At 32.0% G+C, this 140633-nt stretch overlaps 16 protein-coding genes and 2 pseudogenes across 48 annotated transcripts; 10 read left to right on the top strand and 8 right to left on the bottom strand.

Moving 5' to 3' along the window:
• The first annotated feature begins 4650 nt into the window (after positions 1 to 4650).
• On the top strand, positions 4651 to 13251 carry LOC100803627 (probable E3 ubiquitin-protein ligase RHG1A). 12 transcript variants are annotated; one of them, XM_014771797.3, is made up of 9 exons: positions 4651 to 4832; positions 6145 to 6202; positions 8966 to 9022; positions 10673 to 10843; positions 10972 to 11721; positions 11812 to 12224; positions 12516 to 12614; positions 12712 to 12849; positions 12945 to 13251. In XM_014771797.3, the coding sequence occupies exons 4-9, from the start codon at positions 10744 to 10746 to the stop codon at positions 13092 to 13094; spliced, it is 1650 nt and encodes a 549-aa protein (XP_014627283.1). In that variant the 5' UTR covers positions 4651 to 4832; positions 6145 to 6202; positions 8966 to 9022; positions 10673 to 10743; the 3' UTR covers positions 13095 to 13251. The 12 variants fall into 12 exon arrangements, with proteins under 12 accessions (XP_014627283.1, XP_014627282.1, XP_025982953.1 ...); XM_014771796.3 differs by having other exon boundaries at positions 8966 to 9113; XM_026127168.2 differs by having other exon boundaries at positions 6542 to 9113.
• Positions 13252 to 14412: 1161 nt separating this feature from the next.
• On the bottom strand, positions 14413 to 16535 carry LOC100787729 (protein EXORDIUM-like 5; annotated as a pseudogene).
• Positions 16536 to 20906: 4371 nt separating this feature from the next.
• On the top strand, positions 20907 to 27581 carry LOC100787201 (MLO-like protein 3). Its single transcript, XM_003553496.5, has 15 exons — positions 20907 to 21032; positions 21140 to 21197; positions 21312 to 21469; positions 21625 to 21744; positions 23240 to 23300; positions 24939 to 25027; positions 25243 to 25317; positions 25443 to 25534; positions 25666 to 25715; positions 25808 to 25848; positions 25946 to 26119; positions 26225 to 26260; positions 26380 to 26447; positions 26551 to 26611; positions 26994 to 27581. The coding sequence occupies exons 1-15, from the start codon at positions 20907 to 20909 to the stop codon at positions 27273 to 27275; spliced, it is 1491 nt and encodes a 496-aa protein (XP_003553544.1). The 3' UTR covers positions 27276 to 27581.
• An 842-nt stretch (positions 27582 to 28423) lies between these two features.
• Positions 28424 to 29822, top strand: LOC100786645 (uncharacterized). The gene is made up of 2 exons (XM_003553495.5): positions 28424 to 28963; positions 29088 to 29822. Exons 1-2 carry the CDS (start codon positions 28697 to 28699, stop codon positions 29598 to 29600), a joined length of 780 nt encoding a protein of 259 aa, XP_003553543.1. The 5' UTR covers positions 28424 to 28696; the 3' UTR covers positions 29601 to 29822.
• Positions 29823 to 34526: 4704 nt separating this feature from the next.
• On the top strand, positions 34527 to 36250 carry LOC100305877 (DNA-binding protein S1FA). Its single transcript, XM_003554319.5, has 2 exons — positions 34527 to 34766; positions 35806 to 36250. The coding sequence occupies exons 1-2, from the start codon at positions 34713 to 34715 to the stop codon at positions 36019 to 36021; spliced, it is 270 nt and encodes an 89-aa protein (XP_003554367.1). The 5' UTR covers positions 34527 to 34712; the 3' UTR covers positions 36022 to 36250.
• A 906-nt stretch (positions 36251 to 37156) lies between these two features.
• Positions 37157 to 38978, bottom strand: LOC100802043 (DNA-directed RNA polymerase I subunit RPA12-like; annotated as a pseudogene).
• Positions 38979 to 41198: 2220 nt separating this feature from the next.
• On the bottom strand, positions 41199 to 44172 carry LOC100801509 (cell number regulator 8). Its single transcript, XM_003554317.5, has 3 exons — positions 43693 to 44172; positions 42832 to 43034; positions 41199 to 41657 (listed from the first exon to the last, which is right to left on the bottom strand). Exons 1-3 carry the CDS (start codon positions 43934 to 43936, stop codon positions 41418 to 41420), a joined length of 687 nt encoding a protein of 228 aa, XP_003554365.1. The 5' UTR covers positions 43937 to 44172; the 3' UTR covers positions 41199 to 41417.
• A 4769-nt stretch (positions 44173 to 48941) lies between these two features.
• On the bottom strand, positions 48942 to 51219 carry LOC102668573 (uncharacterized). Its single transcript, XM_006605172.1, has 2 exons — positions 50431 to 51219; positions 48942 to 48980 (listed from the first exon to the last, which is right to left on the bottom strand). Exons 1-2 carry the CDS (start codon positions 51217 to 51219, stop codon positions 48942 to 48944), a joined length of 828 nt encoding a protein of 275 aa, XP_006605235.1.
• Positions 51220 to 57781: 6562 nt separating this feature from the next.
• Positions 57782 to 62853, top strand: LOC100800969 (DEAD-box ATP-dependent RNA helicase 57). Its single transcript, XM_003554316.5, has 12 exons — positions 57782 to 57987; positions 58089 to 58224; positions 58321 to 58454; positions 58539 to 58630; positions 58757 to 58853; positions 59011 to 59091; positions 59172 to 59404; positions 60742 to 60936; positions 61047 to 61137; positions 61570 to 61692; positions 61991 to 62141; positions 62293 to 62853. The coding sequence occupies exons 1-12, from the start codon at positions 57907 to 57909 to the stop codon at positions 62490 to 62492; spliced, it is 1614 nt and encodes a 537-aa protein (XP_003554364.3). The 5' UTR covers positions 57782 to 57906; the 3' UTR covers positions 62493 to 62853.
• A 1382-nt stretch (positions 62854 to 64235) lies between these two features.
• On the bottom strand, positions 64236 to 67288 carry LOC100786133 (pentatricopeptide repeat-containing protein At3g53360, mitochondrial). Of its 2 annotated transcripts, XM_014771961.3 has the most exons (2): positions 64774 to 67288; positions 64236 to 64698 (listed from the first exon to the last, which is right to left on the bottom strand). In XM_014771961.3, the coding sequence occupies exons 1-2, from the start codon at positions 66671 to 66673 to the stop codon at positions 64385 to 64387; spliced, it is 2214 nt and encodes a 737-aa protein (XP_014627447.1). In that variant the 5' UTR covers positions 66674 to 67288; the 3' UTR covers positions 64236 to 64384. The 2 variants fall into 2 exon arrangements, with proteins under 2 accessions (XP_014627447.1, XP_006604564.1); XM_006604501.4 differs by having other exon boundaries at positions 64236 to 67288.
• Positions 67289 to 69944: 2656 nt separating this feature from the next.
• LOC100785607 (beta-1,4-xylosyltransferase IRX9) lies at positions 69945 to 72640 on the top strand. Its single transcript, XM_003553493.5, has 3 exons — positions 69945 to 70814; positions 71132 to 71363; positions 72306 to 72640. Exons 1-3 carry the CDS (start codon positions 70144 to 70146, stop codon positions 72435 to 72437), a joined length of 1035 nt encoding a protein of 344 aa, XP_003553541.1. The 5' UTR covers positions 69945 to 70143; the 3' UTR covers positions 72438 to 72640.
• Positions 72641 to 78226: 5586 nt separating this feature from the next.
• IQD63 (protein IQ-DOMAIN 63) lies at positions 78227 to 82587 on the top strand. 4 transcript variants are annotated; one of them, XM_003554315.4, is made up of 6 exons: positions 78227 to 78507; positions 79151 to 79250; positions 79352 to 79675; positions 80728 to 80949; positions 81054 to 81173; positions 81713 to 82587. In XM_003554315.4, exons 2-6 carry the CDS (start codon positions 79176 to 79178, stop codon positions 82403 to 82405), a joined length of 1434 nt encoding a protein of 477 aa, XP_003554363.1. In that variant the 5' UTR covers positions 78227 to 78507; positions 79151 to 79175; the 3' UTR covers positions 82406 to 82587. The 4 variants fall into 4 exon arrangements, with proteins under 4 accessions (XP_003554363.1, XP_006604563.1, XP_014627456.1 ...); XM_006604500.4 differs by having other exon boundaries at positions 78295 to 78507; positions 79114 to 79250; XM_014771970.3 differs by having other exon boundaries at positions 78295 to 78507; positions 79060 to 79250.
• A 7827-nt stretch (positions 82588 to 90414) lies between these two features.
• Positions 90415 to 95203, top strand: LOC100799542 (interactor of constitutive active ROPs 2, chloroplastic). Of its 10 annotated transcripts, none has more exons than XM_014772002.3 (7): positions 90425 to 90607; positions 91022 to 91075; positions 91163 to 91282; positions 91851 to 91947; positions 92771 to 92951; positions 93129 to 94814; positions 94909 to 95203. In XM_014772002.3, exons 4-6 carry the CDS (start codon positions 91928 to 91930, stop codon positions 94797 to 94799), a joined length of 1872 nt encoding a protein of 623 aa, XP_014627488.1. In that variant the 5' UTR covers positions 90425 to 90607; positions 91022 to 91075; positions 91163 to 91282; positions 91851 to 91927; the 3' UTR covers positions 94800 to 94814; positions 94909 to 95203. The 10 variants fall into 10 exon arrangements, with proteins under 10 accessions (XP_006604555.1, XP_040868555.1, XP_040868554.1 ...); XM_014772000.3 differs by having other exon boundaries at positions 90425 to 90660; XM_014772001.3 differs by lacking the exon at positions 91163 to 91282.
• A 1977-nt stretch (positions 95204 to 97180) lies between these two features.
• Positions 97181 to 98979, top strand: LOC100306064 (40S ribosomal protein S23). The gene is made up of 4 exons (NM_001250046.2): positions 97181 to 97295; positions 98050 to 98205; positions 98304 to 98430; positions 98575 to 98979. The coding sequence occupies exons 1-4, from the start codon at positions 97291 to 97293 to the stop codon at positions 98713 to 98715; spliced, it is 429 nt and encodes a 142-aa protein (NP_001236975.2). The 5' UTR covers positions 97181 to 97290; the 3' UTR covers positions 98716 to 98979.
• A 2365-nt stretch (positions 98980 to 101344) lies between these two features.
• Positions 101345 to 105545, bottom strand: LOC100785074 (flocculation protein FLO11). Of its 6 annotated transcripts, none has more exons than XM_041012609.1 (9): positions 105157 to 105532; positions 104849 to 105040; positions 104487 to 104765; positions 104088 to 104122; positions 103469 to 103567; positions 103165 to 103315; positions 102928 to 103065; positions 102425 to 102846; positions 101345 to 102184 (listed from the first exon to the last, which is right to left on the bottom strand). In XM_041012609.1, exons 1-9 carry the CDS (start codon positions 105281 to 105283, stop codon positions 101441 to 101443), a joined length of 2187 nt encoding a protein of 728 aa, XP_040868543.1. In that variant the 5' UTR covers positions 105284 to 105532; the 3' UTR covers positions 101345 to 101440. The 6 variants fall into 6 exon arrangements, with proteins under 6 accessions (XP_040868543.1, XP_003553540.1, XP_040868544.1 ...); XM_003553492.4 differs by having other exon boundaries at positions 103165 to 103318; positions 105157 to 105531; XM_041012610.1 differs by lacking the exon at positions 103469 to 103567 and having other exon boundaries at positions 103165 to 103318; positions 105157 to 105545.
• A 3771-nt stretch (positions 105546 to 109316) lies between these two features.
• On the top strand, positions 109317 to 118803 carry LOC100784549 (probable DNA helicase MCM8). Of its 2 annotated transcripts, XM_006604488.4 has the most exons (17): positions 109317 to 109592; positions 110267 to 110407; positions 110504 to 110621; positions 110759 to 110981; positions 111076 to 111239; positions 112126 to 112389; positions 112819 to 112914; positions 113103 to 113255; positions 113713 to 113783; positions 113881 to 113999; positions 114758 to 114887; positions 116136 to 116187; positions 116285 to 116465; positions 116564 to 116738; positions 117759 to 117929; positions 118013 to 118126; positions 118559 to 118803. In XM_006604488.4, the coding sequence occupies exons 1-17, from the start codon at positions 109452 to 109454 to the stop codon at positions 118607 to 118609; spliced, it is 2364 nt and encodes a 787-aa protein (XP_006604551.1). In that variant the 5' UTR covers positions 109317 to 109451; the 3' UTR covers positions 118610 to 118803. The 2 variants fall into 2 exon arrangements, with proteins under 2 accessions (XP_006604551.1, XP_006604552.1); XM_006604489.4 differs by lacking the exon at positions 109317 to 109592 and having other exon boundaries at positions 110272 to 110407; positions 110504 to 110551.
• An 851-nt stretch (positions 118804 to 119654) lies between these two features.
• Positions 119655 to 124659, bottom strand: LOC100798667 (nuclear transcription factor Y subunit B-10). 2 transcript variants are annotated; one of them, XR_420016.3, is made up of 8 exons: positions 124405 to 124659; positions 124089 to 124316; positions 123856 to 123985; positions 123657 to 123662; positions 123469 to 123543; positions 123310 to 123360; positions 121358 to 121426; positions 119969 to 120038 (listed from the first exon to the last, which is right to left on the bottom strand). XR_420016.3 is itself a non-coding variant. In XM_003554313.5 (7 exons), the coding sequence occupies exons 2-7, from the start codon at positions 124301 to 124303 to the stop codon at positions 120000 to 120002; spliced, it is 516 nt and encodes a 171-aa protein (XP_003554361.1). In that variant the 5' UTR covers positions 124304 to 124316; positions 124405 to 124659; the 3' UTR covers positions 119655 to 119999. The 2 variants fall into 2 exon arrangements, 1 of the variants encoding a protein (XP_003554361.1); XM_003554313.5 differs by lacking the exon at positions 121358 to 121426 and having other exon boundaries at positions 119655 to 120038.
• Positions 124660 to 126447: 1788 nt separating this feature from the next.
• Positions 126448 to 133814, bottom strand: LOC100784017 (probable LRR receptor-like serine/threonine-protein kinase At1g67720). Of its 2 annotated transcripts, XM_006604486.3 has the most exons (16): positions 133724 to 133814; positions 133514 to 133631; positions 132301 to 132832; positions 131542 to 132047; positions 131277 to 131409; positions 131042 to 131113; positions 130880 to 130948; positions 130729 to 130800; positions 130450 to 130518; positions 129626 to 129780; positions 129305 to 129543; positions 128055 to 128181; positions 127917 to 127985; positions 127602 to 127788; positions 127325 to 127460; positions 126448 to 127047 (listed from the first exon to the last, which is right to left on the bottom strand). In XM_006604486.3, the coding sequence occupies exons 2-16, from the start codon at positions 133605 to 133607 to the stop codon at positions 126712 to 126714; spliced, it is 2796 nt and encodes a 931-aa protein (XP_006604549.1). In that variant the 5' UTR covers positions 133608 to 133631; positions 133724 to 133814; the 3' UTR covers positions 126448 to 126711. The 2 variants fall into 2 exon arrangements, with proteins under 2 accessions (XP_006604549.1, XP_006604550.1); XM_006604487.3 differs by lacking the exon at positions 133724 to 133814 and having other exon boundaries at positions 133514 to 133712.
• Between the last annotated feature and the right edge of the window lie 6819 nt (positions 133815 to 140633).

Raw genomic sequence — 140633 nt, 5'->3', positions numbered from 1 at the left:
TGCAAAACAACGAATTAAAAATTATAAAAAATCAAAATTACAATTTAACCTAAAACTCGTATAAAATTTAATAGTTTAAATATGTTTTAAGTTTCTTGATGTTAAGCCTACATTCAAATATGATTTTGTCTCATTTTCACAATATCACACATTCACCGTCATATTTTTCATAATATTGTATATTTTATCCCCTAATGTCATGTAATCTCGTCAATGCCACATTATTATCATGATATCAATCCATGCTAATACCACATATAGTCAATGCTACCACATCAATTATTCACTAACAAAAGTGGAAGTGATTGATGAAATGACAAAATTTACTACATTTAAACCTTTGGAGGCAAGAATTCAAAAAAATAAATTATGTAGAAGCACAATCTGCAACACAATGAAACTCTATGAAGGTAAAAATTACAATTAAATTATTTTTATACAATTTAAATTTATACATCATTGTTTGCACTTGCCCGTCAAGTAAGTGCACTGAACAATACAAAAGGATTAAAATGCCTAGGAACAAGAGGCTTATTTAATTCATTTGCAGGCATAAATACTAGGGTCCAACCAAATATGAAGTAGAATTCAAGTTTGCAAGTTCTTGCTAGCAATCACTTCCTCTCAAGTCTCAACTGTCACCTTAAAACTAAAGTCTAAAAACACCAAAGTCATTTGAAGACCGGAAACAGGTAGCGTAACCATCCATTGGCATTGGATTCCGTAACAAAAGGCACAACAATTGTTTTTCCTACAAGAAAGGCATCCACCAGTTGAATCACAAGTCATATAGCAACTAGCAACCAACCACTCCCTCTCCCTTAGAATAATAATCAAGATTAAGAGATTTATCTAACTCATAATAATATTCACCTATATAACACTACCAAGTCCAATGGTGGAGGGACCCTGCTTCCATTGATCGTGCAGCAATTTCTCATGATCTTGTTTTTACTTGCCTCTCTTTATGGTCATGATCTTGTACCAATCTGTTATTGTCGTGTAACCAAACCACGTCAACTCTAAGGTCCAACAAATAGTATTCACGAAAGGGGTTGGAAATTGAAGTGCGTAGCACTCCAAATTAAACGAGTCCCGAACAGATATCTAGCCCGATTTGATTTAATTGTTGAGAAAATAAACTCGTGAACGTCCCCAGGAAAACGTGTACGAGTCATTCATGATTATCACTGCACCGCACAGTGCAAGCTGTGGTCTTAATTACGCTGCTTTATGGGTTAGTCATTAGTGTGTGTGACTTCATTGACTTAGAAGATACTTATAAGATAAAAAGGGCTGTCACTTTTTTTTTTCAATCTCGTTCAGAAATGGTGTCACAATCGTTTTTTTTTTTTTTACAAATTATCATTTTAGACAATTTATTTGTACGATCTATGCTAAAATAATACCATCGAACCTTATTTTATTTGTTTATTTAACTTTTGAGTTATAAATTTAGAATAAACAGGGTATATACTAATAATTAATAATGCAAAAGATTTTTGTAACATCATCTAATCATATAATCGTATGATGGTTGGTATAATAAATTTATTAATTTTTATCATAATTATCTTGAAAATTATAATAACAATAACTTTAATTGGTTGATGGTGTGGAAAAAATTATATTTATAGTGAATAAAAAGTAAATTCACAAGTTTATTGAATACAATATTATAATTAAGCAATAATTCTAACATTACACTTTTATTAAATAATATGATTAATTCATTCGATTTATCTTGCAGTATGGAAAAGTAAGAATCAAACTTTTCTGAATTATAGGAGGAAAGTTTATATGATATAAAAGGACAACAATATCCTTATTAACTTAGCAAATACTTCTATGCAAAGTCAAGAGATTCAAAATTTCACAACTAATTTTGGAGAGTATGTCATTCATCTTTGTGTATAGTCGATGAACTTTAATTACTTGACGAGAACATTACAAGATTTACTCATTATCTCAAACGATTCACAATCAATGTTAAATCTTAATTATAACAGATTTTTCATTTCAAATGGGCTCTAATTATAAACAAATAAACATAAAACATACATTACATGGAAGATAAAATTTTCAATTGTTTTGTGAATTGACCATCAATATCATTTCAATAATATTTTCGCAAGTGGATACATTTTTTAAACTTTACAACGAGACAATATATAAAACACACAATGGACATTAAAGAACACAAACTTGCACAATTAATCAACTTCTCACATTAATTTAATCCTTAGTGTATAGGCTTAACCTATGCTATGATCCAACACGAATATACACACGAGTTTCCAACACGAGAAAAAAAAAATACAAAAATATAGAAGAGTGCATTAAGAAAAAATATGGTGTAAAAGAAGTTATTATCACTACTAAAACTGAGTGACTTAATCATCATGAGCCACTCATAAAGCAAAGTCCATACAATTTTCATCAATTTGGTATTATAAAAATCTCTAATAACTAATTTATGCTAATTCATTTAATTAACTAATCTAACATTTGCTCTCCTGATGTATAAATTAAAGCACAGTTTCCATACTTTAGTTAATGTTGAAATACGCCAACCACCGATAAATACAAAGTAAATAGTGGTCGTAGGGCTAACATAAAAAGCATGCATTTGTTTTTCAAAGAAATGAGAATGCATCTTTTGTTGTTTTTAAGATGCTTCTTTGAAATTATATGGTGAAATACTCACATGTGTCCCCCCCTCTTTGTTTGATCGGCTAAATTCGTGTACCACTAAGCAGTGAGCACATTTCAAATTCGCAAATGAAAAAGCTAGTGGGGACCTGGTGAACTAATGCTGCCTATAAATAAATATTGTCGATCGAAGCATTACCCAAGCCAGACCCATTGCATATGCTCTCATTGTTGGATTGTTCTTTGTGAATTAGGTCCTTTTCCTTGCAGTGCAATAGTGCATCATATATTATTCATTTACCACATGCTACCTTTTTTGTCCCTAGAGTTGATTTTTATCAATGTTAAAGTCAAAATTTGCGTTTCTTCTTTTTTTTTTCCTTTATATTGTTAACATTATGCTCAAAAGAAGGATGGGATTCAAGGGAAAGAAAAGAAGAAGGGGATTTTACTTTATTGAGTTAAATGCTTTAAATTTATTTTTTAATAAGTAATAAAGCATTGTGTCCACATGCCATGGCCGGAATATTGCAACCAAAGAACGTGTCGATCATTGTGAAGGAAGGTAGGCACAGTAATTAAATTAAAACCCACAAGAATAACTTCCACCCGTCAATTGTACGAACAGGGCCATGAACTTTTCTTTTGTTGAAGTCAACCAGACATAATTCGGAAGATACATATATATTCAACATGAGGACCATGTGCTGAATGTATCTTCATCTCAACGTTTTTTTACTGCTCAAAATCATAATTAAACAAAATGTTAGCGTAAATTATTTCCTTTTTTCACTAAAACTTTTCTTAGTTAAGACATTCTGAGTAACTAAAATTACATTCATAGCAAAACAAAAAAGAAATTTATTGATGTAATTACTTTTTCATATAACTAGTGTGCAAGCAAGTTTTCATGTGACACCTTATTAAAACTATTAATATATGATTTTTAAGTAGAATATATTGTATCATCCAAGTATAATTTTTTATATAATTAAAATTTGTTGAATTTTGTTATAATAACTTAAAAAATATACTTAACTTTATTTTAATTGTCATAATATAAATATGTTTATACTAACAAATATCAAAATTAAAACTCTAAAGTTATAATCTATTTCTGGGGTTAAAAAATATTTTTTTTCCCGCTCCGAACATGATATTTCACACATTATAATGAGTATTCAATTAATTCAAGTCAAATTAAATTAGATTATGTGGATGAGAAAAATCTCCTCATAAATTTATATAGCATAATTCTATATATAATATAGTATGGTAGAATTGATAATCATACCTTTTAAACATGTTTAAGCATCAATTATATGCTTATTACTTTATGTTTCAAGCCGAATTCAGTTGTATTATGTATGAACTAAAAGTACACTTCACATGTTTCATGAAGTGCAAACTATATATATATATATATATATATGGACTTATTTTTTCTTTTATCAACATATTTAGTTAATTACACACATTTAATTTCTGTTAGTTTGCATCTTTTTAATCTCATAATTAATTTTGATTCGGTTATAATTCAATTTTGTCAATGATTTATTAATCTTGATTTCTGTATTTTTTTATTTTCATATTCAACATAAGTTAACATATAATATAAGAAAAATTGTCATAAAAAATAACCAAGTTATAAAAAAATTCAGTTAAACTCAAAAGTTTTATTTTATTTTTCTTAAACAAGTTAAACTCAAATTTTTAATTGAACTCGTTTGAATAAATAAGCTAAACTTAAATAGTTTATTATTGTTTTTAATTGCCAAATCTAAACTACAAATATTCTACTTAACTCAGACTCATTTAGTCAGTCAGTGGAGTTAATTATGATCAAAATGGAAGCATTAATTATGATCATTGTAGTTTAATAAAGAGGAACTGAAAATTATGAAAGGAGTTAACAGCATACGAGTTGCATCGGTAACCGGTAAGAACGTGGGAAGGGAATTTCTCCTCCTCTTGTTTTTTTCATTTTCCTTTTCATTTCTTATTGCTGCTACCAGCCGCTTTATTTCATTGTCTCCTTCTCACAACAAACAAACCCATTTCCCTACACCTTTCTTCTTCTTCTTCTTCTTCCTCTGCAACTCTCTCTCTCATCTTGCGTGTTTAAGATCGTCACTCAAACGGCGCCGTCTCCTCTCCGATTCCTCAGCCACGTTTATCAGGTTGGTTCTCCTTTATCAATTCCGTATTCTGACGTTTATTCGTTTCCCTGCTTCTGTGAGAATTTTGCTGACGATCATACGCTTTCTCTTTCTTTGGCTTTCGGTATGCACTCGCTTCATCAGTTTCAGCCTGTTTGTTTCTGATGCATCCTCAAGCCGATTTTGCAGTTTTTCAAGTTTTATTCTCTCGCGTGTTCGTTGTTGTTTGTTTTTGCCACGTGTTTGTTCTTTATGATGCTACTGATCCTCAGATTGTTCGTTTGCTCGAGAGTTTTGGATTTCCCTTGGGAAATTCTATGGTTTATCAGATTTTTTTTTATAAGAGTTTGATTAATTTTTTTTTTCTGGTTTTGTTTGTGTTTCGCGTTCCTTTGTGAGAATGGTAGAAAACATCGTGAGTCCACTTATGTTTCATCTTAACATTGATGTATCAACTTCTTATATTATATATAAAAGTAAAAATAAAGAAAAAAATTGTATATGTGGTGGCATAACAGAACTCTTGTTTTATCCACGCATGCTCTCTTGTTTTAGGAAGTTATGTGATTCTGAACCCCTCCTACAGGAATCTTATCGTTGTAGTAGATTCTTTCATTGTTGATGTTTTTGTGTGCTGTTGCATTTAGTTTTGTTGAGCCTATTTGAAGTGCCCCTAAAACCCTGTTTGGATCAACTTATGTACTTAACTTTTATAAAAGTTCTCTCATCTAACTTCTCCAAAAGTTGAGGTGCATGAATTGATTTTAACTTATGGGAGAAGTTTAATTCATTTTACTTTCTTATTTTCTTCTCTTACAAGTGCTTATGAAGAAGGTAGTCTAAACCGGGCGTAAATCACCATTTTTGCCTGATACGCTTGATGATGGATAGACATCGCAGAAAGCTTTCTTACAAAATATCTCTTTGTAGCAGAAGGGAAAAACAATGAATGTTGATATTTGCTTGTATTACACGACGTACATAATTTTTCTTTGCATGTGTTCATATCCTGATTTTTAGTTAGGATTTCCTCCCCTGCCTTGTGTAAGAAAGGGAAAATCTTATCCCAATGTGTTTGTCTCATGTTTGGTTGTCTGTATATCTGCATCACAGGGGGTGCAGTTCATGCCTTCCAGTATATTGGTTTTATCTTGTACTTTTTTTATTTATATTTTGATATTTGTCTTTGCAACTTAAGCTAACTTGCTGAATACTAATTTCCTGTCAAGAATTATAGTTTTTTATATTGGATGCTTTAGAAGATATTGTTGTTGGTCTGATTTTTATCCGATTTCTTTAGAATCAATTGGGTTTTGATGGTTTTTAATTGCAGGTTTCTTGGTGCTGTTTGAGTGTTTGTGCATTGTACATTATTATCTCTACATGTTCTGGTGAGATGCGCTTCCATTGGAAATTCTCCTTCATTCCCTCTCTTTCCTACTTTGTTTAAATAATAATTTACACTTCATAGATCTTTTAAAAAAACGTTTATTTATATACGTACTTATACCTGTGGGTTTAAAATTTAAATTTGTTATTATCGGCAAAAATTGGGTTCGCTTTCGCATTTGCATTATGCAGGTTATGGAAGTTGGTGATTTCTTCTTCATTTGGTCTATTCCATTACATTGTCTGAATTGCAGATGATGTTGTAGGTGCTTTCCAATCTTGGATTAATGGAGAGAAAATAGAACTGATGAGTGTCAACTTTGCATGTTCTGTTTTCTCAGGACTTATTAGCATGATATGCCACAATTATGGAGTGTTTTGTTAGCCAACTTTCATATAGGAAGAAGGTATATTGTGCCGAAGAATCTCTGTTAATTGGAAGAGTTGTATAGGCCTTGTTCAGTTGCATTGTGTCCTTTAGATCATGGTCATCCTTCTTTTGGAATTGGATGGTTGTTTGGCGTGAGATGGCTTAGCAATTGTTCTGAGGATACTTTGGCAATAGACTGGTCACATCCAATGTTTAGTGATGCAAGATGTCATTGTGAGCTGTTACAGGAAATTTAGGGAGGGTCATGGAACTTCTCATATACCATTGTTATAGTTCTAATTGGTGCTCTGAGGTGCTAAAATATGGATGTTGGTAAACCTCAGTACTATCTTCCTGTAACTTCTAAATTTTCTTGTTGAATGCTTGTTCTCTTAAATATGGAATCTGCCATGGAAGTGGTGCTGTTTAGTAGGGGCTGGTATAATGAGTGTAGGAGTACAATTTCCATAGAGCATTCACAACACATTAACATGCACTATGCAAACTGCCATTTTGAACCATTAGGGCATATGATAGATGGAGGAGGCTGCTGTAGTGATATGCATCCTCTCTTAAATGACATAGGCTGCTCTCTATGTCAGTTCATCTTCTGGTTCAGCAAACAGTTGGTTTCTCCAATAATGCAACAATTCATGGCTGGGATTGGTGTAACGCTGATGATTCTTTCTTTTGACGTGAGCCTATGAGTTCGTTGACATGGAAGCTGTTTGATAGGCATGAGTTGGTTATATCATCTTCCTTCATGGTTCTAAATGAGGAATGAAATGAAACTTATGTCAAGGTGTTGATAGCCTAACCAAATTGCAGGCATTCTTCCTTTTACTTTACCTATTTATGGGGGATGGAAAATATTTTACTTCCATGTTCGAGCCTGTACATCCTATTTTTTAATTGTCATGCCTTACTGGGGGCAATGGATGGTCTTAACAAGACAAACAATTATGTTTGATTGTGAACAAAATTGATTAGAATTGGATATGGCAACATGTTTCAATTGTTTGTATTCTGGTAAATGGAAAATTTTCTATTTGGAGATAGCCATAAAGCTTTTATACTTATTTGAAATTTTCCATTATTTTTAATGTAAAGCCAATATACCCCATGATTATAGCTTTGAAGAACAACATAAATAAGAATGTGTTTGGTAGAAATAAAATATCATGTAAAATATCATTTAACAGTGAAATCTTTATACTTTGAAAGCTTAATGACTGATTGTCTTTTTTGATGTCTTGGATATCATTTAGTATTTGGATTTTAGCAAAATCTGAAACCAAAGTTTAATATTAAGTGAGGCCTGTCTAAATATATTGTTTTCTGATGTTTAATTTCTTCAATAATTAATAGTTTAATTTACTTCTCCATTGAGTTTGGATTTATCTCACTTTGTGTTAACAAAATTTTATAATAAAAAATTTTCAAGACAGAGCTTTTCACTGAAAAACTATTTTTTTCATAAAAAATAAGCATAACGAATCATGTCAGAACAATGGCATATAATTATAATTATAAATATGCGTGGTGATACTCAGCTGCCCAAGCTCTTTTTAAAACAACTTTATTTGATTTATCATGATTTATTTAAGGTAACAAAATTTCTGAAGCCTTCTCTGCTTTCCACGTGGAAGCCGGAAGCTAGGTTTTTATTCTTTTAAATTCCTGCTTATAAAATAATTTTATATTTTCTATTTAATATAATATAAATTAATGCTAGAGTACAGTTGTGCCAATATAATATTCTCTTCTATGATATTTCTTGTTGTAAAAATACTGTCTAGCAGTAAACAGTTTTTTTCAGACTGTCTTATATGCTCTCATGAATGCTTTCCTCTACTTTTTCTGCTAAGGTATTAGACATACACCTTTCTCTATGTCTCTCTCTCCACCATCTCTAATAGAAACAATATCTAATTTTGTTCTTCAAGCAAATTTCATTATAAATTGCTTTGTATTTTTCCCTATCAAAAAGCTGTGGAGTGGAATATCCTGTATTTTTTAGTGGTTCCTAGGATTTACTTAATTTTTTTTGTTTCTTTGGTCTTGTCTTGATTATTGATTAGAGGGCAGATAGGAGTATTCCCCCCCCCCCCCCCCACCATGTGCTCAATGTGCATAGTTGATTATTATTTTCAAGTGCAGGAAAAGATTAGAAAATGCTAACACCTTCTAATACTTGCTAAACCTTACCAGGTAATATCTGATACGTTAGTCATCCTATTCTCCAATCCTTCCTGTTTTTATTAAGTTAATCGTAACTCTTGCTGCCATTCATGAGAAGCTAGAGTGTGGATTCATCATCTAATTTATATCTCAGCAATGCCATTCTTTTTCTTGTGTTTATTTTTTTTCCATCCTCTTTGTTTTCTTGCCTCAGACTAGAAGGTGCTCTTTCTGTATCAGTGGATAGAGGCATATGGGTAAATGGCATCAAGTGAGTGGACTTATTTGGGGAAGTTGGTAATTTATTACTGTTAAGGAGACCATGAGTGCCAAGTATTTAGTGTTTACAGGATATTTTTTAGGTTGATTTCCTTCCCTCCTGAAATAATTGTTCATGGTGTTTCTCCTCTTTGGTCAAATTTGAATGGTCGTTATCTATGATTCAGTTTTCATGCATGCCTTTTGATGGCATTTCAACTCACCAAGCTTATAACCTTCATCTTTCATGCATTTTTGGGCAGTGTCAATGGATTGGTATTGTAGATATCAAATAAGCATATGTAAACTAGTTATTTGTTTCCTCAAGAAAATTAAATTGTCCAGATGGGGATCATTTTGTGGGCCTAGAAAGTATTGAATGGAAAATGGTGAAACCTGATGAATAATATATGAGAAATTGATGGATTTTTTTTTAATGATGTGGAAGTGGCAATGGTGGTTGTATTAATGTATATTCTGGAAGTAAAAAAAGAAAGTCTGGCTAGATGTAATAGTGTAGTACACTTTTTCTTTTTGGAAGGTCGAGGGGAAGACGTATTCTGATCACACACATCTTACATCAACTCTAGGTTTTGGTCTCCTGCTGTGCCTGTCAATAGCTACTCTTCCCAGTCAAGTCGTCCTTGACATGCTACTTGCAGTTTATGATAATGAGAACTACTATTAACTTTAACTTAAAAAAAGAAAAGAACCTGACAGAGTTGTGACTTCTGAGTTCTGACCCTACTCTCTTTCACATATTTGTATGCATATGTATCTCTAATGTCTTCTCTCCCTTCCCCGTGCAAATATCTCCAAATGATTAAAAGCATGTTTGGTTTCATGTAGAAACCACCCTAAACCTTGCTTGTGTATGAAAAGAAACCTCAAACACGGTGGAATCCTGTTTGGCACAGTTTAAGGCAAAATTAAGTTTGTTCTCAAATGTAGTTTTGACTCCTTAAATGCTGAAGCAACATTTTTGTTACTTTTGCATTAGGGGAAAAATGTTCATTTATGATTTTGACAAAAATACCTTTACAATTTAGTATTATATCACCCCAATAATATTTTATTATAATATTTATATCTTTTTTTGTAATTACAAATTCCAAAGTGAATTTGATTTATATCATCCTAACAACATTCATTTTGTAAAAAAAAAAAAAACATTTTGAGACAAAAGTATCTAATATAAATCATGTTACTCCAAACACAATTCTGACCAAAATAAAATTCACAAACTTTATCCAAGTGTATACTGATAAATTAGGTTCATTTTCAACTGTGCTTGATTCAACGTATCTGCTATTTGTTATGGTTTTATAATATATGGGTTGTCATTGAAAGTGTCTGAGTTGAATTTGGCATCTAGTCAAGTCTTGAGATTTTCCTTTACATAATTATTTTGAATAGGTTTGTATAAGTGATATGTATGGTACATATTAATATGACAATGCAAGGCTGACAGGCTCAATTGAGCATTTTTAACCAGTATTTAATAACAATTATATTTTGTTTTAATGTTATTGCATACACTGCAGTCATGATAAAGCTTTAGTCTTGCTAGTTGTGGATTGGAAGCAGCTTTGCTTGATTGTTAATTTTTATTTTTAATTTTGATATTAAGTTTCTTCAGTTTCAGATGTTATTTTCCTTGCAGGTTGTGAATTATTTGCAAATCTGATTCAACTACAGTGTCTATTTTGACTCCCAAGATTGCAAGTGGCAGTTATGGGTCATAGGCACTTACATAACACATCTTCATTGTTCGATGGTGAGCCTGACCAGAACTGGAATCATTTGCATACTGATCAACAATATGTGCACCTTGGTAATGTTAAATATATATGCCTCACTTCTTGTATTTTGGTTCATTAGTCCTTTTATTTTTTAAGTATAACCGACTTAGTTGATTGCAAAAGCACCATATTACTTATATTAGACGGCCCTCTATTGCAGGTAGGACTAACACTTCAGAGAATAGTTCATTTATTTATCCTGCTGAAAATATGTCCATAGATAGCATATCTTTCCCCTCTCATTGGAATTCTTCCTCAAGGTCAAATGGATATGCATCCTCTAGTCACAACATTGTTGTACCTCCTCACCAGTCAGATGCATCAGGCACTTCTAATGATCATTTTGTGCATTCGTCTAGTGCTGGACCATTCTTTACAGTGTCGGAAAATTATTTACACCAACCTTCTTCCTCCAATTATGACAGACAAACATTTCATGTTGATGCTGGTTTTATTGATCTTACAATGGGAAGTGGACAAGGGCATCACAAGCGTAAGAGCCCTGGAATTCCTTCAGTCTACGAGGGAGGCAGTACTAGTAGATACTTTAATGCTGGGAGTTCAACTGATCTTCCTATATCTTCAGAATTGTGGCAGGAGAAGCCAAATATTGATTCTCAATATATGCCCTGGGATCATTTTACTATGACACCCACATTCAGAGGTACTGGCCTTTCAATTAAGGGTGAGGGTTCTTTGCGGAATGTGAGGAGCCGTTCTACACTTGATTTGGATTCCAATCTGTCTAGGACCCATTTATCAAGTAATCATTCACACAATTCCTACCCTACTGTCCCACCAGTTGACCATTCTAGCATGGCGGATCTTTCTGGTCAGACTTCTGGTACATTAACAAGGGATTGGAGCCAAATGAACATGTCTCCAGCTAATGGAAGGGTGTTATTATCAGGTTAGTTTGCTGCTCATAAATGTTAGTATCAATACATACACATTCCATTCTCTTTGCCTTTATATCTAAAAAATCTGACTTAAAATGCAGATACAAGTTCTTTTGGTCTTGAAACAAGTCACTTCCTTGTTGGAAGTGGTGCTACTGCTAGCAATGCTTCTGTAGATGTTGGGGGCTTCCATCATGAATTTGGTGCAAGCAGAAATCCTACTGCTCCTCAAAGTTTTCATAATACTCATACTCAGACCGCTAGGGGAATTCGAAGCAACTATTCTCAGAGATCCACACCAACTTTTAGGGCTTCTTCAAGCTTGCGCTTGGGACATGTGACATCTGATGATGGATTGCCTATGGTAGCTGAAAGTTACTCTTCTAGACATCCAAGGCCATTGAGCACCATTGGCTGGAGGAATGGTGATAGAAATGGGAGGTCAAGAATTTCTAGTGAAAGATATCGATCATTGACTGAGGAGAGTGGTCTCCATGATCGATTTTCCTCTGAGGTATCTTTTGCCAGTATCTCAAGGAACTCTATTTTTGTGTCAGTCTTAATGGAAGGATATATCTGTGTAACATCTGGAATTTGGAACACCTTTTTTCCTTTTTTTGATTGTAAACCATAGTTAACCTTAAATAGGGATGCTTTGTTTATTTGCAAAATCTAAGCAAATTACTTCCAATATTCTTTTGAACCAGTTGCATTGTTCATTGAGAACAGCAAAATTGTTCTTTCTGGTATTACTACCACTGGCTGACTCATTTAATTTTTTCTTGCATTTTTTGTTGGCTTTCAGGGTTTCATGGTTGTTGAGCGTGCATCAGTGTATGGTTCCAGGAATATGCTTGATCAGCACCGAGACATGAGGATGGATGTAGATAACATGAGTTATGAGGTGATTATTAATTTACCACTGTTTCTAGTGTTGCAATTAATATTATCATTATTATGTACTAAGATTTTTTAATTATTTTGATGACTGGTTTGACCAGGAACTACTTGCACTTGGTGAGAGGATTGGCTATGTGAACACAGGAGTCTCTGAGGATTTGCTTTCCAAATGTTTGACGGAAACAATATATTGTTCATCTGAGCAAAGTGAAGACGAAGGAAACTGCGTAATATGTCTGGTATGTTTTTATTCTTCCATTCGTAATAAATATTTTAGATAGATGTCTTTGGATAGCATTAATCGGGTGCTTACGAGTTTTTATTGAGATTACAGGAAGAGTACAAGAATATGGACGATGTTGGAACACTTCAAACTTGTGGACATGACTACCATGTGAGCTGCATTAAAAAGTGGCTATCTATGAAGAAATTATGTCCTATCTGCAAAGTATCTGCTTTGCCTGAGGATACGAAGGATAAATAACTTCTGTAATATAAATTAATCCCATTTTGTGTATATATTTGGACATCCCTAAAAAATGAGGAAACGAACCTGTTTTTGGAAATGTTATAACAGGAATGCTACTCTATATCAATGTATTTGTTTTCGGCTTCGATCTCAATTACTCGAAGCCTTGAAATTATGTGGTTTTTTTATAATGGATTTGATTTACTCTAGCTTGATACGAGAAAACGTTTAGTTATTTTTTTTATAAACAATTATAAAAATGTTAAACTTTTTTTTGGTCCTTTCCCTTTAAAAATGTTATTTTTTGAATTTTCTATAGAAATCTTTAAAAGTAGACAAGATAAAAACAATGTGATAGTTTTATAATTATTTGTGAAAATGATTTTTTTTTCTTCTTATTAAGCAATTAAATAACAGAGAAGCAATGTGAGAAAAGATATAAATAGATTTAAATATATTAGTGGGAACTTGTATTATTCTTGATATTTTAAGAGTATTTTTCTTCCACTCCATTTACATCCATCTTTTTTCTTCTTTGAATCATGTCTTGTGATAACATTAAAATACAGTTCATTTACATGGATGTAAAATGGGGTGTAAATCTAAATCCTAAATAAAGTGTGTGAAAAACTCATCTCGTACCATTAGTTGAATTTTTGTTCCAGAGAAGTTGTTCTACATTTTTCATGCGAGTTCTGTATCGTACATTGGGTTGACTTAGTCAAATATGAAAGACTCAGGAGGTGATGTTCAACTTTAAATGTTGATGCTAAAGGTTATGTTTAACAAAATTTGTTCAAAAGTTAATTAAAAATTAGAATTAAAAAATTAATTTATTAAATTATAAGTATTTGATATTAAAGTAATTAAAAAGTGTAAATGACAATAAAAATAAAATTATAATTTATTTAAAAATAATAACTAGAAAAATGAATAAATATATTGAGAATAAAAAAAAATATAAAAAATTAAAAATTAATATTTTAAAAAATTCTATATAAAATTTTTTAGTCATTTTTCAATAGCTTCCAATATTTTTTGAAGTACTACTAGAAGTAATAATTTTTAAAACCTTATCTTTTAACTTCTAACTTTATATATATATATATATATATATATATATATATATATATATATATATATATATATTTAATTTTCTAATTATCTTTTTTAAATAAATCATGAATTTTTTTTTTATCATTTTATAATTTTTAGCTATTTTAATAACTTATTTTTACTTAATACTTATAATTTAATAAGTTAGTTTTTAATTTTCAACTTTTCAACTATTAACTAGCTTTTTCATTAATTTTGTCTAACATAGACTATAATCTATAAAACTAGTTATCTTAATTAATATCTATAAATAATACAGTTTGTGAATTCGTATATTTTGATTTTTTTTAATACAAACTTTTTTTTTTCTCTGGCACGAAAAATGACCGAATTCCACCGTAAATCCGTAAAAAACGTACACCACCGTATATTAGTAAAAATGCATAGTGCTGCTGGCAGTTCCTTCACTGCACCAGAAACTTCCGTCCATTCCTACCGTTAAGATCCAATATAACCGCCACCACCACCCGTTCCGTACAACCCCTAGCATAAATCTCCGACTCGGTGGGCGTACCACGCATTCACGAGCAGGTTTGCGAGAGCTCCGCCATCTGGTTCCCGATCACACTTACCATGTCGTCCACTCCGACGTCACCGTTCGACGGCGTGAGGTGGTCGGGCCGCCGCCGCTCATGTGGCCGGGGACGGCGAAGGGATAAGCGCAAACCTCGGGTCACTGTTTTCCGGAGTTTCCCATCCACGAGTAAGGGAGCGTGTAGCCCGCCTTCGAGGGGAAGGTGAAGTAGTGGAAGCCGGAGACGGCGCGGCAAAGTCTTCCATGGTGACGTCCTCGGCGGTGAGGATTAGGTAGATCTCGTTGCGGTGGTCGACGGGGAAGGGCTTAGCCTGGACGGCGGTGGCCATGACCTCCTGCATGGAGAGGCGCGTGAAGTGGGTGCCGTGGGAGTAGCGGAGGTAGGAGTACTCGCCGACGATGGAGACGGAGCGGGAGATGTGGCTGATGGGGAGGGATTAGATGGTCTTTTAATAAAACATTAAACTAAAATCAAAATATAAAATAAAAATATAAAATTTATCATAAATTGCTCAGGTTTGAATTAAAAAAAAGTCAAATTTGATTATCTAATGATTTTGTAATTCACATTACTTTTTATGATAGGACTATATGTAATATAGATATGTGTGACTTATTTTAAAATTAGTAATTAAGATGAGTTAAATAATACATGCGGAGAGATTAAAATAAGTAATTTTAATTTAAGTATAAAGACTATACTGACATAAGCGGTTTGATATTTAAATTCCTTAATTAAGATATGAGGTGTCATATAAAAAATTCAAATAAACTAATGATGCGAATTTTAGAAATATAATTAATATTTTTTATTTTCTTTATTATTTATAAACTTCTTTTTATACCCTTTATTTATTTAGACAGTCTCTTCTTGAAAGTGGAGTAATAACTTGTTACTGTGGTTCCTGAAAATCATTGCATAGGTTAAGAGTGAATCTGTCAGGTCTACTTAACTACATGGATGGCTTGTGGTCAAGTTGTGGAGAGGAACGGATTATAATCTGAAGTTCTTAACTAAGAACCACAGAGAAAGAATTGACCCAGCGTTGCTGCGTCCTAGTCATATGGACATGTCCATCCTCAAAGACAAGGCTTTCCGATTATTTGGACATCGAAGGAGATCATCCACTCTTTGAACAAATTGATGGGCTATTGGAGAAATTAGAAGTCACCCCTGTTGTAGTAGCAGAGCAACTAATGAGAATTGAGGATCCTGAACTTGCTTTGGAAGCACTTTTAGATTTATGAATGAGAGTGCAGACTAGGCATGTTTTGGAGTCTTCTCATCTCTACTGCCTCCGGTATAAGATGCAGAATAAGAATGAATGCCCTCTGCTATTTATTTACCCATCTTGAATAGGATGTTACAGGTGTGACTCTGCTCTTATATTCTAGGACATTCCTTTTTTTTTTTTTTTGGTTCTCTAATAGAAAGAACGTTGTGTCCTGATACTTGATAATCCATTGTTTTGTTGTCTGATAGAGCAAAGTGCTCTCATACTTCGTATTTTATTGTTTGATAGAGCAACGTGCTCTTATACTTGATATTCTCTGACATTGTATAAAACGTTTTGTTGTTCAAAAAATAGTGTTAGGTTACCTTTTGGAGTTATTCTTGATTAATGATTGATGGATAAGTTTATAAAGTATTGTTATACCATACTTGATCGTTTGATCTCTAAATACAAGGCTTTGAATGTGATAGAAAAGTTCCAGATGTTGTAAGGAGAATATCCAAGGAATTTTCTGATCCTGTGTTTCTCGTTCTCAATCATCTGCTGAATCCATCTTGTTGTCTCATTCATGTGCAAAAGAGAGTAAGTCCAAGTGATCAAAGATTATTAATGTTAGTTTTCTGTATTAAATATAATTTTGATTTCTTTATTTTATTCTATTTATAATTTTGGTCTATTTATTTTAAAATAAAGATATTTGTTCATTTTTTTAAAAATATTCATTATTTCAATTCAATCCTCAATTTTGTCTAAATTTTATTTTGATCAAATTGAACTCTAGATCTAACATATTTATTGAAGGTACCATCAAAAAATAATTTAATTAACTAAAATAAAAGAAATAAATTTAAATAAAATTGAGGATTGAACCAAAATGTTGTATTTTTTAAAATATGAAACAAATATCTCTATTTTAAAATAGAATGATTCAAAATCAAGGATTTGATAAAATAAAAATATCAAAATTGTATTTAAACCTTTTTTATACCTAGTGTTCAATGCTTGTTTTCTCTCTTTTTTTTTTTTTGTTTAGATAATTATTAATATTTTGGTCTTATTTGTTTTGCGTTTTATTTTTTGTTTTAGAAATTGGAATTGCATTTTGATCCCAGAAATTTTTCATAGTCCAAATCGTCTTATCATGTCTTATAAGCTCATAGGTTAGAATTGTTCATGGATTATGTGAATGCATTACTTTTTTGTTTATTGTCCTTTACATTGTCGTACTTGGTTTTAGCTTCTCCATTTTAGATAAATTATTTATTTAGTTTATTTTAAAGTTAATTTCTAATACTATTGTGGACTTTACCGCATTTGTTTTGTGTGTGAAAGATCTTAAAAGTTTTTTTTATCTTTGTTGTTAGGTTCTCAATTTCAGACTTGATCGTGTTTTTTATTTGAATGCATCACATTTTTCTTGTAGGCCTCTATCCTTCATCTGCTACTGCTATTTCAAATGGTTTTCTTCTTCAGCATCAACACCGATCTCCTTTTTCAGCTAGATCCTTTATTATATTTTGCCTTTTAATAGCTCTATCTCTCATTCCATTTTAAGAGTAGGAACATGACATTAGAGACTATTTTCATGTCTTATGACCTGAAATATAGTTTTCTTTTTGTGATTAAGAGACCTGTAATCAAGTTACGGGCCAATGGCATACAAAGTGTCTTTCGGAATTTGTGATATCCACGGACTAAAATCATATATTTGTAATATCTGAGATCTTAATTGATAAAATTGGAATCCAAGATATTAAAATCGCATAATTATAAAATATTTAAGAGACCAAAAGGATAATTAAACCAAACCAAAATGTTAATATAATTTGTATTTAATAAGAGATTTGGAGGATCAATAAGAAAATAAGTTTAATTGAAATACACTCAGTGTAAAAAAGAATCGACCCAGTGGGGGGAATGGGAGGAAGAGTAGTTTGCATGCCTAAAATTCAAACATCAGTATCGTCCTTATACACTAAAAATATTAATCTTGAATTGTTATATTATTAAAAATAATTAATTTTTATAATAATTATTTTAAAAAGTATACTTAAAATAACATTTAATTAATTGATAGTTTAAAATTATTTACACTAATGTGGTATAAAAAATAATGTCTTAAGCAAATGTTTAAGAGAATTTAAGATTATTCAAAATAGACCCTAAATTCAGGAAGGGTGACTAAAAATGTGTTTACCATCAATAAAGTCTAACATAGTTTATAGATAAATAGATAAATGAGGTCTTTAAACATGTCAGATATTTGATTGATACTTTATTGGCAGCTACAAAATCTATTTTAACGATATCTATGTCTAAAAAAATTGATTCAGATAATTGAGAGATATTATTGTTACACACAAAAAATAAAAACGCGTATAGCATCTAAGCATGACAGGCCATCTCTCAATATGAGGTTTCCACAAGGGAGGTTGATTTAGGAATGCATGACCAATCACCATGAGAGCACGACAGATCAAAAAGTCTGCAACCATGCTTTCCTCTTGAATATGTGTGTTGTCACTTCAGAATATCTATTTTCACTCCTATTTTACTAGTTTTATTTAAAACATTCCTTTTCTTTTGTATTAATGAAATTAGTAATGATGATATTTAAATAAAAGTTTATTATATAAGAGTAGCAGACACATGAGAGTGACAATAAACGCCCCCTTCCTAATCTAAAAGGATCTTTGCAACAAAGTAGCCAAGGGAATAAAATATTTTTAGAACATAGAGCTATTAATTAAAGTACACCTTCAAATTTATCGAGGTAACTAAGAAATTATAAATGTTAGTCATATTTAGATGCATTAATTTTAAGGATTACCACGGCTGATATTTATGATTCCTTAGAGATCAATGCAGAATTTTTACCTTCTCAAATCTCAATAATTAAATGTGTTGGCCACCGAGTTTGATCGAAACGGATGCAATGGGCTGAGCCTTAATGCCGTTTATGACTGTGTCTCTCACGATTCCTTTCGGAATGGGAATTCATTATGATTGATATTGTAGTCAATCTACTCCTCCTGATTTGCCTGTCTTGATGCTCAGTTGTATATTGTAGTTAGATGTTATGTTCATGCTCATTTATTTCCTATTGCCTAGAACAAAGACTGGTAAAATCTTCGATCAGTTTTGCAAGATTGAATATTGTAGGTAGATGTGATTATCAGCACAATTGGATTATATGTTAGTGTTTGTCCTCCATTTTTATAAAAGCACATAACTTTTTTGTTTTTTCAATTTTTGGTCTTCTGTTACAAAGTGTTGATCAAGTAACTTTCTTTTATTTTTTAATTTCTGCGCCAGGATTATGGGAAATGGGAAATTAAATACTTGAAAGGCAGAAGCTGAATAAAGATTTTTCTACTTGATTTAGCACATCTATCATCTATGTATTATTATTATAGAAATCAGAATGCTAACGCTAAGTATTAGATGGATATACCAGTTTGAGCATTCTAATTTCTTATAACAGAACTGTTTGTAGCACTCGGAGTTTACGTGAGGAGTTATAAGTGCACACATGTAATGATGTACAATGTATCTTTCATATTACTAAGAAACGATTGTTCTAGTTTCTAGAGGAGGTTTAAATCCCACCTCTGCCACTTTGTAAATTTCTTTTTATTTTTTATTAGACTACTATGTCAATATATTAATACCTCATCATCATATGCTTTAACAAAACACATAAGTCAGCATGATATCGTGTTGATGTCGGCAAGGTTTAGTGGTTCAATTAATGAAAAGAATTTGAGTGTCTGGGTGGTGGTTTGAATCCCGCCTTCACCACTTTGTGAATGTCTTCTTTATTTTTGCTCATTACTTCAACATGCTCAATCGACCATGTCAGCATGTGCCAACCAAACACAAGTGATGTCTTCATGGTAAAATCTGATAAATATTTAACAAGTCATTACCAAAAGAATTTGATTATGAATCTAAAACACTATCTTCATTTAAAATCTAATAAATATTCAACAAGTCATTACAAAAAAGATTTAATTATAAATCTAAAATATTATCTTTTTAAATTTTATTTGTCACATCAACAAATCCAACCAATGATTCAGTATAATATCATTATATAATTTTATAGCGAAATACATATAAGTAATCATATCAACATAACCTTAAATTAATTAAGGTCATATGTGAGTAACTTATAGTAAAATTTATTAAATATAAATTATTGATGAAATAATTTGATGTAATTAGGAGGATAGTTGGGAGATTCAATTTTCCTAATTGAAACTAGGAAACCAAAATTGTACTATTGCTATAGCTGGAGAGCGAAAGTGCAATTAAATTTAGTTGTTTTATAAGGAAAAATCTTCTTTCAATAAAAGAGGGATTTTTGAGATTTTTTTTTGAGATTTGTATGGATGAAAAAATAAGGAAAATGAAAACAAATGTCTACTATATAAATATAAGTGCAGTATCAACAATATGGTATTTAAATAATAGAACTAGTTTTAAAATACTGGTTTTGCCTTTGGGTTGCTCTTGGTAATTATTATAGCTTTCGCGTCGAATTGGACTTGAAAGATTTATTCTTGACAATTTGTGTCTTTTACAAGCAGAAAGTTCCTTTCAATTAGTTTCCTCAGTTGGCAGGAGTCTGGAACTGAACCGTGTTAAGGTGTTTCCATGGGCGAATTCTCATGAATGACAAAACTGACAGGAATTGAAGAAAAAAAAAGAGGCAAAAAGTCACGTATACACATCACTTAATGATTTTAGATAGACAATATTATTCATGAAAAGACTTGAGTGGCGCATATTAAGTAGCATGTGGGTAGATGGAAAATTTGTCCAGCTTTGAAAACAAAGGAGAGTGATATATATGAGAGAGACAGAATCATGGTACCTTGAATAATTTTATATATAGTTTCAACTGTACGAAACAAAAAAAACTAGAACTAGGTGGACATGGCAGCAGGGTACGCATCCGGTTATTCTCTACAACACACTCCAACATGGGCAATTGCCCTTGTTTCTTTCATTCTTATTTCCATCTCAATCATCTTGGAGCATCTCATTCATCTTATAATCCAAGTCAGAACCTTATATATAATGTTCCTTATACTAATTACCTTTGCTTTGTTACTTATATGTATACATAATCTGATTATATAGTTATGTCTATCTATGTATGGATGTAGTGGTTGAGGAAAAATCGGAGGAGCGATTTGGTTGAAGCAATAGAGAGGCTTAAATCAGGTTAATATAGGGGGGTTATTTAATAATGATTTATCATTTATTTGTCTTAATAGGTATAACTATATAATGTTTTGATATTTGGATAAGGTTTCCCTTTGTCGTTGTTTGCTGCAGAGTTGATGATCTTAGGATTCATGTCGCTTTTGTTGACAGTAACTCAAGACGCTATAATAGAAATCTGCATACCAGTGAGGGCTGCAGATACGATGCTTCCATGTCGTAAACTAACTTCCAATGATACTGCAATTTTGGATTCTTGCAGTGCCAAAAATGTATGTATATATATATATAATTACATCTCTACGTGATCAATTAATTAATCATTTAAATCCTAAAGTAAGAAATGCATATAGAGGTAATATATACTGTGAGTCGAACCGAGTTTTTAATTTGTCTCTTGATCAAAGTGAACTTGATTTGCATGCAGGCTAGTAAAGTTGCTTTAGTATCAAAGCATGGAATCCATCAACTTCATATGTTCATTTTTGTTCTAGCTCTCATGCAAATTGTGTACAGTTTTCTCACCGTGTCTCTGGCAAGGGCAAAGGTAAGAATCACGGACACGTAGTGCCTGAGTTCTGAGTTCTTAGTTTCTTGTGTGCTTTCTGGAGGTTTTTACTTCTTAAGTCTTAACATATAGTAACTAATATTTGCCGAGATTAGGGGTGACTGGAATGGGTTAGAATGAGTTTATTTTTGTCTCAATCTAACTAAGAATTTTGTTAAAGTCATTAATTTGAATTATTTGAACTCGTATTCAATTCGATTAACACTCGAAATATTTAGAATAAAACTAGGTTAATATGTTGTAAATATCATCTACATATATTAACATTTGTCTAGTTAAATCATATATGTGTGTGTGTGAAACATGGTGGATGCTTCAGCAAAAGGAGTTTCGGTGAGAAGCAAGCCCTGCAATCACAAAGTCAGAGTGTGTAAAAGATGCATACTTGGAGATATCTGTAGGCATAAAATGTCTTACGTAATAGTATTTGGCAGGTGAAATAATTAGATAATTGTTCTAAGTCATGGGTACATATGAAAACTCAAAAAAAATCAAACACTTGTCTCCAAGTTGATATTATTTTAATTAAACAACATCGATTTAAGTTAAATATATCCTCCAGATTAATATACGTAATTAATTAAGATATTTTATAATATATATTTCAAGTTAAATTCATATCTTTAACAATAATAAACGGGATATATATATCCCTACTTCATCTTCACTTCTTTTAAGACTTCTTAATCCTTTAACTGCTATTGAAAATTGGTCCACTATTTTATTTCAACCTCAAACATTAGTTAAATTGATATAAAAAGAATTTAAAAAAAAAAAAAAAACTACACCAATTACCTGTACACTATGCAGCAAATCCAATTCCAAAAAATAAAAAATGTAATGAATAGGCACGCACGATATCAATAATGTATGTTTTCCGCTTGTCAAGTTAAATTTAATAACATGGTATATAAAATATTATTTATTAAGGAAAAAAATTGTATTGTTAATATATAATTATTTTAAAAAAATATACTTTTTTAAAAGAATGTTAAATTTTGGACTGTGTTCGGACTTGGGATGACTAAAAACTAACCCAAAATTATTCTAAAAAATGCATTGAATCTAATTTTTAAACTCGAACTCGTCAAAACTACCTGAGTTGAGTCGTGAGCATCTCTAAACTACACTTTCTGGTCATTTATATAAATATAATAAATAGTTTTTGCATGTATATTTAAATTAAATGTTGTGTTGGACATTTATTAATAAGATATAAATTATGTATGTTGTTTTCACTCAACGATAATGTAATTTAGAGATTGATTATTGTTTATCCGTTCTTTTAAATAAAACTTAATGCGTGTTAGTTATAAAATTATTTGTGTTCTTACTTAAACTTAAGCTTATGGGATAGTTTGTTGATAAAAATATTCACATAAAATCAAACTGTAATTCATAAATATCCATATTTTTTGTATCTGCCAATTAATTCATCTATGACTTTCCAATATCATTTGAATCGCTCGTGCAGATGAGGCACTGGAAAGCATGGGATGAAGAGACCCAAACAGTTGAATATGAAATTGCCAACGGTAAAGTTGCTTTTGAATAAATAACCTAATTAAATATTTATTTCATAAGATCATATTACATGAGAGTTTATGACTTATTTTGATAAGCTTTATTATGAAAATCATTAATATAAGTTTTAAAATAATTATATTCATAGACTTAAACCAAGTACTTGTTTTACTAAAGAGATTTACCTCAATTAATTGATGAAATAAGTTTTTATAAATTTTTTAATATTTGTCTCCTTCTTACAAATAAGAAGAACTAAATACTTATTTTTGTGTGCATATATGAACTTAAAAAATCCATAGAAGCTAACGCCCCCAACTTTTAGTATTCTATATTTGGTATCAGCAGCCTTGATCTAGCTCCTTAGTTAATTTTTTTTATGATCATACTAGTTCTGAATTTCGAAAGATACTTAACATTTTACTTTGGGGGTGCTATGCCTGATCATGAGCCAATCAAATTAATTAGTTTTTCAACGTGATTTTGAATAACCCAACCTAAAATAAAACACGCACTTGCCAGTATTGATTGGAAAGATAAAGAATTATTGATTTTTATAAAAACAGAAAAAAAAAACATTTTTTTGCTTGAGCGGTGCATTCTTTGGAAACGGTTTAATTCTCATGAACATCAAAATACTATATTATTGCCTGAAAAAATTATTATTGACATACAAATTATTATTAATTTTTTAGCTATTTAATTTTTAGTATAAAGTTATAATATTAAAGATTCTGTCAAAAGATGAGTATATACATATTCACTTAAAATTGTAGTAATGCGGTAATAACTTAATCAAAATTTAATTAAAATGATATATTAAAATTATATATCTAATATATAAATATAAAAATATATTTATTTATTAATTAAGAAATTTATAATTAATCAAATATATAAAGGGGTCCCCATTTTAATAATTATGAATGAAAGGCTCTAACTTCGCTCACTTTGTCTTTACTACGTACAATTCCATATTTTGATTTTCATTGCTTACAAACAACAAATGTATGCTGTTGAATGTATTCTTTTTTCTTTTTCTTTTATGTTGTGTTTTTTGGTTAAATTCTTTTATAATTTTGTCTCCAAGTGTAATAAAAACAAAAACAAAAAAAACTCCAAATGCCGTAATAGATGCGCTAAAACTACTTCTGAAATTGTCCACCTATGGACCAAAGATTTGAATGGCTCTGACTCATTAAGACGCTCTTTTTCCAGAATTCCCACAACTTGACGTTGAATTAGTGATGATAGCGATGCTGATTGCTCTGCATCTGGATAATCATCCCAACAGAATAATTGAATATTAACTAGTCATAAAAATTCTTATCAACGCTTATTTTTAATACCTTTTTTCTCATTGATTTCACTAATAAAGAATAAACTTTGTTTTAAAAAGTTGACTTGAGATTTCACCCATTAATCAAAGAATTATTAAGTTCTGCTAGCATTCTTAAAATCAACTTTCAGTTACGTCTACCATATTGTAATTTGTTTCTATTATTTTGTTCATATTGTGAATGTATGTCCATGATTCCATTTCCTTTCGGATGATGCCAACTATTTCATTTGCATAATAGAATAGACAATGTGCTATGACGCTTTTTGTTGGCAAATTGACCCTTTTAACGTTCATGGTTGACAATCAGACCCTAATAGATTCAGATATACAAGGCAAACAACATTTGGAAGACGGCACATATCTACTCGTACGCCATCACCATTATATGTTTGGATTGTAAGCCTTTTTCCTAACTTCTGATTTGATACATTTGCAACATTTCTATATTTCTCCTATTAATTATATCAGCGATACTTAAAATGTAATTAACGAGGAAATGACTAACTTGATTGATTTGGTTTAAAATGAATAATTGATAAAATCAGGGATACGGAGTAGAGTTTTTTTTTTTTATGGCTAACGTATTTCATGAATTTGTGAAATTTGGACAGAAATGTTTTTTCAGACAGTTCTACCATTCAGTAGAAAAAGTTGATTATCTCACCTTGAGGCATGGTTTCATATCAGTTGAGTACACATAACACACATCATCCTATTTCATTAGCCAACAAATCTCAAACTCTATGATTATTATTGTTATTATTATTATCATAGTTAAACCTTTCATTAAGATGTTCCATGCACCACTCAGGCTCACTTTTCAGCTAGGAACAACGACTTCGATTTCCAAAATTACATTGAACAGTCACTTGAGGAAGATTTCAGAATCATAGTGAGCATTAGGTTGTCACTTGCCTACTCAATTATGTGTTTTATCAATTAAGATACTTCAGTCAATTCGCCCAATCATAGTGATCAATGATCTTAGTTGTGTTGTGTTCATCTAATCGCATGTTATGTGTGTTCTGTGGCAGCCCTGTGATGTGGTTCACTGTTGTTATTTTTTTGCTGGTGGACGTACATGGTTAGAATGTTTCCCTCTTTCATTTCTATTCTTTAAAAATTTTTATCTATGTCTAAGTCACTAGTTATTTTTCTCTGTGTGAACTACATTAGGCTGGCATGTGTATCTCTGGTTATCCTATGTTCCCCTCTTGGTGAGTAATAAGCACGTTGCAGTTTCTTTTGTTTGTCTAAATAAAAATGAATATCTGCATGGCTTCTAATTCAGCTTTCCCTGCATTTTATTTACAGCTGGTTCTGGTTGTGGGAGCTAAACTTGAAGTCATTGTCGACCAAATGGCTCTTAAAATGAAAGATGTCAATAATGTGACCAAGGGGACCCCACTTGTTTGTCCAAGTGACAAATTCTTCTGGTTTGGCCATCCAGGATTTGTGTTAACACTCCTACATTACACTTTATTCGTGGTAAACCTTCTTCTATGTATGTTCATGAATATTTGACACGAAGCATGTTTGTGATATCCATGATGACATAATTAATCACTTATTAAACTAATTTGATCCTGACAGAATGCATTCGAGCTTGCCTTCTTTATATGGGTATCAGTAAGTTGCCTTTCTACTTGCTTCTTTAAAAAAGAAAAATAACATCAGAAATATTGATCCAATCTATTATTACCTTAACACCGTTCTCTTTATTTCTATATTGTTTTCTTAATTGCCAGACACAGTTTGGAATAAATTCTTGCTACCACGAACACAGAACATTTACAATCATAAGGGTGGTGATAGCGTAATGACAGCCTACAATTTATTATAATTTTTTTTGGCATGTTGATTTTCCTGGGGTGAATTTTCTTAATCCTCGGTGACATTCTGATTTACTATTTCATCAGGGTAGCCGTTCAAGTCCTATGCAGCTATGTTACTCTCCCCCTCTATGCACTAGTGGCACAGGTAAACTCTATTTAGACATTGATGTATTAGTGTGTGACTGTGTTCGGGTGAGTATTTATAAAATTGATCTTGGATGAAATTAATTTTATAAAATAAATTATGATTAAAATTGATTTATATACCTTTATCCTAAAAGCAAGTTTATGGTAAAACTTAGTGTAGATTTTTCAATTTAATGCAAAAGTCACTTTTTATTACTTCTACACATACCACGATTTGGAGACAACTAATTTTACCTAACAATAACTATACATTTGTATCCTTACTGAAATCATGTTCGATAGAAAGCAAAATCAATTTTGATACTTTGCATTGAGAAATCAAACAGACACTTAGCACTTTCTATCTCATGTGGGAGTGTCTTTACATTGGATTGTTACAGATGGGTTCAGAAGTGAAGAGCAAAGCATTGGCTAAAATGCTGAAGCAGTGGCATCTTGAGGTTAGGGAGAGAAGGAGGAACCGAGAACAACTCAAGTCTTTTAGTTTTAGGCACACAAATATGTCCTCAGAATGGAGCCAAGAAAATAAGAGTGCCCCTGATTTTTCTTCCACACTTTGTGAAAGCATTCGTTCCTCTGATGAAGGAGAAATTGTAGAAGAATTGGAGCATATGGAGAAAACAAAGGCGAGCTCATCAAGTGATCCACCATGTGTTGTTTAATTAGTATTGCCAAATCTGAGGGGTACATAATGAATTAGAACTTTAAATAGTATTGATTCTATTGGACGTCATATTCATTTTGGGTACATATTAATAACTTCCGATTTTAGTAGTGTAAATTGCGTTAATGTTTGAATCTCTTGCATCCATGCATTAGTTTGTACTTCTAATATAATATAGTAAAATCTGATGTGAATACAACAATATTATTTCTTTGTAGTACTATAATTAGGTTTTTTTTTTCTACTCAATTGAATTTTAAGATATTTTTATAAATTTTGATTTTTTTAGACTAATTGTGAGATTATTTTTTTATGAAACTTAATCACACTTAAATTTATTACATTTCTTTAAAGATATACAAAAATTGAACTTAAATCCTTCTTTATAAACTCAAATGTATATTATCAACTATGTGACACTTACAAGATAGAAAACTTGGTATATTATTTCAGTTCAAAACCATAACTCTAATTAAAAATTAAGGAATAACCACACCTTATTCCCTTAAACGTTTTTCTTTTGTTTATTTATTTATTTTGTTGAAGGGGATTTTAAAAGCATATAAACAAGAAAATCCTCTTGTAAAGTTCATTTACTTGTCGTATTTGGTGAGGACAGGGAGTCATCATATGCAAGGATGAATTTTCTTAATAGCTTCCAAAGATCAATAAGCAGTCACCTGAGCACATCCAGAATGAGAAGACTGCAAGTGGTAATAAAAACAATTTTCTTTCTTGTCACTATTACTTGACTAAGGTCTTAACCCCATAAGTGGTGTCTCTGGGGTGAAGCCAATCATGCAAAATTAGTAGTACTTTTTCCATGTCGGTATACCCCATCCTGATTCTATTGAACTTAACCAGCTTGCAAATCGGATTTTGTTGGTGTGACAACTGTAATGTTAAGATGCCCGAATCCATATTTGGATCAATTACCTTCATGTATTTGCTCTTTTTTTTACAAATTTTAAGAAACTTTTGGATTTACTGACAAGAAACAATTTATTTGGGGTCCTTTGGCTTTGAGTTGGTCTCTTATTGCTTGCTAGTGATGATGAATCATGAACCCACTCAACTTGGTTAGATCTAACTTGTTCTAGCATATGATTTGACATGCATGTATAGAGCATCGTATTCTCCTTTTGAAGCATGGACAGAAGAGTCATTTTATGAGCATTGAAGATGTGGAGTTTAGAATCCATGTCCCATGTCCATGGTGTGACCACATATCCTTAGTTGTCTAAGGTTGTCCCGCACACTTCTCCACGTTCATTTGCCTTCACTCGCTTCTCTAGCTACTTCTCTTTCTTTTCACCACCACCACACCTGCCGACAGGCCACTACTACTCCCTTCTGCCACCAAGTGTTACGAAAATCTCTCTCTCTCTCTCTCACACACACACACAAAGTACGCAAGCAATGGCAAACAAAAACTTTCTATGCATTATAGAAGAAATGGATAGGCTTTGGTTTCACCAAGCTATTCTTTTCTCAGAACCAACAGCATCAGTTATTTCATTACCATCTCCACCAGATGAAAAAAAACCTGTTCCTACATCAGAATCCGTGTCTTGCTCATCATCCATTCTTTCTTCACCACCTCCACCAGATGAAGAAACTTCAACGGATGAATCACCCTCTTCAGAGCAACAACTCTCATCAGAATCAATGTCAGTGCCTCTTCAGGTATAATTCAAAAGCAGTTATTTTTATTCCTCCCATCAACATTCTATCTATTCTATTATGTGTTAAATTTTATGTCATGGCCATTCTTTCTTCTTTTTTGTTTGTTATTTTTACTGCCACAAAGGATGGTTCAATCAACAATGAAGAGGAAAGGAAGGACGGGTTGACTAGAATGAACCTTTTGGATAACAGAACTCGTTCACATTCATCCTCACCATCAACTCAAAACCGTCACAGAAAATTGAGGAAACCAGCTACTACTTGTGCAAGGAAACTACAGAAGTCCATAAGTTGCAGAACACTTGGGGAGCTAGAACTTGACGAAGTGAAGGGTTTTATGGATCTTGGTTTCACGTTCAAGAAAGAATGTCTTAGTCCAAGAATGATGAGCGTTATACCAGGCTTGCAAAGACTTGGTGTGATGGACGCCACAGAAACGGTTGAAGGAAATCATATCGAAGCAGAGGAACAAAAGAGAGGCATCATGAGACCATATTTATCGGAGGCATGGCCTATAAAGAGACCCGATTCACCGCTACTGAATTTGAAAATTCCCAAACGTTGTTCATCTGCCAACATGAAGAAACATCTTCGGTTCTGGGCTAAAACAGTGGCCTCAGAAATCCACCAAGAATGAGTTATGGTCAATACTAAAAAATAGTCACAATTCACAAACTTAAGCAAAAAGCTATAGTAATAGTAATAGTTCATAATGTTTTTTTGATTCCATAAAGTTTTGGTGAATTGGATTCTGAGGGTTCACCAGAGTCATGGCAGTCCCCAGTCCCCAAGGCTTAATGAACACTTCCAGATGTACTTATAGATTATCTACCAATAAAGTTTTCACATCCTTTTCATATATGAATTCGTTTCTTATCAACCAGACCAAACTTTGTTGACAATAGTTCATAAAATGTGACCAGCCCGCCACGAGATATAGTATATGTCATGGCTTAATGACTGTATGTTAATAAAAGCAAGCATAATGAGAGAGGTAGCAAGGTGGTGCAATGCAAATGTGATTTCTGAATTCTGCCGTTTCCTTTTTGTCTCGTAGGCAATAAAAGGGAAGAGTTAGGAAGGTTCTTATTAGAACCAAATGTGGAGTTAATGAGTTTTGTTGTCGTGAGGAATACAAAGTTAGGTAGATAAGGCAGCAAGAAGATGAATACACAACTTAAAGGAGGGGACCCTACTGTGATGTCTGTTGCCTCACAAGTGGGGTTTCAGCAATGCACAAGCAATCGACAGCCCTATCAGACTGTTCCATTGTTTTTTGTTCGCACATATGACCGGGGAAATCGTTATTCGTGTCATGTCTGGCTTCTTTGTTCTTATAACATGAATGGAACAATGCCTATCCTGTCCTATCTATATTAGCTTGTCCACACACTGCGTTTGGAAAGAAGAGTAGAAACAAATTATGAATAAGAAAATTAACACTTGATATTTCTTACACATCAATAATAATAAAGAATAAATTACATCAAATTTGTCGAGGTTTGATGAAATTATAAAAATTCTTTTTATTTTTTACATTTATTCTAGTTTTTATATATTTTTCAAAAATTAAGACGAGTAAGCGTTGAAGTAAACAAAAGCAAAAAAAGTTTGTGCAATTTCATAAAGGAAAATGCTGAAAGTTACGAAGTTGTCTTTGTCAAAAGCATAAGAATGTGTATTCTGTTAAATTCCATTTTTTATTTTTCATTTTTCAATTAATATTTGTTTTTTTAAAAAGGATCAGTCGTTCAATTTAGGTTTTTTGTTATTCGTGCAGAGGCTCTTCGTACAAAATTGTAACACTCTCTCACAAAATATAAGAAATAATTATAATTTACTCAATGATAAATCATCAACCACTCGGTATGTAAAACTAGACGTACTCTCATGGGTTATTCTAGTCTAAATAATTATCACGAATTTTTTAGTCACCCAAATGGATAAAATTTGGATAGAGTATTATAGTTCCTATTTTCACGATTTAAAAAAATACACACAAAAACACAATACTTGTGTTGATAATAACTTTAATCAATATGTTTGTATCTTTATTATATAATACACTCATACAGTCATACTTGCATTGAAAAACCATTCTTAACATTAATAATTATATAATAACATTAAAAACACAATCATTTAGTATAATGATTATTAAATAATGAATTTGATGTGAGATGATTCACATCTTGTCTTTAACTGGATCACAGTATTAAAAAATTATTCTTTAACTTTTGGTCAAGAATTAGATTTAAAAAAAAATAGCAATTATTAAATATAACATTGTAATTCTTAAAGTCGATTAAGAAAAATAGATCACCCAAAATATAACTTGTTAACTAATTTCTTTTTAAAAAAATAAATGATTGTATATTATCAAACATGTATGGAGTTTATTAACTTATAACCTCTTATTTGCCATCCCTATCCCCAAGGTGCTTCTCACGGAAAGAGGGATGAGAATTAAGAAATTTATTTAAGGTCGTTTAAAATAAGAAAAAGTGCACCTATAGTCAAACCTAAATTTAAGGTATCTCATCTGCACCTTTAAATTTGTGACACTTGTTTCTCAGAAGCACTAACATTAGAACAAAATTGTCAAGCTGTGAACATTATCCACCGTTAACTAAGCTTTTGCATATTCATAATGCATCTTTTAACAGAGGGTACTCCATTTTAAGAATTAATGACTTGAACTTGATCAACATTAGTAAATGATTCTAAATTAGGCCAAGACGAAGAGTTCCCATATGCTGGGCCATAGTTACAGACTCACAGCACAGTCCATGACCTTTTTTGAATTCAGCGAATGGTAATGGTCTTGATTGAGTGACTCTACACCAACATCTCAGCCTAAAAACCGGAAGAGATAACGAAGCAACTGGTCACCCCAGCTATATTATCACCATCACCATTTTACCCAGCTATATTATAAGTACTGCAACACTGTCGTTTTCTGGGCTAGAAATATCTTCCATGATCGCATACCCAAAATAGATATCAATATCATTTTTTGTCTGTTCCAAGGTGAGGAATATTTAAAAATCAAATCAAGTTAATTTCTCCCAAAAAAATTGATCAACACCCAAAAACTTATTCAACAAGAAAAAAAAAATAAAAAATATAAATATAATAAGATTTATGATGTGACATGAAAAGAGATAAAAATAAATAAAAATATTAATGAAATATTTAAAATAAATGATGACATATATATCATTAATCTAATTTCTCAGTTTTTAAAAATTTATAATTTTAGTTTAATTATCAATTTATTTATATATTTTAATCAATAAATCAATTTTTTTGATGAAATCGTAAATGAATAGGTTACAATTAGAATTTTAATTAAACGTAGAAAATAAATAAATAAAATGTATGAAAAATTAAATATTAAACTAAAATTATTATTTTCTTAAAATTAGGAGATTAAATATTTCTATTTTAAAATAGAAGAATCAAAATTGTGGATTATAGAAAATTGGAGCATCATATATTATATTTTAGACTTATTTATATGTTTGTAAAAATTGAAATTTGAAACACATTATATAATGAGTTTCAATTCCATGGCATGAAAATATAAGAGGGTGTGATAATATATAAAATACTCAATTTCAATTTCTAGAAACACGTCTTCACACATAAATTGGTCTATTCCAACTTTAAAATTTATTTATTATGAATCCTCGATTTTATTTGGATATTCGTCACGTGCAATTCGTGTTTAGATTTTTGTGTCTATGGTTGTATCAAAAAATAATGAGAGACTCATTTATCATCAAATGTCAATGAGTGAATCACATAATTTTATAATTTTTAATAAATTTTAATTAATAAAAAAAATTGTAGTCAGTAGTATTGTAAAAAAAGTGTGCCATTAACATTTTTCTTAAGCCAAAAACCACGCTATAAAATTGTATCCAAAAAATAATGTTAATTATACAAAATTACCATGCTATAAATTTGAACTGCCTCTGTTACTAACATTTTGGCGTTATCAAAAGGTAATATTTACTGTCAGTAACTATCTGGTAAATTGAGAGGAAAAAAAATTAAAAAAATGGATTTAATTGCACTTATTTATTTCTAATTTTTATTTTTTAATAAATTTTACCTTTCAACAAATTAATTTAATGTATCTTATTTTTAAATTTTTAAAAAACATAAATTTTATCTTTGGGGGTTATGCTAATGTGTCAAGTTAATATAATTGCATTTTTTTCAACTTTTTTATTTTTAGCAAATTTTACTTTTAAATTTTTTCATTTTTTAAGCAAATTTTATCCTAAATTTTTTATTATTGACCAATTTTATCCTTAATTTTTATACTTATATTAACATGTTATGTCAGCGAAACAAAGGAAGGAAAATAAAGTTTGCATGTTTTTAGAAAAAAATTATAAGGAAATTGTGTGAAATTAATTTTTTTATCAAACTTCCAAAAAAAAAGAATAAAAATTAAGGTTAAACATAAAAATAATAATTATATCCTACTTTAGAAATATATTTTTTTTATAAAAATATAAGTATCCATATGCTTTTTACTCTTAACCCTTACTTTTATCCTTAAAGGTGTAATGCGCTAACAAATGAGTTCTAGAAAATTTAGTTCCCGAAAGTATAAGAAGTGCGACAAATATATTCGAATGTTAACTTTTGTCCGTATATTTTTTCATGATTGTTAATATAACTATCTCTAATTATCAACATAGGGGCATATTTTTTATATAATATTTTTTTATTTTTCGTTTTCTCACTCTGCTAATAAATGTGTCCCTTAAAGATAAAAATACAAAATTTAGTTTCCGAAAGTGTAAAAAGTGTGACAAATGTATCAAGACGTTAAAAATAAATTGTGACTAATTATTATAATTTGAAAAAATTTATAATGATTGCAAAAAAATTTTAGGAAAATTATATCTCACTAATAAATGTCTATTTCTGTTATATAATTTTTAAGCTATCAACACAGAAAAAAAAGAAACTTTACTATAAAACGATAAGAAAATCATTATTTCTCTGTAATCAAACACTATTTATTTAATTAATTTTTTTATAAATTTTTTATAATAAAATATGAATGTCTATTAGTATATACAATGACATCAAATTACAAATTTTAATAAAAGTTTGTTGATTTTTAAATTAATTTTTTTAAAATTATACACAATTATTTTTTATTGGCTGATCATTTAAAAAATCATAACCTTAAAAAAATTATTTCAAAGGAGGTGAGTGTTTTTTACAAATTAAAAATATTATTGCAATTGTAATTTTTTTCTAAAAATTATTCGTGAATCTAATTTAATTATAATAATTTACAATAAACATTTTTTTACTTGAATTTTTATTTATTGGAGTACAAAAAAGTTATTTACGAATTTATAAAATACTTTTTTTTGTTTTAGACTCAATTTAATTTATTAGTTTTTATTATTAATTTAAAGTTAATAAAGTAAATATAAAATTAATTATTTATTATATTTTTTCTTATTTAATTTTTTTTTACTTTCACTTCTTTAACCTTAATTATCTTTTAAGACGCATTTGTCATTTTGGGAAAAGTGATTATTTACCCAACTTGCACCAGTAATATTATTACTTTTTCAACTAAAAAAAAAGCACCGCATATTGATTTGGTTGGACTTGGTTAGATAAATCCGTTGCTGGTTTCTAGAACGCTCTTCTTCAAGGCGTGCCGCAAACTTTTGCATCCGAATCCCCGTTTGTTTTGGCAGAAGCCATGGCCGATGACTTCGACTTCGCAGATAAAGTTCCTCCTTCGTTCGATCGCGTGGTACACTTACAAATTCAAATGCAAGCATTTGATGTTACCATCGTTTTTTACTTAGATCTGATCTTAATCGATTCCTGCACGATGTTCCTCCTTCCACGTTTTTGACGAATTAATTGGGTCTTGAAGTTGTAGATCGAACCTTGCACGTGGTCTTGCCGTGTTTTATTCTCAGATCCTTGGAATCATTAGCAATTTTGCTTAGTTTTTCTATCTTCATGATGAAAATCCATCCGAGTTTTTCAATGTTACGATTCTAATGTTATGAATTCAGTGAAAATCAAATTAGGAATCCTCTTTTATTTTTTAATTTATTGTTCAGCTCTTCAGCTAGGATTTTGATCTGGTAAATGTTCATGTTCAGATTTAACGATTTAATTATGATTATTGAATTGTTTATTTTTATGAATTATGGCTATTATATTAGGCAATTTAATGGTTGGTTGCATTACTATTGTGAATTTGTGATGTGATGGAGCAATGATTCGTTGAGCCTTGTTGTGTAGGTTAAAATTTATTATTTTTATTCAATGCATATGTTGATGCCAATCCATGTTTTGGATTTTAGATGATCGTGATATTACTGAACAAATGGTTTGTGGTTAGGTTCAACTTCAAACAACACATGTGGTTTAAAGAAGTCGAAATGGTTTTAATGATTTACACACCCTCATAAGTTCATTTTAGATATTTTGTTTTGGTCTCAGATCTCAATCAAATGAGATTTGCACACCCACTGTTAAGCCCAATCATTTGATTGTTCTTTGAGCAATAATTGTATTAAGATCAGAAGAAGTTGCGCATTGTAGTCATTCATCAATTGTTCACATGAATGGATTGAAGACTCACCCTTGAAGAGAACTATAATTGATGTTATTGTGCAGGATGACCGACTCTGAATAACAGTTGTTATTGGTGATAAATTGCATTTGTTTTTTCATCTTAAAATAAGTGCATTTTTATTGTTTTTTCCGATTCCATTTTTGCCAAGTTCCCCTTGATATGGCCATTATTAAGTGCCTTTTTTTGTTGTTATACTCAGGGAAATGTGATCAAGGATTCTGGATCCAAAGCGTTCAATCCGGGTTTAATTGTCCTCCTGGTTGTTGGTGGGTTGCTTTTGACATTCCTCATTGGAAATTATGTGCTCTACACATATGCACAGAAGACCCTCCCTCCTAGAAAAAAGAAGCCCGTTTCAAAGAAGAAGATGAAAAAGGAGAGACTAAAGCAAGGTGTCTCTGCACCTGGAGAGTAGAGTTTGTACTCAGTTTTTGTTCTATGGTTTAAATTGTACTATTTAGATGAACTTTCTCGTTCTGTGGTGTTTTGCATTACGTTGATTTTCATCGTTCTATATACTGTGTATTACTGATAGAAAGCTTAGCCACATAAGTGCTTTTTTTTTTTTCGGTGAAGGCCACTAAGTGCTTTGGTAATGTAGGGGACTGGCTATTTAATGGTTAAATCATCATTTTGCTTCCCCACTGATTATGCTTACATGATGTTTGGATGACGAGCAATTGAGGAATGGAAAGGGAAACACATTTCCTTATTTGGAACTTGGAGGTTCAAAAATAGTAAAATGTTAGCAATATACTCTCTCGAGCTAACTGAAATTTATTAAAAATTATAATTTTTTTTGGACTCTAACTCATTTAATGAGTCTTTCATTATTTTGTAATTTAAAATTTTAACTAATAATAGGATGTTGGAAGTTGAATATTAGAGTGTGTTAATAAAGAAGAGCAATAGAGATTGTATTGCCAATACTTCTATTAAATATATAGAGACCAAGTACAAAGGAAGATTACTTTCCTTTAAATTAAGATAGAATTGTGGTCTCTTATCTATATTTTAATTTTTAATTTGATCTTTTAAGTTTAAAATTTTGATTCAATAAAGTTTCTTGGTTATTTTTATAAGTTGATAAAAAAAAACACATTTTTTTATAAGTTAACATTTGTTTATGAATACTTTTTTTATTCAGTGTATTGGTATTAAATTCTTTAATTTGTTGAGATAAAATTTGTTCTTCTTCATCTACTGAGAAACTTTATTTAATGTTATATTTCTCCTTGAAATGAAAAATATATTTCAATTTTTTTTACAAAAAATGGACATTTATCACCATTTATTTATAATTTTTTCTGCTTTTATTTTTATTTTATTTTGTTAGAAATTTGAGAATAAGAATTCAATATTAATATATCGTGATAAATAATAAAAATAATTAGTAAAATAAATATATTAAAAAAATAATTCTATACAAAAAAAATCTTCTAAATATATTTTTTTTATAAAAAGATTAATTGCTACATTTGATTCCAAGTTTTAAGTATTTATTACATTTCACGTACATGCTTTTTTTTTTTCCTTTCTACACAATCAAATAAGAAGAAAAAAAAATTAACTTTCTTTTCATTTTCTCTCCTACCAAAAAATCATCTTAGTTTTCAATCTTTCTCTTTCTTTTTCCTTTCACTTTTCTCTCCCAAACTAAGCATAACCTTAAATTAAACCACTAATTCTCCTGAGATTGATGACCACAGCCGGTACATGTATAGAAAGTAGTTTGCCCTTCGTCTGCTGATCTCATCTGAAATTGGAATGATTAAAATAAATAAATTTAGACGGTTAAATAAGAGCTTCAAATTGAATTGGCAAATCTACATTAAAGATACCTGTCTAGTATAATAGGTAGCTTCCCCATGGCCACATTTTCCACATTTCTTGCAAACCTGTCAAAAAACAATAACATTTAAACATACAAAAATCTGCTAAAAAAACTACTAAGTATTGCAGGATGCATCACCTAAGAATATTCCATCACCGTATGTTCCTCAATTATTTCCATTCCAAGCTCTTTTCTGATATCCTGCCAAGCACAGGATAACATAAGGAACAATTGTCAATACTCAACATAAAATGAAATATGTTCATGGTTACGATGAAATCACAAATTTGGCTTATTAAAGTACTCTAACTAGTTCATATGATAGCAACTAGAATCTGTCAATAGACTCAAGCCGGTCACCTAAGCTGTTACAACTAGTAAGTATAAATGTATTTGGTATCCTATTTGCACGATATTAATTAACTTATCAGAAATATTCAGAAACAAAACACACTCAAATTTTAAGTTCTCCCGCTTGACTTTTTGTCACATTTTCTCATTCCGCTCTGCTTTCTACCATTGCTACATTGATATTAAAATTCTAAACCGAGGTCCAAATTTCAAAATGGCTAAACTACTCAAACTCCCATAAGGGGGGTCTTTTCACCAATTCCCACCTGGACAGAGAGTAAGTGCGTGTTTGGATTGGCTTTGATTATGCACATTCAACTATGAATTGGCGTCAACTCTTCAAAGAGGACACAGAAGCTACTTGAAAATACATCAAAGTACCGCATATCTTCTCCTTTCGATGCATAACCAAACAGGCATTAAATCAAGGTAGGTATAAGAGCATGTACGAAAACAATTGTTTCTAAGGAAACAATCTCTTATATTCCAAAAACTCTCTCAGGAAGTTGGCAAGTGATTCTATATTCAAAATGAACCAAACTAAACACACACTTAAAAGCTATCAGTTTATCATGGATTTGTGATTCATGTGTCAAAGTCATAGTTGAAGTAGGCATATTCATTTTTTCTTTGAAAAAACATGAAAAATTGAACATATACCCCTACCCAATTATCAACTCACCAGACCATACATAAGCACATGAAACAGAACAGTGTTATATAAACCATACTAATAATGCATCATCATAAATATTAGGTGACAGAAATAAAGCATACCTCATCATGAATTGTGAAACTTATTTCCTTATCACAAACATCTGAAGACAAAGATATTCCGTTAAGACATAAAACATCAATAGAAGAAACTTATATTTATGTACCCATACATAATATTAAAGTAAATAACAGTAAATATGAAAGCCCGTTCTCTAATAAAAAGAAAATAAATGCGAATTAATTTGAGAATAAGAAGAGGGTTTGACCTTGCATGTCTCGGTGAGTTTTGCACAGTGGGCATTGTGCGTACTCAGTGGAAGGGACAGTGAGCAATGTCCCACACAAATGACAGAACAAGAAATCAAGCCGAGAAGAAGCCATCGATTTTCTGGTTAAAACGCACAATTTAGTGTGTACTGTGTAGTGCAGGAGAAGAAACACCAAAAACCCTAACACTAGCGTGAAGAAGGAAGAAGCATCTTTTCTTTTCACTAATGGGCCTAATAACCAACAGCTTGTAAATGGGCTAGTCCGGTCCTACCCCATGGGAGTTGCTAGGTGCACCCTGATACATTGCTAATACACTCAGCAATTATATGAATGGGTAAAATTGTCCTTGTTTAAAAAATGTGAGTACCTTCATACGGAGGAACCTTCTTCCGTATGAACTTATGGAAGAAGGTTCTTCTGTAGGTTCATAAGGAAGAACCTTCTTCCGTAAGGTTTTTTTTAAAATTATTTGTGACAAATTAATTTAATGCATTAAATATTTTTTATTTAATTCGGATTACTATTACAAAATTTAATGCATATTTAATTTGGGTTACTATTACAAAATAAAAAATATTTATTTAATATGTATTAAATTTTGTAAGTAAAAAAAATTGGTGATAGTAAATATTATTTATTTTTTAAAAATATACGAATTAAATAATTCGTATGATTTATATCAAAATTAATTGTCACAAAATTTATTATTTAAATTTACATGCGCATTAAATATGCATTAGAAATTTTAGTGTTATGTATAGTAATATTATTTATTTTATAACATAATTGACTGATTATCTTAGTTGGTTAGAGCGTTGTGCTAATAACCTGTATATTTTTTTAATCCGTATATTTTTTTTAAAATAAAAAATATTTACTATCACAAATTTTTTTTACTATTACAAAATTTAATATATATTAAATAAATATTTTTTATTTTGTAATAATAACCCGAATTAAATATGCACTAAATTTTATAATAGTAATCCGAATTAAATAAAAAATATTTAATGCATATTTAATTCGGGTTACTATTACAAAAATATTTAATGCATTAAATTTTGTAATAGTAACCCAAATTAAATATGCATTAAATTTTGTAATAATAACCCGAATAAAATAAAAGATATTTAATTCATTAAATTAATTTGTTACAAATAATTTGCAAAAAAAAAAAAAAACCTTACAGAAGAATGTTCTTTCGTATGAAGATTTTCTTCATACGGAAGAACTTTCTTCCATATGAAGAAAATCTTCCTACGAAAGAACTTTCTTTTGTAGAAACTTACAAAAGAACTTTTTTTGTAAATTTTTACAAAAGAACCTTTTTCCGTATGAAGAAAATCTTCACACAGAAGAAGTTCTTCCGTATAAACCTACGAAAGAATCTTCTTCCATAAGTTCATACGGAAGAAGGTTCTTCCGCATGAAGGTACTCGCTTTTTAAAACAAGAACAATTTTATCTATTCACATAATTGTTGGGTGCACCAGCAATGTTGTTGGATGCATCTAACAACTCCCCTACCCCATATAGGTGAGGGCTAAAAAGTCACTCTAATATTTTTGCTGAACTAACTTGACCTCAGAATAAAAATAACTAACTTTACCTAAACAAATTAAAGTCTAGCCAAATTTGCTTTTAGTTTCAAAGGTAATCAATCAGTAAAACTCACAAGATTCCACCTCAATGTGATAATGACAAAAAAAAACACATTTTTTTTCTGTTATCTTCTATTTCTTTTAGTCTCATTTTTTTTATCAATCTAAACAACACATTTTTGCCACAATCTTCTATTTTTATACTTTTTTTCTTTATTTGGCTTTTAATCTGAAAAAAGCATTAGTAATTAAAGTGTTGTCGATCCATTCATAATTTCCATATGATATATATATATATATATATATATATATATATATATATATATATATATATATATATATATATATTCATGAAACAAGTTATACTCAATTTTTTGGTGAGATTCTTAATAGTTAAACTCATTTTAGAAGACGATTGATCAAATATTCAAAATTGAGTCGATATATACCTACTTAGAGTAATAAAAAGTTTCTAACACTTATTATTCATGATATTCAAACACGAGATATTACAACGAAAATCAAGCTAAATCATGATTGTTCTCAATAATTAGTGATAAAATGTCATAGCCACCAATAGAGTTCGCTAATGTTTCGTTAAGAACAAAAGCAGGAAAGGAGTTAGGAGAAAACATAAGAGACCATCAAGTAATGACTGTTACTTTTTAGCTGCCTAATTTTACAAGAAAATTCCATTTCTATTTATCTATTAATTTAAAAATTCAAGATAGTATTAATTACAAAATTTCCATAAATGAAAGATAAATAACAATGTAAGTTATATAAGGAATGTAATTACGCATAGACACTAGGAAAAAAATTTCTCCCAAATCATTCCAATCTATATATGATACAAAACAGTAGGGAAGCAAACAGAAATTACGATGATGTTTCATGTTCTCATAATAAAAATAAAATAAAAAATACAGGACCCTCTTTTGATAAAGTCATAACACGGTTCAACAACATCAAATTATATAGAGACAAGGCAACAGTAATATACGCATGAATAGCACTTCCAAGATGAAGGATGAAATTTTCAAGCCTCACGTCCCATGGTCTGCTCTCCTGGGGGAATCATAACCAGTACTGGTTGAGCATTAAAGCCAGGATGAGGTAACCTGCGACGGAGCTCACGACCTTCTTGACAAAGAGCACATACATGACAGAAGACATGAGTTGCCAAGTCACATGTTGACTCACACTGTTCACGCTGCACCTCATCTTCCAAAATGCTTCCGCAGCATCCGCATGATCTATTAAGTGCTTCGCAACTTCCCTGAATCCCAAGGACAATAAATAATTTATACAAAGATTTGTTTTTTTTTTCATAACATAGGAATGTGATTTTTGTGTTTGAGGTAGTGACAGATTATAAGCAAAGGCAAATCTCACTTACACTTACGCAGGCTTTTCATTTACGAAGCATGGCATCATATATGAAATACTAGAAGACACCAAGTAATTTTAAGCAATACAAAGTCTACATACAAAACTTCAAACATACCATTTGGTGAGTAACTGACTATCAACTCCCTACAAAATCTACATACAAAATACCGAGGTTGTTCAATTAATCCAACTTACCTACAAATAATAGGACTATTTTCTTGACATACACCTCATTGTACCAAAACTATTTGGACAAGGTGTACAACATGTGACCAAACATATGAAAAAATGATCAACATAACCAAAATTCTCAAATCTACATAAGAATTAGTAGTTTGGTACATTTCTTAAACAGTGATACTGAGTTATATGGATTGATCATCTTATTATACATTAGACGGATGGGAGCCCAAATGTTCCAGCTTGACAGAGTGGACAACCTAATTTGCATGTTGAATCTAGCCTACTTGGGTTGTACTGCATCTGCATGTCTCAAGCTAGTGTTAATTATTTATTGCCAATATATAAAAGAGGTTTAAAGTGCACAGGTTGATCAATTAATAACCATGTCCACCTAACAACATTCTTGGGACCAGGAGAGTCACATTATCCAATATAAAATACTTGTGATATAAACAGGATGAGATCACACAGAAAAAAGTATATAATCGCTGGTGTCAGTGTGATATTAGCAGCAATATAGATGGATTTACAATGGATTACAATACTGAACAGAAGGAAAAAAGATACAGTAGCATAGGGTGTTTGAGATACACCCTCATCTCTCCCATGCACTCCTTGGTCGCTACTTCCTTACCTCCCCCCCTCTCTACTCTTCTCTCATTTTATTTTACTATAGCTTGCTACAAAATTTCCCTCCGATCTCCTCCAATGGCCATGCTGGCAGCTAACTACCCCCAGTCATGCCAATTCCTTTGCTCCATTAGGGCTGTAATTGCCTACAAATCTGCCTTGAATACACCCTCACAAATAGGAGATTTCGTAACACATTATCACTAGAATCTAGATTATAAGGAGCAAAGAATAAAAAAGTAACATACCTCTAAATTGAACCTGCGACGAATAGCAGTACGGCTAGGATAGGAAAACCACGGTGCAAGGCAATTCCAACCAAAGCAGGAATTTCCAATTATATACATTCCAGAATATGGCAAGCAGTGATTGGCAAATGTCCCAGGAGCAGATTCAAGTCTCTCAACATTGCTTCCATACAGCACGCAAGGAGCCACACTCCCAAGAAGACCTAGCCCATGACATCAGTTCAAGTATAAGCAAAGTGAATAAACGTTATATGGATCCAAATTGAAAACACATCAAAGGGAACGGGAGGCTTAAAATCCAGAAGCATTTTTTTTTTAAAATAATAGCACTTTTTTTGTTTTGTTTTTTGTTTCTTCCTGATTAAAATTTAAAAACAACCCGATATATAATAATAACACATGATTTCACCGGTCATATCATAATGGTTTAGGATTAAGGGAAAATTACCATCCAGAATCAACTAAACAAACCACTCATAGTGGGTGCTGATCTTTTCGCAGCTGAATTCATTGAAAGACACAGCATTCATTTTCAAAAAAAAATTATATATAAAAGCTTATACGGAAACAAGTTTCGCCCGGTCAAATGGAAACCTAACACGTGCGATTGAAACATTCATCGGAATCATTCCTAAATTCAAATTTTACGGGATACCATATAGACTCTAATTGATTAGGTTTTTTTTTTTTCGCTCGCGATTCGATTGTACGAGATGAAGAAAACATCGTTCGTTTGACCGCGGAATGAAAAGAGGAAAAAGAATAGAGAATGGAAAAAATAGAGCAGAAGTTAGGTCAAAAGTGATAAAATGCAGAAAAATGTTGAAACGAAATTGGCATGTGAGGGATGGAAGGACTCACAAACTTCGAGATCGCTGCTGCAGAAGTGATCGGTTTGGCCGAGACAGGCGCAGATGGAGGAGTTCCAAGGGGCGCGGCCCATGGGCTGGCCCACGACGCTGCCGTGGCCCAGCGGGAGCCCATCAGCGGTCCATCCGAGAAGAAACTCGGGAGTCTCAGGTGGCGTTGGTGGTTCGGATTTGGGTTGGGACTGGTGGAGAAGAGGACTTGCCTCCTCGTGATTGGGTTGCTTATTATCGGCCATTGAGATTGAAGTGAACGGAACGAAATGGGATCACGGGATTGTGAAGAGAATACAAGAGATGTCGGTGGAGACCGGAGATTCCCCGCGTCGTCGTCTCCTCCTTATAATATTATATCTAACTTTTATTACCACACGTAAATTGTTTATTCTTCTTTTCTCGTTTCCACTCTTTCTACCACGTCAACGCCACGCAAGACGCTACTATTCTTCTCTTCCTTCTTTAATAAGATACCTACACACAACCCTTGGATTCATTCATGCTCATAATTAATGTAGAGTTCTTCCAAGAAAAATATAGAGTTCTTTCTCGTAACTAATGTAAAAAGATTATAAATATTATCACTAAAACTTTTTAAATAGTTATTATAAAACAAATTTAATGATAATATAAAATTGTTTTATATTATATATTATTTTTCTGTTTATTATTCCCATTTTAAAAATATTTTTGATAATTTAGTAAAAGCTAAGATATTACTTCTAAAATTAATTATGAAAATGAATAAAAAAAAAGTTGAAATACATATGATATGACGGGTAGAATTAAAGAACAACAATTTTATTGTTAGTTTTTGACGAAGATGAAGTCATAAAAATGTAACGTAACAAAGTTACGACTCTAAAATGGTAGGGTTAAGCAATAGTCGAGTTTAATTATATTTGAGTTTGCAATGTCCAATTTGAATTAGAGTTATGATCATATTCATATATCTCATTTTGGGTGGATTAGAAAGAAATAAATAGAGATTACAAGGTAAGGAAGAAAAAGAAGGTAGAGAGAAAAAAAAATCGATGGGATATATGAGGGAAAAAAAGGTAGAGAAGATGTGATAAAAAAAAAAGAAATAGATAAATGAAAAAAAAAAAGGTAAAAGTTGGATGAAAGAGAAAATGGAAATATGAGAAGTATTTTCCTTCAAAATAAACCAACATCCAACGAAGGAGTGCGTTTTTCCATTGTCTACTGGTTTATTTGGAAAGCGAGATATGTGGAAGTGTTCAGCATCAATGCTTGGACGACTTGATTCTCTTTAAATCAGAATCAAAGCTTGCATGAAGTGCTTCTCAATACATCTTTGGTTCGGATTTATCATCAGCGTCAAATCCTAGTGCTTCGGATTCCTCTGAGTTCTAATAGTTTCATACTTCCATTGGCAATCCAAGCCTTTCGGCATTTGGTGGGATAATTCGTTATAGTCTTGGTAGATGGTTCAGTGGATAATTTGGTTCATGTTGTTTCACAGCTCCGCTCCATGCAAAAATGTTTGGCATTTACAATGGTTTGCAAATTGCTTGGCAGCAAGGAATCAAAATATATACGTGAATCTGATTCTCAGTTAGCAATTGATCTCATTCTTGGAACTGCTAATCATTTCCATCTTTATAGTTCTTTGATCATGAAGATTAAACAATTCCAGCGTGTGTTCAGGGAAGGTAACAAGATTGTTGATTGGCTTGCAAAAGAGGATTCTACTTCTCAGGATAATTTAACTATTTTGAATCAGTGCCCTAGTTCCTTTTATGTTATTTACCTTGCGGATATAATGAGACACTCCTCCTTGAGGTCCTAGCTTTGTTTTGTTGTTTATTTTCTTGTCTGTATTTTTCCTAGCATAAAAAAACCATCATCTTACTCTCTTTTTTTATATTAAAAATAAGGCCTAAGCCCAAAGAGATTATATAGGAAGAATAAGTGGGAGATGGACTCCATTCTTGTCTTCTACTCTGCACTAGAGTCCGTCGACGGTGGTGTTGGATGGAGGGACAGCACTCGCGATGCTCATAAAAAAAACATAATCTAAAGAACTATCATGCAGTACCAACATCTTAATTTAAGCCTATTTCCGGTTTGATTACCCTTCAGTTTGGGTGAGTCACAGGTTCGGAGGGCCATGCACTGGGCTGATTAGTTCAATGGGTCTATTGGCATCCCCAACTTACTCTTTTAACCCATAACTTTCAGTTTTTTTTTTAATATGAAAATACCTCTTATGGAAACAAGTTTATGTTGTGTTAATTCTTATAAAAAAAATTAACATAACAGAAACTTGTTTTTTTTTGTGTTAGTATGTAAATTCAAAATACACAATCGAAATAATTTTAGTCATGTTAATTCTTTTGAAAGAAAAAAGTTGTTAATTTTTTTATAAAAAAAATTAACACAATAAATACATGCTTTCTGTTATTTTATATTTCATAAACGAAAACATGTTCCCGTCAATCTAATTAACAAAAGAATATTTTTATCTTTTCACACTGGTTAGGAGATTTGGATGGTAACTTTGTAGTGTAGCATAGCACTTTTAACAATTTTAAATTTTAAAATATTCAAAGTAGGTCATGGTTATAGAATTGGGACATTAAAAGTTTTAGGGAAATGCCTTGAGTATCCAAAGTTTTGGTACATCCAGCCGTTTCCCAAAATGTCAAAACTGCCCTTATAGGCACTTTAGGTTATAAATAGCATCTTGTTTTTTTTTTTTTGCTTTGTTAAGGATACACAATAAAGTTGGTGGTTGTTTAGTATATTTTAAATAATATTACCAAATCAATATTTATAAAATTATTAAAATTATTGCTAACATATAAAAAAAATTAATTTCTATAACATGTTAAAAAGTAAACAAAATTTTAAAATTATTTTTTTTAAAAAAAAGTTCATACGAATTTAATGATTGGTATGAGTCATATAAATTGTCAATCCATATGACTCATAGATCAACAATCCGTATGAGTTTTTTTTATAAAAAAAATATTTTTAAATTTTTAATTATTTTTTTAAAAAAATAAATAAATAATTTAAAATTAAATGAGTTATACAGATTGTCAACCATATTTAACAAAAAAGTAAAGATATTTTAGTTTGGCAAAAACACAAAAGGGAACACTTTTATAAATTATTTACCAAAAAAAGACTCTTTTGCAAGACATGGCACGAGGGAGCAGCAGGGTAGTGTCCTTGACGCGGGCGCGTATGGTAGTGCCCTGCCACTAGGCGCCACTGACGCCCCTGCTGCAAGCGCGACCCCAAGCGCGTCCCTCCCCCACCCCCTCCAGCCCAAGGGCGGTCCCCCCACCCCCTCCTGGTCCCCCCACCCCACTGCATGTCAAACACTGGGTGTCCAAAACCAACTCCCAAAGTTTTAATTCCAATGCTCCAAAAGCCTAATTATATCTATATTTTAATGAACTATAAATTTAGAATCTCATGCTCTGGTTGCTTGTTAGTGGCGATATTTTATTTTATTGTTCAGTTCACAGGTTGAAAATTAATTGGTACTCAAGATCATCACTGAAGTCATTCTATAGGGTGAATAAGGCTTTTTCTTAATGATACAATTTGAATTTGTCTGGAAAAACATTTCTAGAAGTATTTTTAGGGGAAAAAAACAAAAAAAAAAAAAACCGAAATATTGTCTCTGTAAGCTAAAAATGAAAAAGTTTCACCACACATAAAATAGAAATTGAATCAAGACATTTTGTTCTGAAATGAAATTTCCATTATCCACAGTAACTCACATTGGCAGTTTCTTTGTATTTTTTTCCTTGGCGTTTTGATCAGCTGATCGCAGGTGCTGGAAGGTTTTGGATATTATTAAGTGGTCCCAAAACCGATATTGGTACAGACCCTTCTGGGACCAATCTCCTTGATCATGACATATCTTTTTGACAATATATGCAAATACAATCTTCCAATACCTTTCCAAAAATCTGTGAAGTTGCAATTCACTGTGCCCATTACACTTATAACCATAGTACAACCTTGCTGAACATTTGAGAGTTGTACAACAATTGCTTTCAGGAAGAATTTAAACTCAAATGCTAAGAATGAAATAAAAGGGTCAACATGAATTAAATAAAAGTTGCACTTTAAAGCAAATAGTTATAGCTTCTGAAAAACAATCCTCGTATACTCTAAATATCTTAAATCAGGTGAAGGCCGTTCCTAGCTAGATGGGGTCGTGGCATCGTGGGGTATGGCCGTATGGGGATAAGGTATTCAAATGTAATTACTCAGCGATTCTCTAGATTTTTTTTATTTTCTTTATTTATCACTTATCTTAATTCCCTTTTTTTTCTTTTTATCTCATAATAATTTTTGTAAGAATTTGTTATATAAGTAGCATTTCTCAAGTTATTACCCTTTATTTTAGTTCCTTAACCCTTATATGCTCGTGCGTAATCAATAAACGGTTGCTTATTTTCCATTTTACCTTTGAAATTTCGGCCTACGCGTTAAAGAAAAGAATATATGTTGATTTTTGCACATTATATTTCTTGACGTCCAAAAGAAAAACTATCCTAATTTCATAATTTTATCGGAGAAAATAACATCTTATATGCATATCTCTCACTCAGTGTAAGATAACAATACGTGAGGGGAAAAAATTTAATTTGAATGTCCACATCTTTGAAGGGAACATGAATGATGACATATTTCATATCTAGCCATTCATTTTTATTTTTATTTTAAGAAATGCAACATCATGAATACGGATCAAGGCCACAAAACACATCATAGACAAGCTTCAACGAAAATAAATGATCAAGGTTAGAATGTACATCGACTGTTGGGGTTAGATTTATATAAGAAAATTTAAACTTATAAAATTTTAAAATACTCGAATTTATATTTTAAATTTATTCGGATGTGATAAGGTACAATTGTATGATTATTGTTTTGTAAATCATTATATTTTAGTTATTAGAATGAATTTTGCAATTGTAATATTCTTATCAGGGATGTTAATGGCTTTGAAAAATTAAAGGTTTTCAACAATAAAGAAGGGGAAAATATGCTTTTCATTTTTTATTTCTTTAAAAAGTGCCATGTGAACTTTAGAGCGGTCGTTAACAAGACTTGATTAATAATCAAATCCACAAATTTTAGCCCAATAAATAGTTTTGCTAACAATAAAAATTAAATCAGTAAATTTAGTTTTGAATCTATGGCTTGCTTCATCAAATTCGTTGCCCAACTTTTCCAGTTTTCCTTTTTTTGTTTTCAAAGATTCAACTTTCCCGTGAGGTGCAGTGCCTGAATCTAAGGGGAAAAGTAATTAAAACAAGAGAGCGAATTACAACAAGGCTTCGTTAGGTTCAATATTCCGTTAACTATGCCATCATAATACTAGAAATTAACGAGATTTAATGCAGTAACAACAGAAGCAGGGACAAAGATGGACCACTCGTTCTCAACTAATAATTATCAAGTTTGCTGTCACTTCATCTTATTATAAATGCTATTCCGAAGTGTCACATGCCATTAACAAACGGAAAAATTCAACAATTCAAGCAGAGCAGAGACCATGTGTGAATTTTTTTATGGCCAAAAAACATAAATAAAATTGATATTTTTTTCAGAATTAAAATAAGGAAACACAACTATCGGTACTAGAGTTGAAGTGGTTGCGTTTTTTTTTTATATTTATAATCACCATAATTAAGTTTTGATTAAGTGGTCATTTTATTAGTATTATTTCTAGCACTTTTTAATAAATACTACAGGTGTTTATAAATATTTTTAACCAAAATAATCGTAACGCACATCTCAAATATGTAATAATTTAAAGTTGATTCTATCTAAATCAAATTTATCCAATTTATAACAAATCAGCAATCGTTAGAGATAGGCAGAGTGCGCTCCGATTGCACATTTCAGTATTTCACGACCATATTTTGAGGAAGAATTCTGGTACTGCTAGTTACCATCTATCCAATAAAATTATGTTCTCTGTGCTTATTAAAAATAAAATAAGTATTAGAAACAAGATGGGATAAAGACTGAGTCCTAAAAATACATACTTTCAATCCAAATTAACTTTTCACCCAATTGGGAAGTTAGTCAGAGCATCCAAAGATACTTAAATAGTTAATTGAACAACTTCAAAATCTTACTCCAAACTAGATGGCAGCTTAAAAAAAATAACTTCAAAATCTTACTCCAAATAATATATGTGCATTCATGCATTCATTAGAATAAATTATCTTAGAAACAAAAGCAAAATTATTAAGCAGAAAATTACGCTTAAATCCCATTTCAACCCGTTATTTTAGAGATTAATTAATGAACTTCGCCAAGTTCGATAATAAGTGAAAGAAACAAAAAACAGCACGTGAAAGCAAATTGCAGAAAGCAGCAAGTTCAGGTTCTTAACATCGTTGGCAGAGAAAAAAGAAATTCAGGCTTCAGGCTTGTGTAGTGTAATGACAAGAAATGCATTAACTACGAGGACAGAAAATAAGTACCTGAAATCACTTCTATACGTTCCCCTCTCTTTCTACTTTCTATTTTCTACACGCTCATACCTTTTTATGTTACCAACGACTAGGTGTCAAAGACTCAAACACATTCAATTCAATTACATATAAAAAAGACTATATTTAAATGAAGAGTAGTAGGAAGGAAGCAAAATATGGAGATAGGTACGAATTAAAAATAATGGGATTAATTAATCAAATTCCAACCTTCTTTTTTTCAACAAATTATTTACCAGAGGGTCAAGTCTGTGTCCGGTTCTCGCCGGTTCCGATTTGCACCTAGTGAGTACAGTAGGACGTAACACAGACTCTGTTTCTGTTTCAACTTCCTCAACCTTTTCTGGTTCGGTGAGTGAAGCAATTTTTTCTGTTAGAAACCCTAATTCGGGTTCCGTTTGGGGTCCCTCGGAAGTGTGTTGTAGTTCCGTTTCTTGGTCCTTGACGGGGGAACTCCAGAACCTACTAGCCAAAGAGGAGGATCTGTACGGAGCGGATCTACAGCGAGTTAAAAGCAGAGCGTTTCTCGGGGGAGTGCTGGAATTGGAAGCAAAATCACTATCCTTATCCACATTGACTCTCTCTTGGAACGGTAATTCCGATTCTTCGTGGGCGTAGAAATTGGGCTCGGACTGGGAGTCTTGTTTGAGCTTGGTGGGCTTTCGACGGAAGAAGGGCCAGTTGGGCCAGAGGGGATTGCAGCGGCAGGGGTTGTTGGGCCTTCGGATCCAGAAGCAGCAGCAGCGGCGGCGGCGGCGGCGGCACCGAGTGGGAGCTAAGTCGGGTTGGGTGGTGGGTTGTTTGGAAGCGCGTTTGACTCGGACCTGGCCCATGCACGTGACCTTGGGGGAAGAGGGTTCCTGGGTGTGGGTTTCGAAGGTGGTGTTTTTCTTTCGTACGAACATAGGGCTTGACCTGGACCTTCTGCTTCTGCTGCCCGCATTGCTTCTGAGAAACCTCATGAGTGGGGGAGGGAACTTGTCTGTGCGACCTGGACTCGAAATGGGTTTCGCAGATAGCTTCATGTTTGTGGACAAGAGAGGAATTTGAGGGAATGTGTTTTTTTTTGTGTGCTGCTAGTGACTTCTTGTGAAACGCAATTGAGATGGGTCTGTCTGGGGAAGCTTGCTTGCTCGCTTTCTGTAAAATGCTTTTCCCATTTTTGTTTTCTTGCGGTGGACTTTTTTAAATTATATTGCATCTTCGCACGGATGGGTGAATCTGCTTTACTGTCAAGATCTTTTTCTTTTTTTTTTCGAGGTCCTCAGCTTCTCTTTGTCCTTCCTCTCGAGGTCGCTTATATTTTTATTTTTTATGATATTCTTATTGCTTTGATTAATAATATTAGATTAAAATATATTTTTATTCTCATAAACTTTATAATATTTAGAATTTGTCCTGAAAAATGTTTAGTATATTTTTTCTCATAAGATTAAAATATGTCTTTTTTTTTACTTGAGACAAGATTTGAACATTTTGAACATAAGTACATTATTTTTTTTACATTAATTATATGTATAATTAGTATAAAAAATATTAGTATAAAAAATATCATATTTATCTTGCATAATTTTTCCATTAGTTATATGTACGATTTTTAGTTACATTTTCCATCGTTATATTTATAATTAGTATAAAAAATATAATATTTACCTATATGATTAATGTAAAAAATTATTATTGTAGGTTTGAATTTACTTGAATTCATGTTAATTCCAAAAAATGATCTAGATGAAAAACATATTAAAAATTTGAGAAAGACGAATTTTAAATATTTTTATTTTTATAAAGATGAAAAACATATTTTAATTTCAATATTAATATATATGATTATATTTTGATTTTTTTAGCTAAAGGCATCTAAAGCTTCTTAACTGATACTCAACTAATCTTCTTCTATCAAATTGGGATAAAATGATATCTTTAATTGTAACTTTAACTTCAAGTACATGACCAAATCTTAAATTTTGGTTAAGAAACTTAAATATTGAATCACTTATATCAGCAACTTTAGTTATATTTTAATTATTTATATTTCCTCTTTAAAAACACAATAATATTATTGAAACGTTACTTTATAAATAACATTTTGTATTATTAGGCAAAATTACATTAATCATATGGCTATAAAAAGTAAAAAACCAATCTTGATTAAAGGCCTCCTCCTTAGCAAGCCATTTTAACCAATGGTTGTCGTTTTGATCTCCCTCAGAGCGTACTTGTTACATTCGTGGTCTGAAAAAAGAATTAAATTAAATATTAAATATATAACATATTCGTGCTATTTTGCAATACAATCATTTTACAGAACTTCCATAACCATGCTCTGTTGCATAAGAACAAAACTGATGTTGGGGTGTTAACTGAGGAAAGTATATGCAAACTTACTATTGTCACTTTTAAAGCATATGTTTGGATTAATTTCTTTTTCTACTTGCGTGTGAGGGGTGTTTGTTCCATGGATTTTTTATTTTATTTTTTAAGTAAAATGATGTTTTAGAAACATAATCTTGGAAATTTAATGTATTATATCCTTCCTTCCGTGAACTGAACTTATCAATACACACAAATATAATTTCTTGTTGAGAGCAGTCCAATAGACCATAGAGTTGAGATTGGACCAAGCTTCAAAGTTGAGTTTACAAGAAAATAGTGACCTTTCATAGTTGCTCACAAGATACGTCATGCAACTACAATCACTTATCTCCATATTTTGTATATAGTTACAATTTTATTGATTTGCCTATTTCTTGTAATTGAGGAATAGGCATAGTGAATATACAATAGAAAGGTCACTATAATCCCACACCAGTTGTTTGGGGTTATCCCCTTTCCATATAATTTTCTTTTAATTATATATATATATATAGTGAGAGTGTGCAATCTTAGGTAGTTTCCATATAATTTCCTTTTAATTTTTTTTCTTTTAAAAAATATATATAACTTTTTTTTTTCTTTTGTCATGTTACGAGGCAATTATTCTGGACTTGAGACACACGGTTTGCTTTGATAGATGTAGATTGATGGATGAATTATCTTGTAAAGGAAGGATACATACATGGGAGAGTCGGGATCCAGGAAAAAACTAGAAAGTTAGAAGAAAGTAGTAAAAACAGAAGTAACATGGCAAGTGTTTTCAGACAATCCAGTCCACTCAGTCAATGAAAACAAATTTATGATTTGATTGTTTCTTCTGCTTTTTATTTTTTAAGTTGTTTAATTTTGGAGAGGTGTTAGTATTATTGACGGACGAGAAAGCTCTCACAGACTCACACTAATCAGATTCATCATTCATAAAATTATTTAGACATGATCTTTCGTGCTCCCACCTCCTTGGTCAATCTCCCTGTATTATTATGGACGAATAGTAGGGCCAGTTTCCCAAATTTTGTAGTAGGCAGCACAGGATGGGGAAAATTCCTATGCTCAATATGGCCAAAATATCCACAAAATTTAAACTTAAAATTTTATTTAAAAGATTCAAACTAAATCTTTACAAGAAAATATTTTAAATTTTTATTTAAGAAAAGTTTAATTTTTGTGTATTAATAATGTAAAGAATTTTTATACTGTCAATTAATTAAAATTTAGGATAAATATAATGTTTAAATATTTTTTTTATAAAAATCAATAAACTTATCATTTATAATATTTTTATTCAATAATTATATAAAAATTCTTATACATTGTTAATATACAGACTATTTTCTCAAGGAAATATATATTTCTTATTCCCCTCACAAACCTTCAATAATATGAAATAAGGTGGAATGATATTGATAGAAAATCAATACTATCAAATAAGGCGGAATACATTTTCCCATGAAAATGATAAATATTCTTATAAGCTATAATTTCTTCAAATTAAATTGATTTTGGTATTGACTCTTGGATGCATGAGTGATTGACCTCACTTTAGTTTATTTAATAATCCTTCTTAAATTTTAAAAATTCCTCAATAAACTATTTTTCTAAATGTGTGAGATTTTTTTTCACGATGATTATTTTGTTTGCTATAGGTTGTACCATGTACGCCAAAAGAAAACAATGCCATTGTGTTATGGACTCATGGGTTGTTTGTTTAAGTTTTTTTTTTTAAAGTAGTTTTGCTTTTTTTAATGTTTTTGTCTAAATAATTAAAAAAACATTTTTTTTAAGAAAACAACTCTTATCTACTTCTTATAAAATTACTTTTTCAATTTTTCTTCTTCTTAAAATTACCTTTTTTAAAAAAAATAAATAAACTGGCCTTGTTCTCCCAAAAATAGTGCTTCTAGAAGTTAGAAGTTGGCAAGTTGTTTTCTTAATAATCAGCCAAAGCCAAAGCCTTCTCAAACGCTATTTCCAACATCGTGGAACCATAGTTTGTCGTGATTTTTCTTATGTTCAATACATGTCCTTTTCATGGAAGACGTCTTAAGAAAAATACATATTCCGTATTTTAGTCCTGCTTCTATTCGGGCATTGCCTCTTTAGATTAAAATACATTCATGGGAATATGAATCTCAAATGTTTTGCAAGCCCTGAGGAGACAACGAATAGCCATCTGCAGCATTTTCTAATCAAAATCATTATCATTTAAGGAAAGGGGACAAAAGGGGTGGTGAAAAGTGCTTGCGAAAATTTGAACAAACATCAGTGATTGTTTATGGGTTGCCATGAATTATTTTTTCTTGTAAGAGAAAAAAACGCAATCCTCTAATGCATGCTGGCCCCAATACCATGGTCTCACGCCTTTCCGTACTGTCTCACAACATAGTGAGTCAACCCAGACTATGTTCAAGATTCCGTTAATAATATTTCTTTACAATCCTATCCTTATGTGGATGCAAGTTAGTTCATAGAACCACGCAAAATGTGGATGCAATTTAGTGATTTCAGTGTTACAAGAGAGCATAGAAAGCCGAAAAGTATTTCAGTTTCAGCAGCCTCAGTTCCTTGTGGGACTCGGGAAGATAGCTTGTGAATCAAAAAGCAATGGCATTATTATGTTATGGCCCCCGAGACAAGAGCAAATCTGAGATCAGTCTAACCCCAGAAAATAGACGTTGAAATATGAAATCCTCAAGATCAATTACTATATTCGCATGTCCATACTTCAAAGTACAGCACTATATGGGTTGCAACTTGCATGCATATATTCAAAATTGAAAATATGAATATGGGTCATCTTGAGATCTGCTACTTGAAGAATTATAAATTATCAACATCATATCCGAGTACGAGTTGCTAAATTTTATAATTATATATTGACCAAAAAACTGTTTATATATATGGAAATACTGTTTAGTATGAAAAATGTTAGACAAAATTGAATACGAACGCGTTACCATGATTTGTGTCATACGCCCAAATCTATCTTTTCCTTTTTTAGTTGCCAAATAACCAATTAAACATGTCCACATATATTTGTGTGAGTTTCGTGTAATTTCTTTTAGTAAGAAATAGCAACACTCATCACATAAGGCCAAATGATCAAATTAAAATCTGATAGAAGATCTGTCTATAAATAAAGTTACCGTTTTAGATGTATGCTCATATACATCAACAGTAGGTTCAGAATTAATAGGTGTTTTCACATCACCAATTTATAGCATTAACTCCGAGTCCAGAGTGTTACAGTCCCAATCGATGGTTCCATTGTGAGCCTCAGTTTCATGATCTGAGATTTGAGAACAATAGCGATATTAGAGATACAGCTTTTGCTAATAAAGCATAGTAATGCAAAATGAATGAAATGAAGATGCAGCTTCAAGGAAACAAAGCAGCATTGGCTTTAAAGAGAAGGGATCATGAATAGAAACATTTAATCATGCCTGAAACTGTGGATAGAGGGAGTTCGGAAAGGAGTGCAACACAGTTCTTTAGTGCCTGGAGTTCAGCTTCCTTTTCTTGGAGTTTAGATTAAGCCAGGTTTAGTTAGGATTCCAATTCCACAATCTGGTTTTTCTGCTGTTCTATCAGCAATTGACATAGTTTCTGATTCAGTTCTGATGGTGATACTCCATGGTATTGAGAAGAGTTGAAATTCAAGTCATCTATTCTATCATGGCCTTCATTTGGAACTTACCTGCAAAGGAGTTCCTTGGTCATACCCAAATTGAGATCATAAGTAAAATAAGATATATGTGGCCAAAAAGGGGACTATCAATAGTAAGCTTGATCACAAGATTTAGGCAGTAAGCAGATTTATAAATTTGATCAGAGAAGACAAACACAGAATTCTGCTTCAAGTGTAAGAGCACTACTTTCACATTCACCATTATCAATTACTGGGAGACTCCAAAATTTGGCATCAGTGTCTCTAAGTTCATTCTCCGTCTTCTTGAGCATTATTTCATATTTCCTGCCGCTCATTTTGCCACACTCCATACCAATATTGCCAACATAATCCAAAACTTGATGAGCACGTGGTGATTTTCTTATGATGAGCTCAGATTTTTTCCTTGGTTTTAGTTAGTTCATTGATCTCAGCTTTTCCAGCCATCATACACATTATGCCAAATCTAACTCCCGAATCAAACAATGCGCTAGCTGACGGTTGGATCATGTTCCTCGTCACTGCATTGCGCGAGGAAGCGCTTTGTGGCGAAACACGTGAACCCTGCTGCTACAACAGCTGCTAAGAGAAACTGCCACATTGAGAATAAGACAAAGCAATGATGATGCAAACAGAACTACCAAATCAAAATGTGCTTCCAGACAGGAAGATGCTAAACAGAGTCTGTTGTGTCAATGTGATCTTTTGTATTGCGTGGTTCCCGCTTCTATCCGTTTCGACTAAACAGAGAGTTATATTTCTTGCCTCAAACTTGTGTATTCTTTTAACTGTTTAACATATCGTTATTATTATTATTATGCATTTTGTTATTATTTTTTCAGAATATTAATTTCATGAATATGAATTGATTATAAAGTTTACTTGGGATTCATTTTGAATATAAATGGAAAGGAAACATGTCACAATATCATTTACTGATTCCCAAAATATATATGGCAAAATATTGCATTATTTATTTCTACATTATTATTTATATGATTTCATGGTAAATGTGATGAGACTACTTCCTGCTGATTCTATCTTGAAGAGGAAGGTATAGTAATTTTAAAACTGTCCAACCACCAAATTGCTTACACACATATTGACTGCTGGTGCAGTAGGGTCACTTTTTTCTCACAAACACATGCTCTCTTTCATTACACGGGATTGCTCTCTAGTTTTTCACAAATCATACGAAAACTAATTTTGTAATCTAAAATTTAGATTATAGGAACTAATTTCCATAATATATTTAGTTGCATTTATTTGTACTAGCCTACTAGGGTACACTTTTGTAAAATTATATTTAAAAAACTAGTTGATGGAAAGAGTATTTTTATCAAAAGAGTTAAAAAGAAAAAGAAAAACTAGCGCAAGTATGAAAAGGAAAAGGAAAATGTGATAACAAGTTAACAACTCCTTGGAGGAAGGTAAGCGAGGCCCAAAAAAAACTGAAAAGGGTTGGATAGTCCAATATGCACTTCTTTTTTATAAAAGGTATGGGCCGAAAAAAAAGAGAGAATTAAAAAAAGCAAAATTGTCTAGTTGGTTTTGGTTGCCTTCCTTGAAAAGTTGCATAACACAGTAGAAGTGGCCGGCCGCAGCGAACAAAAGAAGTGTCTGCAAAGCCGTTACTCTTACTCATCACCTAAACCCCTAATTCCAATCCCCAATGGCGAACGACTCGTCGTTTTTGTTCGCCGGCATTCGTTTCGATAGAAAGAAGTTCGGCGCCGATATTGCCAGGTTCCAGGTACCAATCTCTCTTCCTCTTTGTCTCATATACTCATTCACCTTTTCACTCTTATTATGCCACATGTTAATAACTGTTATTTTTCCATTAAATTTGAAAAGAAAAAAGACAGTGATACTGATTCGGCGAAGATTTCGAGCGCCGCCGAAGACGAAGGCGAGAAAACAATAGAACCAGTGGAAGAGAAAGTCGCAGCGTCAACGACGAAGAAGAGGAAGCGCAAGGGAACCTCTTCCGGTATTCACATTCTCGTGCTTTATTTATACTATGCTACCTCTTGCATTCAACTTTATGTATCTCACTTTTGCTTCGTTTTTCGTAAACGCACAAAAGAAACGGTTGAAGGATTCAATGTGTTCAGAAGTTCGACGTCTGTGGCGCAGTCGAATGATGAAGTCCGAGTCAATGAGGAGTCCGTTGAGCTGAATAAGAAGACAAAGAAGAAGGAACAAAATAAGCAACTCGAGGTTTCTTTTCTGTTTTGTGAAATACGCATAATTCTCGGTGTTTTTAAGTTTATGCAATGGTTTCATATTTTGATCTGTTTTCAGCGGGACGCAAAATTCAGAAAGCAGCACAACATTCATGTCTCTGGTTACAACGTGCCGACTCCGCTTCAAAGCTTTGATGAGTTGAAATCAAGGTATCTTTCATAAGAATATTATGTTATGTCATTTCTGAGAACCACCTTGTATTCCGTTTGCCTTTCATTCTGCTCCTTTTGTTTACAAGTAAGGGACGATTCTGAGTCTTAATAAATTGTTTGCAGATATAACTGTCCTTCGTATTTGTTGCGCAATCTGAAGGAACTTGGATTTAGAGAACCAACACCTATCCAAAGGCAGGCTATTCCAGTACTTCTACAAGTACGGATTTTCTGTCTGGGCTATAATTGTTTTGCATTTACAGATATAACTGAAGTTTGATCATGATTTTGTATGCATATTATGTTGTCCTTCAGTTAGGCTTAGGCATTAACATAATGTTGTTTTCGCTGCTGTATTCCTTCAATTGTTTGGGTAGGGTCGTGAATGCTTTGCTTGTGCACCGACTGGCTCTGGGAAAACCCTTGCGTTTGTGTGTCCAATGCTTATGAAGCTTAAGGTATTGCTTATTTTCTCCAACTGTGTTTGCAGTTCCCAACTTCCGTGTCCTTGGTTCAAATAATCAACTGTGTTTTACAGGATCCGGAAAAAGGTGGCATTCGAGCTGTTATCCTTTGTCATACTCGTGAATTATCTGTCCAAACATATCGAGAGTGCAAAAAGCTTGCTAAGAGAAAAAAATTTCGTATCAAGTTGATGACTAAGAATCTTTTAAGAAATGCTGATTTTTCAAAATTTCCATGTGATGTACTAATATCCACGCCACTTCGATTACGCTTGGCTATCAAGAGGAAGAAGATTGATCTCAGCAGGTGTGTGATGATGAATTTAGTCTCATTTTAAATTTGAAACCTTTAAATTACTAATCATGTAATCATTATAGTGCATGCATTTTTCATCCACGGGGAATACCTTGATTGCAGTTTTCTCATCATAAATAATTCATTGAACTATACTTTGTTCATTATCAATCAATTGCATACTTGATATGAAATTGTTTCCTGGGACGGCATGTATGATAAACTTGATGGACACTTTTCCTTTTAGTATTTATTCCCCTTGCTGTTTTGATACAAGTTTATACTTTGATATGATTCGTATGAAGTGGTTTTATGTGCTGTATGTGGTAATGTCAATACATTTTCATTTATTTGGTGATGAAATTCAACTTGGAAACATTATGATTAAAATGAAGGTTGTTTCTGAAGATCGATAAGCTATAAGCTATATACCTACTTTTTGGTTTATTAATTTTAAATGTAAACTATGAAATCCCACTACTAGTTAAAGTTAAACTGTCCTGACTAGTAGGCACTACTAGTAACTAGAAGCATTTCTACCTTTTGTTTCTATCTGAGCCTATGCAATAAATGCCGTAGACACAAATAACCAGTTGATCATTCAGTCTGCAAACAATAAGGCCCGAAGAACAAGATTGAAGTTTAGGATCTGGCCAGTTGTATTGTGTGAAGTCCACTTAATAGTCAATTTAAGTGTTATTTTAGTGGTGTAAAAGCATTTCTGAAAATAATACTTTCATACAAGTTGGGAAAACTAAATATTACACAAAACTAGAGCATCTATAATGGATGGTTGCTTAATTGAGTTGTTTATCTTAAATTTGTGGGTCCTACAATGCTGCATAGATTTGAGAACTTTGCACAAAAGTTCACTCCTATGATAAGGTTGCTAAATTGAATGCTAAATGTAATTTCCCTTATTTTTCTGCTTATTCTTGGCTTGAAAAGTCCCTTTTTCATTGATAAAAAATAGTTAAGCAACGTTGCTTATATAAGAAATGATGCTTGTATATGAAACACCATGTCAAATGCTCCAACGACAATTTTTGTTAAGCAACGTGTCTTATTTTTAAGCAACTTGTATAAACTCTTTTATTTGGTGTTGGTTTTGCCCCTCAATCAGGTATTATATGTAAGTAATGTAATGTCAACTGCAGTAGGTGTAGCTTCACTTTATAGCTCAACTACTTATAATGCTTTGCACATTACAACACACTTTTGCTGGATGCTTTTAGATTTATGATATATCTTACAAATGTGTCTACAAAGTCAGTAGCAGATATGTGATGTGATTTATTACATAGTTCAATGCATTGATTTTCTTATTCCAACTATTTTGGGTGCTTCAGAGTTGAGTATCTTGTCCTGGATGAATCGGATAAGCTATTTGAGCCTGAATTATTCAAGCAGATTGATTCTGTTATCAAGGCATGCTCAAATCCCTCAATAATACGCTCACTGTTCAGTGCTACTTTACCTGATTTTGTTGAAGATCAAGCTCGAGAACTTATGCATGATGCTGTTCGTGTAATTGTTGGCAGAAAGTAAGTTTGCTGCAAAACATTTACAAACATGGTGCTCCTGAGCATATTGTTAGTTAATACAGTTTTCTTCACATTATTTTGTTGATGCCCAATGCTTTTATGCGCATCAGGAATATGGCTTCTGAAACAATAAAGCAAAAATTGGTTTTTACTGGAAGTGAAGAAGGAAAACTTCTAGCAATTCGTCAAAGCTTTGCCGAGGTAAATTGCTAACAATAATGCTTCTGATAAATATCACTAGTCTCAATCCAATTTTCTTATGCATCAATCAAGAGGTTGTGTCTCACAATTAAAGATTCTTCGGTATATCTGTTTGAAAAAAAATTAGAATTGTCACTACAAATTACTATTAATATGTATTTCCTATTTTGTAGCCTGATGTTTGTTTTACTGATTATGTACTGCCTATACTATATATAATTAAACATTCTGCTTATTCTGGGTTTGGTGTTAGATAATGTGTCATGTACATAATATAAAATGACTTGGAATGCTTATTCCTGTATCACCTTTGGCTTAACTTTGGAACTTGTGGAAAGTCTATAATGTTGTATTCCCTCCTGAGTCATTCCTATTAGTATTTTTAAGTTGGTTGCCTTTTTTGACCTTTTTATTTACTGCAACATCTTGTAGAGTCTTAATCCTCCAGTATTGGTTTTTCTCCAAAGCAAGGAGCGTGCCAAGGAGCTGTACAGTGAACTTGCATTTGACAACATTAGAGTTGATGTTATCCATTCTGATTTGTCTCAAGCAGAGGTAGTTCTCAACCCCTTTGAACAACATAAGATATTTATTGGAAAATAAGAAAATATGAAACGTTTCCCCTCCCCACCAAAATAAAAAAGAAAACTGATAAGGTGTGTGACTAAGATATGGTCTTTAAGTCTTTACTATTTGTATGGAGACGACGACAAATTATGATATTCCTTTTGACCTCTGTTCTTTCATACTGCTTAATCTCTGTTAATCATCACCAATAGGTACTCTAATGCTAACTTGTTAAATTAGCAGTTTTTGTGATTTCCTTAATTCTGATCTCTTGCATTGTGTATAGCGAGAAAATGCTGTTGATAACTTCAGAGCTGGAAAAACATGGGTTTTGATTGCTACTGATGTAGTTGCCCGTGGCATGGATTTCAAAGGTGTGAACTGTGTGATCAATTATGATTTCCCCGATTCTGCTGCTGCTTATGTCCACAGAATTGGTACGTGCAGTTATATTAATGTTGTTTTAGATTTGGGAAAAGATATTTATAGGGATTATAATTTATATTATTCTCTCATGGAGCCTCTCGATTGCTAGATCACTCAATTATTATTATTATTTGCTAATAGAAAATGTTGATTTTTCATTAGGTCGTTCTGGCAGAGCAGGGAGGACTGGAGAAGCAATTACTTTTTACACAGAAGATGACATTCCTTTCCTTCGGAATGTTGCTAATCTTATGGCAGCATCGGGCTGTGAGGTTCCTTCCTATCTCATGGAGTTGCGCAAAAAGAAGTGGAAGAAGCACAGGCCAAAAAGAGATTCAATCTCAACAAAACCAGACCTATAACACTGTAACAGCATAGAATGGCAACATGCTTTTAACCTTGAAATTTCCAGTAGTGTTTATTTCTTAAAATAGGCCAGGCAGCCTAGTGGCAAGATTTTGTTGTTGCCCATTCCCAAATGCAACACGATGAAAAGGGAAGGGAGAGGGTAGGCAATTGTGACCAAGAGAGAATCGCGTTTTAGCTAATGCAATAGGCTGCTGGCAGTGTTGCCTAAATTTAAACCATGATTGTCGTCATATACTCCTCAGCCCTCACTGTAAGCCCCCTAAAGTGTAATCTCATGTGAAATGGGTATTCTTGTGCCTCTAGAAACTAGAATGTTTATTTGATAAACATTTAAGAAATTCATTTTCATTATTATTTTCTTTTATTGCAGGGGGTGATACGGATCACTTTATTTTGCTTATCAACTGCTGTAAGAATTTTTATTATATTTTGTAAGTTAGTTTTTGCCCAAAGCGGTTATTTTGATATGCTTATTCAGCCTTCTACAGTGTGTTGGCTTTCCTCACTGTACTATGATAGCATGGTGATTGTCCAAATGCCGGGCATGCATTGTCTATGCCCAGTTTGTAGTGTGTATTAATTTTTCGTTACAAAATAGATGCTAAAGTATAGGCAAAGCGGCCTACCCATAATTTGATTTCGGGATCAAATAGTTTCCAAGTTCCCAAGGAAACTTTCCACTTAATCCACGGCTCTATTGCGCATGAACTGCATGTGCAGGAAAAATTTAAGCAGACATAATAATAAACATTATAAGTTATTCGCCCTACTCCTTATTATAAGGCACTTTGAACATCAATCATATAAATCAATAAAAGTAATTAATTCGGTTGATTTTTATTGAAATAAGCATTTTCCATCCTCTATCCAAGGACACAATGATTTTTTTTTTTTTTGGTGAAGCCAAGGACACAATGATCATATCACAAGATTTCTCACTTTTCATATCAATCAAACCAATCTATCATGATAAGCTGAGCTCTTTCTGCAGCCTTCACAGCTTTTGGATAGGGTCGTATCTCACCGTCCAACCGTGTGAGACGTTATGAAATATTTTACATAACTATCAACCTGCACAAAACAAAAATTGGTCCGACGCACAATTATGCATGTGTATGCAAATTGGAAAGATTTTCCTAAGCATGGATAGCAAGAACAAAAATGTGTAAAAGTTAACCAACTTGAATGTATGAAAAAGAAAAAGGCTCCCAAGAATGGTGCTAAAACCCCGGCAATTAGTGGATGTTTACCAGAATGGAATGTTAAGCAAAAAGGCTTTAAACCAATTTATCAGACCTATAATTAGTGCCTTAGTGGAATGACAAACCTAACTTACAACAACTACAATGCCTTAAACAGGATAAATCACATTTTGATATTGAATTATTTCCAATTCATATACATGTTTGTTCCGTGATTTCAAAAAAAATACATGTTTGTTCCGATGTGGTGGAGGCAGAGAGATTAGAGATTACGTTGTGTTAGGGTAAGTAACATTCAAAACAGTACTAAATGCATTATTCTGCGGTTTACGCCTCCAATGCAAAGCTCATTAGCACATAGGCACACTTTTCTCCTCACTTCAAAAGCCACATTTGTTATCCTCAGCGAAAATTAAAACTAAAACAATCAGTTATGAGTCAAATTTTAAAGCTCAGAATTAAAGAAATGATTATTAATAAATCACACATAAAAAACCCCGCCAATTACCATTACATAAAACGGGAATAATAATAACATTTTACATTTTAAAATTAACAGTGTCATTAACCTTTGGGATCAGTCAAAACAAAAAATTCTTGTAGTTCTGCATCAAAACTATCTAGACTCAAGGTAGTTCATAATCAATATAGATTCTGAAAGGGTCATAACCATTGGTGACTGCCTACCAAATGCTAATGTCTAACCTCTGACAAGGATCATAACCATCATCCAGCATCTGTAACCACAAATCTTCAAGCATTGTGTAGATGTTGCCCCTCTGTGGATGGGAACTATCTTCTGAGAAGAACACATGGATCTGATCCTTAACTTCTATCCAACTTTGACCAGGAACCTTCTGTACACCCATTTGTTTCATCAAGTTCCTTAATCGGGCAACTTCTTTCCAATTGCCAGCAGAAGCATGTATATTAGAAAGTAGCACCAGAGCAGCAGAATTGGAAGGATCAAGTTTTAGTATATTCTCTGCAGCCCGCTCTGCAATGTCAACATTACCATGAGTTTTACAAGAAGCAAGTAGAGTTTTCCACATAGTAATGTCTGGGTCAAAACCTGTTTTCTTAATAAAATTCTCTGCTTCATACAAGCATCCAGCACGAGCAAGCAAATCAACCATGCAAGAAACGTGCTCTCTTGTTGGTGGAATCCCTAGTTCTATTTCCATGGTGTTATACAAGTGCCAGCCTTCCTCTACCAATCCAATGTGACTGCATGCACTGAGAACCCCCAGATATGTGACCTCATTAGGCTGGACACCAAGATTCCTCATCATTCTAAAGAGATTAAGAGCTTCTTGTCCAAGTCCAAACTGAGCATAACCAACAATTAAACTACTCCATGAGACAATATCTGGGTTCTGGGTTGAATCAAAAACATATCGAGCATGTTTAAGTAATCCACACTTTGCATACATGTCAATCAATCTATTGCTGACAGAAACATCAACCACAAGCCCACTTTTAACACTAAAGCAATGGACTTGATTGCCAACTTCTAGAGATACCAATTCTGCACAAGTTCCTAATATGGTAGTTATGGTGATATTGTCAGGCTTATTTTCAGAAAAAAGCATTAGCTTAAATAATCTGAAAGCCTCTCCTGGTTGTTTGTGCTGCGAGCATGCTGATAGAATTGCATTCCAAGAAACTAAATTGCCATTTTCACTTATATCTTTGAAAACATTGAATGCATCATGTAGATTTGAACACTTTGTGTACATGGTCAGCAGAGAGTTGCATACGGCTGCTACCTTATCCAGACCCATTTTGATAATGTAAGAATGTATTTGCATGCCTTGGTTGAGTGTCATGGGGCTCCCACAAGCACAGAGTAAGTTAAGAAAAGTAATGTCATCTGGCATCAATCCCATATGAATCATCTGACAGAAAAAATATATGGCTTCATTAACATCACTGTTAGCAAGTGCTGCAATAATTGCATTCCATGACACTAAATCAGGGCTTTCAATCTGATAAAATGCCCTTTTTGCTGAAGGTAAGAATCCAAATTTTGCATACATGTCACAGAGGGAGCAGCCAGCAAAAACGTTTCTCCCTAAACCAAATTTAGCACACATTCCTTGTATTTGCCTTCCAAATTCTGGTTTGAGAAGGCTTCTGCAAGCACTGAATACACTGCCGAATATAAACTCATTTGGTTGATAAACACCTTGCCTGAACATATCTCTGAAAAGATATAAAGCTTCTATCTCATAACCAAGTTGGGTAAACCCCGTAATCATGGAAGCCCAGGATATTAAATCCTTTGTAGAAATCATAGTAAACACATCTGAGGCATGTGCAATTTGTCCAAACTTTGTATACATTGATATAAGAGCATTTTGTGCAATCAAGTGATGATCATACCCTGATTTAATGACATGACCATGCAGCTGCCCACCTAAATCTATATCCCCCGCAATGCAGCAAGCCTTAATTATGCTTCCAAAGGTTAACTGGTCCGGGAAATAACCTGATCGCAGCATTTGAATATACATGATGATGGCATCATTCTCTTGACCATTCTGCGAGTATCCAGAGATCATTATAGTCCAAGAGACCACACTTCGCAGCTGCATTGTGTCAAAAGCTTTTCTAGCATCTTTCAAAGAACCACATTTTCCATACATATTAAGAATATGATTTTGGAGAACAAGGTCTGGTTGACAGTTTGACTTTAAAATGTGATCATGGATTCTTTTGCCGTATTTAAGAGATCTAACGTTGGTGCAGGCCAAAATTAAATTCACATAGGTGCTTGGTTCTAGCTGGATACTTGAATTCTTTAGATGGAAATTGAATGTATCAAGTGCTTCTCTGTAATGCTGTTGCTTGCACATCAAGTTGATGTAACTGTTGGTTGATAACTCTCTACTAAGACAGGAGACAATTCTAGTTGGCACAATAGGTCTTACAAAATTATATATACATCGAATTTGGCTTTGAATGATCATTTACAAGGGATATTTAAAAGGCAAGTGAAGTAAAACTCGTTATAGTTGAGAACCATGTTGGGTAATATGGTGTCAGGACAGTAAAGTGGTCACAAATGAGTGTTTCTGATTAATGAAACAAAAAATCAATAATTGGATGAACCCATTGGTAGTACTTCTGTAAAGCAAGGTACAAAATGCAAATTAAGAAACTGCATGATTATGAAGTAGTACCCTCCATGGTAGTTAGTATCGTACGATTCACCATACGCATCGCACGATTGTATACGATTCCAGCAGCTACCAATATGAATCGGAGCTTGTCTGGTTTTTGTTCCTGAATCGTGGTTGAATCTCTGCATCGGGGATGAATCGTGTTTGAATCGCGATTTCCAGACGAATCGCGCGATTCTTCACCGGCGGATGGCCTCGTGATTCTTCACCGGCGGATGGCCTCGTGATTCTTCACCATGAGCAGACTCGACGGAGAGCGGAATCACTGGACACGCCGCGTTGGATCGCAGGATCGTGTAGACGAGCGTGTTTCTGCGTCGCTATTTTCTCAGCCGTGGCAGAGCGGAGTCGAGGTAGTTTCAGATATAGGGTTCCTGTGATGGAGATGACTGATGTTTGGGCTTGCGGATCGTGGACAAATTGGGCTCACGTGATTTTTAAACTAAGTAACCCTCCTCACGTGCCTTTTTAATACATAATCTATAACCATTAATAATAAGAATTATCCAATTTGTTATAAATAATTCGAATTTTAAATTAGTCCTTCAATACATAATTACAATTTTATATTTTTAATTATTTTAGAGTTAATTTAATTATCTTATAGATTTTTCTTTAATAATTTTAGAGTTAAGTTAATTGTAGAGAAGAAAATAGTACATTTATTATGTGGATAGATTATCAATGGAGTGAGTTTAACTTGATTATTGTCAGCATAACATTTTTAAGAAAATATATGCATACAGTACAACAACTTACATAGGTTTTCAAGTAGTCGTGACAAGAGTTCAAAAAATTTAAAAAAATTTAATTTTTTGTTCTACTTTCAAATTTTGTGATCCAGTCAAAAAATAAAAATTATTGCATGTTCATAGATCATCATCATATCCAACTAAAGTTTTTTTTTTCTCTTGGTAAGATTAACTCATGCTTTTAGTTTTCAAAAATTTATTATTTTTTAAAGAAATAAGTATTTTTTTTAAAAAAAATAGTTTTCTGATTTCTTTTTTAAAGAAATCAGAATTTTCTTAAATTTTAGTATTTAAAGTCGGAAATTTAGATTTGGATTGTTACTATAAAAAAATAGTTTCGGATAATCTGTAATTATATATGAAATAACCTATCTCAAAATCTTTACAAACATAAATGCCATATCGTGCATACACTTTTTTTTTAATCTTATTTTTGGCTATACTCCTTTTCCTTTATTTTATGTTATGATCGTTAGCTTTTGCATTTTTTGTAGGGACTAAACATCAACATTCATCCAGTAAAATAAATAAAAAAACATCAACATTCATAATACGTGTATGAAACCAGGTATGCAGTATTTTTTTTTTCTCTATTTCCTTCAATCTGCAAGTTTTTTCTCCCTTTCTTCTCTTTTTTTTTTTATGGGATTTCCTTCTTTTCTCTTATTCTTTCTAACTTTGTCCTTCTTTTTTAAAAAAAAAATTAAGTACATATTTTTTTTTATTTTTAAAAATTAGTTTGAATTTTATATTTTTTTAAAAAAATTGTTTTTTTTATCATTACCATTTTTCTCTCATTCTTTTTTATCATAATTTTTGTCATATTGGAGTGAATATTTTGTTAAAAAAATAAAATTAAGGATATATCTACTTCTTACTTTTCATTTTATAAATTTTTAAAAATTATATTTAGTTTTATAAGTTTTAAAAAAATTCCTATCATTACCTTTTATTTTCCTTCTTTCTCCTGATTTGTATGTTTGTGATATTAGAGTATTTTTTCAAATCTTAGTCATCAGAACTGTATGTTTGCCTATGCATTTGTGCGCCTCCTACGTCTATGAGAATTATTGGATAACTTTCTGATTCTAAAATACATGAAAATATTTTTTTTTTTCTTCTGATTCTTAATTATATATGATTATTTTAATGAATGGATATAGGTTTCAAAACAGAGGTCATCAATAACTGTGAAGTGATTTTTAGTGTGATCATCACAACTTGACCTATTGTTATAAGCTGTTATAAATGATTATGCATATTAAATTTTGCTTCTGCAATTTAGTTTTATTTTAAATTTGAAATTTAATATTACAGAAACTTTTTATTATTATTATTATCTAAAGTTTATGTTGTACAGATTAATAATACATATTTGATTTATTATTTTATTTATGTATGTATTAGATATAGGCAATTAATTAATATTGCGTGACTAAGTAAGTGGGAGAAACAAGATAATAGAAAGAGGAGTAAAGACAGATTAAAAAAAATCAAAGATTGAATACATCAAGAGAAAAATAAAACGAAAGTTATTTTTTTATAAAAGGTATATGAGAGAGAAAATGAAATCATATTTTTATTATTATTATTTTTTCACCCCACTCAACAACAGAAATATAATTTTGTTACCTATATGGGAGTGCAAAAAAGTTACAATGAAAACACGATCCTATTACACATTTATACAACAAAGTCATATTTTCATTATGCTTTATTTTTTTACCTAGCCATGTTCTGTCCAAGGGACAATTTCGCAATATGTCTAAAAGACACCCACGTGAGTAGTGTAAATAGCAAAGGTGGTAATTCAATAGCAATACCCCAAGAAAATATTCTGGGCATTGGCTAACAATGCCCACAAGTTTGAACGATCCAAAACCCACCCACTGTAAAGGTTACTTATCACCCACCACATTACAATAATTTTATAACTAACTGCCAAAAGATTCATTATGCTCATAATAATTATTTTTATAATCCATAATTTTTGTCCAAAATCATAATTATTCTGACAAGAGATCCCAAAGTCTTTGTTAATTTATTTATTTTTTCTTCAGATTCCTTATATTGGACTAGTCAACCTCAAATTAAAAATTAAACTCCTAACACCACGAGCATGATTACTAGTACTAGTTAAATGGCCTGGTACAACACATTCTTTATAGATGGATGTGTGCCATCCCACCTGCTATTTGGTGTAGATAACAACTCATGGTCTCACACTAGCTTTTTTATGCTTATTTTTATTATATTACTTTTACTTCAAGGGACAATCAAGCCACCCTCCTATGAAATGCCTCCAAACGAAAAAGCTAAGCAATCAGTTTGGCAGTACCAATCATAAGCTCAATAGTTGCAACATTTTCCTTAACACAAATGCGGTACCCTTAAAGCATCTAAGTTTATATTACATTAATTCCACAACCCTCCTCTTCATTCTGTGCCCCCCAACTTGTCATTCAATTCCACCCTGAAGATTGTGCTTCAGGTGGTTCAAAGAAGATGGGTTCACTAGAAAGATCAAAGAAGAAAGTTCTTCTATGGAAGAAGGCCATGCTCCATTTTTCCCTATGTTTTTTGATGGGGGTTTTCACAGGCTTAGCTCCAACAGGTAAATCTTCTCTCTTTTCCACCAAAGTTGCTGTCTCAAATAGGACAGAATTTGCACCACAACCTAGTGAAATGTCAAACCTCACAACAAATGTCAATAGAATTTGGATAGCTCCAATGCCAGATACCATGCCCGTGAAGCCTAGAATCCTTGAAAATGAAAAGAAAAAAACAACAAAGTTGCATGCAAAAAAACAGCCCCAGTTGAAGCCTAGAAGACTCATAATCATTGTAACACCAACAAGCACAAAACTACCCCACCAAGCAGTGTTTTTGAGAAGGTTGGCAAATACTATAAAGCTGGTTCCTCAACCATTGCTGTGGATTGTTGTGGAAGCTAAAACCAATTCCACAGAACTGCCAGAGATATTAAGGAAAACTGGCATCATGTATAGGCATGTGGTTTTCAAGGAAAATTTCACGGAATTAGAAGCTGAACTGAATCACCAGAGGAATCTTGCACTTAAGCACATTGAGCACCACAGGCTCAACGGCATTGTACACTTTGCTGGCCTTTCCAATGTTTATGATCTCCAATTCTTCCATCAGCTTAGAGATATTGAGTATGATTTCCCCCCCTTCTGTTTGCTATACTAATTTTAGTAAACTATTATTTGCATTATTTCTCTGGGGCCAATTTTTAGGGGGGAGAAAAAAAATGTGCTAGTGTCTAGTCACTACTCACTAGTGCTTATTCTACATTTTCTACTCCTATGTACTGGGTGGTAGTTTTTAACATAAACAATTTTGAGGGCTAGTGGATTTCATCTTTTGGTATACCAAACATGGGTGGTAATAACAATCATGCATTATATTTTCACCCCTCCAAGGTGGTTTTTTGTAACTAACATGTCCCCTTCTTAATTATGGATTCATTTAGGGTCTTTGGAACATGGCCAACCGCATTGTTAGCTGCACACAGGAAGAAAGTGAAAATCGAAGGACCTGTATGTGATTCATCACAAGTCATTGGTTGGCATCTTAGGAATATGAACAATGAAACTGATACAATCACTCCCCCAATTCATATTTCAAGTTTTGCTTTTAATAGCTCCATCCTTTGGGACCCTGAGAGATGGGGTCGCACTTCCTCTGTTCAAGACACTTCTCAGGTATACATTATAATTTTATACGTTATGAGTGTGGACCAATACTGTTTAAGAAATATTAGTTACTTGCCTTGCCTAAGTAATTGTCTTATTTTAAGTTTTAGTTAAGTTTTAATTAGTGTCTACACAATTTTCTCCTAACCATATGTTTACTGCTAGAAAGTTTTTGGAGAAGTTTTATACTATTAAAAAGGTTTCTCTAATGTTAACATTAGGCACAAAACTTATTTGTACGTGTAGGCACTAAAATTTGAGAAACGGAGAGAAAAAAAATCGAGAGGATCTATTCTCCTAAAATTTAAAATTGAGACAAATATAAGGATTAAGTAAATAGTGTAACAAAAAATGCTTAATATTACCTTTTAATTACTTTAAGTTTTAAAATACATTTTATATTTTTAGCATAATAAATATGCTTATTTCTAGTTATTTAGTATCAGTATACTAATAATGTGTTAGCATTCTCTTAATCATTTTCACCCATAAAAAACTAGCTCCCACTAGATTCCTTACCGTAATGGTTGTGTACATATAAAATTAGATTAGGTCTCTTCGATATAAAGACTTTGCTTATGCTACTTAACGTTAGGCCAACCTCCAACTACTTCAGAAAGAAAAAATCAAAAGAAAAAAAAGAGTAAGATATTAGGTAATATAATGACACCTTGATTGACTAGTTGAACTAATCACAATACTAACTATGTAGTGTTTTCTACTCCGGCATAATACCATTGATAATGCATGATGCTTCCTTATACTCCAAGATAGAATCCACTTTCAAGTTTCAACATTATCTCAATTAGAAAACGTAGTCCATTTGATATACAAACTGACAAGATAGATGCATCACTATCATCTATAAATAATTAATCTCTAACAAGGAGTTTTGTTGCTTTTAATTTTTGTCCTTATTATTGTGCCTTTCTTTTGTGGTTCTTCTACTAGAATTCAATCAAGTTCGTGAAGCAAGTAGTTCTAGAAGATGAGGCTAAATTAAAGGGAATTCCACCAGAAGATTGCTCCAAAATCTTGCTATGGCGTTTCAATTTTCGTGCCCGAACCATCACAAATCACTAATTTCTAGATTCTGGCAGTACAAAAACTACTTTCCTACTACTATATAGAATTTATTCATTTTTTTTTCTCTTTTGCAAATTTATCCTATGTTTATAGTTTTATTGATTCTTCCTGTTTTCAAATTTTTGTTAGCTTATGTAAGTGAGAGGGTCTTCTGCTAAGAAGCAAAAACATTTAAAGCATAAATGAACTTTTTCGAAAAAGCTTCCCGAGTGTATGGCATTTTTTTTTTTTAATTTGGAGAAACAAATTGTTGTATTAATTGTGTAAATGCTAATGATTTATTCATGAAACAACTGGATAAGGGTTGGGTTTGGGCCTCCTCTTTTGGACCCGAATAGAAGTCAGAATATATGATTAAGCCCAGGAGAGGACAAAGCTATCGCTTCATTCCTGTTTTGGGTGAAAGTGTGTAGTTAGTTTGTTTTTTTTTTTAATAAGACTAACAATCTTCAAATAGAATAAAAAAAAAATGTGCCTTTTTCTTCGGTGAAACAAATGGGCCGAATCCCCAAGTACATAAAAACAATTTTTTAAACAATATCTAGGTACTACTATGGACATAAAGCTTCATACTATAAAGTAGCATATGAAAATTGTCCCAACAAAATTAATAAGCCTGGAAAAGCCAATCTCAGGAACATGCAACTCTTTGAAGATCAAAGTCAAACTCAAGCTCCTGTGATGATCTTGTATAGATTACGGGATGAATTTGAGTTTTTGTTTCTATAATTTTTTCTAGAAGCGTAAATAACTTGAGCTGAACAGAACTTTGAATAGCTCAACTCAAAGTAAACTTATCTGGTAATAACTTACTTCATAAAAAGAAAAGCAAAATCAATATACGATTGGTGTTAGATCATTTGAAAGTTTTTAATAATCGCACATGATTCTGTTTAGGAGAATTTTATATTTTCTCGTATTCGGTCCAATTTAAAATATGGTCTATCCAAAAATATCACAATGGTCGTTGCTGTGGGGTATGGTTAACGGGCATCCATCATCCCGATTATCAATGTATGCGTGGAAAACTTTCAAATGTTCTGATATATTGAGAAATACTCATATCTGTTCGAATTTCCATATACAACTATTGTCATCTATTTATTAATAAATGCATCGAATATTATTCATTCTTTTAAAAACACTAGTTGGTGCATGGGTGACACGTTTTTGTTTTTATTGTTGTTGTTCATATATAAAAACTATCTCTAAATATTATTTGAAAAATTTAAGGGATTAACAAAAAAGGAATATAGATAAAAGTCGAAAGTAGTCGCCTATAAATTATAAATATGACTATGCTTAGTTTTTTTGTTTTTTTTCCTTTTCTGGTGGATATATTATGATGCTTAGTTGGTGAAGGATTAATCAGCTAGATTGTGTTTAAAAACAGAACTAAATAAAAAAATAAATAAAATGAAAGAGAATTGAAATTCGAGCAAAGCTTTCTACTTTTTAGTGGTCGTTCACGTGACTACATATCGACCTTTAATGCGATTCACATGTTTAGCCTGAGGAGCGTAAAATTTATTATTGATACCCGAAAAATATTGTACATTGGTATTTTTTTTTTTAAAAATTATAGGCAATATTTTTTTACTTATTGCATATTATTAATATTATTATGATAACCAACAATAATCAAAGTGAATGAAACTTTAGCTCCTTAATCATGTGATCAATGATTCAAATCCTGTATGAAAAAATCATTATTAGGACTTGAAAGGAGACAATCCATAAGTATCACTAGATTTTTTGAAGGAATTTATATTATTATTATTATTATTAAAGCTCGATTGAATCATGAAAATAATATTAGGTTAAATTATTATAGTATATGTTATTTACAACCAAAATTGATTGAATTCTATTAATTTGAAATTTATCATCAGCTAAAATAGTTGTTAGGAGATTAAACACTTAAATAAATTTTAATATTTTGGAAATTAATCCATGATTCTCGACAAAGAAATATCCAACAAAAAAAGATAAAATGTCATTTTAATTAAGAAAAGTGTTATTTAAAGACCTATGCTTACAAATTTATAAATAAAAAAATAGAGAAAGAGAAAAAGATTTTTTTTATTTTTTTTATTTTTCATGACTTTCTTAAAAAATGAGTTAGACTGAGTAAACCCATTTAACTATCAACACATGTGGATAGGTTTATCTATTTTGACAAATTAAGTTCAACCACGAAATAATATTTATTAGCAATTACAATCAGAAATTAAATAATACTGAACTAAAATTGTTCTAATTATTATAATGTTTTATTTCTTATTAAAAATAAAAAAAGTCTTTGTCCGACTAACCGTTTTGTTTAGTTTTGAATTAGTCTAAAGTCTAAACGATTTATCATCCATTCTTGCAAAACTGATTTTTAATTAATGAAGCGATCTACTGTTTAGTTATCGGCCTAACTAATCAATTTTGACAATTATACTTTTGACGAAAACCAAATTACTTTTCTACTTTTTAAAATTTTTGAATAAAAATTAGAAAAAAACTAATATTTAATTTTTATAAAAAAATTGATATGGGTATTTTTTATAATATTTGAAAAAAATATATGATTTTAAGATCACTTTTCAAATATAAAACGGGTTTTTGTATTTATGGAAAACGAAAAACAAAAATGGATTGCTCTTGCTAGTTGAATTAGTCTGCACCTTGTGTCCCAATACTATAATTAAAACAAATTAGTAACTTATATTTATTATGCCTAAAACATTCACCAAAAAAATGAATGCATAAATAGGAGATACCTATAAAATTAAACGGCGATGAACCCTATCACGCTCCTACTATAATTTGATGACGTATTTTATTAAGTTGTCGTAATGGTAGAAATTGCAACTTAGGCACTATGTTTATTGTTGAAAACCTTCTTGCTACCATATCTAAGAAGGAAATTGACTTTGCTAGGCTCGATTACCAACTTCATTTAATTTAATACTACTTCAATCAAATAAAACTGGTTTATGCATTAATATGTTCAAGACTTGATGCAATTTTATTTTGACAACAAGTACTGTAGGAAAAAGGATGTGGTTCAGACATTTTCGGTACACAATTTACGGAATTGTTTAGACATGTAGATATAGGAGTTTGTTCAAGAAGTCTACACCTAGTATAAAAAAATATATATAAACTCTTCTAATATAACTGCAAGAAAAGTGAGGGAAACCATGAAAATGCAAGAAATCCTTTTAATGAAACGATTAAAAAAAGTGTAAGTTGATCGAGATAAGTGAAGCACTTAAATTTTAATTAGACATATGAACAAAAAAAAATGTGATAGATTCAATTTGATATTTTATTTTTTTATTTAAATAATAAATTTTAAAACCTGAATCTTTATTATTTAATTTTTTTTAACGATCTTTCTATCAATTTTCTTCTTGAAGTATGTACCAAGAAAAATCTTTTCCTAAAGCATTTTTTAAGTTTTATTATTTTAGTTTGAAATAAAATTTATGTTATAAAGAGAATACAAATTTTGTTATAATAATACAAGTTTTAATTTAATGGTTTAAATAAGGTTTTTATCTTTTTTGTCCTTATAACTCCTTTTAATGAAAATGGGTGAACACATTTCTTTTCCTTTACTAATTTAACAACTCTATGGGAGGATTGAGACCCTTACCTATTTTTCACATGTGTTGTACACTGCACTGCAACCTCTCGAAAGTTGTTAAGAAGTATCAAGAAAATTGAGTATGTTGGAAATTAGAAGATACAGTAATTATTTGTTAATCAGTATCATAACATTTTTTTTAAAAAAAATTCAATAAATACTAAATGAACTAACTACTCATGTTGCCATTTTCTTTCCACATCTCAACAAAACATTAACATACTCTGTATACTTTATCTTATGTCATTTATTCAATATTAATTATTGAAAAAAAATTGCATTAACTAGGTCTAGCAGTAAATAGCTTTATTGATCTGTATCACTTTCGGGCAACTTTCTCTCCAATCACTTATAGTCTTTTTAACAAAGTCATAATTCATAACAATTGGTTAGTTCATCCTCACAATATTATTGGTTAATAATGTACTTCCTCTTCATTCCAGATTTTACGGGGTTTTAGACAACAAAAAAATCATTTTAAAATACTAGTAACAAAATTAATGTTACATTAAATAAATATTTTAGGATTTCCCTTAATAAATATTTAGTGGAAGAGTAATATAAACTAAGAGTAAATGAGTAATTAATTTAAAAAATAAAGAATGTATTAAGATGTTATCGAGTGTTTTCTATGAATACGATGGATTTAATAAGTTATTTGCATTTCTTAATTCCTGTGTAAAAAATTTAAACATCATATATAATATGAACCGGTTGGAGTATTAAATAAGATTAGTTGTTGCTTTGGAAAATGGTCAGTTGACAGCAAAATTCAGAAATGTCAATGGTTTTAATCAGTTTACCAATATCCCAAAACATAAGTTGATTTTCAAAAATATTAATGAATCATTATTAACATGCGCTAATGTTATGACTAATTCATTGATTACAAAATAAATTAACTGATCATAATAGTATTTTTTTAAGGTAACTTATTATTATAGTATGAGTATGATTTTACAATAAAGAAACTTACTAAGAAGAAGGAGAAAATTAAATAGGAAATTTCAACATGCTTGTGTTAGTAAAAGTGAAGCGTAGATATTTAGAGTAGAGTCTTGAATTTGAGTTTTATAAAAAAATATATAATCGGATGGAAAAGGAATGTTGGTCACATTTTTTTTTATATTTTTTCTCAAAAATTCTCTATTGGTTATAATTTATTGGTAATCATTATTTTTATAACTTTTGTTTCTAATTTAACATAAATCGGGAGAGAATCATGAAATAAAAAGAAAAACATAAAAAATAATAATTTTAAATAAATTTTAATCAATTACAAAGAGAATTAAAAAAAATCTCACAGAAAATGTCACTAGCATCTCTCTCCACAATTATCTCAAAAGAAAATATTTCTTTAAAAATAATCAAACAAGTTATTTAACAAAATATTAGTAATCATAACACTAATGTAATGTTTAAGGTCATAGTAAATATTCATAAAGAAAAGTTGTAAATCCCTCTCGTTTTCCCACCATTGCATATTGTTACTTATTAGGTATAAAATAAGTCTTTTTTCTTTTTTTTTTTACAAATATGATTATTCCATTTTATGAAAAAAAAATCAAATGAAAGATTAGAGTCGGTAATATAATTTTGTTTAGTGCAATAAAGTTACATCATGTCTATTTTTATTTTTTATTTTCTAGCTTCACTAAACAATAAAAAATAAAAAGCTTATAAGTGCTACAAGACATGAATGTAAATTGTCAACATCACATTAACCATTATCACCAACATGATTTAGTGATGATATTATATATTGATAAGGTTTAAATATATTTTTTCATTTCAATAATTTAGCATTTTTGTATTTTTGTTCTAATAAATTTTTTGTTTTTATAAAATGTATTTTTTTCTTAAAACCTTTTAGATAACATTTAGTTTATTGTTAAAAAAATGCTAAAAAAAAGTTTTTTAAAATGTTTTAAAGACAAAAAAAATAAAACAAATATATTTTATAAGATTTAAAGTAATTTTTTTAGAGACAAAAACAAAAAAAAAGCTAAATTGCAGAAAAATATTTAAACCTGTTGATAATAAATTTTTACACCACATTGATTTTACAACTTATATTTCTCCTTTATATTTTCTTTCTATATATTTCCCAAGTCATAAAATTGATTTGCAGCAGCATTATCCTTCACACATTAGTGGTTAATTTGATACTTTGAACATGGTAAAGCAGCTCCGGGCCCACCGTGAGCAACCCAAGTGGCAAGGTCTCTCAATATTAGCAGAAACAGCTGGTCCTATAATTCAAACTATCCTCTATCAGCATTTGGCAAGATCTGATTTCCCTCTTCACAAGGAGAGAAAGAGAAAGGCATAGTTTGCTGCAGGTTTGATCTTCAAGTTGCAATCTTTTTGTTGTCTCGACTGGGTAAGAAGAACATATTTGAGATCTGTCACTTTGTTTCAGTCCAGGTACCTCTCTCATTTTACATCCTCATTGGACCATCCGACTCTCCAAGATTTTAACTTTATCTTTGTTCTGTTTGTTATATTCTATCTCACACTTTCCCATTTTCTCTTTTCTCTGTAATGCCTTCTTATTCTCTTGAGTTCCCACATTTTTCTATCTTTTTTTTTTTTCCTTTGCTGAAAACCTGGTAACTTCAACTTTGGCTAAAAGCCTGCTAATTAAACTACTTGAATCTGAATTCTCGTGTGTCTATTCTATGTGAAAATGCAAAAGGGGAAAATTAATTCGCTAACATTCTTTTTTTTTGGGCTCAATATTATATATTATTCGGTGAACGAGGTTCAGAAAATAGAAACCTCTTTTGTTTTCTGGAAACTTGATTTACTTTCATTTATGGGGTACCTACATAGAATTAATGCAGAATTGATATACAACTAGGACTATTAGGAATTTGAATGGCTTTCTACTTCGTGTTACAGAATTATTATCGAGACTCTTCCCTCTTCACTGTCAAGTTTTGTGGTGCTAATTATGACATTTAATAATATCACCAGATGCCATTGGATTTCTGTTAGAAAATTAAATTTTGTTGGTCTGTGAGGTTTCAGATCTTCAAAGTTTCCTTTTTGTTCTTTTGGTGCAAAGGATTAAACTAAGGAATGCCAAGAAAATGGGGAGGAAGGGAAATTGGTTTTCTAGTGTGAAGAAAGCTCTCAGCCCTGACTCGAAGGAGAAGAAAGATCAGGTTTGGGTGAAATTTAATTCAACTTATCCTGATTAATTTAATTCAACTTATCCCAATTTTCTGGGTTTTTTCTTTAAGAGTTTTATCATTTGTTTCTGCAGAAATCAAGTAAATCTAAGAAGAAATGGTTTGGGAAGCAAAAATTTGAGACTTCAGTCTCATACTCAGAAGCTGATAAAGCACCACCACCACCACCTCCTATTCCTCCACCAGAAGAGATTAAATTAACTGATATTGAACATGAAATCAGTCATGATCACGATCAAGTTGTTGAAGTTGCAACTGCCATGGATGCTGAGGAACTTGTTCCTTCTGTTCAAATAGAACCTGTTAGGGTTGAAGCTGCCCTAATTGCTCATTTTGCCGGTAAACCAAAGGATGAAGTGGCAGCTATCAAAATTCAAACAGCTTTTCGTGGATACTTGGTATGAGTTGCAATTTTGATTTTTAGCAATATAAATTACTTCGTTAATTATCCCCCCCTCTTATCTTTTTCACAATTCATTTTTTTTTGGCAAGTTTTCACAATTCATTTAGCTCAACATTCAATGAGTCATTCTATTTTTATAAAAAATCCTACACAAAACTCCCTTGTATTTATTAGAGATGATACGACAAACTCTAAAATGCTATTCAGTATAAAGCCGAAAAAAGTTGTTAAAGGACAAAACTTAGATATAGTTCCATAAGTGCTTTTGGTATCATTCTTCAATCAGAATTGGAATTTTGCCTTGTTAATCTATGTTGACCTTTGATGCAAACCTTTATTACGTGAATTACTGATATGAAACTTAAAATTTGATTGGACAACACCACGAAAAGTACCTAAGGAAATGCATCTAATTTTTTTTCCTTTTTAAAGTTGGGCCATTAACTCATTGTTTTGTAATCAAATGCCATTCATATTCTTATTGAGCCTTATAAGGAACATATTTGTTTAGTGCAACTCCACCTTTAATTCATGTGGTTGGGAACCAAAATGAACCTTCAATTCAACCACACTAAATGAATGCATTCTTCTCCTTTTCTCAATATTACAGTTAGGGCTCAACAAAGGCAGGGTTGACATTTGGTCTCAAAATATTCTCGAGTTCAGTTAACAACTTAACAATTTTTATACAATGGGGATTATGTAGGTTTTCATAATAAATGGGTTAAATGCAAATACAGGGGATGAGATCATGAGGTTTTTTTTTGGTAACAAGATTATTTTTAATATTTTACTATAAGAGAAAAAAAAAACCTGTTACAAGAACAATGTAAGAACAATGCGGCAATGTCTTGTTTAATAATTTATTTAAAGTTTTACTGTAACAGTAGATCAAAGTTCAATTCTTTAAATTTGAATCCATGCAATATCTTTGTTAAATGTACTCTTGATACACACAGTTATTAAGCTGCCAGTGTCCATCAATAATTGCCACAAAAGAAATTGCTATTTGAATTTCAACCTACACTTTCTTTTGCAATCATTTAGGCAAGAAGAGCATTGCGGGCTTTAAGGGGGCTGGTCAGGTTGAAATTATTGATGGAAGGGCCGGTTGTTAAACGCCAAGCCACAAGTACCCTCCGCTCTATGCAGACATTATCTCGCTTGCAGTCTCAGATTCGTTCCAGGAGGATCAGAATGTTAGAGGAGAATCAGGCTCTGCAGAGGCAGCTCTTACAGAAACATGCTAGAGAGCTTGAGAGCTTGCGGGTCTGGGTTTCATTTCCTAATTTATTTTGAAATTCCAATCTCGTTGGACTTTTTAACATATTATGTTTGGAATGCTTTTAACTTGCTACAAATTATCATAATAGATGGGAGAAGAATGGGATGACAGCCTACAATCAAAAGAACAAATCGAAGCCAAGTTACTAAGCAAGTATGAGGCTACTATGAGAAGAGAAAGAGCACTGGCTTATGCATTCACTCATCAGGTTTTTTTAAAAAAAAAAATTCTCATCAATTTACACATGCGAGAAAATGGGTGAAAAATTTAATACGAACTGAAAAATCTTTCAAAAATATCGCATATTATAAACACTAAAATGAGAAATCAAGCATCCTTATTATACTATATGGATATACTCTTCACTGTTTCTTTATCTCTTGAATCTGTTATACTTTCCAACTGAGACTTAGGCCTGATTCCTGATAAGTGCACGAGTCCTTTCCTATCTTGTCACTATCTTCAGAGCCATATCCTCTGCACTCTCCTTTCTCACTGCCACGATGATCTTTTGCATAATCCAATGATATGCTAATGCTTTGTTAAGTAAGTTGCAGCGTAAATTCTTCCTCAATTTTGTCAATGGAAGTATTTTGTTACTGAAATAAAGTGGCATGCTATATTATGTAACATATTTTGAATGAATAGCATTCTGCCTATGATATGATTTTCAATCATAAGTGTAAGTTCCTTGATGCTGTCAACAAATTCAGTGTTTGATATTTGGGGGCAAAAAATATTTGGCAGCAAAACTGGAAGAACTCGTCTAGATCTGTAAATCCAATGTTTATGGATCCAACTAATCCGAGCTGGGGTTGGAGCTGGTTGGAACGATGGATGGCAGCCCGACCTTGGGAGAGCCGTAGCCATATGGATAAAGAGTTGAATGACCACTCCTCCATAAGAAGCTCAAGCCGCAGCATTACCGGTGGAGAAATCAGCAAGTCATTTGCTCGTTTCCAGCTCAATTCGGAAAAGCACTCTCCAACAGCCAGCCAGAATCCTGGCTCCCCTAGCTTTCAGTCCACTCCTTCCAAGCCAGCTTCATCATCTGCTAAGAAACCAAAGAAGGTAAGTCCAAGCCCAAGGGGCAGCTGGGTTATGGACGAGGACTCCAAAAGCTTGGTCAGTGTACACTCTGACCGGTTCCGGAGGCACTCCATTGCCGGTTCATCGGTGAGAGATGACGAGAGCCTTGCTAGCTCTCCAGCAGTTCCAAGCTACATGGTGCCAACTCAATCTGCAAAAGCCAAGTCCAGGACACAAAGTCCATTAGCCTCAGAAAATGCAAAAGCAGAGAAAGGTTCCTTTGGGAGTGCAAAGAAGCGGCTTTCTTTCCCAGCTTCACCTGCCAGGCCAAGGCGCCATTCAGGTCCACCAAAGGTTGAAAGCAGCAGCTTAAATGCAGAGTTAGCTGTGGACAAGGGTGTGGACAGTTGATCATACAAGTAAAAGGATGGAAAAGCATTAAAGTAGGATTGAAAATATATCACTGAAGAAATAAAACAAAAAGAGTTTATTTAAATTGAGTGTTCCATTTATTTATTTTTCATATTTTTACGTGTATCCTAACGTTTCTTGGAGGCTTTTGATTTGGGGTGAAAAAATTGCTTTGCTTACTATATTTACCAATTTTCATCTTCATTTATTTGCTTTCACACTATTTGCCCCGATGGAAAGAAATGTGGTTAATGAATCATGATGGTCAAATTACAGAAGGACAAATAAACTGTCCGAATCCTTTCTGTGCTTCCCCAATCAAGGACAAGTATCATTCTGGTCAAAGTTCCTCTTTCATGATTCCTTTAGTTGTGATATAAATGTAAATTTAATATCATTGTCTCATTTCTTTGATGCTACTATGTTCTGCTTTGAAAATTATAATCAAGGTACTGATCAAATAAAAAACAAGAACCTTAAACGAATAATACCCTTGTAAATGTGATTAGCATCACTGAACACTGTTGTTGGATCTTACTTTATTGCCTTGATGCTCTGGAACAGAAAAGGTCTGTGCCAGCATGCACTTCTATTTTATTTATTGCTGATTTTTCAACTTTTTTTTTTCTTTTTGGGGTGGAGGTTGGGGATACATATTTCATTAATCGGTGGTTGAAGCGGGGACTTCCAGCTCATATTAGTACTCTGATGGAAGCTCCCAATTCATAATAGTAGTACTCAACTGTGCCTAATCTCCCTCTATCACAACACTTTTTCATGTTAACTGCCTCATTTTTGGCCAACTAAATTTGAAATTTTCAGTTTGTTTTATAATGTGTAGAGGATAAAGTACATTGTCTTTAACAAAAAAAAGGTACGTTGTATGTTTGTCAGATACGGAATTTCAACTTAAATTTATAATAATAGAACAAAACTATCAAGCATTAGGCATTCTCTTAATAGTGATTGAGATTATGCAAGTTACACATTTTAGTCACTGGGATTTTAAAAACCTTTTATTAGTCCTGACTCTGCAAAATGACAATGAAAAATAAAGTGAAAAAGAAATAAAATGATTATGAATATTGCAGAGTTAAGGATTAATAGGAGGTTTTTAAAAATTTAGAAACTAAAATGCCCAAGCCATACTATCTTGAGGAGTAGAAGATTTACTCAGTTTTTAAGCAACCATAAATAGATATTGTGGGTGGCTACCGTAGTAATTGAATCATTTTCTATATATGACACCGGTAACCATTTAGAATTCTGCTTTTTATATTAAATATAAACAAATTATATATCATATTTTATTGTAAAAATACATAATTGAATTGATATTAAAATGAAATGTTGATTTATGTACTAGAATTTTTTTTAATCTTTTGTTCAAAAGGGAATAAAAGAAAAAGGAGTTTTTATTTGCAAGCGAAAATATTAGAAGGATAAAAAGATAAAGAAATCTTTCTACAAAAATATAAGGTTGACCTGTGTTTGGAAAAGAGGGCTTTAGGGTGAAAAGAGAAGTGAGGGAGAAGATATAAAATTTTCACTTGATAAAATATTGTAATTTTTAAAAAAAATTTAATTCAAATATTATCCATATCTAATAGAATATCTTTATTTCTATAAACAGTAGTGCATTAATTATTCCTACTTTTTAAATTAATTCAAACACCAAATCTACTTATTAATTATATTTATTTGTCTTAATTTCACATAAAAATAATTAATTATCTACTATATTTATGTGTATTGTTCATAGTTATGAATGGTAATTTTGAATAATAACATAAAAATCCAATTAAAAATGCCATAATTGATTTTCTTTTATATAAGATACTAAAAACATAAGAGAATTAATATAGTTCATTAATTATTTATACTTTTAAAATTTAAAATTATCACCCTATAATAAATCCACATAAGAGACCCCATCACTCTGTTTTAACAGCTGAGCAGCTACCTAAGCTATAATGGAATCATATAACAAAAGCTCTTATGATTCCCTCACAAGCTGCACGTCCAGAGGTATGATTCAACTTGATGACACCTTCTGAGGAAGTTTTCGAGACCATAAAGTTTTCATATCCACACTAGTTATTAGAGAACCCTGACACCTTTGTAGCCCCTTGGATAACTTTACTGTAGCTAGGAATATGGGGAAACAAACCATGGAGTAGTGTTTGGATAATGACGACTTCTACCATGGGAGACTTTGTATGTCTTCCAATGTGAGAAACTTTTTGTAACCATTATATCTTATTAATTTTAAATGCTTTCCATTAGTGATAAGTCATCACAAAGCAAAGTGTCCCATTTAACCAAAATGGAACCATAAACATGTTTCATCACGTATCTTGTCTGTTTGGAATCTTTGGATAAGTATTTGTAAAATTTATTTTGAAGTGAAGTAATCTATGAGTTTTTTTATTTATTTTAAAAGTAAATTAATAAAACTCAAGTATAATTTTTTTTATTCAATGCAAAAATACTTACAACTAAAAGTGTGAAAAATTAACTTAAAATCATGTTAGTTCGTATTTCAGCGTAGATGATCCAACTCTGAACCCTAAACCACTCATGTTTTAGGCAAACAAGTAGTCATAACCTTGCATAAAAAAATATTGAAGTAAAAGATGTATTAGTTGGAAATACCACATAGCATTTTGAAGCTGTTGTAATCCTTTCTCCGGATCATCATAGATAATAGATATCAATTTCAATTTTAAGGGTCTTCGGCCGGTATTTTTTCGTAGACTCGATTGCACACTGCACAGTGGGAAAATTAACATGCATGCAATGATGCAAATAAATACATTCATTGAAATAAGAAGCTCTGTTAATGTTGTAACAAAACTAGCTAGTTACGAAGGCTTAAAACCAAAGCATTTTACTTTCATCATCATTAGTACCACATCCTTTCATTATTATTTAGTTTACCCCCTCTTGGTGCCCTGTTACTGTTAGTTTCTACTTTGGGCTTTACATCCAGGAAGTTTGTTAACCGATTCTTTTTTTTTTTTTTAATTGTATTTCTCTTTCCTTTACTTTTTAAAAGCCATGATCCAGCTGAATAAAGAAAAAGTTCTTCCTCCGTTTGGACAGAAGAATTTTTCGGTTGACATGATGCTGGTATTTGATACGCGTAAGTAATACGCCAGAACCCTTTTGTTTCCCCCACTTCAGGTACATATACCATGTTATTTAGACGCACAAAATAAAATGTTTTGTAAACAACAAAAATTGTTTCAGATAGAAATGGCGGTATATAGTGTCCTATACAATGTCAAAATTTTATATGTTAACTAGCAGAATTGATCAAACCTTAATATTCCCCAAAAAAAGGCCTTTCAAACTTCAAATTTGTTATCTGTATATTTTTTGGTATCTTCAAAATCTGGTCCTACGTGACTTCTCTTTTTTATTCAGTGGAAGAAACACTCTAATAGGATCAGACTGTTCATGTCAGACATTATTTGCTTAGAAAGGGGGAAGGTAAGGAAGACAATGTAGATGGCACTTTTTACTTATACCTCTGAAATTCTTATGATTCAAAATTTTAAGAATGGTCTCTCCTTTGAAGCTTAACCAGGCATAGGATTAGGAGCAGTCTGTGTTATTTACATCCAGCCTAAGATGTTGATATATGTTAGCAGTTTCGTATCATTCGGAGTTGGAAACAGATACTTGTGAAACATCTTCCTTATTTTCCTCGAATGCAGTTTCCTATTGTCGTTCAATGGGACCTTGCGGGGTTCCAAAAAGAGTAGGAAAAAAATCTTCCTATGGCACTCGTCACAGAAAAAGAAATAGGACAATACCCGTGATATGTATTCCGTCATTCATGGTGGGACCACTCTATCGTCCAATCCCTGTTTTTATTTATAATTGAAAATGGAAACGTAAGATTCGCACAAGTAAATAAATAATTAAAAAAAAAAAAGTTTAACTCTGCTGGTTACAATAGAAAGAAGCATAATTTATGATTCTGCCTTTTCGATATACATAATAAATTTGAAATATGTATTTAACACATAAGATTTAGATCGCATCAATTTAGAGCAATCGTTGAAACCTTGGGTAAGTATATCCATGATTTGAATTTTGGGGAGGAGTTACTACTTTTGCGTGTGTCTATAACTAGTTAACATCATCATCACACTCAAACTTAAAGATGGGCTTGTGTCGATTGAGCTACGAGTTGGTGGAATCTCTATAAACAATCCTTCATATTAAAAGATACCACTGACATAGATTAAGTATGCTATTTATTTTAATACATTCTTAATAACTTCCAAAATCTACAATTTAGCCTGCAGAATGTCAGAAATGAATAGAGGAATGCACCATAAAGGGTCATGCTATGTATCTCATAAGTATCTGGCAACTAATAATAGAATATATTGTAGAAATAATGATAGAAAACACAGAACATAATAACAGCAATACACAAAGAAGATCGTATTCAAACCTACCATTTGTGTATATGACCAAGAAATCCTGCTAATTCAGTATTCACGTTCTGCCTGACTGTACATGGATTTCAACCAAAAAAGTATGCCTCTTGTTTGACACTTCCTCTGCACGTGAAGTTATTCAATGTCAAAACCCCAGTTGGATACCTGCTGGACAACTTCCTCTATAAATGGCTGCATGTTTCCCTGACGAACTGACTCCTCCATATTTCTCTGCCAAAAATTCTTCAAATGCTGGATCTTCAATGGGAATTTCACCCTGAACATATGAATTATGAAATCGATTATGTTAAAAGATCATGACAGCTTTTAAATTTGTTTCTACTTCCATGGACATCTACAAAAGCTGCTATTGAAATGCAGTAATCTACATAGTGCATGTTTGCTTGTTCATCTAAAATCCATGTTTAGGTGGGAATCACGTAAAAATTTATGTAAAAACAACTAGTTGTTGCTTCCAATGATCCACGTCAAAGTTAACTACAGTGGATCCAAACATGCGGAAAATATATAATATTAGCTTGTTCTAGTAGTACGTTCAAATTTATATTCAAAATTCAGCTTTACTTGTACATTCAGATGACAGTTCCACCAAGAGAGACAGAATAGGAAATGCATTTTTAACACAGACTAGCATTTTATAATTATAACAAAATATTTGCTGTCAGATACAGGTGAGATGAAGCTATAACACATTATGGTCTATACAATTTAGAGGAATGATGATTATACAAGATATTCCAGCATACATTAACACGTCTTCTATCATAGTGCTAAATACTAAGGCCTTGTGGGTTTAGTTTTTTTATTAATAAAAGTAGCTTCAACGCGTTGGATAAAGTAAATTATAAAGAAGATGCATATATTGGATAACTATAGTTTCTTGAATACCTAGTAACACTAGTTATTTCTAGCTGACATTAATCCACGTCACTATTGCCAATACAGAAACAAAAGTCAGTGCTAATAAATACAGCACGCATACAAGTTTTTATCCTTTCCAATCACAAACTCTCCTTCTTTCCTACTCAAAATGATAACTGCTTGTTGATCTGATCATGCTTTTCTGGCAAGAAGCTTTTCCGATAGAAAAAAGAGACAAGTTTGGGAAATCTATGAGCCAAGGAATGCATAAATCTCCTCCTTGGGAGCCTCTTATCCCAAGTTCTCTTCATCTCGTTTTTAGTCATGTGTACGTGGTTCATATGGAATAATCATAGGGGCTAACATTGCAGCACCTGCAATTTCAGGTGATCATGAATCACATTAGAATTTACTATGTGTTTCTTTTCTTTGTTTTGGGGGTTGCCAAACAAAACATATTCACAAGAGGTAGGCAACCAACTAGAAACTACATTTGGTGCAAAACCACAATCCACTTACTTTTTTTTTTCAGTTTCTTTCCCAATAAATTTAATGAATGCAGACAGAATCCACCTAAGACACCTTTAACATTTTTTTATTTATCATTTTCAATATTTTTTGTGAACTTTTTGTCTTTAAAGTTATAAATTTGCATATTTACTCTCGATTGCATGTTAGTACACCAATGTCTTGTTAATAATCCATGTCAACGCCTAATGTATTGAGACATTAGCATTAGAGTCCCTGTCAAACAATCAACATTTCTCACCATTAGTCAATTAATAACAATAGACGTCCAACTAACGGTTGGACAAAATGAAAAAAAAAAACTACAATAGTAAAATGCGATAAAAAATATTTATGACAAAATTCAAGAAATAATGAAACTTAGGTTATAAAATATATAATTAAACCTAATTTATAAACAAATACCTATTTTTACCTTTTTTATTTTTTTATCACATTTATATCTTTCTTTTCTTTCCGACTACCTAAACCCATATGAAAATCTTATGCCATGAGAGACTTTTGTAAGTATTTGGGTGTTAATCTCACCAATGTAAGGTCATGATTGGTTTGTCAAAGCGATGGATTTGAAAAATACAATTTGAGACATTGGGGTGAATTCGAATTAAATGAGGACCCTGCTATGTTCAACCATTATTGGGGAGTTCTCCGTTGTTATTCCATACTGAATGCAGCACGTGTTTCAAATTTGTTTCTTACTTTAAATGGATAAACATAAATAACAAGTATTTGCTGATATTATTATGCAATGAATAAAAGATTACATTGACTTCCTAATGAATGCAGTTAATACAATTTTCCAAGCAATGCAAAGACACAAGTTCGAGTTTTCTCTACGAGAATATAAACTGAAATAGTTGGAAAAGATAAATAAGATCCAGTCTTGCAGATAATTTTAATGATTTTTAAAATATTGAATATTGGTAATATAAGATAAACATTTTTGTAGTGAAGTGTGAAATTTGGAATCTCGAGATATAATTTAAATCCATGAAATTTAAGTGTGGTATATGAGTATTTCAGGAATCCTGAAATTTTAAAATATTTATACTTTGTTTGAACGAGGAAGGAAATAAAGAAAAAATAGTAAAAAATAAAAGTAGAATAAATAAAAGAAAAGTTAAGTTGGAAAAATATATTATCTGGATTAATAAAAACAATAAAGAATTTTTAAAAAATTTGTCTACTTATTTTTTTAGGTTACTCATATTATTTCAATTACTTATTTTAATTCGTAATACTTGAAATCAAAATCTTAAAGAATTTAAATTAATATCACTCGAACTAATTACATATTAGTGTAATCTACTTATTTCAATTAATACAAAAATATAAAAAAATAGATAAATTTTGTATAGAGATGTTTTCATCCTTATAAGTATTTTATTATTTCCTTGTATAATATGATTTATTTTAAATATCTTAAAGATATGTCATTATTCTTGAATTTTAAAGGGGGTTATTTTTAAAATTATTTAAAAAATTATATGTATTTGCTTTTAAACAAGAAAACACAATTTTATTTTCTTCCTTTAATAATGAATAAAAGAGAGCAAAATGGAGAAACGACGTGACTTGTTTCCTATGCATAACCCATTTGTCAGGGGAGAAAAGTAGTTTAATTTGCAGATTTCATGTTCTAAGCATCTCTTTCTCCTTATATTACACTCTTCTAAATGAATGAGAAAAATTGTTTAAGTAGATCCCATGCTCTAAGCATTTCTTCCTTCTTATGTTACACTCTTCTAAATGAATGAAGTATTAGTATGTTTGAAATATATTCATGTTGAGAATAAATAGTTATTCTTTTTACGGTGAAGGTAAAACATTAAATATGTATTTTGACTCTTTCATAGTATCTGGCATGGAGAAGAATTGATTTTATATGTTATTCAAACACATTATATCACATTTCCATCCAATTTCTTTCTTCTATATTTCTCTCTTCCATTTTTATCAAATCAAAATAAACTCCATTAACATATAAGTAACTATTTTTAATCTCTTTATTTTCCTCTCAACAAAATAAAATGGAGAAATGAGAAATGCCAATAATTCCAGTAGTCCACACAGTCCACCCCCAATGAGCATTGAGTTGAGGTCGCATAATAAGTGAAGTGGAAAGAAGCGCGTGGAAGCCAAAGAGCGTTGTCATTAATGATGTCTTGGCTTCAAACGTATTTTTGGTGTTGGCTCCTACTTTCGCCTCTGACACAGAAAATACAATGACACAAACTCGGGAACTGAGCAACAGCACATAAACCAAACTCATCTCACTCACTCACCTTCCTTCTATATTCTAATTTCTAATGCCTTCTCTTCCCTCCAACACTAGGTAGGGTTTACCTCTCTTCACACTTCACACATTGCCATTTGAACATTATTTGGGTGAGACTTCTCATAAACTCATTACTATACTCTCTTCCGTCAACTGTTGCTGCTGCTCCACATTGATTCTTCTTCTTTTCCTTGGTTGCGTTCTCAATTATATTCAGTGTTTTTTTCAAACAACATTTGATTTTTTTCTAAAGGGTAATTTAGTTTAGCGATCCTCAGTTTGCTGGCTGCTGAGTTGGTTTGTGTTTGTTTTATTTCTCAATGTTTTGCTTCTCTAACTTTCTCCTAAGAACACTTCACACTTACAAGTTTCTTTCTTTTTAGTCTTTTGAATGTCCCATTCTCAAGTTGGGATTTTTTTTTTGGCTATTTGCTGGGGACACTAATTTTGAGTTGGGTTTTTGTTTTTTAGTTGTTGTTAAAAGATTGTTGGTTGCAACACAACATGTAGCTTGTTTTTACTGAGGTAGGTGCAGGATCTCTGCCCATGCTGTCTCTGTGTTTATTTTACTATTCCTTTGTATTAGTTAATACTGGTTATTTGGTATTTTAGGATGCATGTCATGTAGATCTGGGTTTCTGTGGGTCAAAGATTCGTGTGCTGTCATTGGACTCTTCAACTTTGTGTCTTGTTCCAAACTGGAGTTTCACTCAACTAAAAAGAAGAAAAGGGGTCAGAAAATGAAAAAAACTGTTCCTACTTTTCTCAGCTTCACCTGTCTTTTTATGTTTCGAAAATTTTGGCAAGGAATCTGGAAATTCACTGTTAGCAACAAGGCTTATAGGTTACGTTGCAGAAGAGGAACTGAAAAAATGAAAAACTATTTCTTAAATTCTGAAACTTGAAAGTGTGTTGAAACCTTGGTTGTCTGTGTGAACTTTGCCTGATAATTTCTTATTACAGAATTTAATGTTAGTGCAGCATTATGTGGTTGTGGTATGCTAACGGACACTGGAGTGGCGTTAATGACAGTTATTTAAGGATTTTGGTGCAAGGTTTTATATTTATTTTGCTTTTTTTTTTTGGTATTTTGAATTTGGTAAGTGGTAGTGGAGTTAGTTTACTTGGAGTATCTTTGAAGGAATTATATGCTGTTTGTTATGGTTTTTTACTTTTTTGTTGTTTTTGTTAAGTTAAATGCTTATTTGTGGTGTGCATCTGCCGAGAACTATTTATTTTTTGTCATGCTATAAATCAAATTCCTTTTTGCCCTTATTTCTTACTCAGTTTCCTATTGCAGGAATTAGTGGGTCAGGGAGTTTAAAGAAGTGATCTTTTCGTTTTCCTTTGTATCCCAAGGCTTTGGGAGATTAAAATATGCAGACACCAAAAGCAAGGTAAGATTGGATTATCTAACACTTTTCTTGCTTTCTATTTTCTCTGTCACCATACATGACTGTATAACTATTTCTGGGGTCTAAATGAGGGATGAATCACTCTCTTTTATTAGATTTGGATGTGTAAATAAAGGATTGCTAGTTTGTAAAATGAAACATGAAAAAATAATTATGGATGCATCTCTTTAATTGCAGTTGATTAGTAAACTCCAAAACTACCACATTATGAATGTTGCTGAAAGAAATTTGTAAAGTAATTTTTCTTTGTTGCTAGGTGGAAAAATATTTCCTTTAAATGAACTTCTCCCAGCTCTTGTTGTGCTTGAGGCAATCTTCTATGCTTCTCTACTTCATTGCCTGATCCATTATGCTTGTGTGGCCCTAGTTTTTTTTTTATACATGTGGCCCTTAGTTTTAGTTTCACACACTTACGTTGGAAAATGTGATGTTGTTATTTGGCTTGGGTGACATCACAAACTTCTAGTTATCAGGATGCCTTAAAACTGAAGGTATTAGTAATAAGATGAATCTGAAGAAAGGCCTTTTCATTTCTTGCGACAAATATATCATTCTTGTACTTTAGCAATTATCATCTGGTCATGATATTGATCATAAAGTTATTTGGCCTCAACTTTAGCTAAATCTGAATTTGTCACTGGTCTATCCTTGAGAGGGCAACACCTGTTTGAATGATGCTTGAAAATAGTGTTGCATATCTTCATCCAATTGATGGATTCTCATGATTTGACCACTTCAGTATGTTACATTCTAATTCTTACATTTGTTTATGCATATTAATTGGCTTATGGCTGACTGTAAGTAGAGTCGGTATGTCAGAAGTGCCCCAAAAGAAATCTCCTGCAACCCCTCGAACTGCCCATCAGTTGAAGACACCAAACTCTGATGCAGACTCTGTCTCCTCTCCAAATGCTGCAAAAAAGACTTCAAAAGATAGAAGTCCAAAGATCATTGAACGCAGGTCACCTCATAGTCCAATATCTGAGGTATTTGAAGTTAACTCGTGTCTTGAGCTGAATTACCCGATCTTGGGTACAATTATTTAAGCATTTCATAAATCCATTGTCTATATGTATATATATAAAATATGAAATATTATCTTATTGTCAGTTTATAATTTTTATATTCACTCTGTCTTCTCTCTCTTTATCATCTGGCTCTAGAAAAAACGACCTAGTAAGGTCCAGGAATTGGAATCTCAGATTGCTCGGCTTCAAGAAGATCTGAAGAATGCTAAGGATCAACTTAACTCATCTGAGTCATGGAAGAGAAAAGCTCAACAGGAGGCTGAAGAGGCAAAGAAGCAACTTGTAGACATGATGAAAGAGCTTGAGGAATCCCATCAACAGCTTTTGGACTTTTCGGCTTCTGAAGAAGTGAGGCTTCAAGAGCTCCGCAAAATTTCTCAGGATCGAGATCGAGAATGGCAATCTGAAATACAGGCTGTCCAAAAGCAACAGGCAATGGATTCGGCTGCCTTGGCATCTGCCATGAATGAAATACAGAAATTGAAAATTCAACTTGAAAGAGTATGTGAGTCTGAAGCTACTCAGATCAACAGTGCAGAATCAGCTCATGCTGAGATTCAGGAATTGAAGATGGAGCTTGATAAAACTCTCTTTTTGGTAGAAAAGCTAAAAAGTGAGCTAAGTGATTACAAAGAATCCGAATCCAGGGTCATGGAAGTAGTTGGTAAAATGCAAATGCAATTGGAAACAGCAAATCAGACTGTGGAAACACTTAGGTCAGATGGCATGAAAGCAGCAGAAGCTTACAAATCTTTGGCTTTAGAGTTGGAGCAATCAAGAACTCAAGCAAAATCATTGGAAGCACTTGTGAGTAAACTTCAGGCTGATTTGCTTAGCAGTGCAAACAAAAGTATATCAGGTTCAACTCCAACCAATGAAAATGGACCTTCTCAGGAAAATGGAGAAAATGAGGAAATAAACCAGCTCAAAGCTGAGCTTATCTCTGCAAAAGTTGAAGTGGGGAAGTTGAAGTCTGCATTGGATATTTCTGAGGTAAGATACCAGGAAGAGTATATCCAGAGCACATTGCAGATTCGATGTGCTTTTGAACAACTGGAACTCACAAAATCAGAATCTAGTCAGAGAGAGGTTGAATTATATGAGGAATTGAGGAGAGCTAAAGCTAATACTGAAGAGCTAAGGGCAAGCCTGATGGACAAGGAATCTCAGTTTTTTAGTGTGTCGGAGGAGAATAAGGAGCTCAATTCCAAGATCAAGGAAAACCAATCTACTAAAAGGCAATCTGAACTTGTGATAGAGCTAAAAAAATTGGTTGCTGATGTTGAAGAGTTGAAGGAAAAGTTGTTAGATAGAGAGACAGAACTGCAAAATATAGCGGTGGAAAACAGTATGCTCAAGATGGAATTAAAAGAGTTCAAGACGAATAAAATCACCAATGAGGCCCTTGCTTCAGCTGAAGCAGCAAGGGCAGCAGAGCAAGAGGCTTTGACAAAACTTGGCCACATAACAGAAGAGGCTGATAAAAGCAACAAAAGAGTGGCTCGGGTGACCGAGCAGTTAGATGCTGCTCAGGCTGCAAATTCAGAGTTGGAAGCCGAACTAAGGAGACTGAAAGTTCAGTCAGATCAGTGGAGAAAGGCAGCCGAAGCAGCCGCCTCTATGATTTCTGCTGGAAACAACGGGAAATTTGTGGACCGAAACTGCTCACGTGAAAACAGCTTCAATTCTGTTACTGGCAAGATGAATTCACCTTATTTATTAGACACAGATGACGAGTCACCTAAGAAGAAAAATACAAACATGTTGAAGAAGATTGGAGTTTTGTGGAGGAGGAACCATCATTAAGTAGATGCGGCCCAGGTAATGGTAATCATTGCCTACACTTCGATATGTTGGCTAAATGGCTTTACTTTTATGTGGTTTCTCATTGTTACGTTTTTTTGGTCATTGGTAGGTATTTTGTGGTATCAAGTTTCATGAGTAGTGACCATTTAAGCAGCTCCTCAGGGAAATTGTGATAAACTCGTGACTGATATTGTGTAGTAGTTAGATATGTCGAACCTGCAGTAATGAAGCGGCTTCTTAATGACGCAGAGTTAATGTAGACCACTATATTTGTTTCTACGAATCATGTATGTTTTCTTGCCACCATATCATTATAGTTTACGAGAAATGCGACCCCCAAAAAAAGTGTAGGTTCCCTTGCAATGATGAATTTATCCATCATATTATCAAATTGTATTTGCTCATATTTATCCATCATTTATCATATGCCTCTTTATTCATTCTACGTAGCTTCCTATCATCGTTTTCGTCTTATGTTTGGACCCGGCGATTGGCAGTGAAACGGGTGGAATGGTTAATTTTTCATTGAGGATATATTAGTTTTTGAGGAATGTTTAATTATGATTAAAAAATAACAAAAAAATAGAGGGCTATTATGTTATTATATTAAATGGTTTAAAACTGGTGGTTCAAAATCTAAAATAATCAAATGTTTCGGAAGGGTAACACTCAATATTTGAGTAAACAATTAAAATTATTTTTTAAAAGATACAGAATCAAAGTAAATTTTAATAATTTTTTAAAAAATAGAAGTAAGAAACTAGAAATGTATTTTACTCATTTGAATCTTCATGATAGGTTTGGATGCGCTTCAGTGAAGCCTTAAGAGCATTATAAACAGGGAGTTACCATTGGTCCCATTGTAATTGCTTTTGGTCTTTATTAAGAGGTTGTTTCTATTTTTTATTCCAAAAATGTCATTTTCATGGAATCATGATTTAGTTGAATGATGATTCTTTATTGTGTAATTATTTTTGCATTTCCTTTATTACAATGAAATTGTAATTTTTTTATATAATATCATGTTTTTATTGTATTTTTTTTATCACTTCAAACATAATAACAAAATCACAATTTTTGTTATTTTTTTTCATCCCCTGTGATTTTGTTGTTTAATTTGTTTTCATAACACAATTTTGTTAAGATGAAAAAACATTGAATAAGAGAATCTAAATCAAAAAAATAGATAACGGAATCATAATTTTATTATGACAAGAAAGGAAAGGAGGAGGGTTTGGAAGAGAAGGGCTAGGAGAGGAAAGGAGGACACAGATGGGGAGAGAGAAGGTGGGAGACACAGGGAAGGGAAAGAAGGAAAAGGGAGGGTTGAAGAAATTTGAAGTTGGGACAAAAGGATATTTTGACAATAAGGTAGGGATCAATAGTAGCACCCTTATAAATAAAGTCTACGTTTATGAATCTCTTGAACCCAACTTGGTTATAACAAGGATGCCAAGGACAACACCCATTAGTAAGAAGAGTAACAAGCGCTTTCAAATTTGAGTAAACTCTGATCTTACGTAAGTCTCTTCCTTAATTCAGCTTAAGACCAAAAAGAATTCCCAACAACTGTCAACTGGGCAGAAAATACAACTATAAATTCAATAGAATAAAAGGGCAAGTTCAACCTTTTTATTAAGGTCCCTTACCTTAAGGGCAGTGCCCTGGCAAGTGCCTAGTTGTAGGATCCGTTCTTGAATTCCTCACATCCATTATTCAAGGCATATTAGAGAAGACAATATATACTATATTGTAAAACTATTGGCCAATGGCGAATCGCAACAACGCTTTTGGTTTTAATATAGAGATAAACACATCAAATATCATCTTGGGAAAAAAGTATAACGTTTCTCATCTTAGGATATGTAAAAATTTTAATGATTAGAAAAATAACAACAACAAAAAAAAGATTTCTATAGAAGAAAACAAAAGCTGAACTTTTACGTGAGACAAAATAAAGCACTTAAAATTAAACTTTAACTATTCTTTTAACATTTTGTAAAGTACTTTTTGATAAACAATTTCATTTTAATATTTTGGAAAGTATTTTCTATAACGCAAAACAATATTTCAAAAAGTAATTTCCAAAATGTTAAAAATAAATTGTTTCAAAATGTATTTTTCAGAATGTTAAAATCAAAACATTGTTACGGAAAATATATTTCTGAATAATGATTTTGTATGAATGTTATGGATATAAAGGGTTTATATGACAATAAAAATAGAAAAAAATAAAATAAGAGTGCACTTAGCAAAAAAGGGGAAAGGATGTAGCAAAATCCGAAAAGAGCCCGAAGAAACTGGATCCAAAGTCGTTGAGCCGAACCTAGTAGTCTAGAAAGAGAGGCCCTGACATAATAGCCTTCAATCTTTATATAAACACCACGACACTCCTTATTCAGGGTTAGGGTTTTACACTGCGGCAGCTACTTCGGCTCCATCTTCTTCGATCTCTCAAACTCTATCGGCGCAGAACCAATCCTATATCACTATGGGGTAATGCAACATTACTTTTTCGACAATTATTATTGTTCTTCTTATTTTCCTGAACTAATTATTATTGCAAAATTCTCCTGAAATTGCTATGTCTGATTCCAAACTTTGATATTTTTGTTAACATTGGAGATTCTTACCGCCCTTGATCCTTTTGTTGCTCAATTTTGATTACCATTGGATAATTTGCATTTATGGTCTGTTTTTGTTTTATTAAGGAGCTTATATCATGTGGTGTGTGTTGTTTAGTTATTGCTGCTTTGTGTGGATCCATGTCCAGCAAATCTTCTCATGGCTTTTTCCGATATGAAAACTTTTTTTTTCTAGTATCAGACTTGTGTAGGGATTGTGCTGTGTGTTTTGGTTCATTTCTTGACACTACGTTCTAATGGTGTTTGCTCTACCAACTACTTTGTTGACGATGTTCCAAAATCATTTTTTGAGTTTTGGTATTGCATTCACTAGAACATTAATTGAATTTTGTCTGTTCATTTTGCCTAGTGGGATAGGACTATTGTCATGGTGTTTTAAGATCAATAGAATGTGGTTTATTTGTTTCCATCAACAATAGTGGTTTATCCTTTTAGAAATGATATTCATAGAATGTCGAGTGGGATATAGGACTATTTGTTGTTAAATGTCATTATTCCTTTATGCATGCAGATTGCAAACTAATATAGGACTATTTGTTTTTAAATTTTCATATGAACCCATGGAGTTAGAAAATTAAATCTTTGTCTTTTCTGACTTCTTTCAGGAAGACACATGGAATGGGAGCTGCCCGCAAGCTGAAGTCTCACCGTAGGAGACAAAGGTGGGCTGACAAGTCATACAAAAAGTCTCATCTTGGAAATGAATGGAAGAAGCCTTTTGCTGGTTCATCCCATGCAAAGGGTATTGTTCTTGAAAAGATGTAAGATTAATATAACTCGTACTGTGTTGCATTTACTTGCATACTTTCTCAATTAGATCATCTGGTGTTAAGAAATTATTATGTTATTCTATCTGCAGAGGTATTGAGGCTAAGCAGCCCAACTCTGCCATTCGAAAATGTGCCAGGGTTCAACTCATCAAAAATGGGAAGAAGATTGCTGCATTCGTGCCAAATGATGGTTGCTTAAATTACATTGAAGAGAATGTAAGAAGTTAAATTGATCATGTTATTTATATTATTTTGCTGCTATTGGTGATGCTGTTTTTGCCTATGCTCAATATACCATAAAATGTGGAAGGACAATTTTTTGAGTTGCTTTATAATACGGGGTGTGGTTGATGTTTGTAGGATGAAGTCTTGATAGCTGGATTTGGACGAAAGGGTCATGCCGTGGGTGATATTCCTGGAGTCAGATTCAAGGTCGTGAAGGTTTCTGGTGTGTCTCTCCTGGCTCTCTTCAAGGAGAAGAAAGAGAAGCCTAGGTCTTAGTCTTGTGGGACGTGTCCTCTCTAGTTTCTCCAAAAAATTATTATGAATTTTACTTCATGAGACTGGATGAGTTCTATGGACAATTTTGTATCTCTCTGGTAGCAATTTTTCTGAACTAAATTTGGTTCATATCTCATACTTGGGCTCCATTTTTATAGAGAATGCTTTGTGTGAAGTTCGGTCAATTTTACCTCATTTGGTACTGTGAAATGGTCACTATATGGTTTTAAAATAATTTATTTTTGATTGAATGAAGAATTTTACAAAAGTAATGTATCTTTCGCACAAATTTAAAATCCTTCAATAAAATGATTTTGTTTGGTTATTTAAAGCAACTATCTTGTAAAATACTGAATAACTCGTGTAACAGGGTATTTGATTGCCAGAATTTTTAATTAACACAATAGAATATGGATTTTAATAGCGTATATTGATCCGCAAAAGGATTTTTAATTGGTTATAAGTTATAACCTCTTCCTTTTTTCCTCAACGTCATACACGTGATGCTCTCTTGCTTGTCACCTCCTTTTAATCAATATCTTTCATTGTTGAAATTATAGTAAAAATTTAGAATGACTAAAATTCCTACAACTCATGCAAATCACGGTTCTCCCACCTGAAGCACGTCTCAGTCTAGTTGGCCTAGTTTAATTATTACGAAACGAAATTGTCCTAACTTGATTCCTATGTTTTTGTTAGGTCCTCTTGAAGACAGATAAGAGCAATGTAGAAGTGTTAAAACTATGCCTCCTGAATCCTGATTCTGGGCAAGTGGTAGTCAGAAATATGCAAGTTGGAAGCATAATTATGATTTTGGTCGCTTTTGGATGTAAATCAACAATTCACACTTTATTCTTGTTTGTCCCAAGTGACAAAATGTTACTTCCGTGTCATTTGTACCACTTGATGCGGTTTTATATTGAGGATGTTGCTTCTTGCACAACAGGAAGAAATAGTAAGAGTGTAGAAAGTTTTAATCTTATATTGAAAGGCGAATATATTGGAAGAGTGTTCAAACAAGCTGTTAAACAAGTTGGCTTCTAAAAGTATTTGGCCTTGTGCATTAGAATTATCCTCAATTCTTCATTAATTAAGTGGGAAGAATATTTTTATATCTTTATTCTTTGCTTAGCTATGAAGTTCTTAGATTAATCTTAGTCATTAGATGGCTAATGACTTGGTTTAGGGTGATTTTGCTAAACTAGTCATATATTAGTGTATTGTATCATAATTTAGCAATTCAAACCCTAACTCATTAATTAAGCATAATTATACTTAATTATCTCACTAATTAAGATTATGATTAAGTAAAACTAATCTAATTAAGCTATTAAAGTTAGTGTCTTTAATTGTAGACTTTTAGCTAATTGTTGTTTGATTGGTAATTCTAAATTTCTCTAGATTAAACTTATAAATTGAGGTACTTCCAAGGTAAGGTGTTTTGAGTTACTTATTTGAAGGGTTTCCTTATTGGAAGTTTTGAAATTTTCAATTTCTGTCTGCTAAACTAAATCTAAATGTGTATTCGTATTTTTTTGTCTAAGAGCTATATTCATTTCTTTCACAACATTTTAAACTAATGTTTGAATTTCTAAGTCAAAGTATTAACTGACAAAAGTTACAAATACTAAAGAAGTATTTTATTAAAAATGAGAAATGTTTTTTTTTTTTAACTTTTTACTCATTTTGCTATTTTGTTTGGATAAACAATTTTTCATGCATTAACTTATTTCTCCTTCTAGCTCACGGCAGTTAGTTGGATAAACAATTCACTTAAATACTAAAAAATAGAAAAGAAAAAAAAATGAAAATATACTGTTAAAAAAAAGCTAGATTAGGTGACTTGGTACAACGAGTTATATATATGTACACGCTACAGATGGAATTCGTTTTACCAAAAAATATGACACCTTTAAAAAAACTTAGTTTAGATTTAGGTTTTTTATTAAGTTATTTTTCTTTAACTAAATGCACTAAGACTAAAGTCTTTGGTTTGACTTATTTTGTCCAAATTAGTCCTTCTTATTTATTATTTGAATAGTTATAATTTTATACTATCTTTTACATTATAATTCATTTCTTATAAATAGAGATAGTATAACTAAATTTATTAATTAAATAATATAATAATTAATGACATTTATTTTATTTTATACTAAAAAATTGTTAGTTTAAATTATACTAGACTTGATTCTTTTAAGTAATATCTTCAGTTTAAATCTCGTAAATGAAAAAAAATATAATTAAAAAAAAATCACACAAGTCGATAAATAATTCATACCAACATAGTAACAAAAAAATAACATTTATTTTATGCCTAACTCAACTCAATAATTTGTTCAAGATTTATACTTATTCAAAGAATAAAATTTTGTTTATTTATTTAAGTCACTTCCTTATATAATGTTGGTTTCTGCAAAGGCATATAACAATGTTTAATGAAAATGCAAACGAATGCATCTCAGGCATTTAAATTCCCGATGGGAAACAGAACATGAAATCCAAAAGGATACACGACACCACGAGGTTCTTCTCGTTCAAAACATCGAAGACGAATTCACAGCAACGAATCCATGGGTAATACATCTAGAAGACCCATCAAATTAAAGTATAAATAGTATAACAAGTATTTCAAAAATGATAAAGACTATCCATTCATGACTTGGACAGTTTTGCACAAAGCAGCAAACTCAACAAACATATAGTTCAACTTAATTACACAATCTCACTCGTTTTCTTTCATAATAATGCTCTCCGGCACAGGCAAGTTGGTCGATTTAGCCTCTGAAACTGTTGAATCTGTAAAGACAACACCATCCATGTTACAAAAGGAATCTTTGACCGCAAAGGGTCTCCTTGTTGAAGCTACCACATCAAAGCTGGTTGGGGAGACATAAAGGTATGTAGTAGATAAACCATTAAATAATTCGTCTTTCTTAGGACAATCAATAAGCTCTTTGTGACTAGATAAATCCAGACCATTGGATTTATCTTGGAAGCTGATATCATTCTGCAATAAATAAAGGGAATCACTATTAAACTTTTCCCCTATCTCAAAATTTATGTCCATATGTCCAACTTGTTTGCTCAAACAATCAATTTGATCATCATGATGAGCATTTTCCTGGTTATTGACACCCTTAAGTGGTGGCAAATCATGATGAGCTTTCTCCACTACATGGAAGTGTGATGTATTTTCAACAGCACCAATGGATATGTCGGAAGAGCTTTTGCCATTCTGCACGCTATTAGATGTCTTAATTGCAACATCTAATGATTCATGAAAAGGATTTGGATGTGGAGGTTGCTGGTTGTTGGGTTTTGTATTATCAATTGAAACAAAAGATCTGGATGGTTGCAGCTTTCCAAGTTCTGCTTTGTTTTGGCCTTCTCTTGGACTTTCAGCTCCATGTTTTGGCAAGCCACCAGGTACAACAGACCCACGTGGAGTGCGCACTAAGGGCTTCACCTGCACAACAATATGACACCAATTCAACAAATGCAGTGTAATAGAGAGATAACGAAAGAAATAGGAAAAGTAAAATATCATAATTTGCAGAAGCACATATTCCACCAGGAAAACTCACTAAATAGTATGTGACCAAAGTCATAATGATATGAAATCTGTACATTTTTCCAATAAAATGGTACTAACCACTAACCAACAAGGTTTCTGGCTTACATCAAATATAAACAAGGCAAAACTCACCCCATCAAAATAACCAATCTTTGGTGAAGGCAGTCGAAGGCCTGAAGGTTTCTTGGAAACTGGAGGAAGAACTGTCGCTCCAGGCACTGTCCTTTCCTTCTGACTAATAATCCCACTTTGCCGAGCCTCTTGCCTTTCTAAGCTTGAATCACTCAGAGGAGTCTGAGGGTGTGTACCTTGATCTGCATCAGTGTTCAATAAAACCTTTCTGCTTGACCCACAATCAATGCTGGGCCTTGAACTATTACACACACGTTTAGCCATAGAAGTTGTTGAGGATGACTCTGATGAAGACCAGTCACTGATAGAGCTAGCGGGCGAAATACTAGAAGAAAGCTTTGTGGCAGACATCAACCTTGAAAGACTAGAAATCTCAGGTTCAGCTTTATTTCTTGAAGCAACCCTTGAAGGTGTTTTGACAACTGGGCAACATGAGGTTGGCTTATAACTTCTTTTTAAGTAACTAAAAGAAGATTTACCAATATTGTCAGATAAATTGTTACCAGAAGATGTGGAAGTCACTGATTTAGTCCTGGTTGATACTGTCGGACCAGAAGGTGATTTGGATGGTAGTGTGGGCTTAGGCACAGAACCTCGAGAACCTCTAACAACAGATGCTTTTGCCACTGAACTGACTCTATCTGAAGAGGTCAAAGGAAAATGAAAGTTAACTACAGCTCAGAAAATGGTAACCATTATGCCAAAATGAGAAGTGGAAAAATGCTAAAGCAAGGTCTAACCACCAACTATTCGTTTTGCCTTGTCCCTTTCACTTTTGACATGTGGATTGCCAAGTGAATCTCTCTTGGATGGAATTGTGGAACTTAAACTAGACCTTCCGGGTACCTTTGATTGCATTAAAATAGATGACTCTCTCCTTGTAGCCACATGCTTCTTCAAAATAAGAAAAATAGTTAGGTATATAATCAGTTAATCACTCAAAATTTCATTGAACAAGCCTCAGTGCTTTGGTCCTCTGCCAATCATTAGTAAGCAAAATTAGAAAAGCCACTGGTTCTCTTCAGTGGTTTTATTTAGTTATACCTGTGGAATTTGGGGGAAAATAGGATTATTCTTCTTCGTCATTTTCCCAAATCCTTGCATGCCAGCACTTGGATTCTTAGAAGCAGGTGGGACCTTCATCTAATGGCAGTACAAAGTTATTGCAGATTTTTATTTTATTTGTGTGTGTGTGAGAGAGGGGAGGGGTTACAAAATGGGCCCATGGGACTGATGGGAGGCAATGTGGCAAACATTGTGTCCATATTCACCACCGTGCTCAAGTAGAAATCCTCTCCATTTCTCAAAGGAAATGGACATCTCCATTTACATGGCTGTGTGTGTATAAAAATGATCATGTCTATTTGTTCAGAGTTGCAAATTTCCTTTACTCATCATAGAAATGAAGATGTCCATTTTCTCAATAAAAATGGAGAGGGTCTCTACTCACCATGCACTCTGCGATAATAGGTGCCTCTGTGATAGGATAACTTTGGGGACACATACTACACCCATAAAGTCTTGTACAGCTGAGCTATCAACCTACAGCTGAACCAACACACTTGGGCAGCACCATAAACATTTTTTTTTGAAGTATTCTTGAGAATCATTCAGACATTAACATTACAAAAACTTTCTAGTCTTTATCACAAATGCAATTTACCTTATTGCAAGAAACCATGCCAACCTTTTTCGAAGCTGAAAAAAAAAACCAGAAATCAACAATTTGACCAATCGGGTATGAATCAGTACACCAAAATAAAAGCAGAGAAGAATAAATAAATTTCAAACACTCGTCAGAAATTCAGAATGCACACGTTTCGATTTTATTTTTTTAAAAAGGCATCTAAAATATTCGTCCACTCATTCCATGCATCTAGAAAAAAAAATTAGTGTTACAAGTTTATGAAAAAACAAATCCTTAATTGTGATAACTAGTTAATATAAAATCACGGAACCAATCTGGCCTCTCTCAACCTATGCTTTATAAATGCTCTTCATAATTCACAAACAGATTGCAAGGATCTATGCTGAATACCACAGAGTGGAGACAAAGACATACAGTCATGAGTTTGGAACAATGGAACCGAAGGGGAAGATGGCACTTTGATGTTTGACGCTGCAGGGCTGGACTTTTTGCTAGATTTCTGAATTGAAGCTCTTACATCCTCAAATAAATCACCCTCCATCTCCACACTTTCAAAGGTCAAGCTATCACTCGCTAACGTAGAAATGGACTCACACGACTTGTACACATCCTCTTGAATAGACGGTAATTCAGGCTTCTCATCCTTCTCAACACCTTCAATTATAATAGTCAACTCCTCCGGATCCAAAACCCCTGAAAATCACGCATCAATTAAACACAAAACTACTCAACATCCAATCAAACAAAACAAATTGCAAGTACAGAAAGAAAGGTACCGGCGCTGGTGAAAAAGGCACTGTCCCAGGCTAAACTCTTGCGCAGATTGCATTTGCTGTTTTTCTTAGGTTTTCCGATTCCGGATGAGTCGTTGGAGTGAGGCTCGTGGTCCCATTGTTGGAGTTTGGTGGCGGCGTCTTCGAACTTCTTCGAGTTCGGCGTGTACAACACATCGGCCTGCTCTTGGTTCTCTGAAATGGAAGATCTGAATGAGTTTTGTTTGATCTCGACGGATGCATAAAACGGCAAACAATTGAGAATAAGTGGTGTCGTTTGCAGTTAAATGAGAAGAGAAGAGAAAGATAACCTGAACGTTGGTGGCTGAGAGGGTTTCCATCGAGAAGCGAATCGTCGGCGGAGGAAACGTCGATGATGCTGAGGCGCCGGTCTTGGAAGTTGCTCTTTCTCAGGGAACTCGCCGGTTCGGAAATCATCGGAGGAATGGAGAGAGTGGCGAAGAAGGAAAAAAGAAAAGGAGGGAGAGGTTTTGGTTTCTGAAAATTTTCAACTTTGGTGAAGCGGCTAGTGTGTAAAAAGGAAGGGACTATTCCACTTCAGTTTGAAAATATTAAATATAAAAGGGTGACACTGTGACCTGCTAGCAAATCCGATGAACGGGAGCGTCTTGTGTAACATCATTCGTCACCACGTGCGACTAGCCATTTCTTTTTCTGCTTCGTCTGTCCTTTCAGTTTTCAACTAATGTTCCTTGATTGTGGCAAGTTTTTTTTTTATTTCTTTTTAAATTTTCTAAAGAATAATGATTTTTTTTTAAAAAAAGTAGGAAAGAAATTTATTTTAAATCAATGGAATTTAAGTTATTTAAACATGTGGTTGATGGTTTTTATTTTAACATGTTATTGTTACAGAATAATTAATATGTGTCAGATAACTTTTATTGAAATTTTGTGTTTTAATAATAATTAATGTGAGTTAATATTAACATAATTATAATAATTATTTGCTCTTGTTATTCATATTTCTGTTTTTTAAGTACACTTGGTACATCCCTTTTTATCTCAATTATTTATTATATTTTTTTCTTAAAGAAATATACTCATTTTATTTTCCAAAAATGAATTCTTGAAATTATAATTGATAGTTTCAGATGTACACTTCTAGAATATGTATATATTTTTTAATGAAATATTATTTAATAATTGAGATGGTCGACGAGAAATAAAAAAAGAACATAAATATTTATCTTATATCTATGTTTATTAGTCTTATTTTCATTTTATCTTTATCATTCTTTAAACTCTAATTATAAACTATATTCATTATATAATAATGTATATTTATTATTATTATACGGTATTTTGTGTTTTCCTTCGAGTGGCACTACATTTCAATGTACCTTTGTTACTAACTTCATATATTATACACCTTAATTACAAAACAAAACTTTTGATGATGATTTATTTTCTTTAAGCATGTTTACTCATTTTTAATCTAAGTCTACCTCAATAATTCAATGTCAGGTGAATTTAATGATAAACGTACCTTAAAAAAACATTGTCACATAAAGAAAAACATAAAATATTATATAATAATAATGAAAATACAATATTGTATAGTGAATATATGGCAATGACAATTTAAAATCAAGGTTTAAAAAATAATAAAGATAAGATGAAATAAGATTTTAGAGGATTTAAAAAATATTAATGATAGGATGAAAATAAAACCAATAAACATGTGTATAAGATAAATATTTATCATTCTTTTTATTTATCGTCAACCATCTTAATTCTTAAGTGATATTTTATTAAAAATATATATACATATTTCAAAAGTACATCTCCGAAACTATGAATCATAATTTCAAAGATATATTTATGGGACAAATAACTATGAATTGTTGTGGAGATACATATATGAAATAGGTATATGTAATCTTGGAAATATATGTCTTGAAAACATTTCTTTAAGAAAAAAGGATATGACGGGTAATTGAAAGGTAGAAAGGAGATATGTGTGTACTTAGAAAAAATAGTGGGTGTAAATAACAAGAGCCTAACTATCTATCATTTTTAGCTTAATCTATGTGAACTTAAATGAATATATATATATATATATATATATATATATATATATATATATATATATATATATGTGAGTGTTTACCCATAATGAGAATTTTATTAAGTTTACACAATATAAGAAGACTATAATTTTCAATATTAAGAATATATATGGTTTTTTCTTTCCATTTGAAAAGTTAAAAAAGTCCTATTGTAGAATAAAAAAACTTTAGTTGATGAAGAACCATAAAGCCACTGTTTACATTATTCATCGATGGTTCATAATTCAAGGATTGTTGAATAAAACTTAGATAAAAAATCAACTATGAATCTAAATATTTTATCTATTTTTTAATAATGAAACATTGAAAATATGCTTTGATATCACTTTTTGAGATTTTTAATCCTTAATCCCAACACTTGATTCTTTAGTGTGGTTCTTCCATCTTAATCACATTTTTTTATAAAACAAAATTTGAACTTAAAATCTTACTTAAAAATACTCAGCAATCCAAAGCCAGACTAAATCCCAGGGGTCATATATAAAAGGTTATATTTCTAACTTTTTTATTTAACAAGTAATAATAGTTATATTTTATGATATTTTATAAATTTAAAATATTTTAAATATAAATATTTAAATTTATACGTACAAGAGATGAAACTTATAATTGTAAATAAATTTGGTCAAGCAGTAAATAGTGTGTGGAAAAATAAAGGAAAGAAAGATCAAATCGCACAAATAAAGAAAAATACATAAACTCAAAGTTCTTAATTGTAAGAAGAAAAGTTGATAGATTCAAATGTATTGCAGAAGTAATAGAAAATATGAAATGAGTAATTGAAATTTTATATATAATACTAAAATTAATAATTAAATATAAGAATCTAAAGACAAGATGAAGCAAGCAACGGAGAGAAAAAAACACTAATATATAATATCTAACACAATAAACTTTTCCTAAAATCATTTTCTTATATATATATATTGAAATTTTACTCTTGGGAACAAAAAGGCCCGTAGCAAACAACCGCAATAAAATCTATCCATGATAACCATAAGCTACAATAAGTATAGTAAAATTGTTACTAAGAAGGGGCCATGGCCCCCTAATCTATACACATATATTTGTCTCTTGATTCTAGTATCATTCGGACCTCGCACCAAAGACCTGTGAAATTTTTTACAAACCATGTAAATTGATGATGCCCTAAATATAAAACAAACAAAGGAATGGTTGGTTGTCCGATGGCAATTCAATATCTATTCCTCAAAAGTTATCCTAGATATAAAATAAACAAAGGATTAAAAATTGATAAAATAATGTTTAATTTTGAACAATGAAAATAAACAAGGAACTAAAAATATGAAATTTTTTTCAGAAGAACTAAAATACTGATAGAAAATTAACGAATGACTAAAAATTGTATAAAAAATGTAGAAAAGTTTAAATACTAAAAACTTAACTAACTCATAATATATTATATATCAAAATTTAAAACAATTTGTGCCAAATGTTTTTTTAAAAAATAATTAGTTATATAGAGAGAGAGATTTTAATGAAAAGTCATACATATAATAAATTTATATTTTAATTATTAAAATTTAATAAATATAATAGTTAATATGTATGTAATATATTATGAAAATATAATAATTATTACAATTTAATTTATATTTAGGTTACTGAAAAAAATAATGATTAATACTATTTAAGTGAAAATATTTTTTTTACTTTATAAAAATGTTTATTTATATTTATAAAACACTAATTATTGATATTAAGTGCTACGTTAATATGTATGTAATAAATATCATTAGTGTGAACAACTTAATTGGTTGTTAAATGTAGTTAAATTCACTAAATTTGATTAGATCCAGCTATTCTTAAATTTAGATTTTGATAAATGATTATAATCTGTTAAAGTCTCTTTTACTTATAAAATAATAATACTACTAGAGTGTATTGATATGTGCATTTTTTTATAATATTTCTGAACATTTTTTATAAAATATTTTTTTCTTAAGATTTATATTATGAATTATTTACCATTGAAAAAGTTTGATTTGTATTAGCAGTGGATTGTAAAGTAAAACACTATTAGTTATTAGTTATTGTTGTCCATAAGTTGATTAGATGTACAGTAGACTATAATTTTTAAAAGTACAATAACGAGAGAAATCAAAATTAATTGTGTTAGGTAGGATAATAATTTAAATATTTATTTTAAAATAAATTTTAAATTAATCAAAATATTTGTATCATTATTTTAAAAAACAAAAGGTGTGAGAATAGGTAAAATGATCATTTCAATATTTTGATTATTTTAAAAAACAGTAGGTGTGAGAATAACGAAAATCAGAGTGAGAATAACAACTTCCTTTGATGTTTACCCGCACAAGGCCCAAGCTTATTAGCATCAAAAGCCCAGAATTGGCACCGGCGTATTCATTAACTTTCTCAATTTTCCCGCCAAGAAAAAAAGAGCGGCGAAGAACGTCGTCGGAAACGGGATGCACGGAACACCAGAAGAAGAGACGGAGCAGAGGATCGGATAAGGTTTCGGATCCGTATCCATGGATCCGTTCGTGTTAATGGATATACTTGGCACTTACTTTCCTCAGCAACTCTTCACCGTCGATGATATCTTGCTCAATCTCACTTCTGCTCTTCTTTCCTTCTTCTCTTCACCGCCGGGACAAAACCTCGTTTCTCAGGTATCGCAATTTCTCTTCCCTCTTAAACTCTTTCATTTCTTATTCTCCTCATTGTTATTGAGATTGATTTGTTGAATCCATTCCCTGAGGTACTTAGGAATTTAAATTTCAAATGACAGACCTGGATTAGGTTTCTGTTTTGTGTTTGCGATATTGCATTCGTTAACCACGGAATTTGTTGTCGATAACAAATAAGCAAGAGGAACCTGTATATTAAAATGAGCATCAGAAGAAACATCTATATTTACCATAATAAAATTATTTCTTAGTATCCTATGGAAAATAGTCAATAAAGTAAGAAGAATGGAATAAGGATCTTTTCTTTGTACTATCAAGGTAGCTTTTTTTACACTACCAACCACTTACAAATCTTTCTTGTTAAGATAGTTACTGTAAAAGTGAACAAACATACCTACAATTTGTGATTGGATGACACGGTAAAAGTTATTTTCATTGTTAGTGCAAAGACTATTTATTCATATGCAGATTATTTAAATAGTTTTTTTTTTTCATTTTAAGTAGTGTTTGGTAGCTTTGGTTTGTGAAAACACGGGAAGGGGAAAAACTAAAAGAATCTTTACTCTTTTGAAGCTTTCTAAGCTCCCAGGTTTTGGGATACAGTGATAAATTTGACAGTGTGTTATCTTGGGGATAATTTTGTGTTATGCTGACAGGTGAAAAATGATTATGGCAACTACGTCTTGTCACTCGACTTTCTGCAGTTGCAACAAATATGTCATGTTGAGGAATTTTATAAAATGTTAACGGAGAAACCTAAAATTGCTCTCTTATGTATGAGTGCGGCTGTTCATAAGGTATGCTTGAAGTCGTGCCTGTAGTTGTTGCACAAACAAGTGCTTATATAGTGTTGACCAAGGTTTTATACTATTTAAATAATAAATTGGAAATAGGTTTTGCTTTCCAAATGGGAGAATGGCGATCTAGAGCATGGTGCAAAGGTAGATATTCGTCTTCATAACTGTCCTGAAACTATGATTGCGCTGAAGAACTTAAAAGCAGCTTATATTGGTATATCATATAATCATTGTAGTGGTTTTTATAATTATTATTATTATTTTTTGGCTTGCTTGCCAAGGTTGAAGCTTTCCCACTGTATAGGAAAGAGAGTAATTTTAATATTTTATCATCTTTTGGTGATTTTACAGACAAGCTTGTCTCAGTTCGTGGTACTGCTGTGAAAGTCAGCACTGTCAGACCTCTGGTGGTGGAAATGAGTTTTGAATGCAGTAAATGTAAACAATCAATTACACGTATATTTCCTGATGGGAAATATTCTCCACCATCTACGTGCAATTTGAATGGCTGCAAGAGCAAATTCTTTAATCCGTTGCGATCTACTGCTCAAACTATTGATTTTCAAAAAATAAGGTCAGCCTGGTGCTTGACTCATTATCTCTATTCTCTCACATATGTTGGAACATCAGTCCTTTAAAACCCTTTTCTAATGCTTGTGCCGCACTAGAGTTCAAGAATTATTAAAGCCTGAAGACCATGAAGAAGGACGGGTGCCTCGAACAGTGGAATGCGAGCTTACCCAAGATCTCGTTGATGCGTGCATACCTGGAGATGTGGTGACTGTTACTGGAATTATAAGAGGAATTAACACTTACATGGATATTGGAGGAGGTATGCCTGAGCTTGCATGTCTTTGTTATTCACCATATATGGTTCCCTGTTTTAACACTTGCTTGGATGTTGAAGGGAAAGCAAATCCAAGCTCTGTTAGTCAAAGATACCTGAACTCTTAAATTTTACTTGAATATCTATCTAATACCGTTTTAATATCTGTGTTTATTAATATTTGATAAATTTTTCTACATGCAAAATCAGTAATGTATCTGTAATTTTTTTGCCAATAAAGAACCTGGAACTCTGGTTATAATAATAGAATACTTCTGTCAAAGATCAAGTAATGAAACACAAGTAATCACACTGTCCTAGAATCATATCTGTATAATGAGTTTCCTCTTTCCCTCTGATGTTGGATTACCCCAGCTTCTGCTTAATTCTTAACGGCTACACACCTGCTTTTCTGTTGCCAAAATCTGATACATGAAAAATATAGCTTCAAAGCTGACAAATTATCGCGAAGAAAATTATAGCTATTAGCAAATCTTATGCAAAGGTATGTGACATCCTTTATTTCATGACAACCATAACAAAGTAAACATCTAGATACTGTGGTAGAAATTATATAAACCACCTTGTTTACACGTTATGAAGATCAATCAATACCAGGCAAACTATCACTTGGTGGTTGACACAAAGATTTATATAATTATTTAATATAAAATCATAATGCATTTGTTGTTTATTGGTTTAGTTTATACAAATATTCTGGTGCGGTTGATGTGGGACTTCTGACAACCTAATGCATTTGTTGCTATCTTCAGTATTTTGTCTGGCTAAAAGTTATCTCTGCTTTATATGTCTAATTACTTTACTTAAGATGCAAATTTATTCATTTTCAGCCATTTCTCGTATCTCATGCAGCCTGTGGGTATTTATGCAGGGAAGTCAAAGAACAAAAACCAAGGATTTTACTATTTGTACCTTGAAGCTGTATCCATAAAAAATTCAAAGTCACAGTCTGTACCTGAGGATCTGCCAGATTCTAACCCCAAAGCCAGACCAACTGAGCTGTTTGATTTGTTTTCGTTTTCTTCAAAGGATTTAGAATTTGTTGCGAAGTTTGCGCAGGAGCATGGTTCAGATTTATTTCGGCAAATCCTACAATCTATATGCCCGTCCATCTATGGGCATGAGCTTGTTAAAGGTAAATATATAACATAATGAATTGTGACTTGGTGCTGGTGGTCATCGGTTCTAATCCTGAAAACAACCTTTCACTAAGGATAAGATTGTGTACATCTGACTTTCTCCAGACATCGCATGGCAGAAGTCTCATGTTTGGGTCCACCCTTTTAGTTGCTTGTTTAATGACATATTTCTTAGGCCTTCTGTAATTGTCAGTATAACCTTGTTAATGTTTCCCATTTAGAAGGTCATAATCTAACTAGCCCAACATTTTTTTTTTCTCTTTTATCTTATGAATCCATTGGTTGACACGTGCATTGTCAGAAACTGTTCGGGAAGAATGTGACTCAACATATTTCTTATCCTCCAATGGCATTATATGGGGAAGATGTTTCAAAATTGGTTATTGAAGGATGAATCTAATATTAGTTTGTTATTATTTTGACAGCTGGGATAACTCTGGCATTATTTGGTGGTGTACGAAAGCATTCCATGGATCAGAATAAGGTTCCTGTCAGGGGAGATATTCATGTCATAATTGTTGGTATGCTTAATGTCTTTTGCTTACCTTCTAAACGGAATCAGACCTTCAGATTTTTTATTCTTTTTACGAAGAAGTGGATTTATTTGTCAAAAATGTTACTCCAGTTTAAAGTTGGCATAACGGAGACAAGGTAAGAAGTTATGGAGATGAGATGACAAACTACTAGTATTGCAATTTCGGTTTTCTAGGTGATCCTGGTCTAGGTAAGAGCCAGTTACTACAAGCAGCAGCAGCTGTTTCTCCACGTGGTATCTATGTCTGTGGTAATGCAACAACCAGAGCTGGCCTCACAGTAGCTGTAGTGAAGGATCCCATGACAAGTGACTATGCTTTTGAGGCAGGTATATGTTCTTAAATTCCTTTTATGGTTGTACTCAGCCAAACTCTGATCTTCTGGCTCAATGTGTACCGTTATTTCCAGAATTAGGAGGTTACTTGTGATTGGTCATGATTGGTAGTAGGATGCTTTTTGACTTCAAATTGTGTTCTGCTAAGATTATGTTTTATAGTTTGATTCTTTGAATTGATTTTTTTGTTCTAGATTTTGAAATCTTTGTTTTGTATGATAAATGGGGAATTCAAAAAGTGTTCAATAAGTTAGGAGCCAAATTATCTGGTCACTGACAGGCCAAGCAGTATGGGTTGCTCCTTTCATGGTGGCTAAATGATGATATTATCTTTTTTTCTTTTTTTTTTTTCTTTCTTTTTTGGTGCTTGTTCTGTTTCTTAAGCTCAGCAGAATCAAGTTACAAAAAATTGTTAGCATTTTCTGTGAATGATGGTTGGAATTCATGTTAGGTGCTATGGTGCTGGCTGACAGTGGATTGTGCTGTATTGACGAGTTTGATAAAATGTCAACAGAGCATCAGGTTTGTTCTCTGGTGTCTGGCAATCAATTTCTTGTTACTACTTTAATATATTTTAAACTTTTACCTGAAACCTTAACGTGAAATTGTAATAATACAGGCTTTACTCGAGGCGATGGAGCAACAGTGTGTCTCTATTGCAAAGGCGGGATTAGTAGCAAGTTTATCATCCAGGACTTCTGTCTTAGCGGCTGCAAACCCCGCTGGTGGTCACTATAAGTAATTTTCTATTTTTGTCTTGTTCCCACAATTTTCCTTTAATGGGTCATTTATATTTTAATTTTCTGTCAGATTTATCGTGATAAAATAGTATATAAACACTAATAAATCATACAAAGTTCATTAATATCCATTTTCATTCTCTTTAAATGAGGTAGATGTTATTAAAAACAAGAGGAATGTAGCGATACTCTTTTTCCAACTCTATGTGATTGGTTGGAATTTGGTTAAAATCATCCATTTTGGTGGATTTCATATCTAAATTAGGAGAGAAAATCATTAATGATAAGTGAGACCTACCAAAATTGGTGATTTTCAACCTTGAGATCACAGAGAAAGTGTTGAAAAGAGAGTGTCAGAGAAAGTGTCGCTAGCATTCCTTTAAAAACAAATCAAGCCTAACTCACTTGGAAAAGCTAGTTAAGGAAGAAAACATGAGACTTCCTTATACATGCATCTTATGCTTAGGATTAGATATACGGAGCATGAAGTTTGTAAGATTGGGCATCTTTGGACAGTCAAACATTAAAATTGGATAGACTCTAATACCATGTCAGAAGTAGACTAAACCTAACTCACTTCCAAAAGCTAGCTCAAAATTGTCCAAGTCTGATAAAGTATTGAGGTTCTTTAATTTGTATAAATTGTATTCTATTATTTACTATCAAAATAAAGCCAGTCATGTAACGTAGCAGTGCTTCTTTGACAAATTTTGTACAAAGGTATCATTATATTGAAAGCTATATTCCAAATTGCAGCCGAGCAAAAACTGTAAATGAAAATTTGAAAATGAGTGCTGCTCTCCTGTCTCGTTTCGATTTAATTTTCATACTGCTGGATAAACCCGATGAACTTCAGGACAAGCGACTCTCGGAGCACATTATGGCAGTAAGCAAATACTGTCTTCTTACTTTGTGTCTGTGCTTGCATGCACATAAATGAATAAAGCATCAATTTGGTCCTTGAAGGATCACTCTCTTTCCTTAATAGTCCTTAAACTAATAAAAGTATATAAGTAATTCCTGAAATATTGAATGTTCATCAATTTTGTCCCTAGGTTGATATATTTTACTAACATTGAGGGATTAATTTGAAGAATTTTTCACTACTTAAGGGACTATAGCATGATTTCTAATATTCAAGAATTTCTATAGGAAAGAGGCAGAGAATGTGATACTTCATGGACCAAATTGATTGTTTATTCCACATAAATACATGTTATCACTTATCACATCTCATTCATTTTGTTTCGCATCTTGATGTATTTCGATAAAAGTTTTGGCTATTATAGATATGATAAAGTATAGACATATAGTGCTATGGATTCTGCAGAAATCCTCCAATCTGCTATAGCGCTATGGATGTGGGACTACATGTGACTTTTTCCCCAGTCCCAGTGTCCCACACTCCCACTCCCCCACTCATGTAGAAACTTTTAAACTTCTCTCGTACATGTTACTTATAGTCTTAAACCACTATTCACGTAAGGAAGGACTCCTCTACTCCTCCATCAGCACATGTTCACCTCCTCTTGAATCTGACTGTCTATGTTTAACTTCTTTTTAATGTTTTCATCAGTATTTTGTCTTCAACAATTGAGCTTTTGAGTTAATAGTATATCTGTATATAGTGATGCTATCCACTATATAATATATCAAATTTTTGGCTTTCTGCCATTTTCGGTGATTTGCCGTTGATAACACATAATGTCTTCTCCAAACCGTTGCTATGTTTCTGCTTATATAAGGGATATGAATTATTAACTAAATATTTCATTTCAGCATAATTATTCTAGGTTTAACCACCCTCAAATAAAGAAGTTAAATTAGTAAATAGGTTTGAACTTATGTATTAGAGACATGGCATGACTTAAAGAAGAATCAACAGAAAAACGTGTGAAGAATGATGGGAAACATCATTTACCTTTCGGCTTAGGTGAAATCATATTGGGTTTTCTGCATGTTAGATTTGAGTGTTCTCGCTGTAGGACAATTTCTCTTCTCACAGTAAACATGTTTTCACATTTTACCATATTCTAAGTCAATGCTATTGCTTTTTTTGTTTTTTCATTTGATCCTGTGTTTGTGTATGGTTCTTTTTAGTACTAAAGGTTAATGTTTCAAATGTATCTTGCAGCTTCATGGTGGAAATGCACAACATTCACCGGTGTTGAAAAAGCGACGTGGAGGTTATTTTACCACTCCATCCGGCATTAATTTTTAAATGCTAGAGCATTCTACTGAAAAATCCAAATTTACTAACTGTAAATATTCTTCTTTAATCAGATCCATCTGATTCCATAGCTGGTGTATCACAGAATGCCGAAGGTTTTGATCTGGGCGTTAGATCTGGGTCTTTAATTTCAAGTTTGAGACTTGACCCCCAAAGAGACTGTGACTTTGTTCCATTACCTGGTCAACTTCTTCGCAAATACATTGCTTATGCAAGGAGTTTTGTCTTTCCTAGGTGATTTAATGTCTTATGTATACCTTATGATTCTAGTCTTAAGTATTCCCGTGGTCTAAGAGTCTATTTTCTGTCTCTTCTCTTTTATTTCTTATTAGGATGACAAAGCCAGCAGCAGAAATCTTGCAAAAGTTTTACCTAAAACTGAGAGATCATAATACTTCAGCTGACGGTACTCCTATCACAGCTAGGCAGCTGGAAAGTCTTGTAAGGCTAGCTGAAGCTCGGGCTCGGCTAGACTTGAGAGTAGAAATAACGACCCAGGATGCAACGGTTAGTTTTACAATTTAGTTTGACCTGAATAATGTAAAGAGGGTGGGTTGTCTTTTTGCACTCTCTTTTCTAACTACACACCCCTCACATCGTCTGTTAATACAGTTCAGAATTTACTTTACAGAATTATGTAAATATGTTCTGGAATCTAATTTCTGAAATTGATTACACACTTCCGGAAATTAAATTCAAGAACCATTAAAATTTTACACTTCTAAAACTAAATTATATAAGTGTTAAAATTTTGTATACTTGCTGTCAATTTTTATTTTTTTTTGTATACTTCAAGAATTTGGCAGAAGTGTTCAAGATTGTTGCAATGTCCAAACCATCTTAACTGATTTTGTCATTTTTTCTTCAATCCTTGCTACAAAATATCTCCTCGTGTACAACCATTTAATATCTTGTCCTTTCTTGTGAAGTCATACATTCATCTTAGCAGTCTCATTTTTTCTCTCTCTTATTCTCTTTAAAGTCTAACATTCATCAATCACCAGTCACTAATAGAGTATAACCACACATATAATAATACAATAAAACTCGTCTTTGAGGTAGGTAAGTACTTTATGATAAAAAATAACTCTTGAATCCCTTCTTTGTTTCACTTGTATACTTTATGTGACATCCTCATTATTTTGTACTATTGATCTCAAATATTTAAATTTAGAAACTTGTGAATGACATCTTCTCATGGTAATTTCCAAGTCACATCTTCTTAAGGCTAAGCTTTGATGTAACTTCTCCTTATAGGAAAGTCTTTAGTCTCACCTCCTACAATTCTCATACTAGTGGTTATTTCATCATACATGTTTTGTATAACTCGAAAGTAAACTACGCAAATATCTTTCTTTTCAAACTCTTTCACAGTACTTCTATTGGCACTCGATCATGAAGTTTCAAATGAGGAGAGTATCAACAACTGAACGTTTCCTGTCCATAAAGTTTCAAATGACCATGCTTTTTCTTATCATGAATTTCTCGTGTCTTTCTGGATTTCTGGTAACGACAATTGGGGTGCAGGATGTTGTTGAAATCATGAAGGAATCCCTGTATGATAAATATGTTGATGAGCATGGTGTCGTGGATTTCGGTCGAAGTGGTGGGATGAGTCAACAGAAAGAGGCAAAACGCTTTCTAAATGCCCTAAACAAGCAATCGGAACTGGAACAGAAGGATTGCTTTTCAGTATCTGTATGTGGTCTTATTTTTCTTTTTGCTGCATTTCCTGTCGGTAGTTCTTGCCCTTAGTAAAAGACTTATGTGTTATTTTACAGGAAATATACAGTTTGGCGGATAGGATTTGTTTGAAAGTTCCTGATATTGACACTTTCATTGAAAATTTAAACAGTGTTGGTTATCTACTAAAAAAAGGACCAAAGACATACCAGGTATGATGGCATTTTCACTCCCCGGTCTTATATGGTTTGTTTGGCTACAATTTCGTATTTCATTGATTCATTTATATTTTTTTGATGCTTTACACGTTGTTAGTATGTGTCTTTCTGTTTATTGCACTATAAGCCTATGACTTTACACCAAGAATCTTCAAAATGGTTTCACATTCCAGCCACCTCTACGTGGACAAAATTTTAGGATTTGCCCTTTTAAATGTAAAAAATACATTTTAGAAAGTAGAATGTAAAGCTATAATTATTAGTTAAAAATAAAATATTTTTTTAACAAATTCATAATTTATAATTTTATTATACTGCATTTTTTCACAATCTTGATAATTTTTCAATCAATGATTTTAAGTTGATAACTCTTTTAAAAAAGCCAATTCCAAATTTTGTGACAAAAGCATCCTTTGGCTTTTGCAGGTTTTATCCTCTTCCTACGCACGAAGCCAACCGTTTAGGACAAGGGACTAAACTGAATTTGAGCGGTCTACAAACATTTTTTCCTTATACTGAAGATCCCCTTACAGTCTACATTACTAGCTCTAGTAACAACTTCGTCCTATGATTGTTATATGCCATGTCATGTACGGGGACAGGGTAACTAATCTCCCATGGTGTAAGTTCTATCTAACGTAAGTTTGTAGTAAAAGTATAAGATTGCGTAACAAGGCTACCAATCATTTACTAGGTGAGACAAGAAATTCATTAGCAGTGCACAATTAGGGTCAGAATGAAAAAAAGTGTACAATTAGGGCAGAAGCCGAATCACTTCTCATCTCAATTTCTTTTTGCTGACATTATAAAATAAAATGTTTTTTTTAAAGCATACACTATGAAGGGCCAAGATTTGGGGTCGATAATATGCATTTTCAATTAATATGCATGGAAGAAAGATAGTGACAAAAGACATTAAATATATCGTAGAATGGGGTTGAGGAAGGCCTTGCATATTAGATAAGGCGTTGCATATTCGATTGCTACGCCACGTCCGCTATTTTCCTGCAAAACTATTCACTAATATTTTTTTTGCTTGGTTTTTTTTTCTTCGGAACTATTCACTAATATGATACTAATAAAATTCAACATAACTGATAGATAATTAAATTCCTTAAATATGCTAATAAAAGTTTCTTTCTCTTACTATGATGAAATTTTTTTTGTTGAAAGAAATAAAATACACTTTGATCTTTATTCTTCTAGAGTTAAGAGTATTATTTAACACACTATTATTTGCTTTCAATTTTCAATTATGAGGATGTTTTGCTTCCAAAAAAAATTCACTGATATGTTAAAACAAGTTTTGCCATTATTCGTGATGCACAATTTAAATTAGTTAATTTCCAATAATTGGGGAGTTTAAATTCTAAAACAATGGCATAAAGTCACCTTATCCTATTTGTAATTAGATAGAAATGGTACAATGACCTAATCATATCCACCAACATTGTGTTAAGTAAAAGGGCCACACTGGTACACGGGTGCACCACACAACAAAGAGTCAAGTAACGAACAAATATAAAAAGAAGCTCGAGCCTTTTTCATACATTATTGCACAAAGAAATTAGGAAAAGAATATTCGGGTTTATGCTTACAATCAGTCCTAAAATCTCGGTCTTTGCCAAGCCGCCTGATGGATTCAGACAACAGGGCTCTAGGATTTACAATATAATAACTTTCAAATAATAATTCGACTCCAAAGATAATATACAAACCTTACTTTTTTTTTTAAAAAAAAAGGACACAAGAACCATCTCCTATGTCAGTATTCACATAACATAAAAAGACATTCAATATGCCGTGAGCACTTGGTAACTGGCGTGGAAAACATACGTTACAACAGGAGGGTTAATAAACTTGATACCTACTCCGGGCCTTGCATTGGAACCATCATATGTTGACCCTGAGAAGATTCAAAAGAAAAAAGAAAACCAATTAATATCACAAATTCAACATCTGTAAGAGTTCTATTACTTATGATAACATCAATTCCTTAAATTAGAATCTAAACTTGCAAACCGCAGGAAAAAAATATGTATCATAAATAACTATGTATTTTCAATCTTATGTTCGTCATTTATATAAAGGTTCAATGGACTCTTAAGCCACAAGGTTATCCCACCAATGTGGCATCTTTAGGGATCAGTTGTGCACTCAGGTAGACTGACGATTTGTAATTCCATTGAGTTGGCCAGCGAGGAAGGGGCAACAAAAGGAAAGGATAATTGCCTTAGAAGGGTCAAAGTGAAATCAATGTTGTTAAATAACTGTTATGGCACCGCCATAGTGTGGCATTTTTTTACTCTTCCGCCATTTGCCATCTGTTATTTGCCGTGGTATGGCGCTTTTAGTCAATGATTCTGTTGTTTTTAATTTATTTATGCTATTTTTTGCTGTTTATTTTAGTTTTTATACACACACATACATAGACTTAAATAACCTTGTAGTCCTTGAATAAAATTTTGATTTTAGTCCTTTTAAGATTTTTTTTTGTTTTAGTCTCTACTGTTAAATAACATTAAATGAAGACTGGCAACCCGTTAACTTGCAACATCATGAAGAGTTTGAAAGGGCAATCGCGTGTTTTTTTTTTTTTTTTGGGTAAATTGTCTATCCTCATTTGTTTAAAACAGTTGGTGACATCAAACTGGTTAATGAGGGATTTCAAAACACGATTTATAAGAAAATTACACGTAACGTAATTGCCTGATTAGACTCCTTAATGATGTGACAAGTTAGTGGGGTGCCAAGGCATTGTTATTTTATAGGGACCAAAAGGTTATAGGCCGCCATACCATCCACTATATGTATATGGCAATCCATTCCAAGTGGGCTATTACCAATACCAACATTCAAAGACATTATATCCCACATTGAGTAAAGACAATAACTAAACTTAAAAGTCATGAGACTGCTACCCAATAAACCAGTTTTATGGGATGAGTTCTTCTCATAAGGTTGATTCACAAGTCATAACATTCAAGATAACAACAACCAAACTTATCACATTTACACAATACTGATTGCAAATAAGCTTATTACTATGAAATAACATCACCATTTCCACCCTTTAATAGTTGGGTAAGAACTAAGTCACTTTTGGATCTTTTTTATTCAAGCACTGAAATTTAGCTTTGATATTAAACAATAATTTTTAAACCTCTGGAGCTATGATAAAATATTCCAGAGTACTTCAGGAAATCCAGTTCTCAAATCACTCACAATTTAAGGATCAGGTACCCTTGTAGCTTAAGATACTTCAATGAATTTGTTTCATTCACCCAGAATTCACTGCCAGAAATATTTTGAATTTAAAATCATGACCAGTAGTAGTAGCATTCTTTTGTTATGCATTTGCAAGAAATAAAATACCAATCTTAAAAACAAGGTAAACTTCATGATATTTTAACACAACCACAAAATAATGTCCCATTTGTTCCCTAAAATAGCCTAGGAAAGTAGCTCAAAAAAACCAAAATATAATACTTCAATAAACAAGGTGGGAAACAAAGCTTGAGCTGTCCAAGCCAGAAATTTCAGCAATCAAGTTTAAGATTAAATCTTAAAGATATATAATTAATAACACTTACTCCCTCCGTTCCAAAACTATAGATGCTTAAGGTTAGTGCACACCCATTAAGAAATATTAATTGATAAAAATTTTAGACTAAAATACCCCTATTTAATCATGTTGGAATCACCATTAACCATAAATATTTGGATAGTGGAGAGTCTAGAGACGATGTTAAGTGGATATTCTCATTGATGAGTGGTTGGCTATTGGTGTCTATCTTGGATAACAAAAAATAGTCAATGCACTAATAATTGTAAACAAGGGTGAAAAAGTTGTGAATTTAGTCTTGGATTTGTAAAACATCTATAGTTTTGGAACAAAACTAAGATGCTAAAACATCTATAATTTTGGAGCGGAGGGAGTATCTATATTAAATAGCATGGATCAATCCATAAATGGCGTACTAATGCCAAAAGCATCATTCACACACACCAATGCTGATTAGCACAAAAAACTATATAACATAGGGGTCTGAACTGCTAAGAAACCTCCAGCCAACCACCACCACAGGATCCACAAAACCTCATTCAATACTAATGCATTATGTAAAAGAATTTTAAAGAAGCTTGGGGCCACACAGCAAATTGACATTTATTATTGTGTGTACTTTGTAGAATCCATTAAGGAGGAAGAATTTCCAAGAACACTCAGTGCCCTAACAAACTGAGAAAGACTGCCCTTCAAAGATGGACCACATATTAAATAACCCCAAATCAACCAAAAAATGCCAAAGTAAGGTGGGAGACAGCATCAAGAGATAAAATCATTGAGAACCTAAATAAAAAAAATCTGCAATTCACACAACTATTTATCAAGGACTTTAATGGGTGAATTGATTTTGCTACCAACCAAAAGTAGCTGACACATTCACAAGTATTATTAGGCACTAATTCTAAGATGGACCTTTTACATATGCCGTGCAAATATGTTTTCTAATATCAAATCAATATGGTATTAGAGCCAGTATCGTGTGGAGCATTTTAACTAAAGATTATAAGATTTTCTGAGGAAAAGGGATTAAACTTAGTTCTGCAAATGGAAGTATCAGTGAGTCACATCCTATTTCTGTCATGAATGCATAACATATACTACCTCCGGTCCTATATATAAGAAACAAATACCCTAACTCATCAAAATCAAGACCAATAAGAATAGTTAAGTTAGTTAAATTAATAATGTCATAAATTTAAATTTTATTCCAAAAATACCCTTAAAATTAACTAGTTTTAAGTGTTGGTTATATTTAATTACACTACTCATAAATCGTAATTCAAGAGATAACTTTTTCAACCAATGGGTGTGACTTGTTTTGTTAATAAGTCAATAAATACATTCACCTTCATGGGAAATGAGTGCATATATCATTAATAAACTCCACAATAAATTAAGGGTAAAAAATATTCTCTCATTTGTTTCTTATGTATAGGATTGGAGGTAAAAAGTAATACTCAATGTTGGAAACAGAAAGTCTATAATATATAAAGCAGTTACAATTCAGAGTTCAAACAAACACCTTAGCCCCTTCATTTAACATTCAACACCGACAGCGCAGAAGTGCAAAGAAAGGGAAGATAGCATGAAACAAGGAGAGCAGAGTTACCTGAGAAATTGTGTAACTAACACCTTGTGAGAAAGAACCTTGATGAGCAAGCTGCCGATTTCACAACAAAAAGATTCCAAAATCAGATGTTATTGTATTCTACACATATTCCCACAAATGCAGTCAAGCATGATTCGCACATTCGTGGGTGCATTCTACCTGAGCATTAGGACTTGGCTGAACATCTTTCTTAGAAGATGAGTCTCCGCCCTTGGCTGAACCCTTCGTATCACCCTGAAATACCACACATTGAAAAACGGTAACAATACCACATATTGAAAAACCGTAACATAAAAATTACAAAGCAGAATAGCTATTCAATCATTAGAATAAAGATTCAAAATTACCTCCATCTGCAACATTCCCAATTCGACCACGGTAAAGCCATAAATAAAAAAAATAAAAAAAATACTATCAGTAAAACCCAGAATCCAACAGCAGAAATCCCTAAAAAAATAAAAACCACACGGTAGACAATTTTGTTTCGGGGGACCAGAAAAGCTTTTGAAATTAAAAAAGAAGTGAAATTATGTAAATCAAAATTACCTCTCTGTATCTAGTGAGGTAAATTTTAAGAGGATCGATATAATCCTCAAAACCAAGAGTGGCCATGGCCCAGAGCAAATCATCACCGTTAATAGTCTTTCTCTTTTCCCTCTGACACTTATCAGAGGCCCTACACGATTAAACGGATTCGAAATTAAAGCACGGGATGATATAATAAGAGAAAAAACGGAAGAGAATGAATCATAAGAAAAAGAAAAGAAAAAGACACTAACTCGCTGGTGATGAAACTGATGAACTCGGATACGCATTCCTGAACGGTCTCTTTGGCGTCCTTGGCGATTTTACCGTTCGCAGGTAGTGCCTTCTTCATGATGCGGCTTATGTTAGCGATGGGGAGGTACCTGTCCTGCTCGCGCACGTTAGAGCGAGGGCTGTGCTCGCCGCTCTCGTGGCTACCGCCGCCTGGACTCGCCGGACCGTCGGCCATGCTCGCCGGAACCCTAATTTGAGAAAGGGAAACATGGTGAAATTGAAACCCTAGAGAAGAGGGGTGTGTGAGTTATGTTTAGGGAAATGTTAAGAAGATACCTGGGTAGGGTTGTAACGAATTTGTATTTGGCGCGAGATCGGTGAGAGAATCGGACGCTGGAGAAGAAAGCAAGGTGGAGACGATTGAGATCTAGACTGAAGCCTATCACCACCGTTCGTTTTCTTTTATTACGCAACACACTAACCTCACTCGCTTTTCGCTTCTTTCTCCACCTTTTTATTTCTCTCTCTTTTTTGGAAGACTGAGATAATTTATTTTAAAAGGTTTTCGTATGTGCAGAAAAAATCAGGTTTGAAATGGATATCAATAAAACAATTATGAACTATAAAAATATTTTTTCAAATTGAACCACACATTAATTATCTATCATTTTTCAAACTTAAATATAAATATGTACTTTAAAAAAATGATGAAAAGGTGTTTCTGGTGGTGAATGTCATAAATGATTCTGACAAGGTGCGTGATTCGACCACGTGTTGGGACTGTGTAATGTACTCGGAGTCCCTCCTTTCTTTGCCTTTTCCTGTTTCTGCGGTTCCTTCTTTAATGCTTTCCAAATTGCTATCAGAATTCAGAAGTCGTTTCCTCCTTTTTATTTACGGACTGGACATTTTGAAAAACATTTATTTTTTGCTCATTCATTTTTGTTATTTATATACCACTTTAATTCATATCTATATTAATTAGACTACAAGTTTATTCTTTTAATAATCTTATAATAAATTATTTATAGATAAATAAAAATATAAATCTTTTACACTATAAGTATATTTAAATTAAATTCTGTTTATATAATGTGATTCTTTTTCTTCTCAAAATACTTTCTTCATCTATGATGAATTGTACATCCTTTCTCCCAAATTAGAAGCTTCAAGTAGTGAATATTTATTTCATTCAATAACTTTCTTATCGTCACTTCCCCCTCTCATCTTCTATTGATGTTTTTTGCTTGTACTTATTATTCATCTCCCAATTCTAATTTTTTTTACCATTCTGTCTTTCTCTCATGTCTATGTTTTGATCTTTTCAATTTTAATCCAACAATTTAAAGTGATCAACCCATTTTAGAGAGTAAAGTAATTTCAATTGCGAATGAAAAAAAAAAAAACTTTTGATATTACAAGCATATGCATACATATAGGAGTGTCAATTATTGATTTTCTTATCAACAATTAAAACTACTTACTTTACTTTTACGTTAAAGAAACCAAATCCTTTCATATAATTTTATAATTTCTAAACTCGAACTTGTGCCGTAATAAAAAAAAAATAGCTATGAAACGTAATAAAAAAAAAACTCGAACTTGTGCTAGTAATTATTGTTTCGGAAGTCAAGGCAAAAAAATTCAACTCTAAAACTTACGTTCTGAAGTTTTAAGGGCATTTTAAGTATTAAAAGAAAAAAAAAAGCGTTGACCAATACAAATAGAAAAAAAGGTTTAATTAATCATTAATCTCTAAACCTGCACATTTTTTGTTTGTCTTTATACCTAAAAATTCTACATTTTAATTTTTACATAAATTATACAAGCAATTCTCTTTAAAAAATCATTTTAGTCCTTATGCCTCTATTCTGTAACAGATTTAAAGCTAGAAAACTAACATAAACTAAAACATTAAAAATTGCTCGTATAAGTATTAAAATGTAGAGTTTTAAGGACTAAAACAAAAGATTGGCACACATATAGGGACTAAAGATTAATTAAACCTACTAAAAAAAGGTGTGCAAAAATTATTTTCTACTCTTTAGATTGTTTTGGGCCGACAATGAGGCTAGGCCCGAAGTTAAAATCAGCCTGCTCCAATTCATGATCAGGATCATTGGTTTAGTAAGACTTCTTTCAGTAGGAAATAATTATTGTTGCAAATTTTGTTAATACAAAACTCATATACGAATGACATGGGATAATCACTTTCTCTAATTTAATCCGTCTATGAACTTAAAAGATTGTCCAATGAAAAAGTAAACAAATAAAATTCGTGCAAGTTTGTACTAAAATTTTTGTAACAAATAGTAATGTTGTTCTACCTCAATCACTACTACTTCCCCTCCACGGTTTTAGAATTTTAGTATCATGCTATGAAACAAAAAATCAATAATTATTCAAAATTGACATCCTGCCATGGCAATTCAATGTATACAATGTATCAGTGCTTGCAAAGGCAGAACGCATTAACTCCAAATACATACATATATACTGTTCATTTGTTTGGGAGGGGAACCAATCATTAAACCACATATGAACAAGGCCTCCTCCACATACAAAAGAAGTAATGAGAGAAAAAAATAAAATCAGAGGAAGAAAAAAAAGAGAGAAAATTTTGCTTTTGTTTACAAGAGATATCTATCTTGCTGTAGGCTGTGCAATTGATTCATCAATTGACAGGTAACTCTCAGCTCCACCTAGATCCATTGACCCCATGTTCATGGAAGAATGAAAAGAATTTTTTGACATATCATCTGAGTTGCCTTCTCTTAATGCTTCTGCCTGTCTCTCAATAGATATTGCATCTTGGATCTCCTTTAGAGCTTCTGAAATTGATGGTCGCATATGTCCGTGGGGCTGAACACACATCAATGCTTTCTCTGCTATTTTCCACATCGATTGAAGGTCATAGTCATTCCGCAACAAGGGATCGATAATACCTTGTATATCTCCACTCTCAATGTGTAATTTTGCCTATGAAAAACATCGATGCAGGCAACCAAAATTTAGTTTTAGATAATTTAACATATATAGTTTAAAAATATTGCTAGGTTAATTTTAGAAAAGAAGCATATAGCTTGCCAATTTCATAAATTTACACATGCATTCTTGTGCATGTTAAATGTTAATATGACTTACTTTTTTCAGTCTTGCAAATTAAATACTATACAAATCATTTGAGGGGAAAAAAACTAAGATGGCTTTCTTTATACTCTTAAAAAATTTATGTTGCAGAGAAATCAAAACTTACCCATTGAACTATGTTTCGGCAATTTACACCGAAGCTTTCATTTGATATTGCTTCTTGACCAGATATGAGTTCAAGAAGAATTACACCAAAACTATAAACATCACTCTTGTCGGTCAGCTGCTGGGAAATATAGTACCTGTCAAGAAAAGATTTCAAGGACAAATTTGAGGTTACTGAGGCAAAGGCGATTTGAGCTTAGTCATCCAACTAAGATCAAGGCACAAAAACATTGTTTGCTTAAACACATAAATTCACTAAAATTAGATAAAGGCCTTACTCAGGATCCAGATATCCTACTGTTCCTCGAACTATACTTGAAACATGGGAAACTCCATCAACAGCAAGTTTTGAAAGACCAAAATCTGAGACCTTGGCTCTCATGTGCTTGTCGAGAAGAATATTGCTGCTTTTTAAGTCTCTGTGGATAACGACAGGAACACAACCCGTGTGAAGATATTCAATCCCTGAACAAGCATGCGAATATATTATAGTGTGATTGATCATAAGAGAAGGGACATTCAATCAGAAAATTAGAGAAAAAATAATTATATATTCTTAAATGCATTAGCTTAATAATTCAAAAATCATAAACCTTTGGCAGCATCTTCTGCAATCTCAAGGCGCTTAATCCAATTGATACTCCGTCCATGCACTAATGGGCCTACAAGAAGTTTGACATAATTATGAACATATGGATTTCTGCTCCTTGATTCAAATCATGCAGGCTTACCATAAAGATGTTCCTTTAGAGTGCCATTATGCATGAACTCATAAACAAGCATACTATTCTCTTCATCTCGACAATAACCAAGCAGCTGCACCAAATTTCTGTGGTGTATTCTTGAAAGAAGAGTAACCTGGATCAAAGAAAAACATCAATTCAATTACAATAGAATTTAGTAAGAAAATTGCAACTATTTTATCTACTTTATGCTTTATTTAGAAACAAAAGAGGGCAGGCAAAAAAATAGAAAGAAATGGTAAATGATGAGAAAACTGCAAACCTATAAATTCACCTGTGAAATAATTATCTAAAAATATCACAAACTCATTTTTTATTTTCTCTCAACTCTTTCTCTTTTTTGGAGAGGTAGTATTTTATGGAACTAATGCAAAATGCCACCCCCATTTCGTTTGATCTCATTTTCTTATCTTTTCAAACAATGTAATCAGACTTTCAACCTAAATTTTATTCCTCCTTTGTCAATTCCTTTCCTCCCATCATCCCAAACAAGCTCGGAGAGGCCATTCTAAATTCATTGGTGATTGATAGGTTTAAGAAGAAAACTTGAAGTTTAACTGCAGAATAGATTGTGGATACCAAATAACTTAATGGTACCACTTTGTTCTAGTCCATAAGCCAAAGCTCTGTAATGCAGATCTAAGTTTAGAATAGTGCACTAGAAATGTTTGGTAATGATGTCTATCCTCCAGTTTGTGTCAATAATTGACCTGTAAAATAAAGGTTTCTGGAAGACAGATGGGTTATTTTAAAGTTCTCTGCACAATTTCAGTCATTATAAATTTACTCATGCAACATTGTAAAACATGTTTCCACTTTGGGACAACAGTTGAACTTAGATGATAAATACCCAAAAAATATGCTACAATTTTCTGCAAGGGCAACTTTCTGTCCTGTTCAAGAACATGGTTTTACTCAAGGTTTTTATTTATTTTTAAATAAGCTGTTTTAAGATGATTAGTGTATGAGTAATGGCCAGAGTATATTCATTCATTTGTTCTTTTAAATTAGATTAAAAACATTTTTGCCAATTAGCCACAACCTACTTTTATTTCTCAAGGGATTGCTGCAAGAAATTTCCGTTGGTCCATGCATTATTTCAATTATTGACAAATATGTTTTACATCCATGAAACAAAGCAAAATCTCAAAGATCATAAAAAGAAAATGCCACACGCAAAATAATAAGTTACAGTGCAATGCTGGAATACTTCGAGAGGTTTATTAAATGCAGGTTACCTCGTTTGAGAACTCTCGCTTGCCTTGATAGGAATTACTGGTTAAAACTTTAACTGCTATCTCTTTTCCATCTTTTAGCTTCCCATAGTATACAACTCCAAAACCACCAGAACCAATTTTTTTCTCAAAGTTATTTGTAGCATTTTCAATTTCAGAATAACTGAAGCAGTGAGCAGCTTCTGCAGGATCATCGCTCTTCCAAGAAGCCAGCCTTTGTGTAGGGAGAGAATCAATGCAGCCTATAAAAGTGTAAACATATAAACCATGTTTTATCATCTCAAATATCTAACAGACACGATAAATAACTGTTTAGAATTCTACCTTGCTCATGATATCTTCTCTTCCCTTTATGCATATATAAGCAAGATATAATAGTAGCCAAAAGTAGAACAGAAGCTCCAACTGATGAACCAATGATAACATACATGTGTCCCTTTATTCTACTTTCTCTGTGAAGATTTATATTTCCAGAGTAGCTGTTCAGAAAAAAGAGTAGTGGTTATCACATAAATATGGTGAAGAGATAATTAGAAAATTTGCAACAAAAGAATAAACAATGATTTACAAGAAATATATTTTCAACTAGATTTGAAGTAATTTCATTCTGAGAGAAAAAAATTCAAGCATACTAAAGTAGCATCCAATATTACTAAGAAGATTAGCTCATAGATACTAAATGTTTATCTAAGCAATATGACATTCAGCTGAAAGTCCAAAAGATTAAACGAGAATCATCTAAAAGAAAGAGACAAGGATAAATATGAAAGAACAAAATACAGGAAGAGTAGGGGAAGAAAGTATGATTGGATATTAGCCCATTGACATGAAACTTTCTTTTAAAACACACACACACACACACTCTAGGCCTTTCTCCTAAATAATCTTCACCTTAATGGATCAAACTTGGCTTGTTACTTTTTCTAGTTACATAGCAGCCAAATTTGTTTCATGTTGTTACAGATATCAACACTAAGCATGAACCAGGAAAAGATTATAACATCTAGAAGAAAATAGTTAACAAGATAGAAATGTTTATCAATTATCCTCTAAGATGAGACCTGCCAATACTTTCCTCCATTTTCTATTATAGTAATGTTGCATGGTCCCAACTTATGCTTAAGATACAATGTTGAAACTGTACTCACTTCAAAACCAAATCTTTGCTTAGAAGTTCTGATGGTATTGTTCCAGATAACATATTATTTTGCACATACCTGCAAATATCATAAGCATTGCATAATTATCTCAAAATAAAGCAAAAAGTATAAATCATAATAACTTAAGTATTATTTTAAACATGACTACAGTCACCAGGGTCATCAACAGAGGTATATATTCTATTTAAGATCATAACTGGATGTATCAGAAGTATAAATGTTTCCAATTTGATAAAACGACTGATATATAAGTTTTAGAAGGCTTACAGTTCCCTCAAGCTAGGAAGGTTTGTCAAAGAGGTTGGGAGCACACCTGTCAATTGATTGTTTTCAAGATGACTGCAAAGGAAAAAATTGCACTTAGGTAACTATTACATACACCATAACATGACAAGCGGAAGAAATTATCAGGGATTACATGATCTTTAAGTCCATGCATCCAGTAAAATCTGGAAATGGACCGGTCAACATATTTCCATCAAGCCATCTGCATTAAAGGATTAAATCATATAATGGATCAAACATGAAACATTGACAGCTAAGTACCAAAAATATTATAAATTAAGATGATGAAACTTACAGTTCAACCAAACCAACCAATTTGGTGATATCCAAAGGAATATTTCCAGTTAAGTTTTTATTGGATAACAAGCTGTCACCACCATGAAAACAAATTAACTATAAGATCACTTGCACTTCTCTATCAAGTTTTAAAACATATATAAACTGAACTTATCCTTTCTCTTTTCCTTTTTGGGCTAGAGAAGGAAACCATACATAAGCAAGACTATAACCTAAAAAAAATTAACCTTTACATTGAAACTATTCTTGGCTGTGGATCAGAGTTACATCGAACCCATGACCATGGAACAGGCAGACATGGATCACCACCTTCTTGGAGCCAGTCTGCTGCAGAGTAGTGTGAAAGTATATTGGAAATTGTTGCTCCTACAAAAAATCCCATTCACATAGTACATAAATTAATCCACATGGTACAACAAATTTTCTAAATAGTTATTCTACATTGTTGCGAGTTAGTTAAAAAAACACACACATGTAGTTTCTTATTAAAGAACTAACCATCTAGAGAGCCATCATTTTTCTCCAAATACATATTTATCTCCATGGCATTTAGGAGAGGTCCCCTAGAAGAATCATATGTCTTGCCAAATCTAAAAGAGAGCACAAAGGGTAAAGATATATTGGTAAATCCTGGTTCATAGAGGCGATATTTCCCTTGAGCATTTTCTTCAATATTTACAACAGCCTTGCTAATATCTGGCTGACCCGGAAGTACTAGCCTGAATTTTCTAGACTCATCGGGATCCAAATCTTCAATCTCTGCAAAATAGGTGAATGCCCAACCAGTACCCGGAAAACCATCCAAGTTCAACCGGTAAGTTAGAGATCCATTAGTACCCACTACAGCTGTTTGCATCACTTTCACTGGAGGCATTTCATCTCTGTTGACATCAATTGGTACTGTTGTAGAAATTTTCTCAGTTCCAGCAGCAACATCAACAAGATAATTAGCTTTCTTCACAGAATCTGACTCCCAAATTCTATCAAAAGGGTCATCAGGATACCTGAAATGACAAAGTTGTGAAGTTCTGAAACGAAAGGAAAGTTCTATGATTTTACCTAGTCGGCTAGTCAAGAGGGATATCAATATGTAAGGGACGTGTACATGTTTAACAATATGGTTTGTTGACCCTGTAATACTCTTACATACTCAATCCATCAAAATTAATCCATATCCACACACTTATAAAAAATTCTTTCAAATGTTAATGAGTAGGAGAACAGATTATGAAGCAACATATAGAATGACTTAAGTACCTAATTGGAGCATCACTCTCTGCACCAAAATTTATCCTTGCAGAGACACTAAGGTAGAAGTGTTGCTCAAATTGTGTATAGTAAACCGAACCGTTGAACTGCCGAAGTTCTAGTGTAGATATAAATGGTTGTCCTGTTGTTGCATTCGATAAGCATACACTTACTGTAGGACTCGAAGCCAAAAATATAAGCTCTCGCATTTCTATGCTATTAGCATCAGATATAACGATAGTAGACCAATGCGTAGCCCCAACAGAAATGTCAAATTTCGGATAAACATTGTTATTGTCAAAGTTCCCGTATAAGAAGCTTGCCCTCAATAGGTATCTCGTCCTGCTAACAACTTCAAGAGTGTAGCAGTATTTCCTGGAATCAGCGGGAAAGTGTCGAAGTGTTGTGTATTGCTTCCGTGTCTCGTTTGCAACTGATATAGTGCTTATTTGTCCATACGTAAGCTTATCATCAGGAGTCCAATGAAGACCAAGTTCATCAGTAAATTTTTCTGTACCTCCACAGTCCAAACTTACAAAACCTGCTTAAAATGACATATTTTGTAATTCATAGCAGCCTAAATAAATAGAATTAATTCCAAACTCTACCAAAAATATTGCAGACAAAGTCCAGGAGATTAACCATCATAAAAGTTTTCTAAACAGAAACAAACAAAGCTTCATATAAAGATTCATTAACCATTATAAAACTCGATCTTAACCGATGATCTCATATCCAACCGAACCAGTATGAATCAATTTATCAACTGTCATCGAGGCTTAGATCTTAGTATTTTTTTTTTCCTATTCTGTTTATTGTTAATGTATACACTGCGCAAAAGCATCAATAATCACCGCTATCTCTCTAAAACAGGATGGTAAATAGTAAATAAATTTATTTTGCTCCATAGGATCCAAAGTATAAACCAGAAAGACATTAATTTTTTTAGAGAAATATTGATAAAAGCAACTGCTAAGGAGTTCTCAGAATTCAGATTTTCATCCAAAGAAGAACACCTTCGGGCACAGCACAGACGCGGAGAAAAATAAGGAAGAAAATAAAAAGCAGAAATATTAACAAACCGATAAGCAGAGGCAGAGAACTACAACAACTGCTAAAACAAGACGTCATTTGCAGAGTAAATAAAAGTGGTGGAGCTGGAAAAGATTTGGTGTTGAGAAAAGACAAGAAGAGAATTGAATGAAGAAAGAAAGAAAGATACCTTGCATGATCTGAGCAGAGGAAAAAGAAGGTGAGTGGAGTAGGAGTGAGAGGGAGAGTGCAAACTTGAAGGAGGAGAGGAAGATACTCTCCATTTTTTTCTAGGGTGTGTGGCTTTGCTAAAATGAAACCATAGAAATGTGAGAAACCAATACAGAAAGTGAACTACTCTCTCAGTTTGTTTCTAGGCAGAAGAAGAAGAAGAACATACCAGAATAGAAGTTGGTATCGCTTTTCGCTGTTAGTCGCATTCTACTACACTAAAATTAAATAATAGATGTTGATTCTTCATAGTGTACAGATGAAAAGAAAGTGTTTTTCTAAATTGGTTAAGAATTTTTTTTATAAAAAATATTTATTATCAAAATCATAGATAAATGTTAAAAAAATCATAAATAATTTTATATATTTCAATAAAATAATTTTTTTAATTTTTTAACTAAAATTCTTTGGACATTTGTTAAAAAGAAAATAGATATTGATAACAAGAAAAACTCTTCCATGCCCTTTGGGCATTCGCAATGTACAGCCCGAAAAGTGAGAGATATTTAAAAAAATCATTTATTTTAAAAAATTGGTGTGTCATGCATTTAAAAGACTAAAATATTTTACCAATAAATACCAAAAAAAGAAAATCAATACCAATAACGACAAAAAAAAACTTGTATAGATATTACATTTATTTTTTTATTTAAAGGGTTTGGATAAATAAAAATTTGTTCAGAATCTCATATTAATATTATGATGATAATGTTTTTAGAATGGTAACTTCAGAGAAGTTTTATTTAGTTAATGCCCTCCATCATCTGTGGATTAATAATTTAATATCACAGTTTTATTTGTGAAGATTTTTGGTCATAGACAAAAAAATTATTAAAAGAAAAAGATAACTTGCAAATTTTATAACTTATAATAATATTATTTAATCAATTATTACATTATTTTCCATGCACAATAAATTATTAAAAAATTCATCATTAGTTTTTTATCGTAAATAAATTTTAATTTGGAATCTTTGTTAATGTTTTGTCTATGAAGGTAATAGTTAAGAGTTTCAATTTTCATTAAAAAAAATGAAATTAAATTTTAGTATATTTTCATTTCATAAAAGAATGTATTATTTATTTTGGTCAACCAAAAACTATATAATACTTTGTTTTCTTTTGTAAGTTTAAAGTACATTCCGCGAGTATTCTAAATTTCTAGTATAATGATTTATGAAAGAGAATTTGGGAATTGGGATAGTGGTACTCTGGTGGTAGTAGCGTTAGCACGGATAGGGATAACAGGTTTCACTTTTCAGTGTCGTATTTGTGCTTAGTGGTGCGTGGGTCCCACAGCTTGACGACAGAGTGTCATATGAGGACCCATGTCGTATGATGAAGTGCGAGACTAGCCTAAGTCAAGAAGATCGCATGAGTCGTTTACACTGTCACATGATCGTGTTTTTTTTTTTTTACATGGACTTTACCCTTTCTTATTCAATATTTACTCTTTTTCTCTTTTAATTTTTTTCTCGATTCTTTAATGAGGATTTCATTGCACTATTTTGATAGTAATGTATCTCCCTTATAGAGGAGCTAAATAATTCATCCTATGTTTGTTTTTGAAAAAAATTAAGTTAAATAAAACAAAATGTAGAAGAAAAAAAATTCTTCATTTTATCTTTCATTTAGTATAAGTGTATGAATATCGAGTGTGTGGAAAATTAGCGTGAAATTTTTTCAATTTAATTAAAAATTTCATATTCAAAATTTGGATATATAATTACATTAAATATTCAAAGATTTTTTTTATCATTTATGATGATTATATTCGGAGTAAAATTATTTCTAATAAAAAATAATATAATTTAGAAAAAAAATAATTAAGTGTATGACATTTCTTTTTACAGCACAATAAGTGTATGGTAATAAGTGTTTTTGTGTGTAACTACGTAAAAAAACATCTAGTCAAGTTAGGGACTTTATGTAAAAAAAACAATTCTTTGTTTTTATTTTTATTTTTTTCCCCTCTTTTTTTCACGGAGTTCATGATTTTTTCATTCTTATTTTTATATAAAAATGGAAATGTTTTTACACATTTTTTTTATATCTTTTTATTCACTCTTCTACTCATTTAAATAAGGTGAACTGAAGAATTTTGTTTTCATTATGTCTTATTTTTATTGGTCTAAACAATATATTGTTTTTTATTCCTATTTTTTATGTCGAAACAAAAAGCTTAGGTAGTGAAAAAATAAATTCAAATGGTATCTTCCCATAAGGCACTAATAATTAATAAGGTTTTAATATTACTATTTTCTTATATATATATAAAGTTAAATAAAATAAATTATTTACTTTATTATTATGACAAATTATAATGTTTAATTGGAAAGGCGCGGTACTTACATTTCATATTCAACTTGTTAATTAAATAAAGTAACTGATAATAAATTATAAAGTTTAGAGTTATATAAGAGATACTGAGGGGCCAAAGCCCGCCACACAAATGATACCAGTTTTTCTAATATCATACTAATTATTAATATGAGTTTGTAAAAAAATAAAAATACTGTAATAAGGCATGGTATTCTCTTATTTTATTTACATTTACCACCAGTACACTACAGTCACAATATGTTAAATAATGTTTTATATTTTTGCTCCTTAGTCCTTAATTACAACGTGGGATAACCCATGAGTAACCACTTGACATATAGTTATCATAATTCATAGGCCTCCCAAAGTCCAAACTTTGTGATAGAACCACAGAAGTGAAAAAGAAAAGCCATAAGTTGAAAGAGAAAGTGGGTCATTTTGGTGTTGCCCGAATCTACATCTCGATCCTGTGAGTCTCTGACACTTTTAATGTTGATTTATGGAAGGTCCAGCGACCAATATCACTCAATTTGATCATTTCAATGTCATCATCATAAGAGGATGGAAGAACAATATCCAAGTGTCAAAATAAAATGTTGAACTAGTTGCCAACATGAAATGAACTAAATAAATTGATGGGTGAAGTATATATTATGTTATGTCTACCTGAGTTCTTACTATTATAATTTTGATTAATTGGTCTTTTTCGTTTTTTAATCTTTTAGCTATATTGATTTGTCTTTTTTATTTTAATAGCAATTTGGGTTCCTTTTAATTTTTTATTCACACTTTTACTTTTAGTCTCCATATTTTTTTCCTATGATTTTAGTTCTTAAATGTTAGAAAATTCATTATTTATTCCCATAACCAACTTTGCTTACGTTGATTGTTTGACTTAATAATTGACTATTGATATGTCAGTATTCTAATAATGTGTAAATTAACATTTAATAATTAAAATTAATTAATTAAAATATAAAAAAGAAAAGAAATAAATTTACGTAAAATTGTGGATTGGAAAATTTTTGTAGATTTTTTAAAATCTGATAATATAAATTGTAAAAGAAAAAAAATCAAAATTCCAAATAAGAAATTAAAGAATGATAAAAAAAAAACTATTTATATATAATTAAATATATATTTTTAATTTCTCATAACAGTCTCAGTCTCAGACTCTCACTCCATACTCCTATTTATCACGTATAAGGTTTAATAATACTGATCACTATAATTCATAGGTTGAGGTGGATTACTGAATAGTACCAAATTTTGAGCATTTTTCAAATGCATGTTGTTACTCAAAAGTTAATTAACTTAAGCCTTAACACATGTTATATTGACGGATTTAATTTATCTAAAGTGGACAATTCACTTTAAAAATCAATAATTAATATTATTATAATATTTCTATGATTAATTATATATACACATAATATTAATAATTGTTTTTCTTATTAACAACTAAAGTTAATTACTTTATTTTATAAAATAAATTAGTCACTTTTAAAGTATCCGGATGTAAAATTGTGAATCCCACATAAATAAAGTGCATTGAAGTATTGATTGCAAATCATAATGTTACCGGTACGGGCATTAGGAATAGTGGAAGACATTTGATTACTTTGAATGCTCGCACCTCGAGGACAAGTTTGGCCAGAACTATTTTTCCAAGGTCCAAGTAAATTGGACAAGTTTGATCCACAATTGCTTAAAAATATTTTTATTTTCCTCTATTAAATTTGAACAACTTTTTTCTCATGTCACTTTCTCATAATTGTTAAAATATATTCTTTATATGTCACCTGCCACATAAGAGGAATCCACAACTAAATCTGAAAATATAAGATTGATGGAATAATTAAAAAGGAAAAAATAATAATAAATTTGATTTTTCGTATTAATAAATTAATTATTAACATTTGGATAAAAAAAAAAACACTAAACCCATACAATTTATTTCCATGTTATGTTAACATCAATGCATCAAACATGCTTTGAAAATAAACTTAACCCTTAAGTCACAGAAAGCCAAAGTGGACAATAATTTTGAAACATATCTAAAAGTATTTGACTTCCATTGCAGTATTATACTTTTCATTGTCAAAATGAATCAATTAACAAAGTTTTATAAACAAACAGCATACGTTATATTGTATGTTTCTTAATTTACACGCTGACATTATAATAAAGAAAAAAGATTCAATGGCAAATGGATGGTTTGCACAATTGCATCTTGCAAGTTTACGTGACGAACAGAAGGAAGATGCGGGGAATGAAACAAAATGGTCACTAAAATTTAAAGATCCCCACATACCTTAATTCTATCGTGTTTAGTCACTTTGGTTGGTGACTTTCTGAAAAGCACGATCGATCCATTTTCTTCTTTTATTGACAAAACTAAGAACAATTGAATTTGATATATGAGCACGGCCTTTAGCTTTCAAAAAGATGACAGAATTATAATGGTTTTCAGTGGCCTTCACCTTTTCCACTTTTGCTTTTGGACTTTCGATGGAATCAAAAACATATTAGAGGCACGTATTTTTTTTTATTTCTAAAATACTAGCTGGTCGCTTTTGCGTTTTCCTTTTGGTTTAGGATTTCAAATGGTAATTCCAACGAATATTATTACTATATATTTTGGTCAAATGTGATTTTATTTTTGATAAATGTGATTAAATATCGCTTTTATTGTTTGATTTTTTTTATTGATTTTGTTTTTTTTAATTAAAATTTAATAAATGAATTTTACATTTTTTACCGCTACTTACTAATGATATAAAATGCATGCTAGACAAGACACATTATACGTTATATCAGGATAGTTACTAATTGGTATGACTAGATGGCTGCATCACTATTACGTAAAGACATGATTTTTTAAAAAAGTTATTAAGAAATTGATAAATAAAATTAAATGACTAAAAATAAATTTAATCATATCTACAAGAATTAATAATATGCTTAAATTTTACAAGAATTAAAAAAATATTTAAATTGATATCTTTAATAATAATTAAAATTCCTTAAAATTAAGTAAGTATAGAGAGAAACCTTTTTTAATTTTAATTTTTAAACGTTTTTACTAACTATTTTTCTTAAAGACAATTGTCAAAGAATAAATAAAATAATTGTTGCCAACCAATTAAATTGTACCAGTTTAGTTTCACCTAATCTTTAACCAACATAAAGCAACACCTTCAACTGGTGTCGCTGGTCGCTGCCATTGGATTCTTATGATAAAAGTCAGGGGCTTTAACCATTTTTATTGGTCAAACAATTATGTTCCCTTTTTTTTTACAGAATTATGTTCCCTTTTTAAATTTATAAAATCTGATTCATATATTGTATCAGTTTACTTCCACGTAACTTTTAACCAACACAAAGTAACAGCTTGAAGCATTTCAATTGGTCCTTCATTAATCAATTCCCCACTGCCATTGGATTCTTATGATAAAAGGTAGGGGCTTTAACAAAAAAAAATTGGTCAAACAAATTTGTTCCCTTTTTAATTTTATAAAATCTTATTTATGTTCTTATCTCCTTATTCAAAAACACATGTTTGCGGAATTGCGGTGTTATTTAAAAAAAAAAAATCGACACTTCAATTGTTGGAAGTGTAAATTTATTTATGGCAATATTTTGTCAATTGATACTCTTATATGGTTCGAACTTGGAGTCTTATTTTGTTTGTAGTTGTTGGAAAATGGAGGGGTACTAGGGAGATCTCCAACCCAAGACTTAAAACTCAAAGGTATGAAGTTTAATACCAATTGTTGGTAGGGTGTTGGTGAGTCAATTTTGATCAAATTTAGGATTTAATTTAATCAAATTTGATCGATTTGGTTTAGTTTAGTTTTCAATTTTTTTTTTGAAACTCAACCTAATTCAATCCATTCATAAACGGTTCGGTTCAGTTGAGGTCAATGAGTTACTTATTTAAATTTTTTTTTTCTTAGAACTACTACTTTATATCATGATTCATCCAAATATTAATAAAATTAACATAATATTATCAAATATTTAAAAATAATAAAATTGATTCATTTAATGTCATCAACATAATATTCTAAAATAAACTAATACAAACTAAAATAAAATATTCTTTAATGAGATCTACTACAATAATCTAAATCACAATTATTGTCTACAAACTAATTTATTGTAATAAGTTTTGTTGTAATAAGATTTGTTGCATATAGATTTGCTGAATAAAATATGATTCAGAAAAAAAAAATATTTAAAAAAGATGAAACAAATAATAATGTATATAAAAGTAATATAAGAAGGTCTGATACTAGGAATTCTAACACGTACAGTTCTAATACTTGGAGTCTCAATATTAACAGTATTTAAAGTCTAAAAATTTTGGTCAATTTGATTCGATCTTAATCAGATTTATAAATCTAAATCCGTAATTCAACCCATACATGAAAGGTTTTGATCGGTTTAATTTGGTTTTGACCCAAATACATAAACGACCTAACCCAAATTGTTCGAATCAATTTGGGTCAATTCGAATTTGCGGGTGACCCGTAAACACCCCTAATTGTTGGTGAATTGAAGGGTAAAATATTAGAGATATCTTCACCAATGAATCATAAATACATTATATAAGTGAACTTAACATTACCTTAAATTTAAAATCTTAAAAAATCAGGTTTGTTGTCTTTCTCACTTGCTTAACTTGTTCATTTTTCTTCAAAATAAGATTTCACCTTCACACTTAATTCCAATAGTTTTGATTCAATTTAAGGG

This window comes from Glycine max, chromosome 19 (genome assembly GCF_000004515.6).
Source record: "Glycine max cultivar Williams 82 chromosome 19, Glycine_max_v4.0, whole genome shotgun sequence".
Lineage (NCBI taxonomy): Eukaryota > Viridiplantae > Streptophyta > Magnoliopsida > Fabales > Fabaceae > Glycine > Glycine max.
The sequence above is the reverse complement of the archived record's forward strand: the minus strand, read 5'-3'. Positions and strand labels throughout refer to the sequence as shown.

Bases quoted from the DNA above. Each gene is read 5' to 3' on its own strand.
- LOC100305877 (XM_003554319.5), top strand. From the start codon at position 34,713: ATGGCCGATGACTTCGACTTCGCAGATAAAGTTCCTCCTTCGTTCGAT. The intron at 34,767-35,805 runs GTACACTTACAA...TGTTATACTCAG, and splicing joins CTCCTTCGTTCGATCGCGTG to GGAAATGTGATCAAGGATTC.
- LOC100784549 (XM_006604488.4), top strand. From the start codon at position 109,452: ATGGATCCGTTCGTGTTAATGGATATACTTGGCACTTACTTTCCTCAG. The intron at 114,000-114,757 runs GTAATTTTCTAT...TCCAAATTGCAG, and splicing joins CCCGCTGGTGGTCACTATAA to CCGAGCAAAAACTGTAAATG. The intron at 117,930-118,012 runs GTATGTGGTCTT...GTTATTTTACAG, and splicing joins AGGATTGCTTTTCAGTATCT to GAAATATACAGTTTGGCGGA.
- LOC100784017 (XM_006604486.3), bottom strand. From the start codon at position 133,607: ATGGAGAGTATCTTCCTCTCCTCCTTCAAGTTTGCACTCTCCCTCTCA. The intron at 132,833-133,513 runs GTATCTTTCTTT...CATTTTAAGCAG, and splicing joins CTCTGCTCAGATCATGCAAG to GTTTTGTAAGTTTGGACTGT. The intron at 131,410-131,541 runs GTTAGTTCTTTA...GATTTTTTGTAG, and splicing joins AAATGATGGCTCTCTAGATG to GAGCAACAATTTCCAATATA.
- LOC100785607 (XM_003553493.5), top strand. From the start codon at position 70,144: ATGGGTTCACTAGAAAGATCAAAGAAGAAAGTTCTTCTATGGAAGAAG. The intron at 70,815-71,131 runs GTATGATTTCCC...GGATTCATTTAG, and splicing joins CATCAGCTTAGAGATATTGA to GGTCTTTGGAACATGGCCAA. The intron at 71,364-72,305 runs GTATACATTATA...TTCTTCTACTAG, and splicing joins CTGTTCAAGACACTTCTCAG to AATTCAATCAAGTTCGTGAA.
- LOC102668573 (XM_006605172.1), bottom strand. From the start codon at position 51,219: ATGAAGCTATCTGCGAAACCCATTTCGAGTCCAGGTCGCACAGACAAG. The intron at 48,981-50,430 runs GTAAATAATTTG...TTTTCCCCTTAG, and splicing joins GACACAGACTTGACCCTCTG to ATTCAGGCACTGCACCTCAC.
- LOC100785074 (XM_006604490.3), bottom strand. From the start codon at position 105,283: ATGATTTCCGAACCGGCGAGTTCCCTGAGAAAGAGCAACTTCCAAGAC. The intron at 104,766-104,848 runs GTACCTTTCTTT...CGTGATTTTCAG, and splicing joins TGCCTTTTTCACCAGCGCCG to GGGTTTTGGATCCGGAGGAG. The intron at 103,319-103,468 runs GTATAACTAAAT...CTTATTTTGAAG, and splicing joins TTTTCCCCCAAATTCCACAG to AAGCATGTGGCTACAAGGAG.
- LOC100800969 (XM_003554316.5), top strand. From the start codon at position 57,907: ATGGCGAACGACTCGTCGTTTTTGTTCGCCGGCATTCGTTTCGATAGA. The intron at 58,225-58,320 runs GTATTCACATTC...AACGCACAAAAG, and splicing joins GCGCAAGGGAACCTCTTCCG to AAACGGTTGAAGGATTCAAT. The intron at 59,092-59,171 runs GTATTGCTTATT...TGTGTTTTACAG, and splicing joins CAATGCTTATGAAGCTTAAG to GATCCGGAAAAAGGTGGCAT.
- LOC100803627 (XM_014771799.3), top strand. From the start codon at position 10,744: ATGGGTCATAGGCACTTACATAACACATCTTCATTGTTCGATGGTGAG. The intron at 10,844-10,971 runs GTAATGTTAAAT...CCTCTATTGCAG, and splicing joins TCAACAATATGTGCACCTTG to GTAGGACTAACACTTCAGAG. The intron at 12,850-12,944 runs GTATGTTTTTAT...TTGAGATTACAG, and splicing joins GAAACTGCGTAATATGTCTG to GAAGAGTACAAGAATATGGA.
- LOC100786133 (XM_006604501.4), bottom strand. From the start codon at position 66,673: ATGATCATTCAAAGCCAAATTCGATGTATATATAATTTTGTAAGACCT.
- LOC100798667 (XM_003554313.5), bottom strand. From the start codon at position 124,303: ATGGCCGACGGTCCGGCGAGTCCAGGCGGCGGTAGCCACGAGAGCGGC. The intron at 123,986-124,088 runs GTTAGTGTCTTT...TTAATCGTGTAG, and splicing joins ATCAGTTTCATCACCAGCGA to GGCCTCTGATAAGTGTCAGA. The intron at 120,039-123,309 runs GTAACTCTGCTC...GAATCTTCTCAG, and splicing joins TTAGTTACACAATTTCTCAG to GGTCAACATATGATGGTTCC.
- LOC100787201 (XM_003553496.5), top strand. From the start codon at position 20,907: ATGGCAGCAGGGTACGCATCCGGTTATTCTCTACAACACACTCCAACA. The intron at 21,033-21,139 runs GTCAGAACCTTA...GTATGGATGTAG, and splicing joins TCATTCATCTTATAATCCAA to TGGTTGAGGAAAAATCGGAG. The intron at 26,261-26,379 runs GTAAGTTGCCTT...CTTAATTGCCAG, and splicing joins CCTTCTTTATATGGGTATCA to ACACAGTTTGGAATAAATTC.
- LOC100306064 (NM_001250046.2), top strand. The intron at 98,206-98,303 runs GTAAGATTAATA...TTCTATCTGCAG, and splicing joins GGTATTGTTCTTGAAAAGAT to AGGTATTGAGGCTAAGCAGC. The intron at 98,431-98,574 runs GTAAGAAGTTAA...TGATGTTTGTAG, and splicing joins TAAATTACATTGAAGAGAAT to GATGAAGTCTTGATAGCTGG.
- LOC100799542 (XM_041012620.1), top strand. From the start codon at position 92,706: ATGTTACATTCTAATTCTTACATTTGTTTATGCATATTAATTGGCTTA. The intron at 92,952-93,128 runs GTATTTGAAGTT...ATCTGGCTCTAG, and splicing joins CTCATAGTCCAATATCTGAG to AAAAAACGACCTAGTAAGGT.
- LOC100786645 (XM_003553495.5), top strand. From the start codon at position 28,697: ATGGCAAACAAAAACTTTCTATGCATTATAGAAGAAATGGATAGGCTT. The intron at 28,964-29,087 runs GTATAATTCAAA...ACTGCCACAAAG, and splicing joins CAATGTCAGTGCCTCTTCAG to GATGGTTCAATCAACAATGA.
- IQD63 (XM_003554315.4), top strand. From the start codon at position 79,176: ATGGGGAGGAAGGGAAATTGGTTTTCTAGTGTGAAGAAAGCTCTCAGC. The intron at 80,950-81,053 runs GTCTGGGTTTCA...TTATCATAATAG, and splicing joins GAGAGCTTGAGAGCTTGCGG to ATGGGAGAAGAATGGGATGA. The intron at 81,174-81,712 runs GTTTTTTTAAAA...AATATTTGGCAG, and splicing joins CTTATGCATTCACTCATCAG to CAAAACTGGAAGAACTCGTC.
- LOC100801509 (XM_003554317.5), bottom strand. From the start codon at position 43,936: ATGGCCGATAATAAGCAACCCAATCACGAGGAGGCAAGTCCTCTTCTC. The intron at 43,035-43,692 runs GTGAGTCCTTCC...GTCATGGGCTAG, and splicing joins CAGCAGCGATCTCGAAGTTT to GTCTTCTTGGGAGTGTGGCT. The intron at 41,658-42,831 runs GTATGTTACTTT...CTTGGGATTCAG, and splicing joins GTCGCAGGTTCAATTTAGAG to GGAAGTTGCGAAGCACTTAA.